The sequence below is a fragment of the Mobula birostris genome, chromosome 29, assembly GCF_030028105.1.
Source record: "Mobula birostris isolate sMobBir1 chromosome 29, sMobBir1.hap1, whole genome shotgun sequence".
Taxonomy (NCBI): Eukaryota; Metazoa; Chordata; class Chondrichthyes; order Myliobatiformes; family Myliobatidae; genus Mobula; species Mobula birostris.
The window spans coordinates 1207895-1330267 of record NC_092398.1 but is presented as its reverse complement, the minus strand read 5'-3'; the positions used below and the strand labels follow the sequence as shown (position 1 = coordinate 1330267).

Below are 122373 nucleotides of genomic sequence, written 5' to 3'. Positions count from 1 at the left end.
TTCTAAAATCCATGTAGACAACCGCTTTCTTCATTCACCTTAGTCATCCCCTCGAAAAACTAAATTAAGCTCGTAAGACACAATTTGCTCTGCACTAAGCCATGATGACTGTCCCTAATTAGGTTATGGTTTTCCAAATTCTCATAAATCCTATCCATAAAAATCCTCTCCAGAAACTTCCCTAACACTGCTGTGAGACTCGTGCATGATTTCCAGGATTATCCATGTTTCCCTTCTTGAACAACATTGGCTACTACTAGTCCTCCAGGATCTCGCCTACAGCTAGAGAGGACATGAATATTGGTCAAGGACCTAGCTATCTCATCTCTTGCCCCTCTCTGTAACATGGGGTATATCCCATCAAAACTGGGGAACCTATCCACCTTAATTTTCTCTGAGACCCAACATTACCACCTTCCTTATTTTGAAATGAATATCCAGGTAAATTAGCACACTCCACAATGATCTTCCTGTCCTCCACTTCCCTATCATCTCCACATCACACCTCCCCTTTCACCAGGGCCCTTCCCTCCTCAAACACCCCCGACACTAAAACCCTCCTCCTCCTCACCATCCCTCAACATTACCCCACCCCACCACCGGGGTGAGGGTCTCTATCTTCCCATCACGAAATCCCTTTCAATACCCCATGGTCTCTCTCCCCCCAACACCCAATCCTACTGACTCTTTCAACCAGCACCAATCAACCGCACCCATCTCTCACATCCTTCATTCGACGCCCAACACCTCACTATCACCCCCCATCAGGGCCTCAATGGCATCTCCCTCCTCCATCACCAATCAACCTTACCCATTTCTCTCACTCCCAAAACCACATCACTCCCTATCAGGGCCTCAATACTGTCTCCCTCCTCCATCACAATCAACCCCACCCATTTCTCTCAACCCCCAACACCCCACCACCACTTCTCAAGGTCCAAACACCATTTTCCTCCTCCATCACCAGTCAACCTCACCCATTGCTCTCACCTCCAACACCCCATCACGGCTCCTCAGGGGCTCAGCACCATCTTCCTCCTCCATCACCCATTCCTCTCAACTTCCAAAAGGCCTCAGCACCACCTCCCTCCTCCATCACCAGTCAACCTCACCCATTTCTCTCACCCTCCAACCTCATCCTCCATCGCCAATGAAACCTACCCAACTCTTTCCTGCAACATCTGAGCCCACCATACTTTCCTACATCGCCAGTCAACACCTCCCAATACCAGACCACCCCCATTGATCCTGCCCCTCGCCCAATCTCCGAGGCCCTACACCCTCCAACCTCTCCCCGCACCCGAACCCCCTTTCCCGGTGTGTGTGTGTGGGAGGGGAGGGGGGGGGGGCAACTGTGCTTCATCAACCAAACTTGCTAACCACGCAGCTCCGCCCCCTCACTCACAATTTGTTACCGCCGCCTGACGTCATAGAGTTGTACCGGTGGTCCCGCGGAGAGGCCGCTCAGCCATTGGCTGAGGTCCTGTCGGTCAGGGTGACGCGCGTGTCAGTGAGGTTGGTTGTGGACGGGGAGGAGCGCAGGGGGAGGGGGGTTAGGCCGCCGAGCAGCGAGGCCGGGCGGGAGGAGGCGGACGGCGGTAAGATGGCGTTCACGCAGGCGGGCAGCAAGAAGAAGGTCTGCTACTACTATGACGGTGAGGCCGGGCGGTGGGGCCTCCTGCAGTCACGGCGAGCATCCGCGCTTTGTCTCGCTGGCACGGTGGGGCAATCCAGGCCGCGGAGGGGCAAAGTGAGATTAGGCCCGAAAGCCCCAGGGGCCGGTATCAGGAGGCGCCCCCTGAACAATCGGGGTTCCCCTCCTATCCGCATCGCTCCCATTCACCCACTTCCAACCCCTCAACCTCCCCCCACCACCCTCCGTCCACCCCCCAACTCCCCTTTCACTCGTCCCCTTTCCACTCTCCCACTTCACTGTACCCCTCTACCTTCCCCCTCTGTCCCCCCTTTCCCCCTCTGTCCCCCCTTTCCCCCTCTGTCCCCCCTTTCCCCTTCGTAACCCTCACCATAATCCTTAAATACCTCTCCCTCCCCACTAACTATCCTCCCCCACCTAAAACCCCATACCTCTTACCCTCCCCACCCCCACTGTACCCCTTTACCGCTCCGTCCCCCCTTTACCCCTCCATAACCCTCACCATAATCCTTAAATACCTCTCCCTCCCTGCTGTACCCCTCTAGCTATCCTCCCCGCTGTACCCCTCTAGCTATCCTCCCCCACCTAAAACCCATACCTCTTACATAACTTAAATACCCCTTCCCACCCTACTGTACACCTTTACCTCCTCCCTCTGTTCCTCCCTCTACCCCTCTGTTCCCCCTCTACTCCCCCCTCTACCTCTCTGTTCCCCCCTCTAATCCCCCCACCTCTCATCCCCCCACCTCTCATCCCCCCACCTCTCTGTTCCCCCCTCTAATCCCCCACCTCTCTGTTCCCCCCCACCTCTACCCCTCTGTTCCCCCCTACCCCTCTGTTCCCCCACCCCTCTCACTTCCCCTCTATCCTTCCCCACCTAAAACCCCATACATCTTACCCTCCCCAACACCCCTTCCCACCCCACTGTACCCCTCTACCTCCTCCCTCCATACCCCATCTGTCTATCCTCCCCCAAACCCCCTCTCGCCCCTCTGTTCCCCCCCTTGCCCCACTCTCTGTCCACCCTCCCCATCTCCCCTTCTCCCCTTCTTACTTCTCTGTACCCTCCAACACCTCCCCTCCCCTTCTCACACATCCCCTCTCCGTCCACCCTCCACAACTCCACTCCCACTCTGTACACCTCTCACTCCTCTCCTCCATCCTCCGTACCCTACTCCATCCATCCTCCCCAATTTCCCTTCCACCTCCATACCTCTCTCTCTAACCTTTCCAATACACCTCTGTACCCCTGTCTCTCCCCACTGTTCTCCTCCTCCTGTCCCCTTCTAAATCCCCTGCACCTCTCACCCCACTGTACACCTCCGAAACTTCTTCCACTCCCCCCCCCCCCCAACCAACCTGGCCCCGACCCTCTTCCCCACCCCCACCTTGCCCTGACCCTCCCCCCCCCCACTGGGCCCTGACCCCCTCTCTCCCCCCCGCTGGGCCCTGACCCCCTCTCTCCCCCCCCGCTGGGCCCTGACCCCCTCTCTCCCCCCCCCGCTGGGCCCTGACCCCCTCTCTCCCCCCCCCGCTGGGCCCTGACCCCCTCTCCCCCCCCCGCTGGGCCCTGACCCCCTCTCTCCCCCCCCGCTGGGCCCTGACCCCCTCTCTCCCCCCCCCGCTGGGCCCTGACCCCCTCTCTCCCCCCCCCCCGCTGGGCCCTGACCCCCTCTCTCCCCCCCCCGCTGGGCCCTGACCCCCTCCCCCCCCCCCGCTGGGCCCTGACCCCCTCTCTCCCACCCCCCGCTGGGCCCTGACCCCCTCTCTCCCCCCCCCGCTGGGCCCTGACCCCCTCTCTCCCCCCCCCGCTGGGCCCTGACCCCCTCTCTCCCCCCCCCCGCTGGGCCCTGACCCCCTCTCTCCCCCCCCCCGCTGGGCCCTGACCCCCTCTCTCCCCCCCCCGCTGGGCCCTGACCCCCTCTCTCCCCCCCCCCCGCTGGGCCCCGACCCCCCCTCTTCCCCCCCCCCCGCTGGGCCCCGACCCCCCCTCTTCCCCCCCCCCGCTGGGCCCCGACCCCCCCTCTTCCCCCCCCCGCTGGGCCCCGACCCCCCCTCTCTCCCCCTCACTGGGCCCTGACCCCCCTCTCTCCCCCCCCGCTGGGCCCCGACCCCCCTCTCTCCCCCCCCCGCTGGGCCCCGACCCCCTCTCTCTCCCCCTCGCTGGGCCCTGACCCCCTCTCTCTACCCCCCCCGCTGGGCCCCGATCCCCCTTTCTCTCCCCCCCCGCTGGACCCCGACCCCCCTCTCCCCCCCCCGGCTGGGCCCCGACCCCCCCCTCTCCCCCCCCCCCCCGCTGGGCCCCGACCCCCCCCTCTCCCCCCCCGCTGGGCCCCGACCCCCTCTCTCCCCCCCCGCTGGGCCCCGACCCCCTCTCTCCCCCCCCGCTGGGCCCCGACCCCCTCTCTCCCCCCCCGCTGGGCCCCGACCCCCTCTCTCCCCCCCCCGCTGGGCCCCGACCCCCTCTCCCCCCCTCCCGCTGGGCCCCGACCCCCTCTCTCCCCCCCCGCTGGGCCCCGACCCCCTCTCTCCCCCCCCGCTGGGCCCCGACCCCCTCTCTCCCCCCCCGCTGGGCCCCGACCCCCCTCTCTCCCCCCCCCCCGCTGGGCCCCGACCCCCTCTCTCCCCCCCCGCTGGGCCCCGACCCCCTCTCTCCCCCCCCCGCTGGGCCCCGACCCCCTTCTCTCCCCCCCCCCCCGCTGGGCCCCGACCCCCTTCTCTCCCCCCCCCCCCCGCTGGGCCCCGACCCCCTTCTCTCCCCCCCCCCGCTGGGCCCCGACCCCCTCTCCCCCCCGCTGGGCCCCGACCCCCTCTCTCCCCCCCCCTGCTGGGCCCCGACCCCCTCTCCCCCTCCCCGCTGGGCCCTGACCCCCTCTCTCCCCCCCCAATGGGCCCCGACCCCCTCTCCCCCCGGCCAGGCCCAGACCCCCTCTCTACCCCCCCCAGCTGGGCCCCGACCCCCTCTTTCCCCCCCCTCTCTCCCCCCCCCAGTCGGGCCCCGACCCCCTCTCCCCCCAGCCGGGCCCCGACCCCCTCTCTCCCCCCCCGCTGGGCCCCGACCCCTTCTCCCCCCCCCGCTGGGCCCCGACCCCTTCTCCCCCCCCCGCTGGGCCCCGACCCCTTCTCCCCCCCCCCGCTGGGCCCCGACCCCTTCTCCCCCCCCCGCTGGGCCCCGACCCCTTCTCTCCCCCCCCCCCCGCTGGGCCCCGACCCCCTTCTCTCCCCCCCCCCGCTGGGCCCCGACCCCCTCTCCCCCCCCACTGGGCCCCGACCCCCTCTCTCCCCCCCCCCTGCTGGGCCCCGACCCCCTCTCCCCCTCCCCGCTGGGCCCTGACCCCCTCTCTCCCCCCCCAATGGGCCCCGACCCCCTCTCCCCCCGGCCAGGCCCAGACCCCCTCTCTACCCCCCCCGCTGGGCCCCGACCCCCTCCCCCCCCCCGCTGGGCCCCGACCCCCTCCCCCCCCCCGCTGGGCCCCGACCCCCTCTCTCCCCCCCCCGCTGGGCCCCGACCCCCTCTCTCCCCCCCGCTGGGTCTTGACCCCCTCTCCCCCCCCCGCTGGGCCTTGACCCCCTCTCCCCCCCATCCGCTGGCCCCGACCCCCTCTCTCCCCATCCGCTGGGCCCCGACCCCCTCTCTCCCCCCCCCAGCTGGGCCCCGACCCCCTCTCTCCCCCCCCCTCTCTCCCCCCCCCAGCCGGGCCCCGACCCCCTCTCCCCCCAGCCGGGCCCCGACCCCCTCTCTCCCCCCCCGCTGGGCCCCGACCCCCTCTCCCCCCCCCGCTGGGCCCCGACCCCTTCTCCCCCCCCCCGCTGGGCCCCGACCCCTTCTCCCCCCCCCCGCTGGGCCCCGACCCCTTCTTCCCCCCCCCCAATGGGCCCCGACCCCCTCTCCCCCCCCCAGCTGGGCCCCGACCCCCTCTACCCCCGGCCAGGCCCAGACCCCACTACCTCCGGCCGGGCCCCGACCCCCTCTCCCCACGCCCCACCCCCCAGCCGGGCCCTGGTCCCCTCTCCCCACCCCCCCCATCTGGGCCTTGGCCCCCTCTTCCCAACCCCACACGGCCCTGTCCCCCTTCCATACACCCCCCCCAACCAACCTGGCCCGACCTTTTTTCCCCATCCCACTGGGCCCCAAACTTCTTACCCTACCCCCCCACCCTCCTGTATCTTACCCTCTCCCCTCAATCACCCTACCATCCCCGACCCTCTCCCCTCGGCCCCGTCCCCAACCCTGTCCCCTCAGCCACCCCACCGTCCCCAACCCTCTCCCCTTGGCCGCCCCCCGTGTTCGACCCTCTCCCATCGGCCCCCCCCCCCCCCGAGGTCCCCAACCCTCTCCCCTCGGCCGCCCCCAGTCCCTGACTCTCTCTCCTCGGCCGCCCCCCTGCCCCGACCCTCTCTCCTCGGCCGCCCCCAGTCCCCGACCCTCTCTCCTCGGCCGCCCCCCTGCCCCTGACCCTCTCCCCTCGGCCGCCCCCAGTCCCCGACCCTCTCTCCTCGGCCGCCCTGCTCCCTCCTGCCCCGACCCTCTCTCCTCGGCCGCCCCCCTGCCCCCGACCCTCTCTCCTCGGCCGCCCCCAGTCCCCGACCCTCTCTCCTCGGCCGCCCCCCTGCCCCTGACCCTCTCCCCTCGGCCGCCCCCAGTCCCCGACCCTCTCTCGGCCGCCCTGCTCCCTCCTGCCCCGACCCTCTCTCCTCGGCCGCCCTGCTCCCTCCTGCCCCGACCCTCTCTCCTCGGCCGCCCCCCTGCCCCCGACCCTCTCCCCTCGGCCGCCCCCAGTCCCTGACCCTCTCTCTTCGGCTGCCCCGTGCCCCCCTGCCCCGACCCTCACCAATCCCACCCCCCAGCCCGAACCCCCCTCCTCCCCTCTTCTCTCCCCCCCCCCCCACTGGTTCATCTTACCACTTGAAATAGGTTTTGAACTGGGAGGAAGGTGTGAGAGTTATCGGCCTGCTGGTTCAGAGCAGAGTTTGGGAGCTGTCGTTCCCAATTTGAATGTTGTTTCGTTCAAAGGGTTTTTTTGCCCTGCATTGATTGATTGCATATTTGTGATGCTGTTTGTGTTTATGGTGTATTGAGGGTGCCAGGTGGTCAAAGCTTTTCGTCATGTAATGGTAGATGGACTCAAAAGCAAACATTGCAGAGAGCATCGACTCAGTTGTACCTCAGCTACACCTCGTATTTGCAATGCCTGTTCATGTTCACTGTCATTCAACTATACACATCTATAGCTAAATGAAGCATTGTTCCTCTGGGACCACAGTGCAAAAACCCTAACAGCACGTAAAATAATAATATATTACCGAAGCTAAAAAATGTATTTTGTAGATGTACATGCTGGCATATATCACATACAGTTAAATATATAACAGTCATTATCATTTTGTGCCACATTGTATGAAGTGGCGATCATTGTCTCCATAACCACGACTTTACAAGACAGGTGACCCCAGCCATTACCAATACTCTTCAGAGATTGTCTGTGGTTGCACAACCGGGGCTTGCAATCTGCACCATACCACCCTCCACCACCTGCTCCCAGTGGCTTTACGTGACCCTGAAATGGGGGTGAGGGGCTAAGCAGGTGCTACACCTCGCTGAAGGGCGGCCTGCAGCAGGCCAGTGGAGGGAAGGAGGGCCTTGCACCCTCTTTGGTAGGGATGTATCTCTGCCCTGCCACCCACAGTGGTATTGCTATTGGTGCTGTCACGTAGCAGGATGTTCAAGAGAGTCACAGCCTTGGGGGGGTGGAAGCAGCTGTTACCCAGCCTTGTTCTTGTACAAGGTTACCTTCTGCTTGACAGTAGGATAAGAGACTGTTTGACCCTTGGGAGGAGTACTTGACGATGCTGAGGGCTCTGTAAATATCTCGCTTCTGGTGTATGTCCTGGGAAGGGGGTGGGAGAGGAGAGAGATCCCGATTCTCGGAATCCATTGCAGGAACACGTGGTCAGATGTCTTGCAATTCCCACACAGACGGTGTTTCAGCTGGTCAGGACACTTTCGATGGTGCTTCGGTAGAATGGGGGCAGGGAGTCTCACCAACCTCAACCTCCTGAGGAAGTGGGTGTGCTGCTGTGCGTGCTTTCTTGACTAAACACCGTGTTGAGGGACCCAGTGAGTTCATCCACAGTGTGCACTCCAGGAAACTTTGTGCTCCTGACTCTCCATGGAGGAGCCGTTACAAAACCTTTGCTACCTCAGCTCCCTTGTTAAGGTCAATAAAGCATTTGGTGACAGTTGAAGCTGGTACTTTATGCTGAACTTAAGTTATTTAAATTGAAGAGCTGAGGGGAGTGCGGGAGCAAGAGTATTGTGGGGAAAGTGACGCATGAACGATTAAATTGCGGAGGACCTTGTGGAAATATGTGCTTCATTGTTGGTCCCTGGTGAGGTTCCAGAGGACGGGAGGGTGCCTAACATTGTTCCGTTGTTCAGGAAAGGAAGCAGGGACGGGGGCAGGGCCAGAGGGCCAGTGTGTGCCTGAGCTCAGGCAATGGGGACAAGCAGGGGGCATGCATGGAGCAGTTGGGCCGAAAGGCCTGAGTCTGTGCTTTGTGACTCTATTATACACCCAGCCACAATTGTAACTATTAAGTCAGTCATATACAGCAGAAACAAATGAAACGAAAAGCATTGGTCAGACCACATTTGAGGATGTGAGCAGTTTTGGGCCCCTTATCAAAGAAAGGAGCCAGGCTTGGTTCATTATGTTGTTGTAGCTGGGGTTGGTAATGGGGACAAGCTCCCACTGTTAAATGCTCCAAATAATTTGCATCTCAGATAGCCTCTGACAACCTTGTCCAGCTCTGAGTCTGCACATGTGGCTTAACTACTAAGCTCAGTCAAACCACTTCTACTGTCAGAAGGGGCAAAGGCAGGGTACTAGCACCTTTAAGCCAGTCAGGTGGGGCTTGTCAGTTGTGCTTACCTGGGAGAAGGAAAACTGATCTCAGACCACCACTGCCCTGCAGCTATACCCACTCATGGGGAAGGCTTTGGGAATTTACCCCAAGGGAAAAATCTGGAGCTGGAGTCCCTAAGGCCGTCCTACGTTGAGTTCAACATTGACTGGTAACTCCTGCGACACTGCTGGTGCCAAGTTGTATCGGTCTCTGCTGTTCCAATAGGTCCATCAGCTGCATGGAGAGGGGGGTCCTGCTCTCCATATTGTACTGCCTTAGCTTGACCCTGACCAACGGAGGCCTCAGATCTAAGAAAGGATGTGCTGGCATTGGGGAGGGTCCAGAAAGGATTCACAGGAATGATTCTGAGAATGAAAGGGTTAATATATGAAGAGTGATTGATGGCTCTGGGCTAGTACTTGCCGGAGTTTAGGAGGAAGGGGGTGGGAGGGTTCTCATTGAAACATGGAATATTGAAAGACCTAGATAGAGCGGATGTGAAGGGGATGTATGCCATAATGGGGGAGTCCAGGGCACAGCCTCGGAATGGAAGGATGCCTCTTCAGAACAGAGCTGGGGAGGAATTTCTTTAGCCAGTGTGTGGTGAGTCTGTGGAATTCATTGCCTCAGGCTGTTCTGGAGGCCAAGTCATGGAGCACATTTAAAGCAGAGGTTGATAGCTTGATTAATAAGGGCATCAAAGATTACAGGGAGAAGGTAGGAGAATGGGATTGACAGGGTTAATAAATCAGCCATGATGGAATGGCAGAGCAGACTCAATGGGCTGAATGGCCTAATTCTACTCCTGTGTCTTGTGGTAAGAGTCAGATATGTTAGGCACATTTAACAGACTCTGACAAGTGCATAATAGAAAAATGAAGGACTGAAAGTTTAGCACATCCCGTACCTGCTGTAGTGTTCTGGGGAGTTGTCTTCATTCAGAGGACATTGAAGGCTAATAAGGCAGCAGAAGGACAATCTATTTATTTAAAGAATGTCCTGTAGATTTTAGCTTTCCAGCTTTGCATCCAAGTTTACAGGGTGGGAGCTGTGAAGGGCTTGATGGGAATGCATGGTTCTGTACTGTGTAGGCAGCTGTGGCTGGTATACATGTTGAGCTGTAGGACAGCGACTGGTCATGATGAGCATTGGCGGCTCAGGGAGACAAGGTTAGTTGCTCTGTTTAGAACCTCTTTTGGCAGGATGGTGGCTAGGAATTCCTTATAACTGCTGTCTCAGTGATTCGGTAAGTAAATTTACCACATTTTCCTCGGGATTAATAAAGTATATCTATCTATCTAAATTACCAATTTTCTTGGAGGTGAAAGTGATCTGCTTGAAATTATGTGGCTTCAGGAAGATTTTTGGACTGACCATATTGGGGAAAAAAGCAAATATAAATTCTGAACAAAAAAAATAAAACCACAGAAGCTGATGTTTTCAAGATGAAATGAAAAGTGCTGTAGTCACTCACAGGTCCTGCGGCGTCTGTGAAAAGAGTGAGAGCTAATGATTTGTGTCTGAACTGGGAAAGGGAAACAAGTTAGTTTCAGTTGCTGAGAATGTAGGGTAAGGAGCTGAACAAAGAATAAACTCAGGGTGAAACTAAGTAATTAAATATGGTGCTTATTCTAAGTACAAGAGGTTCTTCAGATGCTGGAGATCCAAAACAACACGCACAAAATGCAGTAGAAACTCAGCAGGTCAGGCAGCGTCCATGAAGAGGAATAACCAGTCAATGTTTCATATCAAGACTGGAAAGGAAGGAGAAGATACGAGATTAAGAAGGTGATAGATGGGGGAGAGTGCCACTAATAGCAGTGTTGTGGGCCAGGTACTGTTTGGAGTGTGTTGAGTAGTTTGAACCACATGGGAAAACGGCATAGGCTTCATTTCCTGGTAAAACTGCTAATTTCATCGTGAATGTAGGCAGGAAAATGTGATCTGTTTAGAGTTTGTGAATGAGAGATATTTGATCTGGTATTGTATTGGAATAAAGTGAATGGAAATGAAGAAGGTACTGTAATCTCAGCAGATCAGGCAGCATCTCGGAAGGAAATGAGCGCTGTTTCAGGTCCAGGGACTTTTGTCAGAACTGGGAAAGAGCAAAACTGAGCCAAAATTACTGGTTTTTTGATCAGTAGAAATGGCTGCTTCTCATACAGAGAGTGGGTTTTGATCCTGAGTGTTGTAGGCAGATAGATCTGAGTGTAATGGAGGATTAAAGTGGCAGGTGACTGGAAGCCCAGCATTCACAAAATGGTCATCTCTATACTGGACAAACCAGATGCAGATTGCAAGTTTTCCACTGAACAATTATCCAATGTAGAAGCTGAATACAGTACCCTAGCTTGGAAGAAGGGCATGTGAATTGCTCATCACCTGGAAAATGTTTGAATACTTGGATGGTGAAAGAGGAGAAGATGAAATGACAGGTGTTGCTCCAACCTCACTCCTTCCGAACACTCTGCTCTCCACTCCCTCTGCACCAATCCTAACCTTACTATAAAACCCGCCGATAAGTGGAGCGCTGTTGTAGTCTGGCGTATTGACCTCTCCCTTGCCGAAACACAGCGACAACTTGCTGGTACTTCCTCTTATTTACCCCTCGATCATGACCCCACTAAGCAGCACCAGGCCATTGTCTCCCACACCATCACCAAGCTTATCAGCTCTGGGGATCTCCCATCCACTGCCACCATCCTTGTAGTTCCCACACCCCGCATTCCTGTTTCTACCTCCTACCCAAGATCCACAAACCTACCTGTCCAGGTAGACCCATTGTCTCAGATTGCTCCTGCCCCAACAAACTCATTTCTGCATAGCTCGACACTGTTTTATCCCCCCGTGTTCAATCCCTTCCCACCTATGTTCGTGACACTTCTCATGCTCTGAATTTTTTCAATGATTTTAAGTTCCCTGGCCCCCACAGCTTTATTTTCACCATGAATGTCCAGTCCCTATATACCTCCATCCCCCACCAGGAAGGTCTCAAAGCTCTCCGCTTCTTTTTGGATTCCAGACCTAACCAGTTCCCCTCTACCACCACTCTGCTCCGTCTAGTGGAATTAGTCCTTACCCTTAATAATTTCTCCTTTGGCTCCTCCCACTTCCTCCAAACTAAAGGGCATGGGCATTCATATGGGTCCTAGCTATGCCTGCCTTTTTGTTGGCTTTGTGGAACAATCCATGTTCCAAGCCTATACTGGTATCCGTCCCCCATTTTTCCTTAGCTACATGGACGACTGCATTGGCACTGCTTCTTGCACGCATTCTGAGCTCGTTGACTTCATTAACTTTGCCTCCAACTTTCACCTTGCCCTCAAATTTACCTGATCCATTTCCAACACCTCCCTCCCCTTTCTTGATCTTTCTGTCTCTGTCTCTGGAGACAGCTTATGTACTGATATCTACTATAAGCCTACGGACTCTCACAGCTACCTGGACTGTTCCTCTTCCCACCCTATCTCTTGCAAAAATGCCATCCCCTTCTCTCAATTCCTCTGTCTCCACCGCATCTGCTCTCAGGATGAGGCTTTTCATTCCAGGACGAAGGAGATGTCTTCCTTTTTTAAAGAAAGGACCTTCCCTTCCTTCACCATCAACTCTGCTCTCAAACTCATCTCTCCCATTTCACACACATCTGCTCTCACCCCATCCTCCGGCACCCCACTGGGAATAGGGTTCTCCTTGTCCTCACCTACCACCCCACCAGCCTCCGGGTCCAACATATAATTCTCCGTAACTTCCGCCACCTCCCAACAGGATCCCACCACTAAGCACATCTTTCCCTCCCCCCGTCTCTGCTTTCCGCAGGGATCGCTCCCTACGCGACTCCCTTGTCCATTCGTTCCCCCCATCCCTTCCCACCGATCTCCCTTCCGGCACTTATCCTTGTAAGCGGAACAAGTGCTACACATGCCCTTACACTTCCTCCCACACCACCATTCAGGGCCCCAGACAGTCCTTCCAGCTGAGGCAATACTTCACCTGTGAGTCGGCTGGTGTGATATACTGCGTCCGGTGCTCCCGATGCGGCCTTCTATATATTGGCGAGACCCGATGCAGACTGGGAGACCGTTTCGTTGAACACCTATGCTCTGTCTGCCAGAGAAAGCAGGATCTCCTAGTGGCCACACATTTTAATTCCATGTCCCATTCCCATTCTGATGTGTCCATCCATGGCCTCCTCTACTGTCAAGATGAAGCCACACTCAGGTTGGAGGAACAACACCATATATTCCGTCTGGGTAGCCTCCAACCTGATGGCATGAACACTGACTTCTCTAACTTCCGTTAATGCCCCTCCTCCCCTTCTTACCCCATCCTTATTTATTTATTATCTCTTTTTTCCCCCTTTCTTTCTCTCTCTTTTCTCCCTCTGTCCCTCGCACTATATCTTCCTCTGATGCTCCCCTCCCCATTTCTTTCTCCCTAGGCTTCCTGCCCCGCGATCCTCTCCCTTCTCCAGCCTGGTATCCCTTTTGCCAATCAACTTCCCAGCTCTTAGCTCCATCCCTCCCCCTCCTGTCTTCTCCTATCATTTCGGATCTCCGCGTCTCCCTCCCATTTTCAAATTTCTCACTATCTCTTCTTTCAGTTAGTCCTGACGAAGGGTCTCGGCCCGAAACGTCGACTGTACCTCGTCCCATAGATGCTGCTTGGCCTGCTGCGTTCACCAGCATTTTGTGTGTGGTGTTGCATTTCCTGTGTCTACACAGGAGACGGTTAGTGTGTGGAAGAGTGGATTGACAAAGGGAGCAATCCCCTCAAAATGCAAAAAGAAATATTGTTTTGGAGTTGGCAAAAATTATGAAGTGAAGAGAAATTAAGGGTACGTCCACACTACGCTGGATAATTTTGAAAACGCCGGTTTTGAGTAAAAACGACAGGCGTACACACTAAGCGTTTTTCAAAATATCTCTGTCCATACTAGCACGGATATTTGGGCGAATCTCCTCTACTGGGCACGCGCAGGACACACAGAAAACAAGTGAAGAGGAAACGGTATACTTGGTGCGCGTTTGTCCAGTTACAGAGTAGAAAAACTTAAAAGGAATTGCTCTTGGCTCTCGTGCAGGAGGACTTAAAACTAAAAAAAACACAAATACTGGAGCGTATTGAGGCAACCGACAGGGAGTTCACAGACAGTATGACCCAGCTAACGACGAACATTGGAAAAACTGACTAACTCTGTTTCCATACAATGTTACATTAGGCTGGGTTACACATCTATTGTCAGAGAAGTACTTGCATAAATAGGTAAACCACCTTCATACAAGCAAGGACAGAAACAGGGCAAAGTGAGTATACTTATTTATTCAGTAAGCTATGGATCAAAGTATTTGGTGAGTACATTTCTAACTCTTCTGGCTTCAGTCTCGTTGCCATCTGTTCTGAAATTGTTAGGTTCTGCGAAGTGCAGAATCAAATATCGCTGTGATTGTACGCTCTAACATCAATTGTTTGGCAACAATAAAGTAGTAAGAATAATAATAAGAAAACAATGAAATGCAGCGCTGCCGTCATCTGTTCCGGCACGTCATGACAGCGGTTTTAAAAAGCTCCGGTTACCCCGTACACACTGCAACGGATATTAGGCGTTTTCAGATTTATTCACTCTGGAGACCGTTTCTGAAAACCTCCATTTTCGGGGGCTGAAAACGCCGTTTCAGTGTGGATGGAAGGTCAAAGCGAAGAGAAAAAGCTTCGTTTTCAAAATTATCCGGCGTAGTGCGGACCTAGCCGAAGTGATTAAGAAGTTTAAATGGCCCATTTATGATCTTTTGTTGACTTGTAGGTTCTCTGTTTTTTTATTTCTTATGATTGAGATCTTTAAGCTGATGTGATGGTGTGCTGTGTTCCAAACTGTTTAGTAAACTATGCTAGCTGCTCTGGCGATTTAGAAGTTCAGCCCTTGTTGCCTACTGATGTAATTAACAGGGAGTTTGAATAGGTTTTTCATTTTCTTGGCAAGAGTATATAATGTTTCTGTTGATTTAAGTGAAGAGCAGCTGCCTCTAAGCCTTTGCCATCACTTTGATTGATGCTTTCAGGTAAATGAGCACACGCAAGTTACTGCAAAACCTTAGTAATAACTTGATCAAATGGCTTTTTAAACAATAGTTAAATGTTTTCATCTGTGCCAGATAGAGTGGGTAGGGACTCAGTTCCCTGAAGTAGGATTCAGCTGGGATTACTGCTGACCGCCATCCATTGACCCTGACGATTGAGTATGTATAAAAGCAGGAGTCAGCTGAATTACATGTGACCATCTCCCCAACTGTACAGTGGTGTAGCTTTGCAGATGTGTCGATGGATTGACTGGAAAATTGCCATTTTTACTGGTCTGTGTAAATGTAGTGATAAGTTTTGAAGTAGAGTGCTAATTCATTTACTAGGCATACAGCCAGATGCTGTGATTTATTGACGTAGAGATCAGAGTTTAAATCCCATCTTTGGCTGCGGTGGAATAAAAATACTAATTATTAAATAAATTTTTTAAATCTCAAACAGTTTTTTTTAAAAAAAGGAGTGTATTGTTGAAAACATCAGCTTCCTTGTTCTGAGGGGAAGGAGGTCGTTCTTTAATCTGGTCTGTACGTGACTTCAGACCCAGAATTGTAGTCTATTCCTCATTGCCTCAGTTGAAACAGCCACTAGAAATCAACAGTCAGCACCATGGGAATATGTTGCTGTGATACCATCAGGAGAGAAAGGATTACACCGGGGGACACCTGCACGATTTTTGTACATTTTGTTCAAACTTTGTGCGACTTGAATATGATTTCTGATCTGGGTCTTTAAATGTTCCCAAGCTTAGAAGATTAGAAAACCAGTCCCAAGGAGTCCTGGAAAGTCTAAAAGTCTGGGACTTCAAACATTAGGAGTGCAAAGCAAGAGAAGAGTTGTTGTAGTGGTCAGTGGGAAGCCTCCAAAAGTGAAATTTTAAGAGTACAAAACTTGTATGTGCCCATCAGAATAAAAGGCAAGCTTAAGAAACTTAGGGAACTTTGGTTTCAAGAAGTATTGAAGCCCTTGTTTGAAATTGAGTCCATTGATTGTGGGAACATTTCAGCGATGGGGCAAATGAGTGAAGTTATCCCCTTTGGTTCAAGTGGCTGATAGTTGGGAGGTAGTAACTGTTTTGAACCTGACAGTGTGAGTCTTGAGGGTCCTGTACTACCTTTCTGATGGCAGCAGTGAGAAGAGAGCATGACACCATGATTTGGGTTGTAATGGAGAGCAAAGAACACTCAAAGCTTGCGGCAGGATCTGGAGCAGCTGGAAAAATATGCTGAAAATGGCGGATGGAATTTAATGCAGACAAGTGTGGAGTGTTGTACTTTGGGGGAACCAACCAGGGTAGCTCTTACATGGTGAACGGGAGGACACTGAGGAGTGCAGTAGAGCAAAGGGATCTGGGAATACAGGTTCATCTATCATCGAAACTGGCATCACAGATTTAAAAAAAGAGGAAAGCTTTTGGCATATTAGCCTGCAAAAGTCAAGTACAGGAGATGGATATTATGTTGAAGTTGTATAAGACATTGGTAAGGCCTAATTTGGAGTATTGTGTGCAGTTTTGGACATATACCTACAGGAAAGGTGTGAATAAGGTTGAAGGAGTACAGAGAAAACTTAAGAATGTTGCTGGGACTGGAGGATTTGAATTATAATGAGATGTGGCAAAGTTGTTTCTCATGATGGGGGAGTCTAGTATGAGAGGGCATGACTTAAGGATTGAAGGGCACCCATTCAGAACAGAAATGCGAAGAAATTTTTTTAGAGGGTGGTGGATCTATGGAATTTGTTGCCACGGGCAGCAGTGGAGGCCAAGTCATTGGGTGTATTTAAGGTAGCGATTGATATGTATCTGAGTAGCCAGGGCATCAAAGATTATGGTGAGAAGGTGGGGGAATGGGACTAAATGGGAGAATGGATCAGCTCATGATAACATGGCGGAGCAGACTCGGGCCGAATGGCTGACTTCTGCTCCTTTGTCTTATGGTCTATAAGGAAAGATTGTGTAGGTTAGGACCGTATTCTTTAGAATGTTGAAGATTGAGGGGAGATTTAATAGAGGTATACCAAATTATGAGGGGTTTATATAGGGTAAATGCAAGCAGGAGGTCATGGGTTAAGGATGAAAGGTGAAAAGTTTAAGGGGAGCGTGAAGGGAAATTCCTTCACTCAGAGGGTCATGAGAGTATGAAATGAGCTGACACTGCAAACTCGATTTCAACTTCTCTAAGTTTGGACAGGTATGTGGATGGTAGAGATTTGGAGGGCTATGTTGGTATAGCTGTCCACCTGGTTCCCCCCTCCAAGAAGTGGTTGTTTAAAGCCATCTCTCCTTCATTCCTTTGGCCACGTGTTCCTGTGGAAAATCTTTCAGTCTCTGTATTCCATGATATTTGACACAGATAGCAAAGCTAAAATTGCAAACTATGAACAGAAAATGCTGGACAAAGGCTCTTTGACCTGAAATAATCTGTGTGGTCTGACCTGTGAATATTTTCAGCCTTTTATGTTTTTATTTTAGCTCTTCAACTGCAATTTTCTATTATCCTCTTCAGTCCTCAAGTTGCTACTTTTGTGGTCCAGTTTTATATTTCTCCTTGTAATCTATGTGCGGGTGCACATCTCTCTTACTTTGTTACTGAAGAAGGGTCTCGGCCGGAAACGCCGACCGTCTCTTCATAGATGCTGCCTGACCTGCTGAGTTCCTCCAGCATTTTGTTTGTGTTGCTTTGGAATTCCAGCACTTGCAGACTTTCTCGTGTTTATGATTTGCATCGCACTAATATGCTTTTTCAACCTTCACAAGAATTGGGTAATTTAAAATATTGTAACTATCTCTCAGATGTCATCAGCAATCTGCATTGACCTTGTTAATACTCTTCACTTGCAGGTGATGTTGGAAATTATTATTATGGACAGGGTCACCCAATGAAACCACATAGAATTCGAATGACCCATAACCTGCTGCTGAATTATGGCTTATACAGAAAAATGGAAATCTATGTGAGTACAGTTAATTAAAATTTGTTTTTTTTGTGGCCGTGTAGCTTTTTTTGTATTTTATCTGGTGTAATCATGGATCCTGCACAAGTAATTTAGAGTGGGTATATTCATTCTGCCTGAATGCAGTCTTCATCAGGTGCCAGGCAACAGTGAGAGCTCAGCTACAAAAGTTTAAAATTGAGCAATATGTCCATATAAAAATAAGTGAAAATCTGCCTTAAACTGATGTTTCTGACACGCCTTTCAAGAAGTACCTGTGATGTCATTTTCTTGAAATCCCAGTCAAGAAGTTTCTTTTTTATTTATATTTATGTATGTGTGTGAAAAGTTTATTTCCCAAAACATCACTCTGTTAGTGTTATTAAGATTTAAGTCCATTTGATTATTTGAGGGTTAGGTAGGTGTCGGTTTTCTAAACTTACCGCATTTATTTTCGGTCTAACTATTTAAGAAATGCCAGTTGCAACAAGTAAGATTAATTAACAGAGTAGCACTTTCTAAACTACTGATTAATCATATTGTACCATGTGTGTAAAGGGACTGTTAACTTTAGCCACTGAAGCCACTGTTTTCTGTCAGTTTTCCTCAAAAGAGGTCACTGCTTGTGAATCCAGAGTTCTGCTAAGCATTCAAAGGGAGCAGTGCTGATCTGTGTGAATGTTACACCTCTGGCAATCAAACACCAGCTTTATAGTTGGTAATGTTTTTCTAAGCCATGGTTAAATAATCAGATTTAACTTTCAGGGAAGATTTAAGTATAAAGTATGCACTACAGCAATGTACAGTGAGGTACAAAGATTAACTGACCCATTAATCTGGTCCTATTCAAGTGGTCTGCAACGTGCTTTGCTGTAATTATGAGCTTTTTGAAATAAATATCTGTGTGCAGTTTGTCATCACCTATGAAAATGTGATACAGACCACTCTGTCATGTGCAGATGCTGATTTTTCAAGATTGGTACATCTTCCCTTAGGCTTTTTAACATGTGACAAAGTTTAGATAGTGATTCCAAATCATTTAGGTGGGGGGGGGGCATTGAATAGTGAACAGTTGGGTAGTGTCTTCCACACTGTGTTGGAAGAGTGTAGTAAAGTGGCAATTTGTGCATCCAGTCCCAAAACAGAAATGAGTGTTCAGGGGATGTGTTGTAGTCTTGATCGGTGACTAAATAATGTCACTTGCTTTTGGAAGTTGTTTGAATTTTTTTAAATATTTGCCTGAAGGATCATCACATTGAAGGGTGCCTTCCTCTTCCTCAGTGGAGTGGTAGAGGTGGACACAATTACCATAATTGGGTACTTAGGTGAGTAGGAATGGTTTAGAGCAGGGTTTCCCAACATTTTTTAATGCTGTGGATCAATACCATTAATCAAGGGGTTGTGAACCCCTAGTTTAGAGTACTATGGCCCAAGCACAGGTAAATGGGTCTCCATCAGTCTGGTAACTTGATCAGCATGGGACAAGTTCAGCCAAAGGGCCTGTTATCCCTGCTGTGAAACTGTGACTGTCAATGCAAATATAGAGAGCTAATGACCCAGCACAAATCCAGAAACAGTGTGAGAGAAATGTTGAAAGTTATTGGGGAACAAAGCCATTATTTCACATGAAAAGCAGCAGTGATTGCAATACTATTATTAGATATGCAGTTTGACCCAAAAGCTATTGACACATCAGGTTAACCTAATTAAATGTTTGTTGTGTGTTTTAAAGTATAAAGAATGTCAATAATTGACTGGTTGGAAAATAGTTCAATTTATAACTAGGCTAATGAAACAGTCAGAGCAGCCCAACAGTGGCTAAGACCAGCTATACTACACAGTGATGGATGATGAGAAACAGTACAACAAACTCCTCTGGATCCTCATTAACATTGCCATCATTGATCATGCCGAGGGCCTACAGACTGAACAAACTACACAAAGACCCAATCAGGCAGAGCCCGGAACCCCTCTCACACAACGCATCGAGCTTATTCATCTTTCCCCTCCATCAATAGTATGTCTTCAGGGCACATTGTAGAAAAGCACTCATCATAGCCACTGGCACTGTGGAGGCCAAGTCATTGGGTATATTTAAGGCATCAAGGGTTGCGGAGAGAAAATAAGATCATAAGGCATAGGAGCAGAATTTGGCCATTCGGTCCATTGAGTCTGCTCCGCCATTCCATCATGGCTGAATTACTATCCCTCTCAACCATTCTCCTGTCTTCTCCCTGTAACCTTTGACGCTTTTCTAATCAAGAGCCTATCATTTGCCACTTTAAATATACCCAGTGACTTGGCCTCCACAGCTGCCTGTGGCAATGATTTCTAAAGATTCACTACCCTCCGGTGAGAGGAATTGCTCCTCATCTGTTCTAAATGGAGGTCCCTCTATTCTGAGGCCGTGCCTTTGGGTCCTGGATTCCCCACACAGGAAACATCCTCTCCACATCCACTCTGTCTAAGCCTGTCAATATTGAACAGGTTTCAATGAGTTCCCTCCCACCCATTCTTCTAAACTCCAGCTAGTACAGGCCCAGAGCCATCAAAACTCATATGCTAACCCTTTGATTCCCAAAAGCATTCTCATGAATCTCTTCTGGGCTCCAATGCTGCTGTTAGCAAAGCAGCTCAGAACTGCTCATAACTCTCCATGTGCGTTCAGACCAGTGCATTATAAAGCCTCAGCATTACATCCTTACTCTTGTATTTTAATCCTCTCGAAGTGAATGTTGCATTGCACTTGCCTTCCTTGCCACTGACTCAAACCTTTAGGGAATCCTGCATGAAGACTTTCAAGTTCCTTTGTGCCTCTGATTTTTGAATTTTCTTATTTAGAAGATAGAATGGGGTTGAGGGGAATTATGAATCAGCCATGATAGAATGCTGGATCAGACCCAATGGGCCGAATGGCTTGACTCCACTCCTACCTTCCAAACCCACGTTTGCAACCGTTTGGTGCAATGTCACCCCCAGGTTCCAGTTAGTCCTGATTTGGATGTGGAGCTCTGAAGGCACGGAGAGGTGTCTAATGCAAGCCTTTTTGGCCTTTGGATTCTTGGTGGCAGTTTGGAATGGATACAAATGTGTTTGTCCAAACAACCAGAGGTTTTTGGAAATTGTATAGGACCTTATGAAATTTTAAATGGGCTCTCTTTTGGAAGTTTATGAAAATGACTTTTCATATGTGCTGAAGGGACTATTATTCATAAGTAGAAGTAACTCAGTATTTTCTGAGTGAAGTTGGAATTGTGTGGGTGTTGGAGCATTCAGAAACTTGGAGACATTTCAGTCCATTGGGTTGTTGCTGATCAACAAAGGATATATGTGGAATTGACTCTTAATTGACAGCTCTTGGTCTATAGCTCTGTAGTTGTTTGAGCACTCAGTTTCTGATCTCTGTATTTTCATCAAGTTCCTTTTCTTGCATAATTAGATGACATGTTAGACTTCTCTGCAGAGGGATATGGTCCTATCCAGATACACTAGATGTCTCATTTCTGTACGCCTCGGTTAGATTTTCCCACAGTTTGCTCAATCGAAATGAAAATGAGTCAACCTCCCCTCAACTTTGATTTCTTACACTGCCATATGCTTATTTGTTTTGCAAACTAGAACTGTATATGGTCTTTTCCCATTCCACATCTCACTGTGGGCTCCTATGTATCTGCGTAAAAAAAAAATCTGTAAAGCGAAGATGCTTTTAAAAATAATGAAGTGAAAAATTTCTAAATATCAAAAAATCTATTATGAAGAATAGTAAACTAAAAAAACTAAACCAAATTAATATTTGGTGTGACCACCCTTCACCTTTAAAACGACATCATTTCTCTTAGGTTCACTGTCGTGCATTCGGCTACTAGGTTGTTCCAAGCATCTTGGAGAACTTTCCACAGTTTGTCTGCAGATTTTGGCTCACTTGCTTCTGTCTCTCCAGGTAGTATCAGGTAGCCTTGCTGATGTTGATATCAGGCCTCTGTGGAGGCCATACCCTCTCCTGCAGAACTCCTTTTTCCTGAAGATAATTCTTTATGACCTTGGTCGTGTGGTTGGTCATTATCCTGCTGCCGAATGGATTTGGGACTGATCAGATGCCTCCCTAATGGTATTGCAAGACACATGAGAACCTGCTTGTACTTCTCAGCTTTTGAGGATTCCATTAATTCTGACCAGATTACCAACTCCATTTGTAGAAATACAGCCCCAAGCCTACAGGGAACCTCTGCCGTACTTCACTGCTGGTTGCAGATGCTCATTCATGTAGTGCTCTCCAGCTGTTCTACAGACAAACCTCCTCCTGCTTGAGCCAAAAATTTCAATTTTCAACTGTCAGCGCTGAGCATTTGCTACCGTTAGACCCAGTCCTTGTGTTTCGGTGTGTAGGTGAGTTTCTTGGCTTTGTTTCCACTTCAAAGAAATGGCTTTTTGGCAGCAACTCTTCCACGGAGAACATTTCGGACAAGACTCCTGGGCTGTAGAGGGGAGTGCTTGGGTTCTAGTGGTTTCTATGAGTTCAGAACTGATGGCAGTGCTAGATTTCTTCCGATTTCGAGGAGACTTCAGTTTGATGTATCTCATCTGCTGCACTATTTCCATGGCTGACCACTGCATTTCTGGTCTTCAACCTTGCCCTTTTCTTTGTGCTTCTTCAGAAGAACTTAGATGGTACATCTTGAAGTTCCTGCCTGCCGTGAAATTACATTTTGGGAGAAACCCTGCTGATGCAGGCTGACTACCTTGTGCCTTGTTCTATGCTTACTCTTGCCATGGTGTTGCCATAGTGATTTGAAAGTTAAACTCACCTTTTAGTTTGAGTGTCCTTTGCCCAGCTTGATTCATTCTTCACCAGTTTCTGTTTGGTAAATCAGTTTAGTTCATTCAACTCATTATGCCATCGATCATTAACATCCCGTTATCTTTGCTTAATCATACGCTGGGTTATACATCTACAAACTAATCAAGTCTTCATTTGAAAAGTGGTCTGTTGATACTTTAATGAAATACAAAAATGTCTCTAACATGTAATGTTTCTGAAAATGAATGCTTGGAAATCTAAAATTTGCTTTTTTTTCTACTGACACACTAATGCAGAAGACAAAAAAAAAACACAGAGCAAAGTTTATATAAAAATCTAGGATGCGCATCCCAGTAGGTTAAGGGGTCGATGACCGAAGCCCCATCCCAGTAGCTTAAGGGGTGTCTATGTTCCTGTAGACTTTTCCTGTTTGTTATGAATTCCTTTGCCAGTTTTTGCCCATCCAAATACGTTGCCTTGCACTCTTCTACGTACTGATTTCGTACACTTTAAATATGACCAAAAAAGCCCTCCATATTTTAACTGTTGCATTCCTATCAATCCAATAGGTTGAAATTGTAATTGAATTATAAAGCTTTCCGTTTCTATTCTTCCCAAGCGCCCACACAAAGCATCAGCGGAAGAGATGACGAAGTACCACAGTGACGACTACATTAAGTTCCTGAGGTCCATTCGTCCAGACAACATGTCTGAGTACAGCAAGCAGATGCAGCGATGTACGTCGGTATTTCTTTGTCTAGTTCACCTTTACATTGAGGTGGTGTAAGGAAACTTTGTAATTTTAATCTTTCCATTGACTGGTGAAAAAATACAGTAGTTTTCAGTCTCTCATACCAGGAGCTCAGAAGCGAAACTTGGCAGTTTCAAGATATGTCACCTTTAGTGCCTTTTCTATATTGCATTCTATCTGATAATGAAGTAATTACTGATCTTATCCTCAGTCAGATCAGCTTTTATATATCACTTTAAAGTTCCAAGTAAATTTATCAAAGTACGTATATGTCACCGCGTACAACCCTGAGATTCATTTTCCTGCGGGCATACTCAGCAAGTCTATAATTTTGCCACTTTATTTACACACTAAGATTGAATTAAAATCTTCATTATTCACATAGCAACAAAATTCATGGCTTCTCGAATTTTAGAAAACTTTAGATGGTAACATCATTGTAAAAATAAAGCTTTTTTTCCCCTCAGTCATTTGTATGCACAGTTGCATTTTGTATGCAGTGACAGGTTGGTCATCTTAGTGTTCTTCGAAGCTACCCAATGAGGTTTGTAATGAATATTAATACAAATGCCAAGATTGCTAAAGGGTTGCACAAAAACATCTGTGTTTACCATTTTCCCTTTTTTTTTTGAGAGTGCTAAATCATGGGGTTTGTTTCCAGGCCTTTGTGTTGTGCCTTGAGAGTGATTTATTAAACAGGCAGTTCACAATCTTACCTTCACTTAGGAATTGATATGGTTATAATGGAATTTAACTGGCAATGAAGATGGGAAATATTTGATTTTTCTCCAGATCGTGGATCAAATTAGTTGTCATATTTAATGGGCTTAGTACTGCTCTTACCTGCACCCTTAATTCATTGGGATAGTAGCTTGTAGACCTGAGTTAGTTATAGTAAACTCTGTTGACCAGTTTTGGCAGGATAAACAAGGTAACGGCCAAGCCGATGAAATAGTAACCAATGGAAATGTCTCTAGGTATTTCGTCCAGTCATGTTTATCACTTGATGTTGCTATAAGTCTGTATGTTTTCCTGTTATGAGACTATTCTAAAGTGTTTTTTTCTGTTAGTCAACGTGGGTGAGGATTGCCCAGTATTTGACGGGCTGTTTGAGTTCTGCCAGCTGTCGACTGGAGGTTCAGTCGGTAAGTGACACTGTATAAGTGTACGGTATAGCTAAGCACGTCTATATAGATCTTTCATCTCAGTCCTTCGTCATATTCATTTATTTCCCTCTGATATTTGTGCAATTTTCCACTCGAATCCAGCTGTCCAATTTTCCTTGGCTCGTCCATATAGTGAGTAGCACCTTCCATATTCTAGCCACTCTAGTTAACAAAAAGAAGTATTTCCTCTGACTCTTTTGTATTTATGGATCTCAAGTTTTCACCCTTCTATGGGTGGAAATGTTTCTACAACCAAGCATAAAAATCAGACAAGGTGTTTCCATTCTGATTGGTAACCCCTCAGTTCACTTAATCCAGCCTATTCGACAACCACCTCAGTACTGTCACACTTAAAATATTTTGACACTTTTATCTTTATTATGAGGTGATGTTCAGAGACCTTCAAACACCGCTGCTTCCCAACTGTTCTGCAATAAACTTGCATTTATTGCAGACCCATTTCAGTCTTCATGTTAATTAACCATTATATTATCACTGTAAATTAAGACTAATTATAGGTTCTGTTGAGTCGAATAGGGAAGCTAATGCTTTTCTCAGTTTCCTTTACCAATTGTTTAGGTAAATGTAGTAACTGCTTGCCAGTGTCATGTTCTGTAAATCAAAGCTCCTCTCTGATTTCTCTTCGTCCCCTCTTTGCCCCCCTCCAGCAATTAGCAAAGGGAACTCTGGCCAATTCAGTTTTCATTTCCACTGCGGTTAATTGGAAAACCCTAAAAACCTGGAGCAACTTTCGATTATTTTGTGCAAACTATTGCTCTACCTTGTCGTGTCTATACTGGTTCCAGCTGCCTGTGACTATATGTCATCAATATATATGCCCTCATCATAGAATCATAGAAAAGTACAGCACAGAAACAGGCTCTTTGGCCCATCTAGTCCATGTCGTACCATTTAAACTGCCTTTTCCATCAACCTGCACCCTGACCATAGCCCTCCATACCGCTACCATGTACCTATCCAAACTTCTCTTAAACATTGAAATTCGTGTGTTTCCATATTTAATGCGTAAACTACTGTAATAATTGTCATTGGTAAGATGTACATGTTAATATACTCTGGGTATTGTGAATTTCTGCAGCTGGAGCTGTTAAACTGAACAAGCAGCAAACTGATATTGCTGTCAATTGGGCTGGTGGACTTCATCATGCGAAGAAATCCGAAGCATCGGGCTTCTGTTATGTGAATGACATTGTCCTGGCTATTCTTGAATTACTAAAGTAAGTATAATTGGAACTCTGTTACATCACGTGCTGTGTTAACTCCAGAAGCTTTTCTCTGCCATTTGTCCTGTTTCTGCATTTGCTCCCACTTTCTGTTAAAATCAGGAATGAAGCCCTGTGCCCAGAATTGGCGCAAAATGGGAATGGGCCCCTGTGCTTTATGTGTATACCGTACAAATGGGCCTTCGTGAGACCAGACCAGCTTTTAGGGAGCAAAGTTTTTTTTTCAAAGCACTTCAGTTTAATATTATTTTCTGCTTTTCAAGGTATCATCAGCGAGTACTGTACATCGATATTGACATTCACCATGGTGATGGTGTTGAAGAAGCTTTTTATACAACCGATAGAGTAATGACTGTTTCATTCCATAAGTATGGTGAATATTTCCCTGGTACAGGAGATCTCAGGGTAAGTTTATTTCATAATGTGCATTTATATGCCAGGCTTTCAAGAAATCCAAGATATTAAAGTGTCGGTGACGTCCCAATATTGCCCACCCGACCTGGACTGGAATACCTGCAGTTAAGTGTTGGCCGCAGGAGATTTGGCAGAGATTTACATTCCATCTCCAGCTAATGTCAGCTCTATGATGGGTACCGGCCTCCACAGTATCCAAGACATCTTCAAGGAGAGGTCCATCATTAAAGACCCCCACCACCCAGGACATGCCCTCTTCTCATTGTTACCCATCAGGATGAGGTACAGAAGCCTGAAGAGGCACTCAACGATTCAGGAACAGCTTCTTTCCCTTTGGCATCCGATTTCTGAATGGACATTGAATGCATAAGCATTACCTCACTACTTTATATTTCTCTTATATTGCACTACTTATTTTAGCCTAGTTATTTGATAGATATATATATACTTAATGTAACTGTTTTTTCCTCTATATTTATTTATCATGCATTTCATTATACTGCTGCCATAAAGTTAACACCTTTCACAATACATGCTGGTGGTATTAAATCTGATCCTTAGGTCAGGGAAGCCAATTATTTGTTTCTTTGTCATGAAAAACCTTGAGGTGAATGAGAAAACTGTCTTTTTATCACTATTACAGGATAAGTGAGGTCACAGGAAAGCCCTCGCAAAAAATCAGAAGTGGCCTTGAACTTGTAGGGAATGTTGAAAGCATAGTAGAGGAACGGAAGGGGGGCTCGGATGCAAACAAAATAGAAGGCATAACTAGATGATGTAAAACAAATTAATGAACCTCAATATGTGTGATAACAAATTATCTGCAACAGCTTGCTGCTTGTAATGTCAACATCCAGCTGTTTCATGGACAGAAATTGGAATGGTGGGAATAGGTCAGGCAGCATTTGTGGTGAAGGGAAGAATGGATACTTTGGGCGATGACATTTTGTATCTTTAGCTATGTGTCTGTCTCCACAGATGCAGCCTGACCTATTCCCACCATTTATTTATTTAGATTTTTATTTCAAGTTTCTAGTGTTTGCGAATGATACATCGTGTGTTGATAGATAGGATTAGTTAGGTTTGGTATCAGAATCAAGTTTAATATCACCGGCATATGTCATGAAATTTTTTGTGTTTATGGTAGCAGTACAATGCAAACCTAATAGAAAAACGTGAATTACAGTAAATATATATAAAATAATTAAATTAAATAAGTAGTACAAAAATAGAAATAAAAAAGTAGTGAGGTAGTGTTCATGGGTTCAATGTCCATTTAGAAATCAGATGGCAAAGGGGAAGAAACTGTTCCTGAATTGCTGAGTGTGTGTCTTCAGGCTCCTGTACCACCTCCCTGATGGTAGCAATGAGAAGAGGGCATGTCCTGGGTGGTGAGGGTCATTAATGATGGATGCCGCCTCTTTGAGGAATTGATCCTTGAAGATGTCCTGAATGCTGTGGATGCTAGTGCACGTGATGCAGCAGACGAAGTTTACAACTCTCTGCATCTTCTGTGCTGTGCCACCACTCCCCCAACCACCCCTGCCATACCAGATGGTGATGCAACCAGTTAGAATGCTCTCCACTGTACATCTGTAGAAATTTGCGAGTGTGTGTGGTACTTTTTCCAAATATTCAGTAACAAAGGTCAAGTGGCCTGATATCAATTGTTAGAATCCATGATTTGAAATTAATGGAGATATTTGAAGGAATGATTCATTCAGGAATGGTGAAAGGTCGTTGACATGAATCAGTATGAGGTATGTATGGAGTGTATAGATTGCTAGAAATGACGAGGCTGGTATTTAGCAAAGGGAATGCCAAAGCTTTTGGGAAATTTCAAGTAGCTTAGTTCAGTGGACAAGCACTTGATGGATGCAATTTAATATTCAAAGTAAATTTTATCATCAAAGTACATATGTCACCTTGTAGACCCCTGAGGTTCACTTTCCTGAGGGCATGCTTGGCAAATCTGTAGAATAGTAACTATAACAAAATCAATGAAAGACCGCCCAATTTGGGTGTTCAACCAGAGAATAGAAGGCAACAAACTCTGCAAATACAAAATGAAGAAATAATAATAATAAATAAATAAGCAAGAATATGTGATGAAGAGTCCTGGAAAGTGAATCCATAGGTTGTGGGAACATTTCAGTGAAGGGGCAAGTGAAGTTATCCCCTTTGGTTCAAGAGCCTGATAGTTGGGGTAACTGTTCCTGAACCTGGTGGTGTGAGTCCTGAGGCTCCCGTTCTACCTCCTGATGGCAGCAGTTGGAAGAGAGCATGTTATGGCTAGTGGGGTCCCTGATGATGGATGCTGCTTTCCTGTGACAATGTTTCATGTAGATGTGCTCAGTGGTTGGGAGGACTTTACCTGTAATGGACTGGGCTGTATCCACTACTATTTGCAGGATTTTCCATTTAAGGGCACTGCTGTTTTTGTACCAGGCTGTGAGGCAGCTAGTTGACACTCTCCATAACACATCTGTTAGAAATTTGTCAAAGTTTTAAATATCATGCCAAATCTTCATAAACTCCTAAGGAAGTAGAGGCGCTGCCATGCTTTCTTTGTAATTTCAGAGGGTAGGTCTTCTGAAATGCTAACTCCTAGGGCACTTAAGTGTGAAGAAAAACATGAGAAGATGGCTGGTAAATAATGGGGTTGAAGCTAACAGATTAAATATGCAATTAAAAATATCTGTATGGAAAGCTGTAGAATTCTGGTCTTACAGGAGCCTAGATTAAGTAATGTGTATTTACACATATTACTTAATCTAGGCTCCTATAAAACCAGGAGACTTAATCTATTTGGTCATATTACCCACATTTTAGATTGGATCAAAAAAGTACAATTTTAAATATTTTACTCTTTCGAATAGCGCATCTATAGAAAATGTTTCTGTATTAAGTATTTGCATGAAGCTAATTTGAGATTTTCTGGGCAGGACATCGGTGCAGGCAAGGGCAAGTATTATGCTGTAAATTTCCCACTGAGGGACGGAATCGACGATGAATCCTATGAAGCTATTTTCAAACCTGTGAGTATTTCCTTTGGTAATTGTGAAATTACAAGTGCAGTTTGCCAAAGCTATTGTGCTTTCCAGAAAGATATGTGTGGGCTTGTTTAAAGTATGGGAATTAAGTTTTGAATATCTTCTGGTTTTCTGCTATTTGTGAAATATTTCTTTGTGCATATAGAATTTCACTGTTGTAAAAGAATTTCTCTTTTTTGCTAGATTATATGTAAGGTGATGGAAATGTACCAGCCCAGTGCCATCGCTTTGCAGTGTGGTGCTGATTCTTTGTCTGGAGATAGGCTGGGTTGCTTTAACCTTACTATTAAAGGTACTGTAATCAATTTTGAATGTTTATATGAATGCATGGGCCGGGGTGATGCTTGATGTTTAATTTGCTGTGGGTACAAGATCAGCAACGCGGTTATGAGAGTTACATACGTTTTATTTTGCACCCTTCCTCCCCATGTACTTGAGCTGAGCCTGGACCATTATCTCTACATGTTGTGTAGCGGCCAAACCGAAACAATTGCCATGCTGGTGACACTATGGATTTGTTACGCCTGCATGATGCACTCTCTTCTCCGACAAATGATTGCATCCAAAAGTCAAATCCCTTTATTAGCAATTAGCAAACAGACAGTTTTGAAGCGATGAAACTTAACCACACCCAAGTATAAGCTTACATAATTGGGCGGTCAACAAAAGGCCCCAGCTTGCACACTGCCCGGAACAAAGCACGAGTATCCTCTTTGCTTTTACCATGCCCCCACTCATGAAAACATAATAAACACACAACACAGAATGCAATGCAAGTCGAGCAGTTACATGGCTCCTACAGGTTGTTATGTCTTATTTCATCATTGCTCTGCACAGACTGTGAGGTGTTGGATGTGTTTGCACAATATTGCCAGTGCCCTGCTGTACAATTGGAATTGCCCTTCAAAGGCAGCACATTAAATTGGGTTGTAGAGTGGTTTTTGCAGTAAAAATTGTTTTAATTGCTACTGATCTTAAATTTATTCTCAATGCAAGTGCACTGAATTGGGGCTGCAATAACTCAATTATGCATCCTTTCCTGTAATCTTTATTTATTTCTTGACGTACAGAGTAGAGTAGGCCTTTCTGCCAAGCAATCCCCCAATTTAACCCTAGCCTAATCACGGGCAATTTACAAATACCAATTAACCTACCAACTGGTACGTCTTTGAACTGTGGGAGGAAACCAGAGCATCCGGAGGAAACCCACGCGGTCACGGGAAGAACACAAAAACGCCTTACAGGCAGCAGTGGGGTTGCTGGTTCTGTAAAGCATTGTACTAAGCACCATGCTACCATGTCACCCCCATTCAGAAGGCTTCAGGGGGATAGTTTAACCACATCTGAAATACTGCTCTCTTTGAAGTTAACAATGCTGCAGCCTTCTAACCTCCAGAGGAATGGACCATTGGGCAACCAGAAAAGGCAGCATTCATGAATGCAACGCACATGCAACATCTACAGAATCTCTTGTGATCCTGGAAGCAACTTCAGTGTTACTGGAAATTCACACTGGAAGTTTTCTCCCACACCAGCCCCCTGCAAATAATTTCCTTTTCCAGCATTTAAGTAATTGTGCAAAGTTTATAATGTTTGTACACATGCTATCACACCAAACAACGATCAATTTGAACCTGAGGACTGTTAATGATTGGGATTTTCTCACATGCATTGAAAATCTCTGAAGCTGCTAAGAACTCGATTTTGTAGCAATGCTAATTATGTTTGTTTTCAACAGGGCATGCCAAGTGTGTTGAATTTGTCAAGACCTTCAATTTGCCTTTATTAATGCTGGGAGGTGGTGGATATACAATTCGCAACGTGGCTCGGTGCTGGACATATGAGACCTCTGTAGCTTTAGATTCCGAGATTCCCAATGGTAAGCTAGTGTGACGTGGGGCAAATTGCAGGATGAGTGTGGCACTCAAACTCCATATTCCCTTCTACTGACTGTTATTGTGAAGAATGAACTGAGCAAGTGGATGTGACTAGGTTGGTTTGGTCACTGATGTGTTAACCAATTAATAGATGTTACAGATTGTTCGCATGGGACAGATATTGATGAGATTGACCAGGACATATCATGGATTGGAGGACCTTGGTTACAGGACTGATTGGATAGGCTGCACTTGTTTTCCCTGATGTAAAGGAGGCTGAGAGATGTTCTGATAAGCATATAAGATTATAAGAAAAACGTAATAAGGCTTAATAAGTAGGTAATAAGTCTTCCCATGGTTGTGGTATCCAAAACAAGTACATTGGTTTAAGGAGAGAGGAGGAGTTTGAATGGTAATATTTTTATACAGAACGGCTGATATACAATAGGGTTGGTTCAAAGTAAATTTTATTATTAAAGTACATATATGTCCCCATATGCAACCCTGAGATTAATTTTCCTGCAGGCACACACAAGTTTGTAGAATAGTAACAATAACAAGATCAGTGTAAGATCAACCAGAGTTCAGAAAACAACAAACTGCAAATGTAAATATGATAGCACTAAATAATGAGCGCATGGGATAATGAGATAGAGTCCTTAAAGTGAGATCATTGGTTGTAGGAACATTTCAGTGATGGGGAAAGTGAAGTTGAGTGTAGCTTCCCCCTTTTATTCAAGAGGTTGAGGGGTAGTAACTCTTTATCCTGATCGTGCGAATCCTGAGCCCTTCTACCTGATGGCAGCAGTGAAAAGAGAACATGTCCTGGGTGGTGGGGATCTCTAATGTTGGATGTTGCTATTCTGTGACAGTGTTTCATGTAGACGTGCTCAATGGCTGGGAGGGCTCTACCTTTCACGTACTGGGCTGAACCCACTGCCTTCTGTAGGATGTTCTGTTCAAAGGCATTGATGCCTCTGTACTAGGCCGTGATGCAGCAGGTCAGTACACACTCTGCCACCCATCTATAGAAGTTTGTCAAAACTTTAGATATAATGATGAATCTTTGCAGGCTCCAAAGGAAGTAGAGGCGTTGCCGTGCTTCCTTCACAATGCCACTTAAGTGCTGGGTCCAGGACAGATCCTCTGAAACGAACATCCAGGAATTTAAAGTGGCTCAACAGGATAGTGTCACATTTACGAGGCACTTGCAGGCAGGGCAGACCACAGGACTGTGGTGTATCTTATGGATGGGGTTTAACGGATCGAGGGGCAGCACTGCATACCCTTGCCAACAAGGTTTTTGTACGTGCCATGAATTTGCCACCTCCAATTAAGCTTTCATTTCATTAAGCCTCAGGGTCAACTGTAGTTGCTGCAGACTTTTTAACAGTCTCTGAAATTGAATTCTTTTAAAAAATCAGCTCTTAAGGTATATATGGCAATACGCAGATGTGTCTTCATCCAGGTAATTCCTGGTCTTTGACCAGAGGGCACAGCCTCAAAATAGGGGACATACATTAAGGACAGAAGTGAGGAATTTCTTTAGCCAGCGGGTGGTGAATCGGTGGAGTTCGTTGCCACAGGCAGATGTGGAGGCCAGGTCACTGAAGGCGGAGGTTGACAGGCTCATGATTAGTCACGGTGTGAAAGATTAGAGGAGAAGGCAGGAGAATGGGGTTGAGAGGGAAATTGGTTAGCCGTGATGAAAATGGTGGAGCAGATTTGTTGGGCTGAACGGCCTCTGCTCCCATGTCTTATGGTTATTTGGTTGTTGAAGATTTAAGAATGTACTTCCCTCTTGTTGGGGAAGTGTGGTAGGAAGTTAAGAAAAGGCCGTGTAGAGGGCACTCTTCTGAAAGGGATTTGGGCATCAGTGTGCATTGCTGAAGGTGGCAGGGCCATTGATAAAATATTGGGTAACTTGCCTTTTAAATAGCATAAAAGCATAGAAATTCATGATGCATATTTATTTAGACTGGTTCAGTCCCAACTGGAGTATTGTGTTTCAGCTTGGGCATCATACTTTGGGAAAGATATTAGATTGGAAAGCAAAAAATTTAACTCTTATTTTGAAAAACTAGAATTAGAACTTTATAACAGTCACAGGGAAAATGTGAAAAGCTATTTATGGGAGAATTTGAATATAAAGGTTGGGAAGTTGTAATTCGAGTCATTGGTGAGAGTCCATGGACCCCATGCTTACTGGTATTGGTTCATGGCATAAAAACGGTTGGGGACCCCTGAGTGAGACTGAATGAGTCTTGAGTGCAACATTATTCTCCTCAAGGGTGGATGTTAGTGCATTAGAAACAGTTCAGAGAGATTTTGCTTGAGTAATACTTGGTACTGACCGGTGGTCCTGTGAGAAAAGATTGGATGGGTTGGGCTGGGCTTGTGTTGAATGGAGTGGCGGAAACAAAATGGAGAGAGTAATTAGAAGCTATTGCCAGTGGTGAAGTAACAGGAGGGTCAGAGAAAGAATGCAGTTGTCAAAAGAACAGACTGATACGAGCAAATTCATTTCAACAGAGTGGATGGTTAGGGTCTGGAGTGCAATACCAATATTGGGGTTGAGAGTCAATTGTATCTGCAAAGGAGCTAGATACCTTTCTGAAAGGAAATGCAGTGTTGTGACTGGGCAAGGGATTGGAACAGACTAGTTTGTTCTTGCACAGACTTGACGGGAATGGCTACCTCTTAAGAAGCATTCTATTGTTCAGTGAATTCCTAACACGGTAATATTCACTTGGAATTAATAAATTCTGGTATTACAAAACATTTTGAAATTGAATGAGATGGTACAACACAGAATCTGCAGGAGGAACTCAGCTGGAGTGGCGTCAGAGGAGGAACAAAATTGTTAAAATTTCACTACAAAACGTTGACAGTGCTGCTTGACCTACTGAGTTCTTCCAGTGGATTGCCGATGCTGGAATCTGGAGCAATGCAGTGTCACATCTCTTCATTGACAATGTGAAGGAGAGGTCTGTAAGCTGCCTCAGTAGTGTGTTCTCATTCAGCTGCTGACAGGAATAAGGTATTGACTGGCCAGTTTGTTCAGTGGCACAATTTATTTTCTCAAGAGCTGTACGCAATGAATTTTGAGAGCACATTCTGATTTAAAAATAGAAAAAGGTACAGCTTTATGCATTCTGTGCTGGCAAATGCTATCCTTGACAGGCAGAGAACTAAACATGATGATTTGTATTTCAGAACTACCATACAATGATTACTTTGAATATTTTGGACCTGACTTCAAGCTGCACATCAGTCCTTCCAACATGACAAACCAGAACACCAATGAATATCTGGAGAAAATAAAGTATGTAGTTCTATTCATCGATGATATGAGCTGTGTTGTCATGTGATATGTGGTAATTTGCTCAGCAGTTGAGTATTCTCTACCATGGGTGCCGCAGTAGTGTGGTTAGCACAGCGCTTTTACAGTGCGAGGTGTTCCAGGGTCCAATTCCAGCACAGTTGTGTAAGGAGCCTCTACGTCCTCCCTGTGGAATAACTGGGTTTCCTCCAGCAGTCTAAAGACCCACTGGATAGGTTAATTGGTCATTGTAAATTGTCCCATGATTAGGTTAGACTTAACTGGGTTTGTCGTATGCTGCGGCAGCATAGCTCGAAGCTGCGGAAAAGCCTACTCCACGCTGTGTCGCTAAATACATAAATTTCAGCTGTTCATTTGTGACCTGCTTTGCAAAATGCCTGTATTCCTACGTGCAGTGATAGCACTGGACTGTCTTTGAGAATCCAGTTTGGTAATTGCATCTCCCTGCTTTACAATCTGTGTCTTAGGTTGTAAAGTACCAAGGAAAGAATTTCGGGAAATGTGGAGGAACAAAAGGACCTTGGAGTGTTTCTTTGATAGCAGGGTTGGTGGATAAGGTGGTCAAAAAACATAATAGGCAAAAAATAAAGTACAAAAGTAATGCCTGCTAAGTGTCTTTGGATACTAGACACTTATCGCCCATATTCCAGGAAAAATGTGAAGCAGCCACACAAGAACTACCACAGTTGATGAGTTTGAGTTTGGCGTTTTGTCCATAGGAAAACACAAAGGGTAATGGAATTCCAAGCAGTCGAGGTAAATTTGGACCTGCCCTGGTGTGGTCTTGGAATGGAGGTGACTGTCAGTGCAAGGACACTGGTTTAGAAAGTTTTTGACGGTTTGGGGTTTGGACAGTACCCAGAGAGCACAGGCCATTTACAAACCTAAGGGTGTGCACTCTAGTAGGTATTGTTCATGGGACTGAGATTTCAGAGCAGTGCAGATCTGTGGGGTGACAATAGTTTAAGAGCTGAGCTTCATACGATAGATTCATATTATCTGAACTCAACAAGGTGAGCTTTTCTCCTGCTCGGATACCTCTGCAATGCCATTATATGTGCATGTTGAAACATTGCTCAAAGCTGTTCTTCTCTGAGAGTCAAACTATTTTTCTGTGTGGCTTGCCTTGCGGTTTAGAGGTATCTTTGAGCTCTTTGATCATTCTCCTTTAATGGTGAGAGAAATAAAACAGCAAATGTATGCAAACCCGTGTAAGTTTAGGGCTGGGAACATTTTGGTCAGATAGTTTCTCTAATGTGTACATCTAAAATCTAGAATTTTTGCATCCTTTTTTAAGATAAACAACAATCGGCATTGTGTCTAATGGGATGATAATTCTTGGTTGTAAATCTATAGGCAGCGCTTGTTTGAAAACCTGCGTATGCTGCCCCATGCACCGGGTGTTCAAATGCAGTCTATCCCTGAGGATGCTCTTCCAGAGGATAGTGGAGATGAAGAGGAGGAAGATGCAGACAAACGTATTTCTAGTGAGTTGTGTTTGTTACTTTACAATTTTTATTGCAAATAGCATATTTCAGTATTAGTACTGCTGACATTACCCAACATTATGGCAGATTGTCTGTGGCTGAAGTTTAGGTTGCCTGATGTGACCTGTGTCCACGTTCAAGGGGGTGTTGGATCCTGATGTGACCTGTGTCCACGCTCAATGGGCTGTTGGATCCTGATGTGACCTGTGTCCATGTTCAAGGGGGTGTTGGATCCTGATGTGACCTGTGTCCGCGCTCAAGGGGGTGTTGGATCCTGATGTGACCTGTGCCCACGTTCAAGGGGGTGTTGGATCCTGATGTGACCTGTGTCCATGTTCAAGGGGGTGTTGGATCCTGATGTGACCTGTGTCCACGTTCAAGGGGGTGTTGGATCCTGATGTGACCTGTGTCCATGTTCAAGGGGGTGTTGGATCCTGATGTGACCTGTGTCCACGCTCAAGGGGCTGTTGGATCCTGATGTGACCTGCGTCCATGTTCAAGGGGCTGTTGGATCCTGATGTGACCTGCGTCCATGTTCAAGGGGCTGTTGGATCCTGATGTAACCTGTGTCCACGCTCAAGGGGCTGTTGGATCCTGATGTGACCTGTGTCCACGTTCAAGGGGGTGTTGGATCCTGATGTAACCTGTGTCCACGTTCAAGGGGGTGTTGGATCCTGATGTGACCTGTGTCCCTGTTCAAGGTGGTGTTGGATCCTGATGTAACCTGTGTCCACGTTCAAGGGGGTGTTGGATCCTGATGTGACCTGTGTCCATGTTCAAGGGGGTGTTGGATCCTGATGTGACCTGTGTCCACACTCAAGGGGGTGTTGGATCCTGTTGTGACCTGTGTCCACGTTCAAGGGGGTGTTGGATCCTGATGTGACCTGTGTCCACGTTCAAGGGGGTGTTGGATCCTGATGTGACCTGTGTCCATGTTCAAGGGGGTGTTGGATCCTGATGTGACCTGTGTTCGCGCTCAAGGGGGTGTTGGATCCTGATGTGACCTGTGTCCACACTCAAGGGGGTGTTGGATCCTGATGTGACCTGTGTCCATGTTCAAGGGGGTGTTGGATCCTGATGTGACCTGTGTCCACGTTCAAGGGGGTGTTGGATCCTGATGTGACCTGTGTCCATGTTCAAGGGGGTGTTGGATCCTGATGTGACCTGTGTTCGCGCTCAAGGGGGTGTTGGATCCTGATGTGACCTGTGTCCATGTTCAAGGGGGTGTTGGATCCTGATGTGACCTGTGTCCACACTCAAGGGGGTGTTGGATCCTGATGTAACTTGTGTCCACGTTCAAGGAGGTGTTGGATCCTGAGGTGACCTAAGGAAAAGAGCTAAGGAACTGCAAGGGTTAAAAGACCCTGATGGAAGTTGTGTATAGACTCCTAAACAGTAGTAAGGATGTGGTCTACAAATTACAACAGGGTATAGAAAATGTATGCCCAAAGGGGAAAGTTACAATAGTCACAGGGGATTTCAATATGCAGGTAGATTGAAATCAGTTTGGTGCTGGATTCCAAGAGGAAGAATTTCTAGAATGCCTATGAGATGGCTTTTTAGAGCAGCTTGTAGTTGAACTCACTAGGGGATCAGCTATTCTGGATTTGGTGCAATGAACTGGAATTGATTAGAGAGCTGAAGATAAAAGAACCCTTGGGGGCAAGTGATCATAATATGAACGAGTTTGCCCTGAAACTGAGAAGGAGAACCTACAGTCAGATGTATCAGTATTACAGTGAAGTAAAGGGAATTACAGAGGCATGAGAGAGGAGCTGGCCAGAATTGATTGGAAAAGAACACTGGCAGGGGTGATAGCAGAGCAGCAATGGCTGGAATTTCTGGAAGCAATTTGAAAGGCACAGGATATATAAATCCCAAAGAGGTAAAGGCAAAGTGATACAGCTGTGGCTAATGAGAAGTCAAAGCCCAAGAGAGGGCATACAATAGAGCAAAAAGTCGTGGGAACTTGGCGGATTGGGAAGCCCACAGAAGGCGACTAAAAAAAGTCACTAAGCAGGTAAAGATGGAATACGAAAGTAAGCTGGCCAATAATATTAAAGGGGATACCAAAATGTTTCTTCATATACATGATGTAAAGGAGAGGAGTGAGTGGATATCGGACCACTGGAAAACAAAGCTGAAGAGATAGTAATGGGGGGGCAAGGATGGTGGACAAACTGAAGAAGTGTTTTGCATCAGTCTTCACTGTGGAAGATACTAGCAGTAAGGTGGAAATTCCAACTGTTTAGGGGTCATGAAGTGTGAATTGCCATTATTATAGGGAGAGGGTTCTTGGGGAACTGAAAGGTCAGTGGTTTTACGCCATGGACCAATACCATTTAGCAAGGGGTCTGTGGACCCCAGATTGGGAAACCCTGCTCACAATCTTAACAGTATCAACCACGCCATGCTCAATGGCATTTGCGTAATAAAGCAATTATTTTTGCATTTCCATTCCGTGGTTTTCTTTCCCAACAGTCCGTGCTTCTGATAAGAGAATAGCATGTGATGAAGAGTTCTCTGATTCTGAAGATGAAGGGGAGGGAGGTCGGCGTAACGCTGCAAATTACAAGAAGCTAAAGCGTGCCAAAGTAGAAGAAGAAAAGGAAGAAGAGAAAAAATCAGGTTGGTGATGAAATAGTTAATAATACTAATGGTGTATGTATTTTTCAGTCAGAAACAGGTTTATTGTCACTGACATGTCATGAGGTCTGTTCTACAGCAGCAGTACAGTGCAATACATAAAACGTACTATAAATTATAAAAATGCATATAAAAATATTAAGTGCTATGCCAAAATAGTGAGACAAATATTGAGGTCTTCACTTGAGGTAGACCCAGGAAGAGTTTTCTTGTGTAAGCATCCCTTACCCCTCGGTTAAAATTGCAACGGGTTACTCATCGATCCAGTGGCAAAGTGAGCAATTGTTACTCTGAGAACGTAGCGTCAGTTCCCAGGCCTGATTAGTTGAGCTGAGTCTTGTGTATTTGTGACTGAACAAAAACATTTGGTAATTCAGATTAAATAACAACATTGGTATCTGATTTTCCAGATGGGAAAGAGGAAGAAAAAGCCAAAGATGGTGTTGCGGAGAAGTTAGAAACAAAAGGGTATGGAGTTCTATTCATGTATAAGTTATTCAAAACTCTTACAGGGCGGAAATAAAGATTTGTCAAACTTGTCCTTGTTCCTTCGCTGGCTTATTTTGTTCTGCTGTCTTCCTTTCTGAATGCCTTGTGAATTATTTTGTTAATTTTGTGTGTCTGCTTCATTTTTCTGAGTGATGGCCTGCCTGGTGTTTGCTTTATGTGGGACTGTTCAGTTCTTTGTGTATTGAAAGACTCTTAATGTGTACATTATCTTGCCTTGCTGTTTGGATCTGCTGTGCCTGTTAATGCTTTGCCATTGCCCATCTAGAATATTATAATTACATATGTTGCTCTTCATGATCTCTTGTATAGCCTGTCTCTCTGCTTAGAATGTGTCCATCCCTTGTATTCAGCCCTTCCAGCCCAGCGTGTCATCTGTATGTGGTAGTGGTGGCACCAGGTCTAGGGCTTTCTGGATCATTTTATTGCTAACTGCCATCGAGGCATCAACCATCTCGACTTTACCACTGCTCTCTCCAATTCAAACCCCACTCCTTATAATGAACGCTGCTGTCCACTCTCAACGTACCATCAAACCCGCAGATAAGGGGGGTGGCGTAGTAGTCTGACAGACTGACTTGTACCTTGCTGTGGCCAGGCAACAGCTCTTCCCCCATTATCACTGACATTAACTCTGGGGATCTCCCATCCACTGCCACCAACCTCATAGTTCCCTTACACTGCACCTCCCATTTATACCTCCTACCCAAGATCCATAAACTTGCCTTTCCAGGTGGAGCCATTGTTTCTGCCTGTTCCTGCCTTATTGAACTTGTGTCTACATATCTTGGCTCTGTTTTATCCCCCTGGTTCAATCTCTTCATACCTACATCCGTGACACTTCATATGCTCTTGGTCTTTATACTGCTTATTCCTTTCCGTAGATGCTGCCTGACCTGCTGAGTCCCTTGTGTGTAGATTACAGCTGCAGAACTTGCATGCACTGATAGATCTGAATAGCCTGGACCAGTTGGGTTGGTGGGACACAGTTAACTGTAGAGTTATTCCAGCATTGCATTAAGTTTAAATACTATCGACACTGTAAGAAATTGCAAACAGTATGTACATCCTAAATGAACCATAGAAACTACAGCACAGAAACAGGCCCTTTGGCCCTTCTTGGCTGTGCCGAACCATTTTCTGCCTAGTCCCACTGACCTGCACACGGACCATATCCCTCCATACACCTCCCATCCATGTATCTGTCCAATTTATTCTTAAATGTTAAAAAAGAACCCGCATTTACCACCTCGTCTGGCAGCTCATTCCGTACTCCCACCACTCTCTGTGTGAAGAAGCCCCCCCTAATGTTCCCTTTAAACTCCCCCCCCCCCCACCCTTAACCCATGTCCTCTGGTTTTTTTCTCCCCTTGCCTCAGTGGAAAAAGCCTGCTTGCATTCACTCTATCTATACCCATCATAATTTTATATACCTCTATCAAATCTCCCCTCATTCTTCTACGCTCCAGGGAATGAAGTCCTAACCTATTCAACCTTTCTCTGTAACTGAGTTTCTCAAGTCCCGGCAACATCCTTGTAAACCTTCTCTGCACTCTTTCAACCTTAGTTATATCCTTCCTGTAATTTGGTGACCAAAACTGAACACAATACTCCAGATTTGGCCTCACCAATGCCTTATACAACCTCATCATAACATTCCAGCTCTTATACTCAATACTTTGATTAATAAATGTTTGTCTAAAACATTAAACCAGGGGCTCCCGGTCTTTTTTTATGCCGTGGACCAACACAGTTAAGCAAGGGGTTGGGAACCCCTGCATTATTCTGCTGTTGTATTTGTAATTGTGCAGGTAACTGCGCTGGGAACCAATTTCTAGGTTGTCTATCACAAGGAGCAGGCTGTGATAGGAGCATTGAGGTGTAATTCTTGGGAAGGTGGGAGGGAGAGAGGGGGCAACGACAATGGCCGCTACACTTGTGTTGCCCTGGGTGGTTTTGAGGGGGGAGATAATTAATGGAGAGCCACTGTGGCCGCACGCTTTTCCTCCCAGTAGTCTGGACCACAGCAGTGTGAATGAAACTTATTTTAGCGGAATCTTGTGCAATTCACCAACTTTGGATGTGCTTTTCCCTCTAGAGTTAAGGTGGAAGAGACAAAAGCAAGCAATGCATAAATCAAGATGGAAACGTATTGGCTTCACTTCCCCTGCAGCATGGTTACTGTAGCATAGCATCATTAGATGACCCTAGAAATGCTTATTTTTTTACAACGTACAATGGACCATGTAATTTATTTGTAAACACAGTTTTGACCTTGGAAGTTGTTTAATCTGTGATCCAAACAAAAAAGTTAAACTGTTAAGTGAAGTTGACTAAGGAATTGTTAACCCTTTCCTGTATTTTTCAGTGTAAACAAATAGCATTTTCTGACTCCTTTGCCTGGGCACATTTTTGCTAAGCACTCTTCATTCAAACCTTTAAAGTTGTGGGTGACAACTTGGCCTCCATTTTTACTACCCGTATTGCACCATTTGTATTTCTGAAAAGACTGAGAATCATGTAACCCTCTCATGTTAAAAGTAGTAATCACATGTGTGAGATGGCTGTTCTATTAATTTTTTTATATATTATAAACTGGTAAAATCAGTTGACTTGTATACTTAGACTCTTTAAGGAAATGTTTTCCACTTTTAAAAATCTTTATAGTATCTTATTGCCCAACTGAAACATGGGTCAGATGCGTGTGTTTTTTATCTTGCTGCTTGTGAATTAAGTTTATTTCATGACTTTTTTTGACCAAAACTTAATTAAAATATTCAGTCAAACTGTGACTTGTCTTGTTCTCTAGAAGTGGATCTTTAAGGGGCGGCTGTGACACTGTGTAGTGGTTAGGGTGATGTTAGTACAGCTCGGGCTGTCAGAGTTCAACCCCGGTGTCCTCTGAGTAGTCTGTACCCTGTGGAATGCGTAGGTTTCCTCTGGGTGCTCCAGTTTCCTCCCACAGTCCAAAAACCTACCGATTAGTAAGATTCAAAGTACATCTATTATCAAAGGTATGTATGCAGTATACAAACCCTGAGATTCAGCTTCCCCAGAGACAGCCACGAAACAAAGAAAACAATGGAACCACCCCTTTCAAAGATAAACATCAGATCCCCTTCGCCCCCTCCAGCCACACGCAAATGGCAACAAAGAACCATCAAAAACACAAAAGGTGTATTTCAGTACAGTGTCCATTGTTAATTGTTGATTGTAAAATGTCCTGTGATTAGGCCAGGGTTAGGTCAGCATTGTTGGGCGGTGTGGCCGTAAGGGCCTGATCCACGTTGTATCTCAACAAGTAAATAATTGTCAGCAGTTCCCAGGGCTGAGTAAGTAAACACAAGAGTTAGGGAAATATGGTAATAGCAAAACTCTTCCTGCCACTGTCTAGTTCAAGTTTAATCGTCATCCATCCATACATGAATACAGCCAAATGAAACAGTTACTCCAGGGACACGGTGCAAAACACAAACAACAGTCACACACAGCACAGGGCACATTTAATGACAAAGCAATAACATCATCGTGCTGAGTCGTATGAACATCGTCTAACATCTGTCTTTAATCTTTTGCCTGTGGGCAATTCCCCCTACGGAATCAGGTTTAATACCACTAGCATGTGTCGTGAAATTTGTTAATTTCTGCTATTCTTACTCTTTTCTCTTTCCGTGACCATGCTTATTCTTGGCAAATTTTTCAACAGAAGTGGTTTGCCACTGCTTTTAAAAGACAGGTGACCCCAGCCATGATCAATAGAGATTGTCTACCTGGGGCATCAGTGGTTGCATAACCAGGACTCGTGATATGCTTTCAGCTGCTCAGTCACAAAAACCATAATCTACCCAAGTCCCTTAGGGTCATGTTCTGCAGATTGATGTGGCATGGGATGTTGTCAGCAAGAACAAGCCCACAGCAGTCCAATCGTCACTCATTAGTGCAGCCTCTGAGGAAAATGAGTTTGTACATCCTCACTGACCACAAGGATTCCCTCCAGCTGCTCCGGCTCCGCTCACCTTCCAAACAGTTGTGGGTCGAGGCTGGTAAGTTGTCGGCGTCGGGGCTGGTAAGTTGGGGTCGGCGTCGAGGCTGGTAAGTTGTTGGGGTCGGCGTCGGGGCTGGTAAGTTGTTGGGGTCAGCGTCGGGGCTGGTAAGTTGTTGGGGTCAGCGTCGGGGCTGGTGCTGGAAGTGTAGTAGCACATGCGGGCTGCCCCCAGCACATCCTTGGACTGTTGGTCGTTGGAGCAAACAATGTATTTCACTGTTTCATTGAACTTACGACAAGATAATTTTTAAAACATTCTAGGGGAGGTGATAGTAATGCATCTGACAGATGTGAAGGAGGTGGGGGCAATGGGACTGGGCCAACATCTGCAGGAAGACTTGGGAAATTCAGTGGGATGTGCAATTATCCATCGCCGTGTCTGTAGTCTGATCTAGACCTTGTGGGCTTAAGGTGTCACTGAGTCATTCTTTCAATATGTCTACACAGCAGCTGAAGGTCCCATCTGCTTTCTGGGTGCAGGCAGTGTGCAAACTTGCTGTTAATCAACTACTTCTGTCTTATTACTTCTCTCCCAACTCAGGCAGAAAGATTGTAAGCAGTTATCTCTTCCTTCCAATTCTTTTGTGGTCATGTTGTAACAGCAGGTGCACCAGTGAGCTCTGATATCCTCCTCTGTGTAACTGGCCCCTCCAGCACACGCACTAACTCTGGTTCAAGGAGATGGCTAGAGCACAGGTCACCAGTTTAGTTGCTGTGAAATTAAGAACGGCTATTCGTTTATTTAGAAATAGGGCATGGAACCTATTTCAGCCCAATGAGCACAGGCGGCATTAAGGTGACCAATTAACGTACATCGTTGGAACGTGGGAGGAAGCCCATGTCGTCACAGGGAGAATGCACCACGTCTGGAGTATTGCACACAGTTCTGGTCACCGCACTGTAGGAAGGATGTTGAGGCTTTGGAGAGGGTGCAGAAGAGGGTTACCGGGATGCTGCCTGGTTTAGAGGGCATGTGCTATCATAAGAGGCTGGGTAAACCTGGGTTGTTTGCTCTGGAGTGCAGGAGGCTGAGGGGAGATCTGATAGAGGTTCAAAAGGTTATGAGAGGCAGTGAGTATTTTTCTTCCCCAGGGTAGAATGTCAAATAGCAGAGGGCATGCACTGAAGGTGAGAGGTTCAAAGGGGATGTGAAGGCTGTTTTTTTACTCAATAAGAGTGGTGGATACTTGGTACAGTGGTAGAGGCAAATACATTAGAGGCTTTAAAGAGACGTCTCAATAGGAACATTAATATGAGGAAGATGGAGGGATATGGACATTGTGTAGGTAGGAGGGACTAGTTTTTGGGGATATTTGATTAGCTTTTTAGCTGCTTCAGCACAACAAAGGGCCTGTTCCCGTGCTGTATTCTTCTATATACAGTCAGCAGTGGGATTGAAGTGGGGTTGCTGGCCCTGTAGTGGTGTTTTACTAACTGCTACGCTGCCGTGCTTTGTCTAACTTGTCTCAGACCTGATCATTCAGTTTAGTTTGAGTAGACCACTCCCGTATGTTTTATTTTTGTTTGTCTGTACGTGGAACAGTAGATCACAGGAACGCCATTCAGCCCACAATGTACCAAACTAGCTAAAAAGCAAATCAAAAACTAACCCGTCCTACCTACACCATGTCCATATCTGTCCATCTTCCTCACGTCCATGTGTCTATCCGAATATCTCAAACAGCACCAATGTCCTTGCTTCTACCACCACACCAGGCAAACACCACTCTCCGAGTAAAAACTTACCCCTCACTTCCCCTTTGAACCTACCCCCCTTTCATCTTTAATGAATGACATTACCATCCTGGGAAAAAAGAAACTCCCTGTTTACACCTCTCATAATTTTATAAACATCAATCTGATCTCCCCTCCCATCCGATCAGACGCTCTAGAAAAAACAACCCAAGTTTGTCCACCTCTCCTGACAACACATACCCTCTAAACCAGGCAGCATCCTGGTATGCCTCTTCTGCAGCCTCAACATCCTTCCTGTAATGGGGTGACCGAATGCTTACACAGATGTTCCAAAACAAGCGTAAAAAAAACTGGAAGAACTCTGCCAGATAAATAGCACCTTTAGAGAGGGAGAAGCCAGTCAATACTCCAGGTCAGGAACCCCCCTGACAACTGAGGGAATGTGGACCAGGTACAGTGTAAAAGCAAAGAGCCAGGGAGACGCGACAGCACGGTAACGTCCTGGTTAGGGTAACACTACTACAGCGCCAGCAATCGGAGGGCACGTGGCCAAGTGGTTAAGGCGTTGGACTAGCGACCTGAAGGTCGTGAGTTTGAGCCCCAACCGAGGGAACGTGTTGTATCCTTGAGCAAGGCACTTAATCACACATCGCTCTGCGACGACACCGGTGCCAAGCTGTATGGGTCCTAATGCCCTTCCCTTGGACAACATCGGTGTCATGGAGAGGGGAGACTTGCAGCATAGGCAACTGCTGGTCTTCCATACAACCTTGCCCAGGCCTGCGCCCTGGAGAGTGAAGACTTTCCAGGTGCAGATCCATGGTCTCGCAAGACTAACAGATGCCTTTATTTAATCAGAGGGTCGGGGGTCCAATTCCTGCCACTGTCAGTAAGGAGTTGGTACGTTTGCCCCTGACCGTGTGGGTTTCTCCAGGTGCTCCGGTACCCCCCCACCCCCCACAGATGGGTTAGGGTCAGTACATTGTGGGCTTGCTGTGTTGGACCTGGAAGCATAGTGACACTTGCAGGCTGCCCTCAGAACATCTTTGGGCTGTGTTGGTAGTACTCTATCTGTGCCCCTCTCTGCATGTACCGGTGTATCTGTGTATGTGTGTTACAGGGAAGCAGTTTCGCAGCTACAGTCAGACAGAAGACACTGATTACCATTTAACTATTTATTTACAGACAGTAAAACATTCAACCAGACAAGTACTTATCTATACCACTCTGTTGCAAAAGCATTAACACTAAACAATCAGTAACACTTCAAACTCAACAAGTCTCCCCAATTTACACAACTACAAAACTAAAACATTCAGCAGAAGCTTTCTAAATGTGCGAGAGTGGGCCCTCTTATATCTGCAGCATACTTTCCCACTGGTGGTTCAGCACTGGTTGTAACCTCAATGTGACAAGGAGCCCCTGGAGACAAAGGGAAAGCCAGCAAGTCTCTGGCATTTGCTATTCTTACACCCCTGAGGTTCCTGGAACTGGACACTGGTGTCGTGGTGCATAAGGCCACCAAAGGGAGAGAGCCGCTGCATCCCTCCAAGGGTAATCAATGACCAGCACTGCGGAAGCAACTTAAGATGGCAAGTAAACTAATCCCACACATTACAACTTGCGACAAATACAGCTAATCTTTATAAAGTCGATTCCAGGATTGAAAGGTTTGTCATAGGAGGAGTGTTTGATGGCTCTGGGCTTGCACTCACCGGAATTCAGAAAGGGGGGACCTCATTGAAATCTATTGAACATTGGAAGGCCTGGACAGAGTGGATGTGGAGATGATGTTTCCTGTGGCAGAGGCAGACTGAGAGCAGAAGAGGACACAGCCTCAGAATAGAGGAATGTCCATTTAGAATGAGATGAGGAGGGATTTCCTTAGCCAGAGAATGGAGAATCTGTGGAATTTGTTGCCACAGGAGGCTGTGGAGTCTGAGTTGTTGAGTTTCTTCAAGGCAGAGGTTGATAGATTCTTGATCGTTCATGGTGGGATACGGGGAGAAGGCAGGAGATTGGGGCTGAGAGGGAAATGGATCAGCCATGATGAAATGGCAGAGCAGACCACATCTTATAGATAGATACTTTATTCATCCCAAAGGAAATTACAGTGTCACAGTAGCATTATAAGTGCACAGATACAAATATTAGGGAAGTAACAAGAATAATGCAACAGGCAACGCAATAGCAAACCAACAATTTACAAGACAATAGTGCAAACATCCATGATCAATCGGCTGAACAGTCACATGTGTAAACATCAATAACCAAACTGAAATAAATGTGAACGTATGAACAGACTCAGTAATTACCAACAGAACATGGAACAGGAAAGATCATTGAATGGATGTTGTGCAGGGACGGTCAGGGTGCCACACTTGAGTGGGTTTTGTTGAGAAGCTGGATAGCTACAGGGAAGAATCTTCGGAGAAGGTGTGTAGTCCTGGTGGTGACAGGCCTGCAGAGACTCCCTGATGGCAATTTGGTGCTAGGGTGGGTGGGTGGGTGGAGTCAGCAGTCATTTTTCCAGCTCTGTTCTTCACTCTGGCGATGAACAAGCCTTTTAATGTCAGAACATAGAACATGGAAAACCTACAGCACAATACAGGCTCTTCAGCCCACAAAGCTGGGCTGAACATGTCCCTACCTTAGAACTGCCTAGGCTTACCCATAGTCCTCTATTTTTCTAAGCTCCATGTACCTATCCAGGAGTCTCTTAAAAGACCCTATCGTTCCCGCCTCCACCAACGTCGCCGTCAGCCCATTCCATGCACTCACCACTCTGCGTAAAAAACTTACCTCTGACATCTCCTCTGTACCTGCTTCCAAGCACCTTAAAACTATGCCCTCTCATGCTAGCCATTTCAGCCCTGGGAAAAAGCCTCTGACTATCCACACGATCAATGCCTCTCATCATCTTATACACCTCTATCAGGTCACCTCTCATCCTCCATCGCTCCGAGGAGAAAAGGCCAAGTTCACTCAACCTATTCTCATAAGGTACACTCCCCAATCCAGGCAACATCCTTGGAAATCTCCTCTGCACCCTTTCTATGGTTTCCACGTCCTTCCTGTAGTGAGGCAACCAGAATTGAGCACAGTACTCCAAGTGGGGTCTGACCAGGGTCCTATATAGCTGTAACATTACCTCTTGGCTCTTAAACTCAATCCCACGATTGATGAAGGCCAATGCACTGTATGCCTTCTTAACCACAGAGTCAACCTGCACAGCAGCTTTGAGTGTCCTATGGACTCGGACCCCAAGATCCCTCTGATCCTCCACACTGCCAAGAGTCTTACCATTAATACTACATTCTGCCATCATATTTGACCTACCAAAAAGAACCACCTCACACTTAACTGGGTTGAACTCCATCTACCACTTCTCAGCCCAATTTTGCATCCTATCAATGTCCTGCTGTAACCTCTGACAGCCCTCCACACTATCCACAACACCCCCAACCTTTGTGTCATCAGCAAATTTACTAACCCGTCCCTCCACTTCCTCATCCAGGTCATTTATAAAAATCACGAAGAGTAGGGGCCCCAGAGCAGATCCCTGAGGCACTCCACTGGTCACTGACCTCCATGCAGAATATGATCCATCTACAACCACTCTTTGCCTCTGTGGGCAAGCCAGTTCTGGATTGACAAAGCATTGTCCCCTTGGATCCCATGCCTCCTTACTTTCTCAATAAGCCTTGCATGGGGTACCTTATCAAATGCCTTGCTGAAATCCATATACACTACATCTACGGCTCTACCTTCATCAATGTGTTTAGTCACATCCTCAAAAAATTCAATTAGGCTCGTAAGGCATGACTTGCCCTTGACAAAGCCATGCTGACTATTCCTAATCATATTATGCCTTTCCAAATGTTCATAAATCCTGCCTCTCAGGATCTTCTCCATCAACTTGCCAACCACTGAAGTAAGACTCACTGGTCTATAATTTCCTGGGCTACCTCTACTCCCTTTCTTGAATAAGGGAGCAACATCCGCAACCCTCCAATCCTCCAGAACCTCTCCCGTCCTCATTGATGACGCAAAGATCATTGGCAGAAGCTGACAGCCAACGAGTGGACCACTCCCTGCAATTGACGGTGAGAGGGCTGTGCGTGCAATGGAGCTGCCTGAATCTACAACGCTTTGCCATTCGCTCCATTGGAGCCTCCATAATAAATGTCCACTGTACATCTGTAAAACTTTGCCAGAATCTTTTGCGACATACCAAATGTTCTCAAACTCCTAATGAAGTGTACACAAGAGATTTTGGAAATCCAGAGTAATACAAAAAATTAGGAACTCAGCAGGCCAGGGGCCTTCTTCCCCCTTCCTTTCCAGTCCTGATGAAGGGTCTCAGCCCGAAATGTCAATGGGCTCAATCCTCTCCATAGATGCTGCCTGACCTGCTGAGTTCCTCCAGCATTTTGTGTATCTTCTTCACTAGCATCATCTGCAAACTCACTAATTGTTCCATTTACATTCTCATCTAAATGATCTACATAATGAGTACAGAGGTCCCAATACTGACCCCTGGGGCACCCCACTAAGGAAACAGACCTTCAGCGATCACCATCTGCTTCCCATTATCGAGCCAGTTCTCAATCCACCTCACTGCTCCCCATTGAATCCCATGTGACAATTTTCCAAATGAGTGTGCTATGCAGGACCTTGATAAAGTCTGTCTAGACAACATCTACTACTCTACCTTCATCTACCCTCTTAGTTACTTTTCAAAAAAAATTCCCAAGATATTCATCAGACATGATCTCCAACCCACAAAGCCATGCTGACTATTCCTGATCAGGTGTTGACTATCCAAGTGATAATCGACCTTGTCCGTCAGTATGCTCAAGATGAGATTGTGGTGCCTCCCCAGTCTGAACAAAAACAGATATTTACAATGCATCTGGTACACACAGCTGATTTTTTTTTAAATCTCATTTTTCCATACAGGTGTCTTTGGTAGTCCATACCACTCAAAAGGTCATTGGCAAGTCAGGTGTAGGGTTATTCAACTCCACAACGGCCCTCGGAGAGAAGCTACTTTTCAGTCTTACTGTCTTGGCTAGGGTATTTCTGTATCTCCTACCAGATGGCAGGAGATTGAACATTCAGTGTCTGGAATGGAATGGGTCTTTATTGGTGCAAGGATTGAGAGTTGGAGATTGTCTCCAGGTACGGTAGTTGGGTCCTAATGATGTGCTGAGCTGTCCTAAGCACCCGGTGGAGTGGTCTGTGATCTGTCTTGCTGCAGCTACAGTCCCACACTGTCATTCGATTTGTCACTATGCTCTCTATCTTGTTCCAAGACCTCACTACTTCCTACCCTCATTTGATTGGCTTCTACACTCAGTAAACACCACTAAGAAACAGACATTGAAAATTGCAGCCTTCTCCTGTGGATCCACATATAGACAGCCCTGATGATCTTTTAAAGGACCTGATCTCTTCCTTTTACTGTTAATACAACCTCTTGGAATTATCTTTAACCTTACATTCCAAATCCATCTCGTCCCCTCTTTGATCTCCCGATTTCCCTCTTAAGCTTATTATATTTGTTTTTTTTAGCATTCGTATTCAGTTGCCTAAACTCAATGCCCAAGCACACCGCAAAAATGATTTTGTTAGACAATACTTGTGTGAGATGTACAATAAAGGTAGTGCGGTTAGTGACTGCAAATCAGGTTCCCTCCCGAAAATAACGTTGAAGTGCTGCTTCTGAACGCGTGAGGGCGCTGCAGACCACTATTTGAATTCCTCCAGCATTTTGTTGCTTTGTGATTTTCCCGTTTAGTTTTAGAGTTGCTGCCCAAACTGTCCATTGTCCCAGAATGAAACAATTAAATGCAGGTTAAATGGTTTGGCGGAAACATTAACACAGAGTGTCTACAGAAGGTGCGAAGTGAGCGAGCTAACGTTCTTTGTTATGTCGCCAACATGCCAGTATTTTGTTTACAGTCCGTTCTGCCTCTACCTCGTTATGACCACGCACCTTACCGTTTACCTACCTGCATCGCACACCCTCTGTAGCTGTTACACTTTATTCCGCATTCTTTTGTTGTTTTACCCCGTTCCACCTCAACACACGGCGAATTATCTGATCTATATGAACAATATGCAAGACAAGTTCTTCACTGTACCCCGGTGCGTGTGACAATAAGAAACCAATTCTAGGAACTGATTAAGGATCTGAATTACCTGCAAGCGAAGAAACTCAGCGCCAAGGAGCTGCTTTGTGAAGGGCAGTTATTGTTCTACTGGTAAACGCAATCGAATGGCGGACAGTGAGCGACTAGCAAAAGTGCTTTCGTTGGAGTTCGTAACTAGGGAACTTCTTCCTTCCAAAACTGCATTTTGTACGGATCAACACTCCAGTGGAAAGATGACTTGTGACGACGTATCAGGCTCTCAAATACACAGGTGACAAATCGACTTCCCCAGGTAAGCGTAAAATAACGATTCTGTGGAAACTCCATCCAATTGCCAAAAAAATTCCAAGGGTCTGCGACTCGACCTCCCCTCAGCACGTCAGGCTCCGTCTCCAGGGAGAAAAACGCATCGCCAGGCATTGAAAATCACGGTAGAATCGTTTAATTCGTGGGGACCTTTTTTTTCGCGTGGACGCTGTTATTTATCCCTCCCCCCTTCTTCACTCCAGGCAAGCGACATGTTCCTTGTTGCTCCAACCGCTGGGGTAAGGTGATGTCCTTCACCGAGCCCGTGGCAGCCCCAGGCGGCGCGACAGGCTCAAACAGCGGCTGGGGGAGATGCAGCAATTTCCCCAGCTGTTAGCTCGGAGTGCATTTACAAAACCTGGACAGGATGCCCAGGGGGACGTGACAGCTTGCAGAGGAGGAGAGCAGCTGGGTCAGATTACACTTCCATGTGTGACTAAGGGAGGGGCAGTACGGAGAACCTCTCCCCATTGGAATATTCCCTGGTTACTTGGGCCGTTCTCCTCAATCACCATCACTGGTTACCTGGACATCACCTGTATTCCGTACCGTGGGATCTCGCTGTGAACAGATTACCCCGTGTTTTCCCCCCTTTTGCATTTCAGCTGTATTGTGCCGTTTAAACAAACCACATGTGAAAGGCAGTTTTTCCTCGGTTCCACTGCGGGAGGCTCCAGTGACCTGAGGCGGCCCGGTGTCACAGCGCAGGGCGAAACAGGGTCTGCAGATTCTGAGTGGCGTTAAAGGCGACGATAATGGACATTGTTCTTGTCAATTGGGATTTAATTCTCGGAATTAAAACGGGGGCTGCTGTAAACGGGGGTCAGTGGCCGTGGAGAAAATATCTCAGTGGTCTTTGGGCAGCTCAGTACTGGAGGGCGATTGTCCTAAATCCAGCCACCCGCCAGCACTGGGTGAAATGTGCGCCGACCCTCTCCTCCCCACCCCACGTCCACTTACTGAATTACATTGAGCAGCTGACCCCTACAGCATCAAATCGATTTCCGTGGAGAAAGAGCTGTTTTACTGACGCAGGTTCTGTATCAGGCTCCTGGATAGTTTCACTCACCTTAACCCGGAATTGATTCCACAGCCTCCGGACTCGCTTGCAGAGACTCTACAACTCAGGTTCTCAGTAATTTTTTAAAATTTTGTTTTTCTTACAATTGTTGTTTGCCTTTGGGTATGGTTTTTTTCATAGATTCCATCGTATTTATTTTCTTGTAAATACCCACAAGAAAATCAATCTCTGGGTAGTATATGGTAGCATACATAACTTTGAAAACAAATTTCACTTTGAACACCAACAGCCATTAACATTTCTTCCACCTTGCCAGTTGTAACTACCCAATCCAATGGTCATTAGCTGTAGGACACTGTGGCAGAAAGGAGCCAAGCCCATCACTTTGACCTACTGCAGTCCTCTGGCAGACAAAACACGGTCCAGCAATGCCTCTGGTCCATCCTAAAATGGCCCCTTGTCACCTCTACTTGACTAGTGACCAGAAACCAGTCACTCCAAAGTCCTTCAGATGGTGAATCGAGTTCTTGCTGACATCGCATCAGCCAGAGATGAAATAGGCATGGTGTACGAATCTTTCACTCTTTAAATAGTTCACTTCTCTGGACAAGAAGAAAAAGGGTGCTCTCTTCAGAGGTTAGTTACATAATCGGAATCAATCGCAGACACTAAGATGTCACCAATCTGATGAGGGAAGAATTAACTCCATTGTAGGCGAGGTTCTATACAACTCATTCCAATGCAGATTAGCAGCAGTTCAGTCCTTGGTCTGGGAATCACATCACAGGCAGGTCAAAGCGCAATTGGTGATGGAACATGTCCTCTCACTCTAGTTACAAGATGGCAGTTCACCAGTAAAACGGCATCCTTCCCGAGGTTTTATCCAGCAATTTTGCCATAAGGAAATGTAGCAAAAGTACGAGAGACTATCTGCACATTTCCAGGGTCATCAGCTGGAAGCTCTTCGTTCCTGTAAGTGTATTCCAGTTGTAAGAGAACCCATCAAACCACCAGCAGCACAAGGGAATGCCACAGGACTTATTGATCTGTGCCACCAAACTTTCACTAAACAATCCAGCAAGTGCCCTTTTAGCTATGAAGAGAATCCAATCATTGTCAATAATTTCCATCTAGTTTATTGATAATAAGACTAAAACTGTACAATTACTACACTGTTGAAAGAGACAATGAAACAGAGGAAATCTATTTAACAAAAATTCAGTAAAAATTGACTACATGATGTTCGTACATTTCCTGTAAGATTTCTGCAAGTGCAGCCCGGGGAAGATGCTTACAGTGCACACTCAGCTCCGGGACAGAGATACACTTGAGAACAGTCCACAGGTGAAGTTTATTTTCCCTTTTAAAATGTTACAATAGTCAAACCACCTTAAAAGTTAGCAATAAAAAATTGCAAATCAATTTGGCCAAAGTTTTATTTACAGGACGAAACAGCAAAAAAAAACCATCACATTTAAAGTTTTTGCACCTCCTCCCCTCAGAATAAAAACCAACAGGTACACTGAATGCTTAATTTTTGACAGTGTTGTAGTCCAGACTTAAAACTACAAACTAGGAGCTTCAATCAAAAAAAAACTGCAGTTTTTTTCCCCCCTAAAAAAAGCACGAAATGTCTGAAATCAGTAACGGGGAGGAATGACCTGGCAGGAGAGGACACTCCGGGGCGTCAGTCAAATGCAGGTCCAGTTAGATGCCAGAGTTCACAGATCACAGGACGATGCCACGTGTAGACAGTGGAAGGAATAGAGGCAACTCCTCCTGGCTTTCTTCATTAGATGTGATACTAAAATCCCAAAAACGGAGGGAAAAGGGGATATTTATTGCACCCAAGCTGTTCCCAGGAAGATGCGTGTTAGACAAGCCAGTGTCGGAAAAGGCAAAACATAAAGTAATACTGAGACAATACGAACAGATCTATCAACAGGAGGTGTAGGTGGTGGGGTAGCCCACAGCTTTAAGGGGCAATTGGTTTAGGGAGTGGGCAACGTGGCAGATCACAGTTTGTAAACAATTCTGCTTCACTCTTCCTTTTGCTCGGCCGTGGAGCTGCTGGGCGCCTCGCTCTCCGCCGCCGCCGCCTTCGTGGTCTCCTCCGTTGCCTCCTGCTTGTCGGCTTCCCCTGACCTCTCGGCCTGCTCCTCCTTGGCTGGGGCTGCCTCTGTACTCGGAGCCTCGCTGTTAGTTTTGGTTTCCTGCCCCGCATGCCCCTCGTCCTGAACCTCGCCGGCGACCGGCTCCTTCACCTTCCCGCTGGCCGCGTTAGCATCCTCGGCTGGTTTGGCGTCAGTCTTTTCCTCGCTCGGGCTGCCTTCAGCTGACTCGCCTTTCTTTGTTTTCTTAAAGGTCATTTTACCCAGTTTAAACGACTTGAACGACAGCGTCTTTTTCTTCTTCTTTTTGGGAGTCTCCGTGTGCTCCGACTTGGCAGCCTCCCCTTCGGCGGGCGGCGCCGGCTCGATGGCATCGCCCGAACCCTCAGCCGCTTCGTTCACCGGCTCGGCAGCGGCACTGCCTTCTCCGGGAGTAGCCGAGGCCATCTCGCCATCCGCCTTCGTCGGAGATACGTCCCCGTTCGTTTTAACGTGCCCGTTCTCCTGCAACGGCATGCGGCAGCACATTAGCGGAGCGTGAGAGCGCAGCGGGCGAGAATCCCCACCACCCCGCCGCCCCGCTCCCCACACAGCCCGGGCAACAGGTGCAGCAGCCAGCCTCCTGCACACCGAAGGGCCGGCAAATCGGAGGGTTTGGGGATGCGGTTCCCTGCATCTCTCCCCAAATCCCGGTAAAGTGCGCTGGACGGGAGGCAAGAATTCGCGGTGGCTGCCCAAGGTGTGGGTACGAAGCCCAGATCCGTCTGCCCCCAAACCCGGGGAGGGGTAGGGGGCGGCCCCGCTCTCCGCGGCCAGGCGGCGCTCTCGCGCTTCGAATGAGCGGCTCTCCGGCAGAACAAAAGTAAAAAAAAATTGGGGCAGAAGCGGGTCCCGCAGCCGGGAGCTTGGGGAGGGGGTGCAGGGGTGGGCCGGGGCGTGGGGGGCTGAATGACGGGTCATCGAGTCGGGTAACCTTCCATCGAGATCGGTTTAAAATCCGACAATGGGATGGGTGGTGGGGAGTGCATTGTTTGAGCACACGGTCGCGATTCCGCAAAGACCACGGCCAGTGGCACAAAGCGACCCCAGAGACCTGCAGCCGGGACGAGGGATGGTAGTGGGGTGGGGGTGGGGGTGGGGGTGGTTGGGGGGAAGGAAATCAGTTCCATCCCAGACAACAGGGGAGCGGGGACTCAGCTCCCCTAAACCCGCTCACATCGCATCTTCAGGGGCTTGCATTACCGACACCCCGCAAACCGTCCGCAATCGTGCGCTTAACTCACAATGTATTGTCCCGTCTCTCCACCTTTGGCGGGCGGAGCCGGGACAGGGTCCCTGTGGGAGTAAAGCTGGGGTTGCGGGCGAATAGCGGTCCCACTCCCCCCGCCGGTGTGGAGCGCAGGGTCTGCCGGCTGTTAACGGGACACATACCTGTCCGCTGGACTTGCCAGGCTCCTGGGCTTTGGGTTTAGCGAGTGTGCTTCCCATGGTGGCGGCGGGCCGGGCTCCGGACACTGAACAGCGGGCTGAGCGAGCGAGCGGCCGCACCTTGCCTCGCAGCTCCGCTCCGCACTGAGCTCCGGCCGCGCCCGTACGTCCGCCTCATAAGCGGCAGCGGGCGGAGCGAGCGCGGCCAATCGGCACCGTGGGGGCGGGACCAGCGGTGAACAATGAGCCGGACCCCCTTCCTCGGGCGGGTTCAATCCCCCGGGTTACAGGCTCGTAAACCCGGGTTACAGATACAACAGCCACCCCAACCTCTCGCCACATCGGGGGTTAGGCTGGGATTGACCGATGAGCGGCCTTAGCCCGTGGGCAGGGAAAGCACAGTCCGATCCCAGAGCCCAGCCAGCGTGTCCGCACCCGCCGACCCAGGAGAAGGCGTGGTGTCCCGTCTCAGACAGTGATGGGCTCCGGGGTGGAGGTGGGGGTGGCGAGAAAGCGAGGGGGAGGAGGGTAGGAAAAGGGGAGGGGGAATTCCCGAGGGAATTGAGAGCTGGGCGAAGACATGGTTTTTACGGCCTGCCCGGCCGATGACTCTCAGTTACACCTAACTCTGCGGTTGGTGTTGGGGGATTTTCACATCAGAAATGCCCAGTGAATCAGACTGGACTTTTTCTCAACAAGCCGCTGGAAAAGTACGCGGCATACTGTCGGGTTATTCTGAGAACAACTACTCTTCCCGTCCAGCCTTTCCCTCCAATCCTGACAACATCCTGGTAAATCTTTTCTGCCGTCTTTCCAGTTTAACGGCGTCTTTCCCGTCAAAGAGTGACCGTGACAGTGTACAGTAATCCAACTGTGGCCTCACTAATGACCTTTACCACTGCAACATAATGTCCCAACTCCAACGCTCAGTGCCCTGACTCTCGAAGGCTGGCGAGCACCTGTCCACCTGTGACGCCGCTTTCAATGGAGTACTGGGGCTCCCAGGCCTCTCTGTCCCTGTACAGCCTCCGTGCCCCGTCATCCATCGTATTCTGTAACCCATGCGCTGGTTTAATGCATCAGCTCACTTTGTCTTTACTGAGATCCATTTGCCGTTCCTCAATCCACTTCCCGATCTGATCAGGTTCTTTCCGCGACACCAAGAAACCGCGGAGAGTTGCAAACACATGCTAGCCCATCTTGGAAACCAACCTATGGATTCTGTCCATGTTTCTCCCTTCCCCAGTTAAGGTACAGGAGTAGAAATAGGCCATTTGGCCCATCGAGTCTTCTCTACCATCTATCGTGACTGATTTATTATCCCTCTCCTGCCTCCTTCACATAACCTTTGACGTCCTGTCTAATCAAGAACCTATTTACCCAATGACCTGGCCTCCGCAGCCATCTGAGGCAGTAAATTCTACAGAATCACCTTCTCACAACGCCAGAACATCTTTTCCTAAATAAGCAGCCCAAACCTGCTCACAATACTGAGATCCATTTGTGGTCTGACCAATGCCTTATAAAGCCTTGGTCTTACAACCTTGCTTTTATATTCTAGTCCTCTCGAGCTGAATGCCAACATTGCATTTACCTTCCTCACCACTGCAGATTAACCTTTAGGGAATCCTCCGACTGGCGGGTGTATTCAAAGGTATTTTCAATCTCGCATTGCTGCAATCAGAAGTTCCCACCCGCTACGATTATTCCAGTGCCCAAGAAGAGCAGCGTGAGCTGCCTTAACGATATCGTCCAATGGCACTCAAATCTAGTGATGTAATGCTTTGAATGGCTAGAATCAACTCCTGCCTCGGCAAGGACTTGGACCCATGGCAATTTGCCTGTCGCCACAATAAGTCTAAGGCAGGTGGAATCTCAATGGCTCTTCACACAGCCTTAGATCACCTGGACAATACAAACACCTATGTCAGGATGCTGTTCATCGACTATAGCTCAGCATTTAACACCATCATTCCCACAATCCTGATTGATAAGTTTCAGAACCTGGGCCTCTGTGTCACCCTCTACAATTGGATCCTCGACCTCCTAACTGGAAGACCACAGTCTCTGAGGATTGATAATAATATCTCCTAGCTGAGGATCAACACTTCAGGGGTGTGTGCTTAGCCCACTGCTCTACTCTCTCTACACCCATGATGGTGTGGTTAGGCATAGCTCAAATGTCATCTATGAATCTGTTCATGATACAACCATTGTTGGCAGATTCTCAGATGGAGAAGAGAGGGTGTACTGGAGCGAGATAGTTGACTGATATTACAGCAACAACCTGGCACTCAGTGTAAGTAAGACTAAAAAGCTGATGGTGGACTTCAGGAAAGATAAGACAAAGGAACACAAACCAATCCTCGTAGAGGGATCAGAAGTGGACAATTTCAAGTTCCTGGGTGTCAAGATCTTAGAGGATGTAACCTGGTCTCAACATATTGATGCAGCTATAAAGAAGGCAAGACTGTGGCTATATTTCATTAGGAGTTTGAGGAGATCTGGTTTGTCACCTAAAACACACAAAAACTTCTACAGATGAACTGTGGAGAGCATTCTGACAGGCTGCATCACCGTCTGGTATGGGGGCTACTGCACAGGATTGAAAGAAGCTGCCGAAAGTCGTAAAGTTAGTCAGCTCCAACATTGGTACCCGCCTCCATAGTATCCAAGACATCTTCAAGGAGTGATGCCTCTGAAAGGTGGTGACCATTATTAAGGACCCCCATCACCCAGAACATGCTGTTACCATCAGGAAAGAGGTACAGAAGCCTGAAGGTACACATTCAGCGATTCAGAAACATCTGCATCGGATTTCTGAATGGACAATGAACCCATGAACACCACCTCACTTTTTTTTATTATTTCTGTTTTTGCACTATTTTAATTTAACTATTTAATATGTATTTATTTACCTACTGTAATTCATTTATTTATTTCTATATTATCATGTATTGCATTGTACTGCTGCATTGAATTAACAAATTTCATGACATATGCCCGTGATATTAAACCTAATTCTGATGAATATCTGAATTTTCATTCCATTTAGGAAATAGCCTATGCTTTTTATTCCCTCTACCAAAGTGCATGACCAGACACTTCCCTACACTATATTCCATCTGCCATTTCTTTGCCCATTCTCCCAATCTGTTTAAGTCCTTCTACAGACTGAGTGTTTTCTCAACACTACCTGCCCCTCTACCTATCTTGATATAGTCCACAAAGTCATCAATTCTGACATTCAAATCATTGACATACAACATAAAAAGAAGTCCCAACACAGATACCTGCGGCACATCTCAAGTCATCAGCAGCCAACCAGAGAAGGCTTCCTTTATTCCCCTTCTCTGCCTCCTGCAAGTCATCCATGCTAGTATCTTCCTGTAATACCATGGGCTCTTATCTCGTTTAGCAGTCTCATGTGTGACACATTGTCAGAGGCCTTCTGAATATCCAAGTAAACAACATTCACTGACTGTCCTTTCTCTGTCCTGCTTGTTATTTCCTCAAAGAATTCCACAGATTTGTCAGGCAAGAATCATCCTGTCTTTTGCCTCCCTCCTTCCTTAGAGTGGAGTAACATTTGCAATGTTCCAGTCCTCTGGAATCAGTCCAAAATCTAGTGGTTCTTGAAATATCATTACTAGTAAAAACTGCTGAGAGAATCATTGGGATCTCCCTTCCCCCTTTTGTGACATTTGCTGGGATGATTGTAGATGAAGGGCCCAAAGTATTGTTAAGGGATCCCAACCACCCATCCCACAATCTCTTTGACCCACGACCATCAGGAAGGAGGTACAGGAGCATCAGGACTAGGACTGTCAGACTGTCAGACTGGGTAACTGGGTGACAGTCTCAGACTGTGAGACTAATGACTACCCTACCACCACTGAGGTCTTGTCGCTAAGACATCGAGCTGTTTACTGTTTACCTGTCCTCTGCACTACATTCGTTTTTGAATTGTATTCCACTAACTTATTGAAGGTAATAGTTTGGTTTACGTGCTGTGTGCGATACATGTTCTGTGGGTGCTCCGTGGTCCTGAGGAAAGTTGTTTTGTTTGGTTGTTTACAAGTACAGACAGATGACAATAAACCTGAACTTGAAAGCCTCTACAATCTCTTGAGCTATCTCCTTCAGAACCCTGGGTGTAGTCCATCCGGTCCAGGTGACTTATCTACCTTCAGAATTTTCAGTTTCCCAAGCACCTTCTCCTTTGTAACAGCAGCTACACTCACTTCTGCCCCCGACACTTTCAAATTTCTAGCATGCTGCTAGTGTCTTCCACAGTGAAGACTGACACAAAATACTTATTGAGTTCATCAGCCATTTCTTTATCCTGCATTACTGCCTTTCCAGCAGTCTGATATCCACTCTCACCTTCCTTTTACTCTTTATATAGCTGAAAAAACTTTTCATATCCTCTCTTATGTTATCAGCCAGCTTCATATTTCATCTCTTCTCTCCATATTGTTAGTATGGTTGTCTTCTGTTGGTCTTTAAGGTCTTCCCAATCCTCTAGCTGTCCACTAATTGTTGCTGTATTGTCCGCCCTCTCTGGCAAAGGAGCCAGCACAATCAAAGACCCCAATCACCCCGGACAATCTGCCTCCTCCCCATCGGGCAGGAGGTACAGAAGTCTGAAAGCACTTCCCCCCAGGCTCAAGGACAGCTTCTACAGCACTATTATCTAGACTTGAATTATTCCCTAACTCATCTGGTTTTAAACTTGCACCTTACTGTCTACCTGAACTGCTCTTTATCTTATATCTATTGAGATATAGCGTGGAACAGACCCCTCCAGATCCCTGAGCCGTGACGCCCAGCAACCCCCTCGTGTGACCCTAGCCTAATCAGGGGGCAATTTACAGTGACCAATTAACCTACCAGCTGGTACATCTTTGGACTGTGGGAGGAAACCCACACAGTCATGAGAAAAATGTTTGAATTTTCTTTTGAAGGTCACCAGAATTGAACTCTGAACTCCGACGCACAGAGCTGTAATACATCGCGCTAACCGTTACCTACCATGGCTCCCTTTCTCGGTAACCTACCCTTCACTCTGCACTCTGTTATCACTTTACCTGGTTCTGCCTCAGTGCACTGTGTAATGAAACGATCTGTATGGACAGCGGGCAAGACAAACTTTCACTGTACCTCAGTACATTAATAAATCAGCAATTCCTGTAGTTAGAGCAGCTGACCGGCCTCACGTGAAGGAGGGAGGGAGGGTGGTTTGAGGAGGCTACTGTATCATCTATACTGAACAACTCTGTTTATGTCGAGTCCATTTCTGATTATTTATTTGCATGTTAAATTTGGAAAGAACCACATGAAGGAATCATGGCGCCCATCTCTACATTTCCCAGCCAGTTATGGATGAGTGGGGAGTTTGCAGTGTTACTAAGATAATAACAGTCTGTAGATTTCTAAATTAATTTCATTCATTTGTTCATTTTGTGTCGTGTCATATGACATGTGCGATCATGGTCTTTCCATGACCATGATTGGTCTTGGCAAATTTTTCTGCAGAAGTGGTTTTCCATTGCCTTCTTCTGGGCAGTGTCTTTACAAGACGGGTGACCCCAGCCATTATTAATTCTCTTCAGAGATTGTCTGCCTGGTGTCAGTGGCTACATAACCAGGACTTGTGATGTACACCAGCTGCTCGTACAACCATCCACCACCTGCCCCCATGGCTTCATATGACCCTGATCGGGGGCTAAGCAGGTGCTACACCTTGCCCAAGGGTGACCTGCAGGCTAGCGGAGGGAAGGAGCACCTTACACCTGCTTTAGTAGAGACGTATCTCCACTGCACCACTCTAGATTTCTAAATATTCAGATATAAAACAGAGCCCTCTTGTTGTCTTGACATCAACATTCACCCTCTGCTCCCACCTCCACCCTCCCACACCCCCCAACATGCTACACCTGGTTCTACCTGCTTATCATGAACGTCCTCACCTGGTTCCACCTGTCACCTGCCACCCTCCTCCTCCTCACCTCTCTATACCAGCTACTTCCCCTCTCTACTGTCAGCCCTGTTGAAGGGTCTCAATCCAAAATGTTGACAGAAGCTGCCTGACCTGCTGAGTTCCTCCAGCAGATCATGTTTTGCAGAGCTGGAAATTCTTCTTGTGCAGATATTCTATAAACATTCGGACTGGTTGCTTGACTGTCTGGTACAGAGGGGCCACTGCACAGGATCGGAAAAAGCTGCAGAAGTTGCAACCTAGTCAGCTGCATCGTGGGAACTAGCCTCCCGAACATCAAGGACATCTTCAAGGAGCGATGCCTCGATAAGGCGGCGTCCATCATTAAGGATCCCGTCACCCAGGAAATGCCCTCTTCTCATTGTGTCCACCAGGGAAGAGGTCAATCAGTCAGTCAGTGGGTGCCGTCCTGAATCCGGGGTTGGTCGCTATGCATCTCCATCTACTTCGATCTTGCGACAGCACTGAGTACAGCCTCTCCTCCAGTTTGTGCTCGCTGGCCGCCTTGGCACTGTTCGCCGCCACCCCTGCCAAACTCGAGCCCGAGGCCGTGTCGGCCTCCAGCCGCGGCCGCTTCTTCGAGCTCGGCCCTTCCTTAGACAGACGCCTTCGGCAGGTCCAGGCACACGGTGCAGCATCCAAGTTCATCATGTCTCTTCTAACTAGGTGCATCGCACACGATTCGTAGATACGTGGTGAGGCTTTAATCTCTTCCACGGAAGATGGCCGTTGGCTCACAAGGAGCTCGTCCGCCCTTTGTCAGGTCTTGTTTTTTTTAGTCCTGCTGAGTGTCCTCACACCCTCCAAACCAGACTAAGGCCGGGGAAGAGGTACAGGAGCCTGAAGGCAATGATTGAGCGACGGCTTCTTCCCCACTGTCATCCAATATCTGAATGGACATTGAACCCCAGAACACCACCTCAGTATTTTTCCTTTCTTTTTGCACCACTTATGTAATATAATTTTCCTTTTTTATATACTTATTGTAATTTATAGTTTTTAAATTATTATGTATTGCAATGTACTGATGCTGCATAATAATTTCACGACACATGTCAATGATATTAAACCCGATTCTGATTCAGATCATAGTCATAGAATACTACAGCACAGAAACATCTTCAGTCCATCTAAATCCATGACAAATTATTAATCTGCCTAGCCCAATTGACCTGCTGTCCATACCCCTCCCATCCATGTACCTATCCAAACTTCTCTTAAACCTTTGAATCAAAACCACATCCACCATTCCACTTCCACTTCCACAGGCAGCTCGCTCTACAATCTCACCACCCTCTGAGTGAAGATCCCACTCATATTCCCCTTAAAAATTTCACCTTTCACCCTTAACCCATGACCTTTGGTTCTAGTCCCACTCAGCCTCAGTAGAAAAAGCCTGCTTGCATTTACCATATCTATAACCCTCATAATTTGTACCCTATCTATACCCCTCATAAAATGAGTAAATAGTGCAAAAAAATGAGGTGGTGTTGAGTAACTCACACACAAAATGCTGGAAGAACTCAGCAGGTCAGGCAGTATCCACAGAGGGGAATAAATATTTGACATTTCGGATCAAGACCCTTCATCAGGACTGGAATGGAAGGGGGAAGAAGCCAGAATAAGAAGGTGGGGAGAGAGGAAGAAGTACAAGCCAGGAAGTTATACTTCCAACCTCCTTCTCCCCTCCGATTCCAGCTCTCATCAGTGCCGGGTCCTCACCCTCCCCTCTCTGAGGCAGAGCGCTCTGTCCTCAGTAAAGGCCTCACCTTTGCCCCGTGCCCACACCTCAGTGGATTCTGCACCCACCATGACGCTGAGCTCTTCTTCAGTGACCTCCATCTCCAGGCATTCTTCTTCGGCAAGAACTCACCACCCCACACCGTTGACCCCTTCTCCGGTCTTCAACCCTCCTCCTCTTCCTGGACACCCCAGTCTGGATCTTTTCATTGCTAACTGCTGATGAGACATCAACCGTCTCGACTTCACCGCCTCTCTCTCCAATTCCAACCTCACTCCTTCCGAACACACTACTCTCCACTCACTCTGCGGTAATCCTGACACTGTTACTTGTAAAAATGTCATCCCCTTCTCTCAATTCCTCCATCTCTGCTGCATCTGCTCTCAGGATGATACTTTTCATTCTAGAACAAAGGAGATGTCCTCCTCCTTCAAAGAAAGGGGCTTCCCTTCCTCTTTCATCAACGCTGCCCTCAATCGCTTCTCTTCCATTTTGTGCGCGTCTGCCTCACCCCATTCTCCTGCCACCCTACTAGGGATGGGGTTCCTCTTGTCCTCACCTACCACCCTACCAGCCTCTGCATCCAGCACATAATTCTCCAAAACTTCCACCATCTCCAGCAGTGTCCCACTACCAGACACATCTTTCCCTCTCCCCCACTTCCTGCTTTCTGCAGGGATCACTCCCAATGTGACTCCCTTGTCCATTCGCCCCTCCCCACTGATCTCTTTCCTGACACTTATCCTTGCAAGCAGAACAAGTGCTACACTTCCTCCCTCACTACCATTCAGGGCCCTAAACGGACTTTCCAGGTGAAGCGACTCTTCCCCTGTGAGTCTGTTGGGGTCATCTGTTGTATCCGGTGCTCCCAGTGCAGTCTCTTGTGTATCAGTGAGACCCGACGCAGCTTGGGAGACCGCCTCACCGAGCACCTACACGTCATCCACCAGAACAAGCGGGATTTCCCAGTGGCCACCCATTTTAATTCCACGTTCCATTCCCATTCTGACATGTCAGTCCACGGCCTTCTCTACTGTCGCGATGAAATCACACTCAGGTTGGAGGAACAACACCTTATATTCCGTCTGGGTTGCCTCCAAACTGATGGCATGAACATTGACTTCTCTAACTTCCAGTAATGCCCCCACCCCCCTTCACCATTCCCCGTCCCCATTTCCCTGTCTCACCCTTTCTCCCATCACCTCCCTCTGGTGCTCTCCTCCCCTTCCCTTTCTTCCATGTCCTCTCCTATCAGATTCCCCCCTCTCCAGCCCCATATCTACTTCCCCAATCAACCTCCCAGCTCTTCACCGCCCCTCCCCCTCCCCCTTTCACCTATCACCATGTCTTCTTCCACCTCCACCCACTTCTTTCTCTGACTCCCCATCTTTGTTTCTCGGGTCCTTGTGAAGTGTCCCGGCCGGAGACCTGACTGTTACTTTCCCTATGGATGCTGCCCAGGCCCGCTGAGTTCCTCCATCACTTTGTGTGTGTGCAAGTGAGAGGTGAGAGCGGGTGAGGAGGAAGGTGCGTGGGTCGGGGAGGGGGAGGACTAAGAAGCCGGGTGACGTAGAGGAGAATATGGACAGACATGGCAGAATGGGGAGTAGAATTGAAATGGGTGGCCTTGTGCGGTGGACGGAGAGACCGTTCTGGTTTCCGCATGGCTGTGCGCAGAGGCCCTTCATTGTAATGGGCTTTTGTCGACAGGCCAAACCCACTGCTTTAATACACAAGTAAAGGCCCTTCATTAAACGTTATCCTTTTCCATCAGGAGGGTATTGCTTGGGACTATTTGATAGAATGATTTGACATAATGCAAGGAACAAGTCGCATCCTGCTGGATAAAGGCTCGAGTGTCGGCTAAACACGATTTATAATTCGACACCGGGGCATTTGGGGTAAATTTTCACAGCATTATTTTCCTGGAAGAAGGGCAAAGATTGCCCAGAAATCTGGCCATGTCTGTGCCATGTCAAAGATGCAGTTGCATTTGGAGATGACGCTATGCCGTTTCCTGAAACAAATTCCTAATCACTTTCAGGCATCGGTGAGGAATTTACTGATTGTTATCTGGAAGGGTCACATGCAAATCTACCGGGTGAGAACAGGCTTGGGTTTAGTTGTTAAATACCCTCATTTTTTGTTTGGCGATGGAGTCGATAGCTGAAACAAGCCCATCGGGGGCGATCAGATTTCTGATATTTTGTCCATCTGATCTCTAAATGCTTAGTACTATGTTATCATTGACTTGATTGCCACAGTGTTATGGTGTACGTAGGGTCAAAGCAAAGGCAGAAATCCACCTCCATTACACGTCCGCGATCTCTGTGGAGTAGAACGCAGGTTCCCCTGGATACTACCGCTAGTTCTGAATAAAAATCCTTCCCAATAATAATTACCAATCAAATCAAGACCTGGTTTTGTTTCTTATAAAAGTCAGCCGCAACATGGAGCCCTGGAAATGGATCTGTGGATGTAACACCCTAGTTCCCTTGCGCCTGCCTGCCGTTTCCATGGTAACTGAAATGCTTCGCGGGGTTGAAAGACATTCCCCTCTCGCTGGTTTCCACATTGCGTTCTCATGGGGTCAGGACCGGGGTGTCGCTCGCAACATCTGCATTGTGCTTATCTCGAAACCACAGCCCCATTTTAAGCCTCAAGTGACCCCGTTTCTGAAGAGCGCGGGATCCACGATAGTGATACCAGTTCGATATTTTGCAAGAGCAGCCCCTGCTTTATTCAACGATTACCATAGAAACACGCTCCAGATCAGATCCAAGCAAGGCAAAGTGGAGTAGGCTCGACACTTAAATTATGTTTAACGTGTTCACGTCTATACCCTTAAGTGATGCAGCAGTCCCTAAAATAGAAAACGTGAAACGGACATCTGTTCTCTTTCTTCCATTTTGATACTGGTGATAGTGATTATCACACAGAATGAACTCTTTGAGTCCCGTCTTTATGCCGGGGAGGGTAGCAGCCCCGGCGGAGGGTGGCCATCCGGGGGCAGCTCCCCCGTTAGCGCGTTCACCGAGTCTCAGCTCAGCGAGGTCTGCCCTCGTCTCGTCTCCCTGAGTACGAACGCGATCGCCACTCTCATGGTGTCGCGGCGAACGTTCAGAAACGGCACTAGCATAGCTTGGCTTCAAGATCCTGGGACTAGCAACTGGCGGAAAGTGTGAGCAAATTTACTGATTTACATTCAATGTTTTAGGAACAGCTTCTTCCTCTCTGCCGTCAGGTTTCAGAACAGGCACTGAAATTACCTCACTATTTTTCAATTCTCTCTTTTTGCACTAAATTATTTGTTTATTGTTTTGTATTTTTTAAATTATGTATATTACACTGTACTGGTGCCGCTATACGGCACATTTCACGACATGGGTCCGTGATATTCAACCTGATTCACAATCAGAATCAGATTCATTATCACCGGCGTGTGCTGTGAAATTTGCTACCTTAGCAGCAGCAGTTCAATGCAATACATAATATAGAAGAAGAGAAAATAATAATAAATAAATAAATAATCAAATTACAGTATATGTATATTGAATAGATTAAAAATCGTGCAAAACAGAAATAATTGTATATTTTAAAAAGTGAGGTAGTGTCCAAAGCTTCAATGTCCATTTAGTAATCGGATGGCAGAGCGGAAGAAGCTGTTCCTGAATCGCTGAGTGTGTGTCTTCAGGCTCCTGTACCTCCTCCCTGATGGTAACAGTGAGAAAAGGGCATGCCCTGGGTGCTGGAGGTCCTTAATAATGAACGTTACCTTTCTGAGACACCGCTCCCTTAAAGATGTCCTGGGTGCTTTGTAGGCTAGTACCCAAAATGGAGCTGACTAGATTTACAACCTTCTGCAGCTTCTTTCGGTCCTGTGCAGTAGCCCCTCCATACCAGAGAGTGATGCAGCCTGTCAGAATGCTCTTCATGGTACAACTATAGAAGTTTTTGAGTGTATTTATTGACATGCCAAATCTCTTCAAACTCCTAATAAAGTATATCCACTGTCTTGCCTTCTTTATAGTTGCATCAATATGTTGGGACCAGGTTAGATCCTCAGAGATCTTGACACCCAGGAACTTGAAACTGCTCACTCTCTCCACTTCTGATCCCTCTATGAGGTTTGGTATATATTCCTTCATCTTACCCTTCCTGAAGTCCACAATCAACTCTTTTGAGTTACTGACGTTGAGTGCCAGGTTTTTGCTGTGGCACTATTCCACTAGTCGGTATATCTCGCTCCTGTATGCCATCTCATCTCCATCTAAGATTCTACCAACAATGGTTGTATCATCAGCAAATTTATAGATGGTATTTGAGCAATGCCTATCCACACAGTCACAGGTATAGAGAGAGTAGAGCAGTGGGCTAAGCACACACCCCTGAGGTGCGCCAGTGTTGATCGTCAGCGAGGAGGAGATGTTGTCACCAATCCACTGTCATGGTCTGGTCCATGAAGTCCGTATTCCGGTTCACGGTCCGGTCCATTGGCCCTTGCTCCAGGTTTTCCTATCTACCCTGTTTCTGTCCTTGTTGAGCTAGTTGAATCAGCTGATGCTAGTTGGGGCTGGCTGCATAAATACCTCCAGAGACTAGGGTATGGTTGCTGGATTGTTCTTGTCTTTACTCCTTGTATCACTTCCCCTGCCTTCTATTTCCTCGCCTGAAGCCCTGCCTTGTCTTGCCGGTATCTCTCACCTCGCCTCGCTTTGCCAGAAGCCCTGCCTTGTATTGCCAGTAACTCTCGCCTCACCTGAAGTTCTCATCTTGCCTTGCTTGCCAGTAGCCTTGCCTTGTCTTGCTGTCTGGTCCTAGAGCCACCCTGTACCTAGCTCCTTTCCTGTCCCTTGCCTCCGCCCAGGTAAGCCAGACCGTCTTGCTGTTACCTGGGGTTGGTTCTGTCCCTTCCTGTCCCTTGCCTCTGTCGGGCGGTGAACCGCGCCCTGCCCAGGTGATCCGCGCCCTGCCCAGGAGGAGTCAAGCCTTGCCTCAGGTCTCAAGTCTCCTGCGTCCTGCCAAGCCTCGCCTCCAGCCTCCAGCCTCGCCTCGCCTCAGTCTCCTGCCTCCAGCCTCCAGCCTCGCCTCGCCTCAAGTCTGCTGCCTCCAGCCTCGCCTCGCCTTTTGCCTAGCCTCTAGCCTCTAGCCTCTAGCCTGTAGATTTCTGCCTTGTCCTGCCTGCCAAGCCTCGTTCTTCCCTAGTTCTGGGGTCCGAGCCAGGGGCAAGACTCAGGTACTGGGTCCTTGTCCAGTCTCTGGTTGGAGTCCAAGCCTGGGCTCCTAGCTCTCTTGTTCAGTCCTGTTCCAGGTTCCTGGTTTTCCTGTCCATGTCCTTGCCATCGCCCTGTATCCTAGTCGTGTCCCTAGTACTTCAGTGCCTGTGTCTTGCACTTGGGTCCATTCCCAGCCACCGCCCCTTAAGACATGCACACAGATTGTGGTCTTCCATTCCCCATTCCGCCCATGCCCATTCTGGTTCCTATGCTCTATGGCAGGGCACCGTGCCATGCTTGGGCCAATGTCTATAACAATGTACCGGGGCTCTTCAGAAAAGACTCTCTTCTATTTACTTCTGAGCATTTCCCTGTGTTTTCATTCGGCAGCTTCCAGATCGCTGGATGTGCCCAACTATTTCTTCCACACGGACAAACACATGCCCAGTCTGGGACATGTGAAAAGTGAGCGAGGACAATCCCCAGTGAAAAGAAAATCTGGGCTGAACGTGAAATGATGAACCAATGCATTGCAGATAGGGACTTGTGGTTCAGTCTGGATGAATCTGAGCCTTTCCAGCATCTGCAGATTTTCTCTTGTTTGTGCTTAGACCATAGGACATAGGATCGTGGTTTGGCCATTCAGCCCATCGAGTCTGCTCTGCAATTCCATCATAGTTGATTTACTTTCCCTCTCAACCCATTCTCCGGAGTTCTCACTGTAACCTTTGACACCCTTACTAATTAAGTACCTATCAACCTCTGCTTTAAATATCCCCAAATTTCTCCCCACCAGACCATCTCCAGCCCTAAGGCCAGAAATACACCAGGGAATGGGGCTCTGTAGGAGTTGTTACGGAAACCATCCCTGAGAGCAGAGTGGGTGAGTTCAGCCGCAAGTCTGCAACTCAGAGTTTCCCCTTCAGCCAGTGTCGCTATAAGGTGGACCTGGTTATGATGATATTGCTGCTTGTAGACCCGCCATGCACATTTTCTACATTGACTAGTGATTACATTTCAGGTCCTGTTTCAGTGACTGGGAAGCCCTTTGGGCATCTTCAGATGGTAAAAGATGCAAAAGCAACAATACTCTGTCGTTCTCTATCAAACTTCACGAAGGTCCTTATCATTGGCTTCAGGAAGAGGGGCGTCAACATTGCTGAGGTCAAGATGATTTGGGATATTCAAGAACCTAGAAGGAACATCATCAATAGGCTGTCCTGGTCCTACTTTCTTGATGTTATGGCCAAGCAAGGACCTCTACTCTCCAGGAGGATAAGGAAATTTCACCTGTCCCCTTTGACTTTCACCAATTTTTACCGACACACCCGAGAAGGAATCCTTTCTGGATGTATAACAGCTTGGCACGGCAACATCAATACAACCAGAAGGTTGTGAACTTCAAGTTTCTAAGTGGGAACATCTTTAGTAGCCGTTCAAAATCCAACCACATAGATTTCATGGCCAGGAAAGCTCACCAATGCCACTACTTCCTTCTTCAGGAGGCTAAATAAATTCAGCATGCCTCGATTGACTCATCAATTTTTAACTGATGCAGCATAGAACACATTCTGTCCGGGTGCATCACTATTTGGTATGGTGACCGCTCTGTGTGTGACCACAAGAAACCACAGAGTTGTGGACAGAGCTCAGCACGTCACAGAAGCCAGCCTCCCCTCCATGGACTCTGTCTACACTTCTTGCTGCCTCAGTGAACATAATCCAATACCGCACTCATCCTCGGTATTCTCTCGTCTCCCACATCCTCCCGTCGGGCAGAGGAAACAGAAGTCTGAAAGCATGTGCCACCAGTTTCTACCCTGAATGGTCCCCTAGTATGAGAAGGTGAACCCTTGATATCAATGTCTACCTCATAATGAACATTCACCTTATTGCGTGCTGCACTGCACTCTCTGTAACTGTCACACTTTACTCTGCATTGTGTTATCGTTTTACCTTGTACTGCCTCAACGTACTGTGTAGTGAAAAGTTCTGTATGCAAGGGAAATTTTTCACTGTATTGGGACAGTAACAAACCAACTGACTGTTTTAGTTACCTGCTGCCCCTGTCTGCTAACTGATTATGATTCATGCACAAGAACTCTTTGATCCCACTTATCTACAGCTTCTCCTTGTAGGTAATATTCTCCTGGTTCCCCTCCCCTCACTGAATGCATGACCTCACCCTCAAACATTCTCCACTCAACCTCCATCTGCCAAGTTTCACCCACCCACCCAAGCTTTCTATATCCCATTGCAGGGTCATAAAGTCCACCTGGGAAGCATAGCTTCCCAGCGTCCAAAAAAGTTCAAAAATAAATTTATTATCAAAATACAGACACAGTATGTCACCATATCGAAACATGACATTCATTTTCCTGCAGGCATACTCAACAAATCTATAGAATAGTGACTATAACTGGGTCAATGAAAGATCAACCAGAGTGCAGAAGACAACAAACTGTGCAAATGCAAATATAAATAAATATCAATAAATAACAAGAACATGAGATAATGAGATAAAGACTCCTTAAAGTGAGATCATTGGTGATGGGGCAAGTGAGTGTCGTTATCCCCTTTTGTTCAAGAGCCTGATGGTTGAAGGGTAGTAACTGGTGGTGTGACTCCTGAGGCTCCTGTACCTTCTACCTGATGGTAGCAGCGAGGAGAGAGCATAGCCTGGGTGGTGGGGGTCTCTGATAATGGATGCTGCTTTCCTGCGACAGTGTTTCATGCCGATGTGCTCAATGGCTTGGGAGGGCTTCCCCTGTGATGGACTGGGCTGAATCCAGAACTTTTTGCAGAAATTTCTGTTCAAGGGCATTGGTGTTTCCATACTGGCCCATGAGGCAGCCAGGTGTGTACGCTCCACTGCACATCTGTAGAAGTTTGTCAAAGTTTCAGGTGTCATGCCAAATCTTTGCAAACCCCAAAGGAAGTAGAGGTGCTGCCATATGAGCAGTAAGTAACTGAAGAGGTGAGAGTGACGGAGAGGAGTGTGGGTGGGGTGTCTGTTTGGGACAGGTAGAGTGACGGAGAGGAGTGTGGGTGGGGTGTCTGTGTTTGCGACAGGTAGAGTGACGGAGAGGAGTGTGGGTGGGGTGTCTGTGTTTGGGACAGGTAGAGTGACGGAGAGGAGTGTGGGTCGGGTGTCTGTGTTTGGGAAAGGTAGAGTGACGGAGAGGAGTGTGGGTCGGGTGTCTGTGTTTGGGACAGGTAGAGTGACGGAGAGGAGTGTGGGTGGGGTGTCTGTGTTTGGGACAGGTAGAGTGACGGAGAGGAGTGTGGGTGGAGTGTCTGGGACAGGTAGAGTGACGGAGAGGAGTGTGGGTGAGGTGTCTGTGTTTGGGACAGATAGAGTGACAGAGAGGAGTGTGGGTCGGGTGTCTGTGTTTGGGACGGGTAGAGTGACGGAGAAGAGTGTGGGTGGGGTGTCTGTGTTTGGGACAGGTAGAGTGACGGAGAGGAGTGTGGGTGGGGTGTCTGGGACAGGTAGAGTGATGGAGAGGAGTGTGGGTAGGGTGTCTGTGTTTGGGACAGGTAGAGTGACGGAGAGGAGTGTGGGTGGGGTGTCTGGGACAGGTAGAGTGACGGAGAGGAGTGTGGGTGGGGTGTCTGTGTTTGGGACAGGTAGAGTGACGGAGAGGAGTGTGGGTCGGGTGTCTGTGTTTGGGACAGGTAGAGTGACGGAGAGGAGTGTGGGTGGGGTGTCTGTGTTTGGGACAGGTAGAGTGACGGAGAGGAGTGTGGGTGGGGTATCTGGGACAGGTAGAGTGACGGAGAGGAGTGTGGGTGGGGTGTCTTTTTGGGACGGGTAGAGTGACGGAGAGGAGTGTGGGTGGGGTGTCTGTGTTTGGGACAGGTAGAGTGACGGAGAGGAGTGTGGGTCGGGTGTCTGTATTTGGGACAAGTAGAGTGACGGAGAGGAGTGTGGGTGGGGTGTCTGTGTTTGGGACGGGTAGAGTGACGGAGAGGAGTGTGGGTGGGGTGTCTGTGTTTGGGACGGGTAGAGTGACGGAGAGGAGTGTGGGTTGGGTGTCTATGTTTGGGACAGGTGGACAACTAACATATCTGGGAGCAAACTGGGTCACCAGGGAGAAAATACATCCGGTCAGAATGCTTTCTATGGTACATCAATAAAAATTGGAAAGAGTCGACAGGGACATGCTGAGTTTCTTTAGCCTCCTGAAGAAGTGGAGGATTTGGTGAGCTGTCTTGGTCATGACGTCCGTGTGGTTGAACCAGGATAGACTATTGGTGATGTCCACACCAAGGAACGTGATCGCGCACTTTATCGTCTACCTGCACTGCATATTCTCGGTAGCTTTTACAGTTTATTCTGCATTGTTATTGTTTTACTTTGTTCAGGCTGTGGAATGACTTCACCTGCATAAACAGTACGCAACACGAGTTTTTCATCTTGGTACACGTGACAGTTGGGTGTCGGAGTGGAGATACATCTCTATCTTCCTGAGACATTACCTTTTAGAGATGTTCCTGCCAGTAAGAAAGGTTATGCCTGTAATGGAACAGTAAGGAATTGATCTGTATGAACAGTGTGCAAGGCAAATGAAATACTACAGGAACCCAGCAGGTCAGGCAGCATTTATAGAGGGGAATAAACAGTCAATGTTTCAGGCCGAGACCCTTCTTCAGGACTCATCGTCAGTCCAAATCAAGTCCAGTCCCAGCATTCTGATGAAGGGTCTTGTCCCGATACGTCAATGTGAGTGCAGAAGGTGAGAGAGTTTTCAGCGCCGTCTGTCAGCCTCTCCCTCGCTGTTGCCGGAGGAAGGTGTCAGCGTGCGACAGACTCTTGCTCACTGATCCCGAGGGAAGGCCCCGCCCCCATCTGGGTGGTCTCTCTCTCTCTCTCTCTCTCTCTCTCTCTCTCTCTCTCTCTCTCTCTCTGCGATGCTGTCAGAGGATGTTTCCGAAATTCTGGGTCTGTAAATTATTAATTGAACTGTAGTCCTCTTGGATACTTTCAGTTTTGTGTTTTGTGGCAACACTCACAACACGCTGGAGGAACTCAGCAGGTCGGGCAGCATCCATGGAAACGATCAGTCACCGTTTCAGGCCGGAACCCTTCGTCAGGACTGTAGAGGGAAGAGGCAGAGGCCCTATAAAGAAGGTGGGGGGAGGGTGGGAAGGAGAAGGCTGGTAGATTCCAGGTGAAAAACCAGTAAGGGGAAAGATAAAGGGGTGGGGGTGGGGGAAGGGAGGCAGGGAGGGGATAGGCAGGAAAGGTGAAGAAGGAATAGGGGAAAACACAATGGGTAGTAGAAGGAGGCGGAACCATCAGGGAGGTGATAGGCATCTGGGGGAGGGAGCAGAGTGAAATAGGGATAGAGGAAGGGAGGGGGTGGGAATTACCGGAAGTTGGAGAATTCTATGTTCATACCAAGGGGCTGGAGACTACCTAGACGGTATATGAGGTGTTGCTCCTCCAACCTGAGTTTAGCCTCATCATGGCAGTAGAGGAGGCCATGTATGGACATATCCGAATGGAAATGTAATCTGTGCTTTCGCCCATCTTTTCTGGCTTCATTTGTGCGATTTGCTTGTTGTTTTTTTGTGCTGGGGAGGGGTTGGGCTGTTTGCATGATTTGTTTTTTTGTGTGGAGGGACTGGGGGATGGCGTTTGATGTTCTTGTGCCATTTGCACAATTGGTTTAATGTTTTGTGTGGGGGGAAGTTTGGAGTTTAATATGTTTGTTGCCATTTGCACAATTTGTTTGTTTTTTGTTGTGCTGGGGGGATTGGGGGTTTAATGTTCTTGTGCCTTTTGCATGATTAATTTGTTTTTTTTGTGCCAGGAGGGTTGGGAGTTGGGTTTTGATGCTCTTGTTCCTTTGGCACGATTTGTTGCTTTTTTTATGCAGAAGGGGTGGGGTTTGAGGTTTGATGTTTTTGTTGCTGTTTGCATGATTTGTTTTTTTTTCATGTGTGGGTTGGCTGATGATTTTCTTTGAATGGCTTCTGTAGTTTTCCTTGTTTCATGGCTGTCTGGAGAAGACAAATATCAGGGTTGTATACTGCATACATACTTTGATAATAAATGTACCGTGAACCTTGAACCTTGAACTGCTTATTCCTCGAGGATTGCAGCTGAAGAGTTTCTGAAGATGTAAGACAAGTTTTTCACTGTACTGTTTGTGTGTGACAATGATTGAACATAAAAAGTTCTGTGTGTGCTGGAATGAATGAACTCCCTCCCGCTTCTCTACGTTATGCTTTTGGCTTTCCAGCGTCTGCAGCGATTTGCTTTGTCCTTTGATGTTCAGACAGTTTGGTCTGGGTGTCAGTGAGTCAAACCATTTAAATGAACAATTAAATCATTAGCATTTATAAAGAAGAAGAGACCAAGTTAATATGTGGTTTAATTACGGAGTTTATGGAGTGTGGAACTATATATCACACTCTGACTCAGAGTGGTCCTGCTCTTGTGCTGGAAATACTGCGTTCGACCGCAGGAGTCTGTTTCACAGGTGAGCAACAGAAAGCTCAGCGAAGTGGCTGATGTTACACAGTCCGAGCCCATGTGTGACACCTGGTGCTGTCGGTGTGTTTGCATTTTATTCCTTTCTTTTCTTTTTCAATCTTTTTATTAATTTCAAAATATAGAAACAAAACATAGCAATAATACAGATAATATGAGATGTATTGTTACATTTAAAAAAAGAGTAATTGCAAAACCAAATAGTGGAAATTACCAAAACTCCCATACATGTAGAACTGATCACGGATAATATAAAGCAAAAAAAAAGGAAAAAGACAAAAAAAAGAAAAAAAAACCCATCCCAAAAGAAAAAAAAACTAAACTAAACTAAAAGACTTGGGCAAAACTAACAACTGAAAAATGGAAAAGAAGAAAACCTCAGCGTTGACGCCTCCACTCCCCTCCAACAACAGTACAGAGAAATAAAACCAGTTTGGAAATGATCAAATTACATCAAATGAAAATGCTGAATAAATGGCCTCCAAATTTTTTCAAACTTAATAGAAGGGTCATAAACTGCACTTCTAATTTTCTCCAAATTCAGACACACCATAGTTTGTGAAAACCAATGAAATACTGTAGGAGGGTTGATCTCTTTCCAATTCAACAAGATAGACCTTCTAGCTATTAAAGTAAGAAATGCAATCATCCTTTGTGATGAAGGGGTTAAATTATTTGAGTCTATCATTGGTAATCCAAAGATAGCAGTAATTGGATGAGGTTGTAAGTCTAGATTTAGGACCGTTGAAATAATATCAAAAATATCTTTCCAATATTTCCCCAACAAGGGACATGACCAAAACATGTGAGTTAAAGAAGCAATCTCAGACTGGCATCTGTCACATATTGGATTAATATAAGAGTAATAACGAGATAGTTTATCTTTGGACATATGAGCTCTGTGAACTACTTTAAACTGTATCAACCTATGCTTAGCACATACAGAGGATGAATTCACCAACTGAAGAATTTTTTCCCATTTTTCAGTCGGTATATTAATCTCAAGTTCTCTTTCCCAGTCAGCTTTCATTTTATTAGAGGCATCAGGACATAAATTCATAATTATATTATATACAATTGCTATTACACCTTTCTGAGAAAGATTTAAGTCTAAGATTTTTTCCAAAGTGTCCATTGGATATGGATGTGGAAAATTAGGAGAGACAGTAATTAAAAAGTTTCTAATCTGTAAATATCTAAAAAAGTGAGATCTGGGCATTTTATTCCTATATATAGAATTGAGTTGAATTGACTTTATTTCTTATATCCTTCACATCGCATGAGTAAAAATCTTTACGTTACGTCTCCGTCTAAATGTGCAATGTGCAATCATAGTAATTTATAATAAATAGAACAGTCAATGTAACATAGAAATGCCCTCAAATCAGCGTGAGTTACTCAGTCTGATGGCCTGGTGGAAGAAGCTGTCCTGGAGCCTGTTGGCCCTGGCTTTTATGCTGTGGTACCGTTGACCATGTGGTAGCAGCTGGAACAGTTTGTGGTTGGGGTGACCCGAGTCCCCAATGATCCCAATGTAAAAATAAAATGCAAAGTGGACAACTATCTATCTATCTATCTAGTGTGTGAGTGTGTGTGTGTGTGTGTGTGTGTGTCTATCTCTCTCTCTCTCTCTCTCTCTATATATATATATATATATATATATATTTATTTGTTTATTTCTTTGTTTGTTGATTATTTCTCATATATCTGTTCATTTATTTATTGACTTATTGACATTCTGCGTGAATAGGCCCCCACAGCCCTTCGAGCCACACTGCCCAGCAATCCCCAGACTTAACCCTAGCCTACTCACAGGACAATTTACAATGACAACTTAATCTACCAACCGGCACGTCTTTGGACTGTGGGAGGAAACCGGAGCACCCGGAGGAAACCCACGCAGTCACAGGGAGAACGTACAAACTCCTTACAGGCAGCTGTGGGAATTGAACCTGCATCGCTGGTACTGTGAAGTGTGCTAACCACAAGGCTATCATGCAGCTATTCTCTTCCTTGTTTTCTATAACAAAATAAGAGATTAGTGCAGAATTAGGTCATTCGGCCTGTTGCGTCTGCCCCACCATTTCATCATGGCTGATTTATTATCCCTCTCAACCCCATTTTCCTGTCTTCTCCCTCTAACCTTTGGCACCCTGACTAATCAAGATCCCATCACCATCCACTTTGAATATACCTAACAACAGCTGTCTGTGGCAATGAATTACACAGATGCACACTCTCTGGCTAAAGAAATTCCTCCCCAGGTCTTCAAGTCTCACCATGATGGGGGGCCTCCTTGTTTCTGAATTCCCACCAGCCCGACAAGCTCTTTGAATATCTGGGCTGTGGTTTCTGCTCACCCCAAACATCCCACCTCTCCCGGAAGTTCCGGGAGTCTCCCGCAAATTGATGGTGCTACCTCCCTGAAATGAGTTTTTGCAGGGTGGGATGTCTGTCACCTCCAACGTTGTCATCAGTGCTCCAGTCATCACCAAGGCCTCTCTGAACCTGCGACATGCTTCTTAAACCAAATGTATTTCTTGTTATTCCTGGGGTGTGGGTGAGCTTAGCCAGCCCCAACCCCCGGGGACAGTGGTGCAGAGCTGACTTCTGCAGCCCTTGCAGTGATATTCTGGGATGGGGATAACTGAGCTCCAGAATCACACACGCCTCTCTTTGCACAAGAGTCAACCCAACCCTTCTCTGCTGCGGACTTCAAGTCCACCCTAACCCCAACTCCTTCTAATTGTTTAAAACAACACACATCAAAGTCGCTGGTGAACGCAGCAGGCCAGGCAGCATCTCTTGGAAGAGGTACAGTCGACGTTTCAGGGTCTCGGCCTGAAATGTCGACTGTACCTCTTCCTAGAGATGCTGCCTGGCCTGCTGCGTTCACCAGCAACTTTGATGTGTGTTGCTTGAATTTCCAGCATCTGCAGAATTCCTGTTGTTAATTGTTTAAAACCTTGTTTTTTGGACCTGAGCATTACCGGCCCAGTTACATTTCTCACCGGCCTTGGCCCGTTCAGCTTTCAAATTATAAATATTTTCTGAAACAATAACTTGCTGTATGTTTTCAAAGTTCAGCATTACAAAAATGATTAAAATGCTCCCAGGAATGCAGGGAAGCAATCATATGGCGCTGCTGGACCAGCGTGACATCGAACAACCAGAGCCGCAGTAAGGAAGGAACTCGATTGAGATCGTACGAGAGCCGGATGAGACCGCACCTGGGGCACATGCCGTAGCTCTGGTCGTAGAGCACTGTGTCACAGAATCGGGCCCTTTGGCCCATCTAGTCTGTGCTGAACCATTATTCTGGCTAGTCCCTTTGACATTAGCTCTCCATATTCCTCCCATCCATAGTTATTCAAGCCCCTCATAAATATGGCATTTGCCTCTGCATCCACCACTTACAGCTCGTTCCACACTCTCACCACCCTCCGGGTGACGAAGCTCCCCCTCATGTTCCCTTTCACCTTTAACCCATGACCTCTAGCTCTAGTCTCATCCAACCTCAGTGGAAAAAGCCTGCCTGCATTTACCCCATCTATACCCCTCCGTCCACTGTGGAGTCTGAGCAGTGTAGATTCACGAGATGGACATCTGCTTTAAATTGTTTTTATTTATTTAGAAACACAGTGTGGAACAGGCTGTTCCGGCCCAACGTGCCGCACCGCCCAGCAACCCACCAATTTAACCCTGGCCTAATCACCAGACAACTTACAATGACCAATTAGCCTACTGACCAGTACGTCTCCGTTCTGTGGGAGGAAACTGGAGCACCCGGAGGAAGGCCAGGCTGTTCGCAGGGAGGGCGCAGAAACTCCTCATAGAGGACACTGGAACTGAACTCTGAACTCCAACACCTCGAGCTGTAACAGTGTCAGGCTAACCTGACACGCTAGGTTGAGTTAGACTGGCAGACGCTCTCTGAGTTAGGAAGGGTGAGCTGAGCTTGGTGAGACATGAGGTGGTTGTACATTAATGCCTGCGTCCATTTCCTCAGGCTGTGCAGAGTCATGGCAGGGACGGTCTTGGAATAATAGGCAGCACTGTAGTGCAGTGGTTAACACAGTGCTTTACAGTACAGGTGACCCGGGGAATTTCCCTCTGCTGCCTGTCGGAATTTGTATGTCCCCACCCCACGGGAATGCGTGGGTTATCTCCGGGTGCTCCGATTTCCTCCCACAGTCCAAAGACGTACCGGTCAGTAGGTTACCTGTTCATTGTAAATTGTCCCATGTTTAGGCTAGGATTAAATCGGGGGATTTCCGGGCGGTACAGCTTGAAGTGTCTCTTCCACGCTGTATCTCAATCAGTCAATCAAACACCAGAAAAATGTAAATACGTATGGTCTGACAGGAGGATTCTTCTCCTTGCCCACACGGCCATGAATTCCTTTCTAATTAGTCATTCAGCAGACTTCAGGCTGAGGTAGATTGTTTGTTTTCAGAAGTCTGGGCAATCGGACTACTGGAAGGGTATAGTTGTTGGGGGTCTTAGTGACACACACACACTGGCTCTTGGAGTCTCTGGCCGAGGCCTGTGAATATTTCTTATTTGATTCAATCATTTAATAAAATAAGAAATAATAACAAGCCACAGCCAGTCTTGTATTGCAAGACAATTCCCTCTAGAAGCAGTGTGGATATGGACCAATCTCTTTCTAACATTGTGGCTGCTGAAGTCTGTCCTTGTACTAATGAATACATAGGAAAAGAATTCCCCCCTCCCTTCCTCTATTCCCCACTCTGACCTTTTACCTCTTCTCAACTCCCCCGGGTCGTCTTCTCCTTCGCCTTCACCTATGGTCCAGTCTCCTCTCCTATGAGAATCCTTCCTCTCCAACCCTTTACCTTCCCTACCTACCTGGCTTCACCTGTCAGCTTTTTATTCCGGCATTTACCCCCTTCCTTCCCAGTCCTGGAAGAAGCACCTCAGCCCAAAACGTTGACGGTTTATTAATTTCCATAGACGCTGCCTGGCCTGCTGAGTTCTTCCAGTGTTTTGTGTGTGTTGTGATGGATGTTGTGCTGGTAAACATTTCAGATTTACGTTCATTTATGTTCACATGATTACCAAGACCTACAGCGAAATTCATCATTTGTGTTTACAGCCAGACAACATTAAGCTGGGGGCAGCCCACACATCCTCTCTATTCTTGTCTTCTTTCTCCTGACTGAGCTTGCTCGTCAGTGGCACCCCTCCCTGACGCTGGGCATTACTTCCCTCTGAGCATGCTCAGAGGGAAGTAAGGACTGATTGAGGACATGAACAGAGGCAGATGGGAGTTGGTTGAGTAGTTGTTGAAACACCACTTTCCCTTTAGCAATAACTTCTGTCTGGATGTAGTTTCCTCCTCCAGCAACATCTCTGGATCAACAAATTCTTTTCTCCTCATCCACCTGGGTTGAATATTGGGAATATATAGCAGTTCGCATCCTTCGTTCAAAAGGTGGAGTATTCTTAAAATTGTGAGAGTAGCTTAGTACAAACTGCTTTCTTTCAGAGATCACCTCTCTGACGTTCTCACCAGAAGGTAGATGAGATGTTCCTCATCTCTTGAGTTCTCACCAGAAGGTAGATGGGATGTTCCTCATCTCTTAAGTTCTCACCAGAAAGTAGATGAGATGTTCTTCATCTCTTGAGTTCTCACCAGAAGGTAGATGAGATGTTCCTGATCTCTGAGTTCTCACCAGAAGGTAGATGAGAAGCTCCTGATCTCAAGGTTCATGCATGGAACATGAGTGACCAGGAGCAGAACTGGACTGCGTCCTATATTCACACCTTGACAACATATACAAAATGATGGAGGAACTCGGCAGGTCAGGCGCATTTCAGAAGGAGATTGAAAATCTGGCTGAGTAGTGCCACGATAACAACCTCTCACTCAATGTCCACAAGACCAAGGAGCTGATTATTGACTTCAGGAGGAGGAAACCAGAGGTCCATGAGCCAGTCCTCATCAGGGGATCAGAGATGGAGAGGGTCAGCAACTTTAAATTCTCTGGTGTTATTATTTCAGAGGACCTTTCCTGGGCCTTGCAGTTAGTGCAATTATGACGAAAGCATGGCAGCGTCTCTACTTCCTCAGGAGTTTGTGAAGGTTTGGCATAACGTCTAAAACTTTGATGAACTTCTATAGGTGTGGAGGAGAGTATCCTCACTGATTGCATCACAGCCTGGTGTGGAAACACCAATGCCCTTGAACAGAAAATCCTGCAAAAAAGTAATGGATACAGCTCAGTCCATCACAGGTAAAGCCCTCCCCACCATTGAGCACATCACAGGAAAGCAGCACCCATCATCAGGGAGCCCACCATCCAGGACATGCTCTCTCCTCACTGCTGCCATCAGGTATAAGGTACAGGAGACCCAGGACCCACACCGCCAGGTTCAGGAACAGTTACTACCCCTCAACTTCACTTGTCCCATCATTGAAATGTTCCCACAACCAATGGACTCACTTGCAAGGACTCTCCATCTCATGTTCTCGATATTATTTATTTATTTATTTATTAATGTTTTCCCCTTTTTTTGGGTATTGACAGTTTGTTGTCTTTAGCACACTGGTTGAATGCCCAAATCAGTGAGGTCTTTCATTGATTCTATTATGGTTACTATCCTATGATGGATTCATTGAGTATGCCCACAAGAAAATGAACAGAATGAACCTCAGTGTTGTACAGCATATGGTGATGTATATGTACTTTGATAATAAGTTTTACTTTGAACTTTTGAACTCTGATCTACGGAGGGGAATAACCTGTGACATTTCAGGCTTCAACGCTGACGGGTCCGGCTTAAGTCAGGGTAGTAGATATCACCGTACGGTGTGGCCTGTCCTGTTGTGCCTGGAGCTTGATATGAGGTTTCTCTGCCTCTATGGATCTGGATTTGGACTATGGACTATGGACTTTTTTTTCAGTCTTGTACTTTTTTTATATTCTGTGTTTTCACCCATTCTTTCTTGTTTCTGTGTGGGGGAGGGGCATTTGGAGGTCAATGCTCTTGTTGTGTTTCTTGCAGGGGAGGGGGTTTCAGGGGGTCAAAGTTTTTGTTGCATTTTTGTTTATTTTTTTGTGCGGGGAGAGGGGTATTTGGGGGCCGATGTTCTTGTTGTGTTCCGTCTGGGCAGGAGGGTTTGGGGGTTGATCATCGTGTTGCTCTTCTCATTTTTACGGGGTTTCATGGCTATCTGAAGAAGAAGAATCTCAGAGTTGTATACCTTGAGTATAAATGAATGTTCGAATCTTTTGAATACACTACCCTAAGAAAATGAATCTTGGGGTTGTATATGTAGTTTGATAATAAATTTACCCTGAACTTTGAAGGGTCTCAGCCTGAAATTTCAACCGTCTATTCCCCTCCAGAAATGCAGCCTAATGTTTTGACTTTCTCCAGCAATTTGTGTGTGTTCCTCCGGATTTCCAACAACTGCAGAATCTCTTGTGTTTGAGCACCTTGGTGAATCTGCATGTAATGGGGTTGAGATATCATCCAGATACTGTTAGCTGGGTGAGGTCAGATTACTTGGAGGGACAGCTGGATTCAGCTGGCTGGAATCTAGCATCTGCACTTTTCCGATATGTTTTCCCAGATTTATGATTCCCAGCCGCATAATAAATCTGATATGGAAGTTTTAGTCCTATCACAGCTGTGTCCCCCTGTGCAGATCTCACTCACCAATGTTCTATTATTCAGTCTGAGTGGTTAGATCTCGGAGACTGAGAGGAGGGAAGGGACTGAGATTTGAGCCATGCAGGTGGGTAACAGAGTGAAGTTTCAAGGGATATTGGTTCTCTACACCCTGTGTCTTTCCTGTTCTCTGTTCTCCCTTCCCTTGATCTGGGCTGAAGAATCTCCTGTTCCTGCCCCTCCCTTCTCTTTCCCCTTTCTGTTTTTGTCCAGTGATTTCCCTTCTGGGTTGGAAAGGGTTAAATAGCCGTCCTGTTTATGGCAAGTTTGGTTTATCTGAAGGATCTGCGTGGCAGGGATTCACTTCATTCATTCGCTGTGGATCTTCAGTTATCAAATTTCTAACATTCTTGCAATTGTAACAACAGCCAAGTATCGACAAAACGCTAACTATTCCTGCTGTTCAGATGTGCACCATCTAAATATATTTCCTGCACAGTGACTTGAACCCAGTCCAGAGAGGAGCCAATACTTTGAGGCAATAAGTGTTGGTCTTTAAACATGGAACAGTACAGGCACTTCAGCCCATGATGTTGTGCCAACATTTTAATCTACTCCGAGACCAATCTCACCCATCCCTCCCACAGAGCCCTGCATTTTTCTATCATCCATGTGTCTATCTAAGAACCTCCTAAATGTCCCTAATGTCTCTGCCTTTCCCACCACCCCCGTCAGCGCGTTCCGCACACCTACCTCTCCGTGTAGAAAGCCTACCTCAGACACCCCCCATACAATCACCGTAAAATGATGCCCCTTGTATTAGCCATTTCCACCCTGGGTGGTGGTGCAGATATTGGAATGGAATTCATGAGACTTTGAATTAGGTGCATGAATATGTAAGAAATGGAGGGACCATTCCAGGCAACCTCCACTCACTGTGTAAAAAATTTACTCTGAATGTCTCCATTAAAGTATTCCCCCTCTCACCTTAAAGCTACGCTCTTTAGTATTTGACATTCCTACCTGGAAACTAGGTAATAGCCCCGTGCTGACAGCTATACAACCCGGGGTGTCACAGTGTCGTAGTGGTTAACGGACGTTATTGCAGCTCGGGGTATTCTGGAGTTCAACTTCAGTGCGGTGTGTGAGGAGACTCTATTCGTCCTCCCCGTGGAATGCGTGGGTTTTCCCCTGGGTGCCCCGGTTTCCTTCCACAGTCCAAAGATGTACGTACCAGTTAGCAGGTTAGTTGGTCATTGCTGGGGTTAAATCAGTGGCACGGCTCAAGGCATCTCATGGAAGTACCTTCCTCGCTGCATCACGTGGAAATGCAATACTGGCTGTCTACTCTATCTACGAATCTCAACATCTTATAAACCTCTCTCAGGTCTCCCTCTCATCTCCTGTCACTCCAGAGAACAAAAAAAACACTTGAAATTCTGCAGATGCTGGGAATAGGGAATAAAGAAAGCTTTTGGCACATTGGCCTTCATAAATCAAAGTACTGAGTGCAGGAGATGGGATGTTATGTTGAAGTTGCACGTGACATTGGTGAAGTTGAATTTGGAGCACTGTCTGCAGTTTATTGAGTTATTCCTCACTCTTGAAATGCTCTGGGGCCCAGACGCCACCGCCACGATTTTCCCCGTACCTGATCTTTCCAATTCAGCCTGGCACTTAAATCGATCTAATGATGGGTCTTTCCTCACTCTCGGGGGATGCCTCTGTTTCCCTTTGCCTCAACCATGCCTCGTCTCTGCTCTCCTCACCACTGCATGCCTCGCCTCTGCTTGCCTCAACCATGCCTCGTCCCCACTCGCCTGGCCTCTGCACGCATTGTTAGCAGTGATCATTATTAATAAAGTGCTATTCGTAAGGTATTTAGTAGTTTTCCTTGTTTTGTTTGCTGTCGATAAATATTCACTGGGTATCACCAGAGAAACAGGTCAAAGCCGTCCCCAGTCCACAGATGGACTGAGATCTCACTGTAAGAGGGTGCTGGTGGCTGCTGTGGATTAGATCGACCTGTTTCTCTGTGACTGAGTCATTGCTGAAGCTTTCTGTGGCTAACTGAAACTGCACTACCTTCAGTCGGACAGTGACCAAACCTCCAGAATGTCGCAGTTCCTGCACGCCTCCTCTTCTCTGAGGATTGTCACCTGCTCGGGTAGGAGAGGCTTGTGAGTTCTTGAGATCCCAAGCATGATGCTGTCTTGGGCTTAGCTCCTGGTGGGGTCACCAAGGGGGAGGTTCCAGACGAGGAACAATCCGATCGAGACCTCCGTGGTGGAGCTGCTGGAAGATGGGTCCACATCACAACGGCAGTGTAGGTGGAAGAAGGCCGCAGTGGGGAAGAGTCCCCCGTCATCTCGCGTTCCACCTGTCAGGGACTGTGTGGTGACGATCCCATGCATCAGCCTCCCCGACTTCAACAAAGTCACACACAGATGTTCTCCGTTGAGGGAATAACCCCTGAGGAGAACATTATACTCGACCTGAGTGATCGCACGGCCAGTACTACTGCATAGTCTAACAGGATGGATGGGAATCAGCTTTATTCTCACCGATACGTGACATCAAATTTGTTGTTTTGTGGCAGCAGTGCTGAGCAATACGTAACGATTACCATAAATTACAAAAATGAACAAATAGTGCAAGAAACGGGAATAATAAGGTAGTGTTCATGGGTTCGTGGACCACTGGGAAATCTGATGATGTCGGAGAGGTCGCTGTTCCTGAATCGAGTCTGGGTTTTCAGATTCTGCTACCTCCTCCCCAGTGGCCGTATAGAACTTTGCAAGACATACCAAATCTCCCAAACTTCTAACAAACTAGAGCTGCTGATCTGACTTCTTCATAATTGCATCAGGGGAGATGCTGCCGTGCAGGGACTTGAAGCTGTTCACCTTTTCCACTGCTAACCTCTCTGTGTGGACTGGTGTGTGCTCTCCCAATTCCCTCTTCCTGAATAAGTTCCTTGGACTTGCTCACGTTCAGGTTGTGAGGCTGTTGTTGTGATTCAACCAGCTGACTTACCTTGCTCCTATATGTCTCCTCAGCACCGTATGGGATCCTGCCAACAGTCATGTCATCTGCAAATTTTTGATGAAGAGGAGTCTTGATCGCAGTATACAAAATTATGAGGGTTATAGATAGGGTAAATGCAAGCAGGCTTTTTCCACTGAGGTTGGGTGGAACTACAACCAGAGGTCGTGGGTTAAGGGTGAAAGCTGAAAAGTTTAAGGGGAACCTGAGCTGAAGCTTCCTCACTCAGAGGGTGGTGAGAGGGTGGAACGAACTGCAAGCACAAGTGGTGCATGTGAGCTCGATTTCAATGATTAAGAGAAATTTGGATAGGTCCACGGATGGTCATGCCCTCGTCTCATTGTTACCATCAGGGAGGAGGTACAGAAGCCTGAAGACACACACTCAGCGACTCAGTAACAATTTCTTCCCCTCTGCCATCGGATTTCAAAAGGGACATTGAACCCATGAACACTACCTCACCACTTTTTAAAAGATTTCTGTTCTTGCACGGCTCATTTTAATTTAACTACTTAATATATATTCACACACACATATATATATTCTCTATAATTCAGCTTTTTCCCCCATATTTATCATGTATTGCATTGTACTGCTGCTGCAAAGTTAACAAATTTCACGACGTATGCCGATGATATTAACCGTGATTCTGAATCTGGTAGGATTATGGAGGGCTATGGTCCGGGTGGCAGGTCAATGGGAGTGGGCAGTTTAAATGGTTTCAACACAGACTAGATGGGCCGAAGGGCTGCTTCTATGCTGTACTTTTCTATGACTCTATGGGGTCTGAACTGTGCCTGGTCATACCGCCATGGGGGTAGAGAGAGCAGAGCAGTGGGCTGAGCTCACATTCCAGTTGTGACTGTCAGCGAGGAGGAGATATTATCGCTGATCCACACTGACTGCGCTCTCCTGATGAGGATGTTAAGGATGTCCTGAGGATGTGGAAGGTACGAAATCATTGCGCATCCTTTTTTTTTGGGAAGGAAAGGGAAATCCCTGCTGGCCCCTGCTCCTGAGCCTTAGCCAGTGACCTCATGTGGACGTACACATGTGAGGGTCAAAACAGCTGAGAAAGGGCTGTACCCCCCCCCCCCCAGATCGTGTCGGTAACGTCAGGGACCAAGAGGGCACTGGATGCCAAGCGACTGACTCACAGCCGCCTTCAGCAAATGAATGCTGAAAGAATGCAGTATAACTTCACAATGCACGGGGTCACTGGTTTATGGCCGGGCAATTCGCATTCCAGCTCTCTCTCTGTGCATTGGGGACTGACTTCCACAATTCATACATTTTTCTGAGAGAACGGTAAATCAGCGGCTCTGAGTGTCAGCGTGTTGGATACGTATTATCCTGGTGAGGGGGAGAAGAGGACGGGAAAAGCTATAATGGAATTGACCCCCTGGGTTATGTGCAGGGCAGAGTGAATCAAAGGTTCCTAACAGCGGCTGGCAATGCCTCAGAAAGGCAGCATCCATCACTATCCGAGGCATGCCCTCTTCTCATCACTACCATCAGGGAGGAGGTACAGGAGCCTGAAGACCCCTCTTCTCATTACTACCATCAGGGAGGAGGGACAAGAGCCTGAAGACACACACTGGACAGGAACAGTTTCTTCCTTTCCACCATCAGATTTCTGAATGGTCATGAACACTACCTCACTAACCCTTTTTTTTGCACAATTTATTCATTTTTGGCTCCTTAAGGTTGTCATAGCAGGGGGTGGTCGTGGGGATAAGCTCCCAATGATGTGTGCCTCAAAGACCCTCTGACAACCAAGTCCAGCTGCAGACCTTCAGATGTGACTAAGCTATCAAGCCCAGTGGAAGCATTTCAACTGACAGGAGAAGGGACAAAGATGTGTTACTGGCCCGTTAAAACCAGTCACTGTGGGCAGATGGGGCTTATCAGCCATGGCTGGCTGCTCCGGAAAACTCTGATCTCAAACCTCCGCTGCCTTGTGGCTGTACCCACTTGTGGGGAAGCCTTCGGGAGTAAATCCTGAGGGAAAAAGTCTGGAGCCTGAGTCCTTATAAGCAGTCCTACACTGAGTTCAACTCCGACTGCAACTCATGCAACGCTTCTGGTGCCAACCTGTATCGGTCTCTGCCATCCCTTTGGATTCATCAGATGCGTGGAGAGCGGGAGCTTGCTGAATGGGCAACAGCTTTCTCTCCATATCGTACTGCCCAGGCTTGGGTACCTAGACAGCTAAAACACAACATCCATGGTCAACCCTGGCCGACAGATTCCTCAAATTCATTTATGTACTTTATAGTATTTTTTAATATTACACTGTAGTACCAATGCACAACAACAACGTTCACGAGCTACAGGTGAGTGATATGATATCTGAGACTGAATAATTAGTCTTCACATTCACATCAGTGTGAACACTTTGACACTGGGAGCTGAGGAACTCTACCTCCTCCCTGAACAATCCCGGAGGGAGGGGGTTTGAATTTCCTGGGTAACAGGGTGGGGAGGCAGGTGAGGTTGGTCAGGAGAGGGGAGTGGTCTCTCAAAGCTAACACGCACATAACGTGCTGGAGGAACTCAGCAGCAGCTCAGACAACATCTACGGAAATGAATAAACAGTCGATGTTTCTAGAAACATAGAAACAGAAAATAGGTGCAGGAGTAGGCCATTCGGCCCTTCGAGCCTGCACCGCCATTCAGTATGATCATGGCTGATCATCCAACTCAGAACCCTGTACCAGCCTTCCCCCCATACCCCCCGATCCCTTTAGCCACAAGGGCCATATCTAAGTCCCTCTTAAATACAGCCAATGAACTGGCCTCAACTGTTTCCTGTGGCAGAGAATTCCACAGAATTCTGGCCGAGACCCATCATCGGGAATGGAAAGGAAGGGGGAAGAAGCCAGAATAAGAAGGTGAGCAGAGGGGATCGGTGAGACCAGCTGGGCATCTTCCTCACTCTTCCCCCCTCCTACCTCTTCCTTTCTCCTCACGTCCTTGTCACTCTGATACCTTTCTCCCCTCTCCCCTCTCCCCTCCTATCAAAGTTCAAAGTAAATTTATTATCATATATAACCCTGAGATTCATTTTCTCCATTTTCTTATGGGCATACTCAATAAATTCATAATAGAATTATGAATTATAATTATAATTATGAATTAGTAACTATAATAGAATAATAGAATACTATGATAGAATCAATGGAACACCGTCTTGGGCTAAAGACAATGAACTGTACAAATACAAAAAGAAAGAAATAATAATAACAATAATAATGAATAAATAATAAGCAATAAATATCAAGAACATGAGATGCAGAGTCCTTGAAATTGAATACATAGGTTGTGGGAACATTTCAATGATGGGGCAAGTGAAATTGAGTGAAATTATCCCCTTTAGCTCAAGAGCCTGATGGTTGAGGGTAGTAACTGTTCCTGAACCTGGTAGTGTGAGTCCTGAGGCTCCCGTACCTCCTTCCTGGTATCCTGGGTGGCAGGAAAGATTATTCCGTGGCAAAGGTTCTTTTGCTTCCAGCCCTTTACCCTTTCCACCAATCACCTCCCACCTTCTTGCTTCATCCCCCTCCCTCATGCACCTGGCTTCACCTCTCACCTTCCAGTTTGTACTCCTGCCCATCCCCCCACCTTCTTGTTCCGGCATCTTCCCCCTTCATTTCCAGTCCCGAAGAAGGGTCTCAGCCCAAAATGTCGACTGTTTATTCATTGCCATAGATGCTGCCTGGCCTGATGATTCCTCCAGCATTGTGTGTGCATTGCTCTGGGTTTCCAGCATCTGCAGAATCTCCTGTGTACCTCAGAGGTGTTGTCTCAGTGAAATTCTTCGGACATCATCTTATCGTAGGAACACACTGTGTTGTCACAGGGGCGTGCAAAAGATCGCATGCTGCCATCTCCACTTGGACACCAGAAACTATTATGTTATCTAAGTCACAATTCTGATAAGACATCAGTTGGATGTCCACAGCATCACCATGGTGACAGGACATGTGATTTTTGTCATGATCCACACTGTTATTGCTGTCAGTCAGGCCCCACAGCAACGGCTGTAGAGTCGGTGTTAAGTGGTGAAAGACCCTGCGTGGGTAACTCAGCGCTCCACATGCAACCTGATGTCTACCAACCACCTGGAGGTGTAGCATCCATCGTGGTTGGTCCCTGCAAAGAAATTCCTGACAACACCACCAGGAAACACTAGGACAGGTTCAATGAGGATGACCAGGAGATCCCAGAAGGGAAAGGGTTCATGGACTAGGTACTCCTACCTGTAAGTAAACAGCTGTACAAATCCACCAGGAAGCAGATGGTTAGTGGAGAGGATAACCACGGCATGTGACCATAGGAGCTCAGAGCTGAATTAGGCCATTCTGCCCATTGTTTCTGCTCTGCTATTCCATCATGGCAGATTTATTTTCCTTCTCAATCCCATCCTCTGCCTTCTCCCCATAACCTTTGACACCCTGTCTAATCAAGAACCTGTCAACTTCCGCTTTAAAAATGTCCACAGCCTTCTATAGCAATGGATTCTACATATTCACCACCCTCTAGCTAATGAAATTCCTCCTTATCTCTGTTCTAAAGGGACGTCCTTCCATAGGGATTGTACCCTCTGGTCCTGGACTCCCCCGCTACTGGAAACATCCTCTCCACGTCCATTTTATTTAGGCTTTTCAATGAGATCCCACATCTCCAGCGGGTAAAGCCACAACAGTCTCCAGCCAGAGGAAGTCAAGGGTGGTGTGTGTGTGTGTGTGTGTGTAAGAGAGAAAGAGAGATGTTTCTTGCAGGTTAAAAGTCTAGAGAAACTCCCCCAAAAGCAGGCAGATTGATTCAATGTTTGTAAACCTAATGCTGACGGGCTGAGATAAGGAGGCAATGTGTGTCAGTTGCCTTGACATGGGAGCTACTCTGTGTGAGTTCAGTGCTGTAGGGCATGGAAGATCAAAGGCGAAACACCGGAACCAGCCAGCAAACGCCAGGCTCTGTCAGTGGCGGTGAACGTACAGGAAGGGCACGTTCTCTGTGGTGCACCAGTTCTGAGGGACTTCGATTTCATGCATTTTCTAGAAGTAATTTATACCAAAGTTGTAAGCCAGCTGTAGAGAGATGTGTCCTGGACAGCTGCAGGTAGGGGAAAACAAAGACAGCTTCCAGGAAGCTCTGCTCTGTGCAAAGCTGGGAAAGGCCAGAACGAGCTGGCGGAACATTAACCCTCTTTGTCCCCACATTATTCCAGCTGACAGCTGAATATTTCCTCCAATGTCTTTTTATAGTTTCGATCTCCATCATTTGCAGGATTTTGATTTTCTGTACAACTATGAGTGCATTGTAAAATGGAGGACTATGCGGGAGGGGAGGGTTAGATTTATCTTGCAGAAGGTTAAAAGCTCGACACAACCTCCTGGGCTGAAAGTTCTGTACTCTGTTCCAATGTCCTACGTTAAGCAAACATTATCAGTAAAGTTGATCCCAGTAGGCAAGATTTATTGATATTGGTTTATTATTGTTTCATGTACCAGGATACAGCGAAAAGCTTGTCTTTATAGTCCATGCTAAATCCATTTAAATTCCCATCAACCTGCACCGGGACCATAGCCCTCCACACCCCTACCATTCATGTACCTATCCAAACTTCACTTAAATGTGCTGGCAGCTCGTTCCACACTCTCACAACCCTCTGAGTGAAAGAGTCCCCCTCATGTTCCCCTTAAACGCTTTAACCTTTCACACTTAACCCATGACCTCTGGTTATTGTCCCACCCAACTTCAGCCGAAAAAGCCCATTTGCATTCATCCTATCTGTAACCCTCATAATTTTATACACCTCTATCAAATCTCCTCTCAATCTTCTACATTCCAAGAAATAAATCCCTAACCTATTCCATCTTTCCTTATAACTCAGGTTCTCCAGACCCGGCAACATCCTTGTAAGTTTTCTCTGTACTCTTTCAACCTTATTTTCACCATTTTTGTAGCTCCTTGCTCATTTTGTGCGTGTGTGTGTGTATCTGTGTGTGTGCGTGTGTGTGTGCGTGCGTGTATGCGTGTGTGCGTGTATGCGTGTGTGCGTGTATGCGGGTGTGCATGTGTGTGCGTGTGTGGTGTGTGTGCGCATGTGTGTCTGTGTGTGTATGTGTGTGTGCGTGTATGCGGGTGTGCGTGTGTGTGTGTGTGTGTGTGTGTGTGCGTGTGTGGTGTGTATGCACATGTGCGTCTGTGTGCGTGTGTGTGTGTGTGTGTGTATGTGTGTGTGTGTGGTGTGTGTGTGTGAGTGAGTGTGCGTTTGCGTGTGTGTGTGTGTGCGCATGTGTGTCTGTGTGTGTGCGTGTGTGTGTGTGTGCGCATGTGTGTGTGTGTGAGTGTGTGGTGTGTGTGTGTGAGTGTGTGTGTGTGTGTGTGTGTGTGTGTGTGTGTGTGTGTGTGTCTATGTGTGTGTTACTCCGTATTTCCAGCACCTGCAGAATCTCTTGTGTTTCTGATGGAGGGTTACTGGAGTGAAAAGCCGTCTGTTCTCTTTCCACAGATACTGACTGACCTGCTGAGTGTTTTCAATGTTTTCTGTTCTTAGCTCACATTTCGAATTCCTCTAGTTTCTTGATTTTGCAGGAACATTTACACCAGTTAAGAAGTAAGTAGGGCTGTGAGAGGGTGAAAATGTTGTGTGGCCCACCACCAAGCACACATAGAGAACGCTGGCACATCATTCCCACGTGGATAACTGACCGGTGGTTCAGACGTTCAGATGACAACGTACTTGATAAACTGTTCAGAGCTGAGTGTGTGGTAAAGTGCCACTCGAAGCTGACCAGTGTGAAGGATAAGTGGTAAGTGCGGCGAGCTGAGAGGGTAAATTCACAACGGCATTCCATTGAAGGTAGCGAGCGGGATGAGTTCGAAGGTCATGTACAACACACCACACACTACACACCATGGTATTGCCAGATCTACAGGACTAGACAGCTATGTGTGAGCCAGGCATTGACCTGCGGAGTCAGCAGAATTCTCGAGGGGCAGAGCTGTGGATCAGAGGCACTGTGCAAGGGCAACAAGGCTGGACTGTGGGGAGGGCAGGGAGGGGGTGTGGGAAGGAGGGTGTAGCAGTGAGGTGAAGGTGAGGGGGTGTGGGTAGAGAGAAGGGAAGGGAAGTGGAGAGTTGGGGGACTTGGGTGGGAAAGGGGATGTGGTGTAAACAGGGAGAATGGAGGGGAGGGTGCAAACAGAGAGGGGAGGTGTGGATTGAGGGGATGGAGAGGAAGGTGTGGACAGGGAGGATGGAGGGGAGGGTGTGGACGGGGAGGGTGTGGACATGGAGGGTAGAGGAGAGTGTGTGGACAAGGAGGATGCAGAGGAAGATGTTGACAGGGAGGATGGAGGGGAGGGTGTGGATTGAGAGGATGGAGGGGAGGGTGTGGATTGAGAGGATGGAGGGGGAGGGTGTGGACAGGGAGGATGGAGGGGAGTCTGTGGACAGGGAGGGTAGAGTGGAGGAAGTGAACATGGAGGGAGAGGGTTTGGACTGAGAGGATGGAGGGGGAGGGTGTGGACAGGGAGGATGGAGGGGAGTCTGTGGACAGGGAGGGTAGAGGGGAGGGTGTGGACAAGGAGAGTAGAGGGGAGGGGGTGGACATGGAGGGAGAGGGTTTGAACTGAGAGGATGGAGAGAAATGTTGGGTGTGTGGGAGGGGTTGAGGGATAGAAGGGGAGTGTGGAATGGGCACTGAAAGGGGGGAGAGGTGAGGAATGGATCAGTGAATGAAGGGAGATGGAGAGTAGGATGGGGAGGGGATGTGAAGAGGTGGGGACAGGGTGTGAAGAGTTGTGGAAGGGACAGGGTATGCAGAGAGCTGATGAGTGGAGGAGATGGGGGTGACGTGCAGTGCGGGACATAGACATTGGGGATGACAGGAGGTTCTCTGGCAGCCAAGGAAGGAAACTGCCGAGCAGACAGTTTGGCTGTGACCTGTGTTGAGTTGTTTCAGTTGTGTGACTTCAAGAGAACTTCAGGCGTGAAGTCAGGAAGTGTGCTCTCTGGAGTCACATCTGTGTCGAGATCCTCTTAGACTGAGGGTGGGGGATGAGTCACCCTTACATAAACGAACACACACACTCTGGTCCAGAGACAGGCTGTCAGCTCTGCGCCTTTCAAAGTGCCCGAAGTCAAATGTACATTTTCAGAAAGACATGCAATAATGGCCATTTCTTGAAAGTTCTATGCACCAGGCACTTTCCAGCTTAAATCACAAGAACTTCCTGGGAGAATTGGACAACATTGTCCTGCGAACGGCCATTGTTTGGGTTTCCCAGATCACTACGTTTCCACAACCAGACTTACTCCCACCATGGTAAGTCCCCGGGCCGCCACTTACCCCCTGGACTTCATCCCACTTCGCCCTGGCAAGATCAACTGCCCAGCCCCTCTCTTCTCTCTGATGGAGTGAGGCCTTTGGGCTGAAGATTTAATAATTCACGAAGTGAGGTTGGTCGTCAAGTGAGTGTCCAGGCTGAAACCTCTACCCTCTCAACGTCAGTAAATGAATGAATTCTTGGATCGTTGTCACATTACTGTTGCCTGCATTTCAGGCTCCTTCCCTGGTGGTAAGGCACTGTGAGATGCCCTAAAAAGGAGGAAGCTAAAAGCCACAGGAATGCAAGCCTTCCTCCTGTGTGAGTTCATGGGTTGGGAGTGTTTGGAATTCCTGTGTTTCTAAAGCCATAACCGGTGGGAGACACAGGAGTGCACAGTTGCTGAAATCTGGTGTTTAAAAAAACCACACGAGCTGCTAGAGGAACTCAGCGGGTCAGGCAGCTTCTGTGGAGGCAGAGGGGAAGTTGACATTTCAGGTCTAGTCCCTGCATCAGAAAGTCTCACCAGCTGGCTTCACTTCACCTGCTCTCAGCGCGATCTCATGCAGTTAAGGAGTGGCGTAGTCAGGCACGGTTAAGGAGAGTCTCCAGTGATTGTTGAAAGGTGAAATGTTTAGCGAAGATGAGGAGAAACTTCTTCACTCAGAGAGTGGTGAGAGTGTGGAACGAGGTGCCAGCACAAGTGGTGCATGCAAGCTCGATTTCAACATCCAAGAGACGTTTGGATAGGTACATGGATGGTAGGAATACGGAGGGCTACGGTCCCGGTTCAGGCCGATGAGAGTAGGCAGTTTAAATAGTTTGGCATGGACTAGATGGGCCAAAGGGCCTGTTTCCTGCTTTACTTTACAATTCTGCGCTATTGTGATATTTCCCTTGTTGAAGCTCCTCATACAATCACTTCAAACATCAGAACAGATAGGGTGGATGTGGAGAGGGTGTTTCCTGTGGTGGGGGGTACCCAGAACTAGAGGGCACAGCCTCAAAGCTGAGGGGCGACCCTTTAGAACAGAGATAAGTGGGAATTTTTTTTAGCCAGAGAGTAGTGAATCTGGGAAATGCTCTGCCTCAGACTGTGGTGGAGGCCAGGTCCATGCATATAGTTAAGGTGGAAGTTGATCGTTTCCTGTTCGGTCAGGGCATCAAAGGAGATGGCGAGAAGGCAGGTGTATGGGGTTGAGTGGGATCCGGGATCAGCCATGATGGAATAGTGGAGCAGACTAGTTGGGCTGAATGGCCTAATTCTGCTCCTATGTCTTATGGTCGAACAAGAGCTATTTCCCTCCAGCCAGTCTGATCCTGAGTCAAAACCATATTCACTAGGGTTTAGTAACACTATAACCAGACATCTTTGCACTAATATCAGCACTCTTTTTTTCTTCTAATTGTGACTTCTTGGTGTATTATTTATATTTAATTCATGTTTTGTCTGTGCGTTCTGCTGATTTGATACTATATGTACAGGTTATGGGCACGGCAGCGTAGTGGCTAGCACAGCACTTTACAGTGCCAACAACCCGGGTTCGATTCCCACCACTGCCTGTCAGAAGCTTGTACGTTCTCCCTGTGACCGCGTGGGTTTCCTCCGGGTGCTCCGGTTTCCTCCCACAGTCCAAAGACGTACCAGTTGGTAAGTTTATTGGTGATGGTAAGAAGTCCCGTGATTAGGCCAGGGTTAAGTCGGTGGGCTGCTGGAGGCATGACTCCACACTGCATCTCAATAAATAAGTAAAAATTTTCATTGCACCTGTGCAGACGTAGTCGTGCTGACAATAAACTCCAGTTTGACTTGTAGATGTAACAGAGAAAAGCAACTGTTCAAAGTACACATATATCACCATATACAACCCCGAGAATAATTTTCTTGTGGGTATACTCAATAAATCCGTAAAAGAATAGTAACCATTTCAGAATCAATGAATGACTGCCACTGACTCGGGTTTTCAACCTGAGTACAAAAGATAACAAACTGCGTAAGTACAAAAAGAAAAAAAAAATAATAAATAAGCAATAAATATTGAGAACATGAGATGAAGGGTCCTTGTAAGTGAGTCCATTGTTTGCAGGAACTGTTCAGTGTTGGGGTGAGTGAAGTTATCCCCTCTGGTTCAGGAGCCTGATGGTTGAGGGGTAATAACTGTTCCTGAACCTGGTGGTGCGAGTCCTGAGGCTCCTGTACCTCCTTCCTGAAGGCAGCAGTGAGAAGAGAGCGTGGAGGCCATGAGAAATTCTGCAGATGCTGGAAATCCAAAGCAACACACACAAAATGCTGGAGGATCTCAGCAGGCCAGGCAGCGTCTGTGGAAATGAATAAACAGTCGACGTTTCGGGATGAGACCCTTCATCGGGAAGGAAGCACGCCCTGGATGATAGGATACCAAGTTATCTCACTGCAAACATGCTTCTCTTTTTAAGGACTGGTGCAAGGAAATTAATTATTGCTTCTCTTTTTGAAATTACTGAATGAAGTTTGGGAGAAGCAGAAATGGAACCACTTGGACTGACTTCGTTGTGCTGCAGTGTGTGTCAGCACTCGACTCTGATGAACAGTCCTTCACTCTGCTTCTCCCTGCATTTCCTCTGAGCTTTTGTTCCAGTTTTCAAGGGCTCTACAACTCATGTTTTCTTGTTTATTATTTGTTCCACTCCCATCAGGGAGGAGACTATGTAGCATCCACACCAGGACCACCAGATTCAAAAACAGTTACTTTCCCCAAGCAGTAACGCCGATCACGACTTCCCCCCACTAGCTAACTCACCCCTCCACACCCCCATCCACCACTACTTTATCATTTCCCATCAGAGTCACCTTATGTACAGACACTTTTAATGTCACACTCTTATCGACGTTGCGTCACTTTATGGACATGCAATCAATCTATGTATATAAGCTATGTATGTTTTTATTAGTATTGTGTTCTTTATGTTATTGTGTTTTTGTGCTGCATTGGATGCAGAGTAACAATTATTTAGATCTATCTACTGGAAATGACATTGAACAATCTTAAATCTTGAATCTCCTTGGATTTACCCAGTTTGTCGTCTTTTGCAGATTGGGTATTTGTCAGTCTTTGTGTGTAATTTTTCACTGATTCCATTGTATTTCTTTGTTCAACTGTGAATGCCTGCAAGGAACTGTACCTCAGGGTTGTATATGGTGACGTATATGTACTTTAGTAATAAATTTACTTTGAGCTTTGATCTTTGAATTTACCGTCTTGATCACATTTTCAGCTGCAGCCACAGAAGCAGATCAGCAGCCCCCATCTAGATCTGCACTGCCTGTTGAAGGAGTGGCTTTCATTGCTGTGCTGTTGTTGCTAAAGTTCACTATGTATTTCCATAACGAACACTGTCATTAATATTCAGAAAGAGAGAGCTTGCACTTGTGCATCCCAGTGCTCAGTTTGGTTCCATGTGAGCTGCAGAAGTAAGCCAATTTCCTCTGAGAGGCTGGGTGGAGTTGCAATCAATGAACAGTGTAGAAGGGGCCAGACGGAGGAACACCAGCTCATAGCTGCCTTCAGTTCCTTGCAACCATCTGCTTGCTACAGCGGCCTTACGGTGATCCCCACTTGCTCGCCACGGAGACTGTGGCTACCCACAGAGAGAGGATGTGTGCAGAGTGAGTTGGAGGTTGGATATCGGTCTGCACGTTGCTGCAATCCCTCCCTCGCACCTCGCACCACTGCTTTCTCACTGTCGCTGTTCCCCATGGCCCTCTGTATGCCACGTTTTCCTCTGTTGCTCCGGTTAGTTCAACAGAACCTGGAACTTTCTCTTCTCTCAGACGTGTTCAGTCTCTGACCCTCCCTGAACCACCTTCCCTTGCTCACCATCATCGGTAAAGTCTTTTCATTCTGCAGAGAGTCGCTTTCTCTGAGGACAATCTGATATTTCGTTTAAACAATTGCCTCGTTCTTCTTGCTTAATATTTCATGGCTTCTCTGGAGCTGCACTCTATCTGCCCAGGTCTGTGAGGAATGTGTTTTCCATTATTTCCTCGACTGGAGGGTTGGAGCAGATGCAGGTGCAGGTTGTCTCACTGCTTTCCCATCATCAGTGTGATCGTTTACCTCTCTGATGCTTTTCTCCACCAAACCTCCTGATAGAAGGCCTTCTCAATGCAGTCCTGCTGAGCAGTTGGTTAGACCACAAGATATAGGAGCAAAATTAGGCCATTTGGTCCATTGAGTCTGCTTTGCCACTTCATCATGGCTGATCCAATTTCCCTCCCAGCTCCAATCTCCTGCCTTCTCCCTGTATCCCTTCATGTCCTGATTAATCAAGAATTCATCAACCTCTGCTTTAAGTATGATTATGATTATGAGGACACACAGTCCCCTTTTATTGTCATTTAGTAATGCATGCATTAAGAAATTATCAAAATGTTTTTCCAGAATGATATCACGAAAACATGTGACAAACCAACTTAAAAACTAACAAAACCACATAATTATAACACATAGTTACAACAGTGCAAAGCAATACCGTAATTTGATAAGAACAGGCCATGGCACAGTAAAGTCTCAAAGTCTCTCGAAAGTCCCATCATCTCACACAGACGGCAAACCTCCAGCGCCGCCAACTTGCCGATGCAGCAACCCGGAAGCATCCGACCACAGTCCGACTCCGAGTCCATCCGAAAACTCCGAGCCTCCGACCACCCATTCGACACCGAGCACCGAGCACCATCTCTGCCGAACATCTCGACCCCGGCAACAGGTGATACGCAAAGCCGAGGATTTGGGGCCTATGTCTCTGGAGATTCTCGATCGCACAGTAGCAGCTGCAGCGAAGCAGGCATTTCAGAAGTTGCTCCAGATGTTCCTCTGCGCTTTCACGGCTGTCCGCATCAAATCCAGATTGATGCACGGCCCCTAGTTACACATATTGATATTCATTCAGAACGGCAGCGCACGCTGCGTTGCGCCGCCATCTTCTCCTCAATATATACCCAATGACTTGGCCTCCACAGCTGCCTGTGGCAACGAAATCCACAGATTCACCACCCTCTGGCTAAAGAAATTCCTCCTCATCTCCATTCTAAATGGACGCCTCTCTATTCTGAGGCTGTATCCTCTAGTCTTAGACTCTCCCACCATAGGAAACGTCCTCTGCATATCCATTCTCTCGAAGCCCTTCAACATTTGAGAGGTTTCAATGAGGTCACCCCTCATTCTTCTAAACTCCAGTGAGTAGAGACCCCAGAGCCATCAAACACTCCTCATACAACAGGCCTTTCAATCTCAGAATCATTTTTGTAAACCTCCTCTAAACTCTCTGCAATTGTTTGAAAATTCCACAGCAATATCATCCCTGAGTGAAGACATTTGTTCTCCATCCCAACCTAAAGGTTCAAGGGTTCATTTCATTATCAAAGTATGTTTGTGGAATGCAACTCTGAGATTCATCTTCTCCAGATAGCCATGAAATCAGAAAAACCATGGAGTCGTTGAAAGAAAAGACACCAACCCTCACCTCCAATGCATGAAAAGAAAAAGAAACAAAAACTCATAAACCCCACCCCTCTAACCTTCCCTCGCTCAAAAATAGATCAGCCAACCGGAAAAACACTAACAAGAATATCTGACCCGAAGCCCCTAAACCCCCAAACACCCCTGCCACCCAAAGATCCAGTACATCTCCCACATGGAGAAAAAGCAACAAGAATATCAAACCCCAGCCCCTCCAGCCCACCAATGGACACCAAGAAACATTTGCCTCTTTATTTTCTGGGTGTGACCCTGGTTCTAGACACCCCACCCTGGGCAGTTTCATCCCTGTATCGATCCTATCAAACTCCATAAGAATTTCACCCGATTGTCGAAACACAAGTTGATGGGGTTGTTAAAGAAAGCGTACGGAATGTTGGTCTTCGTTAGTTAGGGGATTGAACTGAGGAACGTGCAGCCAGGAGTGGTGACAGAGGCAGGCCGAATTTCAGTTCAAAGTACGTTTATTATCAAAGTATGCATACCTTATACAACCTTGAGATTCATCTTCTTGCAGGCAGCCACAAAACAAAGAAGCACAATAGAATCCACAAGAAAATACACAAGACCAATGTGTGGAAAAAGAACAAATTGGGCAAACGACAAAAAACGTAAACAACTAACAAAGAACATGAACCACTGAGTCCCTGAACATGATTCCACAGCCACAGAGTCCGTTCAACGCTGCAGACAGTCCAGGAGACTGATGGCTGCAGGCCATAGCCACAGAGCTAGTTCAATGCTGAGGTGAGCAAAGTCAGTCCAGGAGCCCGAAGGCTGCAGGCTGCAGCTGCAGATTCAGTTCAGTGCTGAGGTAAATGCCGATGGCTGCAGGCCACAGCTGTAGTGTCTGTTCAATACTGAGCTGAGTGAAGCCAATCCAGGAGCCTGATGGCTGCAGGCCACAGCTGCAGATTCAGTTCAATGCTGAGCTGAGTAAATCTTCACAGAATGATGAGCTTAACACCAGCCTGCCCTTCGCCCTTGGCCTCGCTGCCTTAATCTTTTTAATTTGGCTGATGGCTGCAGGCCACAGCTGCAGAGTCAGTTCAATACTGAGCTGAGTAAAGCTTCACAGAATGATGAGCTTAACACCAGCCTGTCCTTTGCCCTTGGCCTCACTGCCTTAATCTTTTTAATTTGGCCCGGCACTTAAATCAGCCAAACACCAGATGGTTTTTGGCTGTTGTGCTTGAGCCCTACTGCATCGATCTGGCCAGAAGTTTCAATCTGCCCCAGTCTACTCCAGCGGAGGCTGCTGGGCCCTGTATTCTCGAGAAACCAGTTTGCTGAATCCTTCAGGATACTGCAAAAACAACAGGGCGTACAGACTGTTCAAATGCACACACAGCTGCAAAAGGGAAATTACAGACTGTGAACTGCAATGATTGCAGTCCACAAAAAGAATATTTAATAGAATAGTTTGCATTTTCACTCATTGCCTGAAAACTGTCACCGTTTCTCACCAGCATCATCCAAACTCTTAGATAGGCACATGGATGATAGAAAAGTGTGGGAAGGAAGGGTTAGATTGATCTTAGAGTGGGTTAAAAGGTGGAAACAACATCACGAACGGAAGAGCCTGTACTGTGCTGTACTGTTCTATGTTCTATTAACAAGATCACCTCTGATTCTGATTAGTAATGATCAGTTGATGTTGTGTCATTGGATTTTCAGGAGGCCTTTGACAAGGTGAGGCTGCTTAACAAACTACAAGCCCCATGGTATTACAGGAAAGATTCTAGCATGGATAAAACTGATTGGCAGGAGGGAAAGAGTGGGAATAAAAGAAACCTTTTCTGGTTGGTTGCCGGTGATTGTGGTGTTTCACAGGGGTCTGTGTTAGGACTGCTCCTTTTTACATTATATGTCAATGATTCAGATGATGGAATTGATGGCTTTGTGGCCAAGTTTTCAGATAATACAAAGATAGATGGAGGACCAGGTAATGTTGAAGAAGCAGAGAGTCTGCAGAAGGACTTAGACAGATTAAGAGAATGGGCAAAGAAATGGCAAATGGAATACAGAGCCAGGAAATATATAGTCATGCACTTTGGCAGAAGAAATGAAAGGGTTGACTATTTTCTAAATGGAGAGAAAATACAAAAAAGCTGAGGTACAAAGGGACTTGGATCCTTATGCAGGATCCCCGAAAGGTTAATTTGCAGGTTGAGTCGGTGATGAGGAAGGCAAATGCAATATTAGCATTCATTTCAAAAGGATTAGAATATAAAAGCAATGTTGAGCCTATAAAGCACTGGTGAGGCCTCACTTGAGTACTGTGAGCAGTTTTGGGCCCCTTTCTAAGAAAGGATGTGCTGAAACTGGAGAGAGTTCAAAGGAGGTTCACGAATATAATTCCAGGATTGAATGGCCTGTCATATGAAGAGTGTTTGATGTCTCTGGGCCTGTATTCACTAGATTTCAGAAAGGTGAAGGGTGACCTCATTGAAACGTATCGAATGGTGAAAGCCTTAATAGAGTGGATGTTTCCTATGGTTGGGGAGTCTAAGATCAAAGGTCACAGCCTCAGAATAGAGGGATATCCTTTTAGAATGGAGATGAGGAGGAATTTCTTTATCCAGCGATTGGTGAATCTGTGGGATTCATTGCCACAGGAGGCTCTGGAGGCCAGGTCATTTGGTATATTTAAGGCAGAGGTTGATAGATTCTTGATTAGTGAGGACATGAAGGGGAGAAGGCAGGAGATCACAGCTGAGAGGGAAAATGGATCAGCCGTGTTGAAATGGTGGAGCAGACTCGATGGACCAAATGGCCTAATTCTGCTCCTATATCTTATGGTCTTATGGCCTTGTTATTCCTTTGAAATCCACAGACCAGAGGCCCAGTCTGCTTAATCTCTCGTCCTTGACTTCTCTGCCACTTCCAGAGTCAGTCTGACCCAGATTCCCTCCTCTCCCTCCGTCGAGGGTGTAGTAAACCTTTCCTTTCATTATGAAGGAGGTATTGGATTCAGTGTTCATATTCTGAGAATCCTGCTGAGAGACGAGTGGGGCTGGTGTGGAAGGGAAGGGCCGCTGCACAGGATTGCAGGAGGCACAGAGGGTCATAGACTCAACCAGTTCCCTCACGGACACAATCCCCCTCAGCATGGAAGCCCCGTTTACGATGGCGCTGGTGATGCACAGTGACTACCTGCCACTAGCAAGCAAAACAAATGAAACTACTAACTACTAATCACACTTTTTCTGGTAAACCTCACCGGGCAGTGAGCTGAACCGTCCCTCACCTCTTCCCTGACACCCTGACCTTTTCAATCTGACCCAGTGCTTAAATCATCTAAACCTTGGGTCATTCCGCACTTTTGAACTCAGGCCTCACTGCTTCGATACACTCTCGGACACAGGACCTGCCACCTCAATTCGGCCCATACCTGACCTTTCAATTCAACCCACACTTAAATTGATCATTCCTTGCTCTCGGGGCCTGGCTCGTGCTGCTTTGACATGCTTTCAGGCCCAGTAAACGATCACTGCAATCAATAAGACACACAAAATGCTGGATCCTGCTGAAAGGTTTCAGCCCAAAATGTCGACTGTTTACTCTTTTCCACAGATGCTGCCTGGCCTGCTGAGTTCCTCCAGCATTTTGTGTCTGTTGCTCGGATTTCCAGCGTCTGCAGATTTTCCCGTGTTTGTGACTGAAGTTAATAGCCTGTAACTTCCTTGCTGAAATTGAACTTTCAAACCACCTTTACATTCTGGCATCTTTGTGGTGTGACTGATGTCTCGAAGGTGCGGGATGGTGGCGACAGGGCCCAGGCCCGAGAGCACAGAATGAGCCAGTGTTCAACTGTTTCTGTAGAGGACCTGGAGGTGATCTGATGCAGCAGAACTGAGGCAAGGTAAGCAGAGTCGAGTTGGCAAGGCCCAGGCCTAAGAATGAGGGAAGACCTGAGGTTTGATTGACTTAAGCACCAGGCTGAATAGAAAAGGTCAGGATGGGCCAATCCAGGTAGGGGGGCCCAGGACTGAAAGCATATCGAAACAGCAGAGCCCAGCTCCAAGACCAAGGATAATCCAAGGTTTGATCAGTTTAAGTGGGGGCCGAATCGAGATGTCGGGTCCCAGACAGAGACTGGGTACAAGAGAGAGGAACAGCCTGAGGTTTGATCAGTCTAATAGGGGAAATTGAGGTGTCGGGTCCCAGACGTGAAGGTGTATTGCAATAGCAGGGCCTGGGTATGAGAGAGAGGAACGGCCTGAGGTTTGGATGATTTAAGCGCTGGGTCAGATTTAAAAGGTCAGAATTTCGGGGCCAGAGGCAAGGGATGGGCCAGTGTTCAGCTGGCTGCTCCAGGAGGTTTACTTGTCTCGACAGGAACTGAGGCAGGGGCCTGTAACCGTTGAACTGCAGTGTTTTCTGGCTCCGTGGCTGTGGGCTCACTTTTGTGAACTTCGGTTGTTTGCTTGTACCATTTGTTTTCTTTTCTGCACATTGGGTGACTGACGGTCTTTTTTTAAAACGGGTTCTACTGTGTTTCTTTGCTCTGCGGCTGCCTGAAAGGAGACAAAGCTCAGGGTTGTATATAGTATGCATACTTCGATCATAAATGTACTTTGAACTTTGACACCTCGAGAAGGGAACATCCATCACTAAGGACCCTTAATCTGCAGGACAGGCCCGAGGACACTTACTCAATGTTCAAGCTTAAATGTCATTCAAACAAACTTGAATACAGCCAAATGACATAGTGTTACTCCAGGATCTCGATGCAAAACTCATTACCAACAGTCACACAGCACGAGGCACATACAGCACGTATAATTACAGAAGCAGTAAATGTACAGTCTCACAAAGTATAATAATCTAGCCCAGGTACCTGAGTGACATGTCCTGCATGCTGATGGTGTGTGGATCTTCTTCCCACCCACGCCGGATTTCTGAATGATCCAGGAACCCACAGAGAGCATCCTGTCTGGGTGCATAACAGCTCAGTAAGGTAGCTGCTCTGCCTTGACCACAGGAAACTGCAGAGAGTTGTGGACAGAGCTCAGCACATCACAGAAACCAACCTCCCCTCCACGGACTCTGTCTATACTTCCCATTCCCTCGGTAAGGCAAAGAGCATAACCAAAGCTCCCGCCCGTCCCAGACATTGTGTCCTCCCTCGCCCCCCCCCCCCCAACTCCGTACCATTGGGCAGAAGATACAGAGGCAGAAAGCTGAAGGATAGCTTCTATCCCACTATTGAATGGTTCCCTGGTACAACAGATGGATCTTTGACCTCACAATCTGACTCGTTATGGCCTTGCACCTTATCATTTGTTCTGTTACATTTTATTCTACATTGTTATCCATTTACTTTGCTCTACCTCAATGACTAAGTGAGGCCTCCGTCGGTCAGGGTCGACCGTGGATGTTGTGTCCTATCTGTCTAGATACGCAAGCGTAGGCAGTACGATACGGAGAGCAAGCTGTTGCTCATGTGGCAAGCTCCCCCTCTCCACCCATCTGATGAACCGAAAGGAATGGCAGATACCGATACGGTTTGGTACCAGCAGCATCGCAGGAGTTGCCGGTCAGCGTTGAACTCAATGTAGGACTGCTTTATGGACTCCAGCTCCAGAATTTTCCCTCGGGGTTTACTCCCAAAGCCTTCCCCATGAGTGGGTATAGCCGCGAGGCTGCCAAGGCTTGAGATCAGAGATTTCCTTCTCAGAGCTGTCAGTCACCCCGTCTATCTCAATACACTGTGTAATTTGTGTGGAGGGGTGGAGGTGTATACCTACCAAAGGAGGGGTGAGACGTTCCGTCCTCTGCTAGCCTGCAGGTCACCCCGGACAACATTTAGCACCTGCTTAGCCCCCCCCGCCCCAACCCCCGGTCAGGGTCACGGGAAGCCATGGGAGCAGGTGGTGGACGGTTGTACGAGCAGCCGGTGCACATCACAAGTCCTGGTTATGTGACCACTGACGCCAGGCAGACAATCTCTGAAGAGTATTGATAATGGCTGGGGTCAGAGTCTAGTTTAGGTCAAGTTCAGGGTCATTGTTAGTGGCAGGTCAGGGTCGGAACTGTGGGCAGGGTCACAGTCGGGGCCACACTCGGGGTCTGGGTCAGGGTCACAGTCGGGTCTGGTTGAATTGCTGTGCTCTAAGCTGCATTGCTGAAAACAGGGAATAGCCAGCGACCGTTTTAGAACAGAGAGTGCCTGTGGTTTTCCACACTTCCATCAGAGATAAATCCCTCCCGTGGCTGACCTGCTGATCCCCGTTGGTCAGCTGCTCCTGAGGGGGGTGGGACACGCCTCATGTACCTGCTTATTCCAAGGGGAGGAGTCACCCTGGTGACCCTCACTCAGAGCCCCCAGTATGTGTGGTGAAGGGCAGTGAAGCTGGCCACTGACTGCAGTAAGTGAGCAATGTTGGTTGTTCTGGGGTGGAGGGAGTGGGGGGAGGTGGGGAGTGGGGAGTGAGCAATGTTGGTTGTTCTGGGGTGGGGGGAGTGGGGGGAGGTGGGGGGTGGGGAGTGAGCAATGTTGGTTGTTCTGGGGCGGGGGAGTGGGGGAGGTGGGGGGTGGGGAGTGAGCAATGTTGGTTGTTCTGGGGCGGAAGGAGTGGGGGAGGTGGGGGGTGGGGAGTGAGCAATGTTGGTTGTTCTGGGGTGGGGGAGTGGGGGGAGGTGGGGGGTGGGGAGTGAGCAATGTTGGTTGTTCTGGGGTGGGGGAGTGGGGGGAGGTGGAGGTGGGGAGTGAGCAATGTTGGTTGTTCTGGGGCGGGGGAGTGGGGGGAGGTGGGGGGTGGGGAGTGAGCAATGTTGATTGTTCTGGAGTGGAGGAAGTGGGGAGGGGAATCAGAGGAGAGTAGTGTGCTGTGCTAATCCCTGTGCACTTTGAGGAAAGATCTCAGACCTGAAACAGATCTGAAGAGACTGTGTATAACTTAGGTTAAATGTATGTTTTTTTCTTGTGATTGATGCCCACAAGAGGACCACACCTTACTTTACTTTACTTTATTGTCACCAAACAATTGATACTGGAGCGTACAACTATCACAGCGATATTTGATTTTGCGCTTCGCGCTCCCTGGAGTACAAATCGATAGTAAATAGTAAAAATTTAAATTATAAGTCATAAATAGAAAATAGAAAAGGGGAAAGTAAGGTAGGGCAAAAAAAACCGAGAGGCAGGTCCGGATATTTGGAGGGTACGGCTCAGATCCGGGTCAGGCTCCTTTTCATAGGATTTGGAGACTTGTGTGCCTCAGTGATTGGAGAGCTGTGCTGGCTGGAGCCAGGACTTCATGCTTTGGCTCTTGGTAGGGTTACCCATGCCAAACAGGTCAAAGGGTAGAGGCCAGACCAAGAGTGGTCCACATGTTCTCCAGGTTCAGGGGTCAGCTCACAGCCAACAAACTTGACTGTTAAAAGAACATTGTTACAGAAACAGCAATGAAGAACCTTTCTACATCTGCGTGTGATGATATTCCTGAGTCTCCACACGGGACTTGTGTGACTGAGAGTGGTGGAAACCAAGAGGAAGCTTCTGCGGAGAGTGGCGCGGGTGCGGGCAGCCCAGCGCATCTGTAGATGAGAACTTCCCACTATTCAGGACACTTACAGAGACTAGTGTGCAAAAAGGGCCCGAAGGATCATTGGGGACCCAAGTCACCCCAACCACAAACCGTTCCAGCTGCTTCCATCCGGGAAACGGTACCACAGCATTAAAGCCAGAACCAGCAGGCTCCGGGACAGCTTCTTCCACCAGGCCATCAGGCTGATTAAGTCACACTGACACAACTGTATTTCTGTTATATTGACCGTCCTGTTGTACATACTATTTCTTACAAATTACTATAAATTACACATTGCACATTGAGACGGAGACGTAACATAAAGATTTTTACTCCTCATGTATATGAAGGATGTAAGGAATAAAGTCAATTCAATTCGACACGATGAAGGAAGCCCTGAACAGCACCAGAGTTGGAAGACCTTCATTGCTGTGCTAAATGCCAGCGGTGTAATGAGCCGTACACTTGTGAATAAGTGTATGCTTGTGAATGAGTGTAATGAGCCATATGCTTGTGAATGAGTGTATGCCTGTGAATGAGTGTAACGAGCCATATGCTTGTGAATGAGTGTATGCCTGTGAATGAGTGTAATGAGCCGTACGCTTGTGAATAAGTGTATGCTTCTGAATGAATGTAATGAGCTGTATGCTTGTGAATGAGTGTAATGAGCCATATGCTTGCGAACGAGTGTACGCTTATGAATGAGTGTAATGAGCCATATGCTTGCGAACGAGTATACGCTTATGAATGAGTATAATGAGCTGTATGCATGCGAATGAGTGTAATGAGTCATACGCTTGTTAATGAGTGTAATGAGCCGTACATTTGTGAATGAGTGTAATGAGCCATATGCTTGTGAATGAGTGTACGCTTCTGAATGAGTGTATGCTTGTGAATGAGTGTAATGAGCCGTACGCTTGTGAATAAGTGTATGCTTCTGAATGAATGTAATGAGCTGTATGCTTGTGAATGAGTGTAATGAGCCGTATGCTTGCGAATGAGTGTACACTTGTGAATGAGTGTAATGAGCCATACGCTTGTGAATAAGTGTATGCTTGTGAATGAGTGTAATGAGCCATGTGCTTGTGAACGAGTGTAACAAGCCATGTGCTTGTGAACAAGTGTAATGAGCCACGTGCTTGTGAATGAGTGTAATGAGCCATATGCTTGTGAATGAGTGTAATGAGCCGTACATCTGTGAATGAGTGTAATGAGCCATATGCTTGTGAATGAGTGTAATGAGCCGTATGATTGTGAATGAGTGTAACGAGCCATGTACTTGTGAATGAGTGTAATGAGCCGTATGATTGTGAATGAGTGTAACGAGCCATGTGCTTGTGAATGAGTGTAATGAGCCGTATGCTTGTGAATGAGTGTACGCTTGTGAATGAGTGTACACTTGTGAATGAGTGCAATGAGCCATACACTTGTGAATAAGTGTAACAAGCCGTGTGCTTGTGAATGAGTGTAATGAGCTGTGTGCTTGTGAATGAGTGTAATGAGCCGTATGCTTGTGAACAAGTGTAATGAGCCATGTGCTTGTGAATGAGTGTATCAAGCCGTGTGCTTGTGAACGAGTGTAACGAGCCGTGTGCTTGTGAACGAGTGTAATGAGCCGTATGCTTGTGAACGAGTGTAATGAGCTGTATGCTTGTGAACGAGTGTAACGAGCCGCGTGCTTGTGAACGAGTGTAATGAGCCGTGTGCTTGTGAACGAGTGTAACGAGCCGCGTGCTTGTGAATGAGTGTAATGAGCCGTGTGCTTGTGAACGCTGCTCATCTGCTGCTCGGTGCTGTGATGATGCTGCAAGGAAGTTTTACATGGCACCTGTGCAGACAAGGACTTGAGCAGATGACAATAAACTTGAGTCTGACTTTGACCATTTCTCTTTCCATGGGTACTGCCTGAGCACCACGGTCCCAGCGTTTTGTGCTGCTGTTTTTGATCCACATCCCTGGTCCCTCAGCCACAGTCTGTGAAGTTCTGTGTGAGTGCCTGGTCCATCAATGGTGATATTTTGCAGTCAGCAGCGGGACCGCGATGGTTTTTGCAAAGAGCATATACCAGAGACCGAAGACTCTGGCAAGTAAACAGAGCTCCAGTGGCAGGCTGCCTCCCACATGCTCAGTGTCACCCAGTAACCTGCTTCCTGCAGCAAGCGACCAGCACTTAACCCTTTGTGCACCAGATTTGTTGCAGACCTACTGAAATCATCCACTTGTCAGATAGCGCGCAGAGCATAGAACGGTACTGCCCTTCGGCCCACAGTGTTGTGCTGAGTCTTTTACCCTGCCCGACCTGCTGAGTTCCTCCAGCACCTTGTGTGTGTTGTCGCTCTTTAACAGTTTTAAACATCAGGGATCTGATACTAATCAAACAGTAAGCTTGTTTTTAATTTCCTGTATGAATCCCCGTCAATAATTTATCTGCTTATTCTGAGATACGGCACACAATGTCTGGATTTAACCCTAGCCTAATCGCAGGACAATTTACAATGGCCAATTACCCGACTAACCGGTACACCTTTGGAGCATGGGAGGAAACCCACGCAGTCACGGGGAGAACGTACAAGCTCCTTACAGACAGCGTCAGCAGTGAACCCCGCGCTGCAATAGCGTGTAATGAGTGAAGCATTTGGAATATTGATGTCATCACTTCTTTGGTGATCAGTTCAAATGAAGCCTGCTGAAAGGTGTGGACTGACATAATGCTGAAAGGGTTTTGTTTTGCTGTTGGCTGTCTGGTAACATTCATTTCCTGTGAACTTTTGCTCTGAGATATTATTAGAACTGAACAAAAATTTTAAAAACTTTAGAGTCATAGAGAAGTGCAGCACAGAAACAGGCCCTTCAGCCCATCTAGTTCATGCCAAAACCATTTAATCTGTCTACTCCCATCGGCCTACACCTGGACCATAACCCTCCATACCCCTACCATCCGGGTACCTATCCAAGCTCCTCTTAAACATTGAAATCCAACTCGCGTGCACCACCTGTGCTGGCTTATTCCACACTCTCACAACCCCTAGAGTGAAGAAGTTTCCCCTCATGTTCCTCTTAAACTTTTCACCTTTCACCCTTAACCCATGACCTTTGGTTCTAGTGCCACTCAGCCTCAGTGGAAAAAGCCTGCTTGCATTTACCCTGTCTATACCCCTCATAATTTTGTGTTCTTCTATCAAATCCCCTCTCAATCTTCCAGGTTCTAAGGAATAAAGTCCTAACCTTTTCAATCTTTCCTTGTAACAAGGTTCTCCAGACCCGGCAACATCCTTGCAAATTTTCTCTGTGCTCTTTCAACCTTTTTTACTTGTGGAGGAAAACTGCTGCTTGAAATTTCCTACGGACCACTGTAGCTGGGCACTTTCCTGATGGCTTTGCATTTAGCAGTTTGACGTTCCGTATCACCACACCAAACGTAGTCTGAAACAGGGGTTCCCAACCTTCTTTATCCCACACACCAGTGCCATTAAGCAAGGGGTCTGTGGACTCCATATTGGGAATCCCTGGTTTGGCTTTAGTCCACAGCTCTCGTTACAATAAGGATGTAAATTCATAGGGCAATGGATAGGGTGAATACCTTCATTTGTTTCCCCAAGGTTTGGAAATCAAGAATTAGAGGGCACGGGTTTGAGGTGAGAGGGGAGAGAATTCGTGGAAATTTGAGGGACAACTTTTTTTACACAAAAGTACATGGAATGGGCTGCCAGAGCAAGTGGTTGGGGCAGGTACAGTAGCAACTTTTAAAAGACATTTGGATGGGTACATGGATTGGAAAGGTTTAGAAAGTTATGGGCCAAACACAGTCAGATAGATTCTGCAGATCATAAACATGAGAAAGTCTGCAGATGCTGGAAATCCAGAGCAACGCACACAAAATGCTGGAGGAACTCAGCAGGTCAGGCAGCAGCCATGGTAATGAATAAACAGTCAACGTTTCAGGCCAAGGCACTGCCTCAGGACTCTGCAGATGCTGGATATGTTAAGCAAGTCAGGCAGCATCTATGGAGAGGAATAGATCCTTCCTGATGAAGCACCTGGAACGAAATGCTGACTGTTCATTCCCTTCCACAGATGCTGCCTGAGCTGCTGAGTTCCTCCAGCATTGTGTGTGTGTGTGTGTGTGTGTGTGTGTGTGTGTGTGTGTTGCAGTCAAATGAGACCGGCTTGGAATGGCATCTTGGTTAGCATGAATCAGTTGGGCCGAACTGCCTGCTTCCGTGCTGTATGACTCCATGATTCCATACAGATGAGATGGTGAACATGAGGCAACAATGGACATGCCTGATCCATATTCCCTTCCACACAACGCACGTGAACCTTGACCAGGACAGTTGGTGGGTTCAATTCCCACCGCTGTCTGTAAGGAGTTTGTATGTTCTGCCCGTGACCGCGTGGGTTTCCTCCGGATACTCCGGTTTCCTCCCAGAGTCCAAAGATGGACTGATTGGTGAGCTAATCGGTGATTGTAAATTGTCCCGTGATTGGGCTGGGGTTAAACCCGGGGACCGCTGGGCCGTGCGGCTGAAAGTGCCAGAAGGACCTATTCCACACAGTATCTCCCAAAAATAAATAAATAAATACGGATATTGGGACTTGTTTTGGAAAAGTTTCCAAGTGACACAAACCCAGGATAAGTAAAACGTCCCGAGGAACTGGCAGGACGATCGGGTTTCTCTCACACCTGCTACTAATCAGTCGATAGACAAAGCAAGCGGTTCCATGCACTCCGCCCGGTATCCCCCTCAGCCACAGATAACCAGCCCTGGGGGGATGAGACTCAGACAAAAACTGGACAAACATTATACAAGTGTCTGAGCTGTTCAATTAGTGACAAGCTCGGACAGGTAGACTGTCCATTGATCCTTTAACCACATATTAGACACAGTAAAAAGCAACAATGGCAGCTTCGGTGTATATTTTAACACAGATTCTATCGGACAGAGCGCAGCATGAGTCACAGGGAATGTAATCGGAGAAACTGCTGTTGCAGATGTTCACTTCACCGGAGTCTGCCGTCCCAGCAGATGGAAACTCTGAAAAATGTCATTCTGATCCAAAACCATCCAATCTTCAGACTGGATATTTGGCTGAAATGGATTTGATTTTTTAAAAATTAAATTCCAGGATTCATTCTTGCTGCAAATTTTTTTTCTTTAAGAAGACGACTAAATCCACTCAGTCAGTGCCCTGGAAACATGATCTAACCCCTTGGAGAATGAAACGCTGCCTCAAAGCACCAGGGAAAGATTTGTGGATGTTTGGTTCGTTCCAGGGGAGAGGAATTGGAGGAATGTTAGTTGGATACATGTGGCTACACAAACTCCTGAAGAGTGGACTGTTTCCACAGCCCCTCCATTCAAAGTTCACACGTTGAACAATTCCTGGATTAAACACTGGCAGTCACTGAAGAAAGTGGCTTCATGCCAGGCTGGGGAGAGGAGAGTAGTGGGGAACCTCAGGGAACGCTTCTTGGCCCTCATTTCTTCACGATTAGTGTTAATGGCCCAGAGGAGGAAGGGAGTATAAAATGTAAAGTTTCTGGTGGAGGGGCAGGTTCTGATGAGAATATGGTGACTGAGCTACTTTATAGACTGTTTGAGTGAGTGGGTGAAAACCTGCAGATGGAGGAACTGTGAGGACGTGCAGGTCAGTAAGGGGAATCAAAATGCTGGTCAGGACCATACTTGGCAGTACTGTGAGCAGATTTGGGCCCCTTATTTTTTGGTGGTGGGGTGGAGATACGTCTCTACCAAAGGAGGTGTCACACGCTCCTTCCCTCCCCTAGCCTGCAGGTCACCCTCGGGGAAGGCGTAGCACCTGCTTAGTCCCCCCGCGCCCCGATAAGGGTCACGTGAGGCCATGGGATCAGGTGGTGGATAGTCGTACGAGCAGCTGGTGCACATCACAAGTCCTGGTTATGCGACCACTGACAGCAGGCAGACAATCTCTGAAGAGTATTGATAATGGCTGGGGTCTCCCATCTTGTAAAGACACTGCCCAGAAGAAGGCAATGGCAAACCACTTCTGAAGAACATGCCAAGAACTAACATGGTCACGGGACCATGACTGCACACAACATACGACACAACGCAAAATGATAATGATGATCTAAGAAAAGATGTGCTGGTTTATGAAAATGATCCCAGAAATGAGGGGGAGGAAGGAAGATAAGGAAGGGGACTCTTGGTCAGTTGCTGAGTCTGAGTCTCCCTGTTGTCGTTGTGGCTATCCCTCGAGGTCGAGGATGATGGCCTTCGTTCTGAAGAAGTGGCCCACAGAGCGAAGATGCCTGTGCGTGTATTTGTTTAACGTGTACTTGACGTTGCACTCCAAGAAGCACACGATACTTCACAAATCAACCAACTGATTCCAGTGGCATGGAAACCACGACGATTGGAGCTGATGGATTTGTTGCAGCCTTCATCCGCCTTCACAGCCGTTGAGTTCGAAGTAACTTCATCCGCCTGTTCCACCGTTGAGGTCTTGGTTGGATTGTTCTTTGTTGGGGACCTCACCCTCGACCTTACCACCATGGGTGACCCTACCAGGAGCTTAGCTCCAGACAGCATTGCTCTCAGGATCACAGGACCACACAAGCTTCTCCACCACGACAAGGTGACAACCCACGCAGAAGAGACTCCGTGGAGTCTCCCCAACACCAATACTAACCTTGGATCTGGATATGGAGTTCCACTGAGTTACCTGTGCTCACCAACTTGGGCCCCCATGGATGCTATTACAAGTCGAGGTGTTGGAGTTCGGAGTTAAGTTTGGCATCCCCTGTAAGCAAGTTTGTACTTTCCTTCCTGTGAGTGTGTGAGTTTCCTCTGGATACTCCAGTTTCCTCTCACAGTCCAATGACTTACTGGTTAAAAGGTCAATTGGTCATTGTAAATTGTCCTGTTTTGTGGGCCTGCTGTGGTCCAGAGGAATATTGTGTCATTTAGTTGTATTTACAGTATGTACAGTCAGATGACAATAAATATGAAGTTGAACAGCGCACACGGAAGAGGGTGTTCTGTACTGATGAGGGTTAAATTGAGCTAACAGACACAAATCCATAAATCCTTCTTAGATTAGAAAGTTGTGTCTGGAGGACCGATGGAATTTTGGCCTCATCTCTTCACTTTCTACATCATCAACGACTTGTCCAAAGTGACCGAACATCATTTTGTAGATGACACAAAACCGGGCCGGTCATCTGACCCTCCAGAGGAGCCTGTACAGTGCAGGGAAGAGGGGCTGAGATCAGGACATCAACCCTCGGTCCTCGTGTCCTTGAAAATTTTCAGTGTTTCCTGCTTCAGCTGGTGATTAGTGTAGCACGTTGAAATGTTTTACATTAGAACGTAAGAAATCGAGCAGGAAAGGCCATTGAGCCCCTCCTGCTGGTCCTGCCATTCAGTGGGAACGTCATTCCCTCAGCACCTCGTTCCCGCACTAACCCCATTTGCCTGGACTCCCTCAGTCTCTGTGAAACTCTGCAAGTCTACTGGTGAAGCCGAAGAGTCAACGTGTACGAGTCTGAGTCTGCTGGAGGCCAAGCACGACATGTGCTGTGTACGTGCGCGGGTGGCTGGGAGGGAGGAACGCGGACTGTTTTGCTGTTGTTGTTTGGCTGCTTGTTGTGTTCTGTGTTGTTCTGCCGAGCATTGTGGGTAAGCTATGATGACGCTGGAACGTGTGGCGACTCTTGCGGGCTGCCCCCAGTGCATCCGGTGTGTTGGTTGTTAACGCAAACAATGCATTTCACTCTACGCTTTCACGTACACGTGATAAATAAACTTGAATCTTGAATCTGGAATATCTAAATTAAAATCATTATTCCATAGAGCCTTGGTGAGCCTGCAGCAGAGCTGGTGTGGGGAATGTCCACATGGGACAGTGATCTCTGAACCTGGGAACTTGCTGATCTGACCCTTAGCCTGGATGTTAGCTCCCTGGGTCAGGAGACACCACACTCCGATGAGCCGTAGACAGTCTGGCCCCTCAAGCCAATCTTATCATAAAACCACAAGACAGAGGAGCAGAACTTCAATGGTTTCAAACGTACATTTAATGTCACAGAAATGTATACAAAATACCTCCTGAAATTCTTTTTCTTTGCAAACATCCACGAGAACAGAGGAGGGCCCCAAAGAATGAATGACAGTTAAATGTTAGAACCCCAAAGCCCCCCCAGCTCCCCCTCCCATGCATAAGCAGCAGCAAAGCAATGACCCCCCTCCCCCACCAGCAAAAAAACCATCAGCCCCCCCCACCGAGCACTCAAGCGTGCGGCAAAGCATCAATAAAGACAGAGACTTGCAGTACCCCAAAGACTACTCGTTCACCCAGAAATTTGACATACCACAGGCTCTCTCTCTCCCTAATAAGGGAAAAAGAGATGTCTCCGTTTCACAGCGAGGGGAGACACAACAAACAACTGACTGATTTATGCTGTTAGAAGTCTGCTGTGTCACTTTTTCCGAGCTCTACTTGTCCTATCAAGTCTGCTCCACCATTCCATCATGGCTGATTTATTATCTCCTGTGTTCTCCCCGTTACCGTTGATGCCTTTACTGATGAAGAATCTATCAACCTCCTCTTTAAGTATACTCAATGACGGCCTCCACAGCTGTCTGTAGCAATGGGTTCCCCAGATTCACCACTGACTAAGTCAGGGGTCCCCAACATGGGGTCCTTGCTTAATGGCATTGGTTCATGGCATAAAAAAAGGTTGGGAACTCCTGCTCTAGATAAAGAAATTCCTTCTCATCTCTGTTCTAAAGGGATGTCCTTCTAATCTGAGTCCTAGATTGCCCCGCTATAGGAAACAAACTCTCCAGGTCCACCAACTCCAGGCCTTTCAGTTTTCAATAGGTTTTCAGTCGGATTTTGGTATTCATAGCTTTCAATAAGATTCCTCCCCACCCCCCATTCTTTTAAACTCCAGTGAGTACAAGCTCAGAGTTGTCAAACACTCCTCATGCAGTACGTTAATCTTTTCTTTCCTGGGATTACTCTCATAAACCTCCTTTGGGCCCTCTCCAATGCCAGTATATCCTTTCTGAGATAGGGGGCAAAAACTGCTCACAATACTCCAAGTGCAGTCAGATCACAGCCTCAGCATTACATCCTTGGTCTTGTATTCTAGTCCACTCAAAAGATATCATCCTGGCTGACCTGCCACAGGCCCCATCTCCTTTCCTCTGCCAGTCTCCCAAAAACCTTAACTCTGATATTTCAAAATAAACATTTGCTTCCTCTCCCCATCACCCCATCTCCACAATGCTCTAGGGTAGAGAATTCCAGATATTCACTACTCTCTGCCAGAATTCCCAGTCAAACTCTCCTGGGAATAGTGAACTCTAACCCGTTCTATCCTGACCCACGGAGCAGCAGTCTTGCCGTTGTTGTTCTTCTGCGTTCTGTCAGCTTGTTTTCAGTTTCTTCTGACCCCGCGAGCCTGTCAGACAAAGGCTGGAGAACAGTTTACTCAGGATAATCCTTCAGTTGCTTGGGACTTCAAACTGCCTCAATATTTATTTTCAAATCTTCATTCAGGTTGATGTTTTGAGGGGCCAAGGCTTTAGGGAAAAGTGTTTAAGTTTTGTTTAAGGAGAAAATGTTTCAGAGTGAAGGTTGGTGAGTCTTGGTCAGTGCTGTGGTGTTTTTTGTCATGGATTTCACTTTGACGTCACAGAGGGAAAATAAACACAAATGTTGGCCAATTCAGCCTGACATCTAAAACCTTGACTAACTTCTATAGATGTGTGGTGGAGAGTATTGTCACAGTGTGCACTCGCAGGACTGGACCCAAGTGTGGACTCTCTCTGCCATGGTGAACATTGGCACCAACTCAGCCCAGGTGTGGCAGATGCAGGCGGTCACCGTGAACATTGGCACCAACTCAACCCAGCTGTGGTGGATGGCAGGCGGTCACCGTGAACACTGGCACCAACTCGACCCAGGTGCGGCAGATGCAGGCGGTCACCGTGAACACTGGCACCAACTCAACCCAGCTGTGGTGGATGGCAGGCGGTCACCGTGAACACTGGCACCAACTCGACCCAGGTGCGGCAGATGCAGGCGGTCACCGTGAACACTGGCACCAACTCAACCCAGGTGTGGCAGATGCAGGCGGTCACTGTGAACATTGGCACCAACTCAACCCAGCTGTGGCAGATGCAGGCAGTCACTGTGAACATTGGCACCAACTCAACCCAGCTGTGGCAGATGCAGGCGGTCACCGTGAACACTGGCACCAACTCAACCCAGGTGTGGCAGATGCAGGCGGTCACTGTGAACATTGGCACCAACTTGACCCAGGTGTGGCAGATGCAGGCAGTCACCGTGAACACAGGCACCAACTCAACCCAGGTGTGGCAGATGCAGGCAGTCACTGTGAACATTGGCACCAACTCGACCCAGGTGTGGTGGATGGCAGGCGTTCACCGTGAACACTGGCAACAACTCAACCCAGGTGTGGCAGATGCAGGCGGTCACTGTGAACACTGGCACCAACTCAACCCAGCTGTGGCAGATGCAGGCGGTCACCGTGAACATTGGCACCAACTCAACCCAGGTGTGGCAGATGCAGGCAGTCACTGTGAACACTGGCACCAACTCAACCCAGGTGTGGCAGATGCAGGCAGTACCTGTGAACATTGGCACCAACTTGACCCAGGTGTGGCAGATGCAGGCAGTCACCGTGAACACAGGCACCAACTCAACCCAGGTGTGGCAGATGCAGGCAGTCACTGTGAACATTGGCACCAACTCGACCCAGGTGTGGTGGATGGCAGGCGGTCACTGTGAACACTGGCACCAACTCGACCCAGGTGTGGCAGATGCAGGCGGTCACCGTGAACATTGGCACCAGCACAACTCAGGTGTGGTGGATGGCAGGCAGTCACCGTGAACACTGGCAACAACCCGACAAAGGAATGGAGGAACGGCAGACCCCCATGAAGAGACAGAAACAAGAGGTTAGACCCAGGAAAACTAGCAGATCATCCGAGGCGCAGACCGGCAACACTGTGAGAGAGATCATTCTCCACAAGCACACAGGAGCACAACGAGAGTCCCTTTCAGTAATCATCGAATGCTGGAGACACGCACTGGTGACAATTAATGACAGGATTAAACCCAAAGCACCTGGGCTTAATGGTTCTAACAATTAGTAAATGCAGGTTCTCGAGAAGCCCTGAAGCTGAATGCTCTGCAGCAAGCCGCAGGACTCACGACAAGTATATGAACTGGCTGCATCATGGCCTGGTATGGAAACACCAATGCACTTGAATGGAAAATTCTTCAAGAAGTAGTGATACAGCCCAGTCCATCATGGGTAAACCCCCACCCAATTATTGAATACATCGGCATGAAACACTGATGCAGGTAGGCAGCATCCATCATCAGGGACCCCACCACTCAGGACATGTTCTCTTCCCTCTGCTGCCATCAGGAAGGAGGTACAGGAGCCTCGGGACCTACACCACCAGGTTCAGGAACAGTTACTACCCCTCAGCCATCAGGCTCCTGAACCAAAGGGGAGAACTTCACTCAGCTTCACTCGCTCTATCACTGAACCGTTCCCACAACCTATGGACTCATTTTCAAGGTCTTCATCTCAAGTTCTCGATATTTATTGCTTATTTATTTATTGTTATTATTTCTTTCTTTTTGTATTTGCACAGTTTGTTGTCTTTTGCACACTGGGTTGAATGCCCAAATTGGGCAGTCTTTCATTAATTCTGTTATGATTATTATTCTATTGTGGATTTATTGAGTATGCCCACAAGAAAATGAATCTCAGGGTTGTATCTGGTGTCATAGATGTACTTTGAAATTTTAATTCCTATCATTTATAATAAAGAAGTCACATCTTTATAGTTATTGATCCCCTGCTGAGTGAGAGTTAAACCCATTTTTGCAGAGTTTCTATTTTTCATACTGTAATTTATAATACTTTATGCACTGCCACCACAAAACAATGAATTTCACGACAGTCAAAGTTCAAAGTAAATTTTATTGTCAAAGTACATGTGTGTCACCGTATACAACTTCTGAGATTCAGTGTCCCTCAGGCATACTCAGTAAATCTATAGAATAGTAACTACAACAACCTCCCAGCTTCTTACTTCATTGTCCCTCCCCCAACCACCCAGCTTCCCTCTCCTTTGGTCTCACCTGTAACCTGCCAGTTTGTACAACTCCTCCTCCCCTCCTCCCACCTTCTTATTCTGGATTCGCCACGCTTTTTTCCAGTCCTGATGAAGGGTCTCAGTCTGAAACATCGACTGTGTATTCCTCTCCGTGGAGGCTGCCTGACCTAACAAGTTCCTCCAGCATTTCATGCGTGTTGCTGGAGATTTTTATCATTTACAGGACATCTTGTGTTTCTGACTGGGTTAATCCTGAGATGAGGATGATTAGTTTGGATCTCCACTGTCTGGGGTCCAGAGGATTGAGGGATAATCTTACTGAACAAAGTAGACACTGACAGAATGCTTTCCCTCCTGGGGAATCCATAATCTAGGACACAATTTCAGACGGAGGCGGGAGAAATGTCTTCTCTCAGAGGCCGGTGAATTCTAGGAACTCTCTACCCCAGAGAGTTGAAGAGGTCGCCACAGAGCACATTCAAAACCACATTAACATTTTTTCGGACGATAGAAATCATGGATAATGGGACTGAAGCTAAAGGTCAGTTGGCTTGAATTTAACTAAAGATGGAGCAGGCTCCAAATGGCCAACTGTGGCTCGGATTAAATGTGTTTTTGTGTTCTTGTGTCGTCTGCGGGGGTAATCTGCAATTTTAATTTATGGTGGTGACTGTTCTCTAATAGTGCGTGCTACTGCTGAATGCGAAATACTTTTTGGGGGTTGGGGAGATGCCAGGGATGTGAAAGGCACTATGGAAACGCAGGCCTCCTTTTCCCTTTATTCACTGAGGCACGGTCGAGACAAGTGAAGGCAGAGGCGGGGTCAAACCAGAGTCAAGTCTGAGTTGTGGCGCCCTCGAGATCAGGGAAAGTCCTGATGTCTGATGGAATTAAGTGCCGGGCCGAACTGTAAAGGTCGGAAATGGGCCGAATCTTGGCCGCAGAGCAGTCCGAGAGTGAGGAACAACCCAATGTCTGATTTAAGCACCGGGCCAAACTGGAAAGGTCAGATAAGGGCCGAATCTTGGCAGCAGGGTTCTGGCCCCAGAGAGTCTGACAGCGAGGAACAACTCCATGTCTGATTGATTTAAGCACCGGGCCAGATCGAAAGGGTCAGGGCTTTGGGACCGGAGATGAGGGACGGGCTGGTTTTACCCGCTTTTGCTCGCTGCTCTGTGACGTTTGCTCAGCTCTGCGCTGAACTGAGGCAGTGGTCTGCTCCTGCTGCAGTGATGCCTGGCTGCAAAGTCTTTTGTAAAACTTCAGTTCTGAATGTTATTTACTTATTTTTATTGTTAGCACGATTTGTTGTTTTTCTCTCTGCACACTGGCTGTTTGATCATCTTTTTTTATTGAGTCCTTTTGGGTTTCTTTGTTTTGTGGCTGCCTGTAAGGAGACAAATCTCAAGGTTGTATAAAGTATACATACTTTGATAATAAATGTATTTTGAACTTTGACCCAAGGGTGAGCAGAGAGCTTGATACACCTTCTGTGTGGATCTCAGAGGCCTGGGTGCAAGCCGGAACTCTCTATCAGATTTTATTTTCTTTCATCTACAGGACACGATCTCCTTCTGGGCTCCAATCTGCTGAGTCAACAGTCCATTGATGTGTCACGAGCTGCACGGGGTCTGTCAGGGCGGGTGCTGCTTGACAGAGGAGTTTAAGAGCCATTTTGACTGACACAACAATCAGAGATGGAGGGATATGGACCGTGTGCAAGCAGATGAGATTGGCTTCAGTTGGCATGTAAATGATGGGCTGAAGGGCCTCTTCCTTTGCTGTACTGCTCTGTGTTCTGACCTGGCTGGATAGTCTTCTTTGTTGTGAAGAGTTTGGAGCCTATCCCAATATTCCATGGGTAACTTCCAGCAAAGGTCAAAGGTTGTTAATCCCAACCTCCATCCCTATTGGAAAACAACTCTCAGCCTACCCCACAGGGTGGCACAGAAGCATTTGTTCTGCGCAGCAGCATCAGCAATCCTGGTTCGATTCCCACTGCTGCCGGTAAGGAGTTTGCACGTTCTCCATGCGACCGCGTGGGTTTCCTCCGGGTGCTCTGGTTTCCTCCGACACTCCAAAGATGTACCGGTTCGGATTAGGAAGTTGTCGGGGCAAAACAAATCTCAGGGAGGTATACGGTAACATACCTGTACTTCGAGAATAAATTTACTTTGAACTTTGAAGCATGGTGACGCTTGCCGTCTGCCCCCGGAGTGTGCTGGTTGTTGACGAAATTGACACATTTCGCTGGATGTTTTGATGTACACGTGGCAAATAAAGCCAATCTTTGATCCTAATTTTAATCACCAGTGCTGATGGATCCTGCCCCTCGGCTTTGCCACCATTTGGGGATCCAGTGGGAGATTGCTGGCTACACCTGGTGGAGAATTACCTGCAGGCCCAAGGACATAGTACATAGAGCATTACAGTACCGTACAGGCCCTTCGGCCCGCAATGTTGTGCTGACCTTTTAACCTTCTCCAATACCAATCGAACCCTTCTGTAAGGTGGAAGCAGGTTCGGTGAGAGAGACACTGACCATGAATAAGCATAATGAACAAACAGTAAAAGATCCAACCAATCATCTCGGTCCCTCCCCGAGTTAGACAAACTACAAAACTAAATGTTCAACACACAGACAGTTAGTTAAAAGCGCCCGAAGCAAACCTTCCCAGCCTGTGCAGCGTGCCTTAGACAAAGGAAGAGAGAGATCCTCTCACACGTGCTGTTCTTTATCCCCCCGGGGTGCTTGAAACAGGACCCTGAGTGCCGTGGCACGCAAGCCAACCAATGGGAAGAGTGGCTGCAGGGCTTAAACAAACCAATCACAATCAACAGGGCAGAAGCGGCTTTCGACTGGCAAACAAGCCACACTCCCACACTATGCCTTGACACCTATATAGTCCTGACGAAGGGTCTCGGCCTGAAACGTCGACGGTACCTCTTCCTAGAGATGCTGCCTGGCCTGCTGCGTTCACCAGCAACTTTGATGTGTGTTGCTTGAATTTCCGGCAACTGCAGAATTCCTGTTGTTTACCTATATAGCCCACCGTTTTTCTATTATTCAT

General features: G+C 47.2%; 2 protein-coding genes and 1 long non-coding RNA gene across 3 annotated transcripts; 1 reads left to right on the top strand and 2 right to left on the bottom strand.

Moving 5' to 3' along the window:
* The first annotated feature begins 1540 nt into the window (after window positions 1–1540).
* Window positions 1541–41644, top strand: hdac1 (histone deacetylase 1). The gene is made up of 14 exons (XM_072246180.1): window positions 1541–1655; window positions 17475–17587; window positions 22984–23101; window positions 24186–24260; window positions 25381–25519; window positions 25789–25930; window positions 28885–28977; window positions 29176–29284; window positions 30731–30871; window positions 34086–34194; window positions 35569–35699; window positions 38181–38327; window positions 38756–38813; window positions 40951–41644. The coding sequence occupies exons 1-14, from the start codon at window positions 1604–1606 to the stop codon at window positions 40985–40987; spliced, it is 1464 nt and encodes a 487-aa protein (XP_072102281.1). The 5' UTR covers window positions 1541–1603; the 3' UTR covers window positions 40988–41644.
* Window positions 41645–46666: 5022 nt separating this feature from the next.
* Window positions 46667–50792, bottom strand: LOC140190032 (uncharacterized). The gene is made up of 2 exons (XR_011883527.1): window positions 50610–50792; window positions 46667–47139 (listed from the first exon to the last, which is right to left on the bottom strand). It is a non-coding gene; the product is annotated as an uncharacterized lncRNA (long non-coding RNA).
* Window positions 50793–53197: 2405 nt separating this feature from the next.
* Window positions 53198–55785, bottom strand: marcksl1b (MARCKS-like 1b). Its single transcript, XM_072246437.1, has 2 exons — window positions 55620–55785; window positions 53198–54692 (listed from the first exon to the last, which is right to left on the bottom strand). Exons 1-2 carry the CDS (start codon window positions 55674–55676, stop codon window positions 54117–54119), a joined length of 633 nt encoding a protein of 210 aa, XP_072102538.1. The 5' UTR covers window positions 55677–55785; the 3' UTR covers window positions 53198–54116.
* Between the last annotated feature and the right edge of the window lie 66588 nt (window positions 55786–122373).

Excerpts from the sequence above, each read along its gene's own strand:
- hdac1 (XM_072246180.1), top strand. The coding sequence starts at position 1,604 with ATGGCGTTCACGCAGGCGGGCAGCAAGAAGAAGGTCTGCTACTACTAT. Across the intron at positions 23,102-24,185 it reads CAGCAAGCAGATGCAGCGAT|TCAACGTGGGTGAGGATTGC; the intron begins GTACGTCGGTAT and ends TTTTTCTGTTAG. Across the intron at positions 30,872-34,085 it reads AGATTCCGAGATTCCCAATG|AACTACCATACAATGATTAC; the intron begins GTAAGCTAGTGT and ends TTTGTATTTCAG.
- marcksl1b (XM_072246437.1), bottom strand. The coding sequence starts at position 55,676 with ATGGGAAGCACACTCGCTAAACCCAAAGCCCAGGAGCCTGGCAAGTCC. Across the intron at positions 54,693-55,619 it reads CTGGCAAGTCCAGCGGACAG|GAGAACGGGCACGTTAAAAC; the intron begins GTATGTGTCCCG and ends ATGCCGTTGCAG.